This window comes from Staurois parvus, unplaced genomic scaffold (genome assembly GCF_062004578.1).
Source record: "Staurois parvus isolate SC_StPar_1 unplaced genomic scaffold, SC_StPar_1.0 ptg000195l, whole genome shotgun sequence".
NCBI classification, from domain to species: Eukaryota; Metazoa; Chordata; class Amphibia; order Anura; family Ranidae; genus Staurois; species Staurois parvus.
This window is the reverse complement of record NW_028317991.1, coordinates 11,602,550-11,746,728: the sequence shown is the minus strand read 5'-3', so window position 1 is coordinate 11,746,728 and position 144,179 is coordinate 11,602,550. Positions and strand designations below refer to the sequence as shown.

Here is a 144,179-nt window from a genome sequence, read left to right as displayed (position 1 = left end):
TGTGAGAGATTGTGCTGCATATTTGGTGTCAGTAGGAGGAATTGTGCCCCTCTTTCATTTTAGTGGGAGGAACAGTTCCATGTCATTGGGAACTATGGTTGTATATCATTGGAAGGAATTGTGCCCCATCATTGGCGTAATTGGGAGGAATAGTGCTCCATCATTGGGATCCCTTGTTGTATATCATGGGAAGGAATTGCGCCCCATCATTGGTGTCAGTGGGAGGAACTGTGCCCTATCATTGGCGTCATTCGGAGGAATAATGCTCTATCATTGGTGTCTTTGGGATCCAATGTTGTATGTCATTGGGACTAACTGTGCCCCTTCATTGATGTAATTTTGGCAATTATGTCCCATTGCTGGTTTCAGTGTACGAAATAGTTCCCCAAGGGCCAGATAAAAGCAAGCAAAGGGCCGCAGTTTAGAGACCACTGGTTTAGATCAAAGCATATTCATGTGTTAGAATGGCCCAGTCAAAGTCCAGACCTAAATCCAATTGAGAATCTGTGACAAGACTTGAAAATATTATAAACAAACTTTAAATAAAAACTGTGAAGTCCATCAATCAGTCCATCAAACAGTTATTAACTCTCACTATCCTATAATATCAAAGTTCAAGATGTTTCAGAAATTCTTCTAACGATCTCCCATGTGCATGTACCTCAAAAAAAAGATAATAATCAGGGGAAAGTGTTGTTTGTGTTAAGGGTTATTGTTTATCACATTTATTTAGGAGGTGGTTTTTTGTTAAAATAAGACTTGAAAATAGCTGTTCACTGACGCTCTCCATCCAATCTGACAGAGCTTGAGCTATTCTGCAAAGAAGAATGGGCAAAGCTGGTAGAGACATACCCAAAAAGACTTGCAGCTGTGATTGCAGCGAAAGGAGGTCCTACAAAGTATTGACTCCGAGGGGCTGAATACAAATACCGCCACACTTTTCACAAATTCATTTGTAAAAAATGTTGAAAACCATTTGACATTTTTCTTCCACCTCACAATTATGTGCCACTTTGTGTTGGTCTATCACATAAAATCCCAATAAAATACATTTACACTTTTGGTTGTAACATGAGAAAATGTGGACAATTTCAAGGGGTGTGAATACTTTTTCAATGCACTGTATATTACCCAATTTTTTTGGTAAAACATAAAAGATGGGGTTGTGTCGAGCAAATAGATCCCCAACATGTCAAGTCTTAGGCCTCATTCACACGGAGGCTTAGATCCTAAAAGCAGAACTTCAATCCACATACCAGGTGGCTCCACTCCCCCTTAGCCACTTCCCTACCATGCTATAGCCGAATGGCCGCTACAGAGTGGTCATCCAGTTCTGGGAGGGCATCATGTGACCTCCTCCCAGAACGCACCCTCAGCGGCAAGCACCCAGTACTGTCTGTGATCACTGTGTCCTTTGGGCAAAAAGGGCCAATCACAGCGGCCTTTTACCACGTGATCAGCTGTGTCCAATCACAGCTGACCACCATGTAAATACATTTGCCGGTTATTGGCAGTATTATCCTCACGCTATTATCCAAAAACTGTCCAAGGAGACATCTGCACTGATAATCAGTGCCCTGATTATCAGTGCAGCCGCAAAAGTGCTGCCCATCAGTTCCCAGCAGTGCTGCCAATCCATGCCCATTAGTGCCGCCAGTCAGTGCCACCTATTAGTGCCCATCATTGCCGCCTATCAGCGCCCATCAGTGCCGCATATCAGTGCAGCATCATTAGTGCCTCATCAATGCCCACCAGTGCTGCCTCATCAGTGCAACCTATCAGTGCCCGTCAGTGCTGGCTATTAATGTCCATCAGTGCAGCCTATCAAAGTTTCTTTGTTTCCATTATAAAATTTTGCAAACAGGCAATTTTTCTCCTTCACTGATGTGCGTTGATGAGGCTGCACTGATAGGCAGCACTGATGGGCACTGATAGGCAGCACTAATGAGGTAGCACGGATAGGCGACACTGATAGGCGGCACTGATGAGCTGGCACTGATGATGGGTACTGATGATGAGTACTGATAGTTGGCACAGATAGGCGGCACTGACTGGCGCAACTGCTGGGCAGCACTGACTGGCGGCACTGCTGGGCTGCACTGATGGGCACTGGTGGGTGGCACTGCTGGGCACAGGTTGGCGGCATTTCTGGGCACAGGTGGGCGGCACTTCTGGGCGGCATTGCTGGGCACAGGTGGGTGGCACTGCTGGGCAGAACTGGTGGGTGGCACTGCTGGGTACCGATCAGGGCACTGATCATCAGTGCCCTGATGATCGGTGCCGATCCCTGCTCTGAAAACTGCCAGTTCTCTGCAGTACTTTCCTCACGATCTGACAGCATGAGGAAAGTGCAACCGAGAACTGGCAATTGCATTTCCTGGTGATCAGCGTGTCATTGGACACAGCTGATCATGTGCTAAAAGGTCACTGTGATTGGCCTTTTACCATATCACGTGATCAGCTGTGTCCGTAGGACACAGAGATCACGGAGATCGCCGGGTGCGTGCCCCTGGGGCCGCACAGGAGAGCGTGTTCTGGGAGGACGTCATATGACGCCCTCCTTGAACTGGCCGGCCGCAGTGCAACCGTCATTTGGCTATCTGCCGTCAGCAACTAGTTAAGGAGCCACAGTTGTGGCACAAGCACAGATGTGCCCATGGGTTCTAGCCTTCTCCTGACAAAGCCCGTTGGCACATCTGTGCACGCACAGTTGATTTTCCGCACACACGCAAAGACAGGTACATTTTCGGACTCCCCTACTGGCAGTCTTTGCCATCTACAGCCAATAGTCTGTATATTGGTGGTTTGTTTATGTGGCTTGTGTCGCCAGGTGCTGTGAGCAGGCAGCCCAATCAAGTCTATGGGGAACCCAGTGGCTGTACGGACACAGCAGCTTGCCCCAATTTGAAAGACGTGGGGTTAAGCGGCCCCACATGCATCACTGTCTCCTGCACTCCACTGAAGCTGTTCACTCTCCATTAGCTTCTTCCCCAGCTTCTTCGTGATGAAGTGACAAAATCCTAATTGCTTCCAGGACCTTATTAGCTATGGGAGATGAGTGAATGTACCTCCGCTGTTCTCCCTGCCTGCTACCTGACAACACATGCCATGCTGGTCTTGGGGCCACAAGGGGGGATAATGGAAAACTTGGCAGCGGGGTCAAAGAGGAAGGCACCTATTCAGGGGGGTCTATGGAACAGCCGCCAAATTGCTTCCATCTGAAAGCCGACAGCTTGGGACATTTATAGCTAGGAACAGGGCTGCCATCAGAGGGGGGAACAACCAATACATATGTAGGGGGCCCATGCATCCCGAGGAGCCCGGCCATCCAGGCATTCTGAGCTGCCCACTCTGGTGTTTTGTTTCAGTAACAAGAGGAGAGCACACAGCTCAAAAGACAGATTCCTCCTCTCACAGCTTCCTTGGGGCTCCTGGCTGGCTGGTAGGTGGGGCATCAGTTGTCACGTGAACGGTGGTAGACTAGGCTGGAAGAGAAAGATGGAGAACAAAACGTCCAACTTATAGTGTGCATCTGAGAGGAAAGGGCCACTCTGGCACGATCAGTTACTGACAGCCGGGATCAATTTGGAGTTTGGTTGGTGGCGCCGATGGTGAAGAGGAAAGCATCCATGGACTGTCCTGTCCATTAAATGGAGGTGCTGCAGGTGCTACTGCACAATTCCTATAACTGTTGGCTTAGCTGACATTCCTGCAGACTGGCATTATATGAATGCTGAGGGGCTATATGTGGATGTGGGGCTGTGTTGTGACGTTTTCTTTGCTGAATTGGCCTGTCTCTTAGCTATTTGGGGATGTCTCTTGCTGGATTGGGCTGTCTCTTTGATATATGGGGCAGTCTCTTTGCTAGATTTGGATGTCTCTTTGCTGGATAGGGATGTCTCTTTGCTGGACTGGGCTTTCTCTTTGCTATATAGGGCTGTCTTTTTGCTGGATTGGGCTGTCTCTTTACTGAATATATGGGGAAGCCTCTGCTGGGCCTTCACTTTGCTCGATTGGGATGTCTCTTGAAAGACTCGGTGGGATGGTTAGTGGACAGATTTGGTGGGACAGCCCTGGGGAATGTTGATAGTCAGTCCCAGGATGGCGCAGGCCTAAAACTGTGTAAGGGCCCCCCCCCCCGCCAGCATGCAGGGAATGCACTAACCAGTTCAGCTCTCATACCTATATACCCTTGTTTACATTTCTTTTTATTCATCGTTCCTTTTTTACATTTTAGGAAATAATAGTAAGATTGTGTATTTTGAATTATACAGAAGTTTTATTTTTAATGTAATAAGAGATTTACTAATTGACTGGCTATATCTAAAGGGCATTTAACAAAAAAGCCCCATTCTCCTGATGTTACTGACTTTATGTCAGGATATTGCCGATAAAACACACAACTAAGCAATTTCACTGAATCTAATTGAAAATGGTGGGAATGAGAAATTATAATCTGATAAAATATTACACTTGTTCAACAAACTGGTGGATAAAATCCCAAATGAACCTCAATTACTGTATTGTCCATGCTGCCACATTCCTATAAACAAATTTAATAAGCTTAGTTAGGCATTTTATCACAGCTGCTTGTTCTGTGATAGCCAGATATGGGCGGCAGGCCAAATGGGCTTGTGAAATGGACAAGATTGACTATGTGGAACGAAATGATCGCGTGGGATGAGGAGAAACGTGACTCATGCAAACTTATGTGGACGGTATGGTCTCATTTCAGATATTTCTCTGATTTTGACTTATTTATCTCTACAAAGGTTTGAAGACCCAGCCATCTCTGGGTTGCTCCTATTGTTCCTTTGAATTATCACCCTTTACTCAGCCTTCTTTCCTTCTGCTACAGTGCCTTGCAAAAGTATTCATACCTCTTGAAATTTCTAAATTTTGTCACTTTACAACCAAAAACGTAAATGTATTTTATTGGGATTTTATGTGATAGACCAACACAAACTGGCACATAATTGTGAAGTGGAAGGAAAATTGTGTTTTTCAAATTTTTTACAAATAAATATCTGAAAAGTTTGGTGTGTATTTGTATTCAGCCCCCTTTACTCTGATACTCCTAACTAAAATGTAGTGGAACCAATTGCCTTCAGAAGTCACCTATTAAGTAAATAGAGTCCACCTGTGTGTAATTTAATCTCAATATAAATACAGCTGTTCTGTGAAGCCCTCAGAGGTTTGTTAGAGAACAGCACCATGAAGGCCAAGGAACACACCAAACAGGTCAGGGATAACGTTGTGGAGAAGTTTAAAGCAGGGTTAGGATATAAAAAAAATCCCAAGCTTTGAACATCTCATGGAGCACTGTTCAATCCATTATCCGAAAATGGAAAGAGTATGGCACAAGTGCAAACCTATCAAGACATGGCCGTCCACCTAAACTGACAGGCCGGGCAAGGAGAGCATTAATCAGAGAAGCAGCCAAGAGGCCCATGGTAACTCTGGAGGAGCTGCATAAATCCACAGCTCAGGTGGGAGAATCTGTCCACAGGACAACTACTAGTAGTGCACTCCACAAATCTGGCCTTTGTGGAAGAGTGGCAAGAAGAGAGCCATCGTTGAAAGAAAGCCATAAGAAGTCCCATTTGTAGTTTGCGAGAAGTCATGTGAGGGACACAGCAAACATGTGGAAGAAGGTGCTCTGGTCAGATGAGACCAAAATTGAACTTTTTGGCCTAAAAGCAAAACGTTGTGTGTGGCGGAAAACTAACACTGCACATCACCCTGAACACACCATCCCCACCGTAAAAGACAGTGCTGGTAGCATCATGTTGTGGGGATGCTTTTCTTCAGCAGGGACAGGGAAGCTGGTCAGAGTTGATGGGAAGATGGATGGAGCCAAATACAGGGCAATCTTAGAAGAAAACCTGTTAGAGTCTGCAAAAGACTTGAGACTGGGGCGGAGGTTCACCTTCCAGCAGGACAACGACCCTAATCATCCAGCCAGAGCTACAATGGAATGGTTCAGATCAAAGCATATTCATGTGTTAGAATGGCCCAGTCAAAGTTCAGACCTAAATTTAATTGAGACTCTGTGAAAAGACTTGAAAATTGCTGTTTACAGATGCTCTCCATCCAATCTGACAGCGCTTGATCCATTTTGCAAAGAAGAATGGGCAAAAATGTAACTCTCTAGATGTTCAAAGCTGGTAGAGACATCCCCCAAATGACTTGCAGTTGTAATTACAATGAAAGGTGGGGACTGAATATAAATGCACACCACACTTTTCAGATAATTATTTGAAAAAGATTTGAAAACCATTTATCATTTTCCTTCCACTTCACAATTATGTGCCACTTTGTGTTGGTCTATCATATAAAATCCCAATAAAATACATTTACGTTTTTGGTTGTAACATGATAAAATGTGTAAAATGTCAAGGGGTATGAATGCTTTTTCAAGGCACTGTATTTTCACTGTATACTGTGTGTCACCAGATAGATGGTTTGTCTGCATTGCCTGCTAACCCAGATATCACACTCCCAGTTAAACTGGATGTAGCCATTGGGTCTCCCATCTGGTGCATACCTTTTCTTTTACAACTGTCACTTTTTTTTTTAACATAGCCCACTGATGCTGTTTACATCTCCCTTTAAATGAGTCATTTATGTGGTGGCGTAGGTACAGAATAATCTCAGCCTTCCTGAATGACTGAATGCCAAAGTTATTCTGTGTTGGTGCTGCCATCGCCACATGAAGTCATTCAGAAGGAGATGTAAATATGTGATCAGCAGTGGTGGCACAGGCACAGAATAACCTCGGCTTGCAGTCATTCTGCACTGCTGTCTACACATTGTCAATATTGACATGTCATGGCACATAGGGTCCATTTACACTGTACATAGGTGCAAACATTTACATGTGTACAACATAAATTACTGTCAAAATCAGACTGTTAGCACAAATTATTCTAGCTTTGATTTACGCAACTAAAAGCCACAGACCAGTGTAATAAGTCCATAGCACTGCTATACTGCTGCATTCATATCCATATATATTACGGATCTTAATGCAGGTTATGTATGCATGCGTTGCTGAGCCCTAATTGTTCAGCAGGGATGACTTTGCTGGTCATTAGTCCCTGAAAAAAGATTGTTGCATGCATGGCCATATTCACTTGTTCTCCTTCCCGTCCTCATAAAGTGGTACTAAACCCAAACAAATGCATATATTGCAGCTTTCCAATTCTTAAATGTGGTGGCTGCATTTGTTTTTTTAATGCTTTTTCCCTTTTTTTTCACCTGCTAATCTGGCCAGTAACACACCTCCTGTCTTAGGGTGTCTCCACACTGGATGGAGGATCAACAGAGACACTGAAGAACCTTAGAATTGTCAGTCTGTGGAGAGGGTAGTATTAGATACACTAACAGATTTAGCCCTGGTTCACACTGCTGCGACTTCTGGTGCGACTTGCTGTAACCTGCACAATTCCAAAACCCCAACACACACATTCCTGCATCAAAGAGTGGCTATATGTGTAGGTGGGTGCTGTACAGTGACCAATCGGCTGGAACCGAGAAACATCACAAGGGAGAAATGTCACCAGCACACCAAAGTACCACTTCATCAGGCATGTGACGTCACATGCCTGATGAAGGGGTCCTGCAAGCAGGGCTGTGGAGTCAGAGTCGGAGTCGTGAAGTCGGAGTCAATTTTGGGTACCTGGAGTCGGAGTCGGCAAACAATGCTCCGACTCCGATTAAATTTAGATTGGAATTAAAAAAAAAGCAAGTTTAAATGTCCCAATTCACAAAAAGTTATTATTAATGACTTCTCTACTTCTCTCTATCGTTAGTGATGTGGCCAGAATAGTTACTGCAATGTCACCCACCCAAGTCAGTGTCGAAAGATTATTTTCAGCCCTAAAAATTATAAAGTCTGACTTAAGAGCCTCTATGAAAGAGGATCTGGCAGAGGCAATTCTCTTCCTTAGAACTCTACATTGAATTGATTTGCATTTGCTAAGCCTATAACTACATTTCAAGATTAATATAAACCATTTCTAGGTTTTACAGATTTTGTTTTTGGTTCATATAGATAAGCTTTGTTTTTGTTCTAAAACAACCAAATAATGTGGTTTATATTTTTGGACTGGTAAAGTTCCTGTTCCTGATGTTTATGCCTGCTGCTACTATCCAGCCACTTGATTAATTAATAAAAAAAAATTAATAAAACTTTGTTGTTTTCATTGTGTTTGTCTTTTGCTTAAACTGTTCAATACAGTAGACTGTTGGCTTCCCAGCCAGTAGTCCTGTGGTAATGACATGTATGTTGCCTTTCTTTCCTTCAAGGAATGTATAAAATACATTTGCATATTAATACAGAGGAGTCGGAGTCGGGGAGTCGGAGTCGGAGGTACACAAAACTGAGGAGTCGGAGTCGGAACATTTATCTACCGACTCCACAGCCCTGCCTGCAAGACTCCGAAATGTTGCTCTTGCTATAACTTTGTGATTGCTTATTAAAGATTTGGACCCATATTGGAGTACTTTGATGTGCTGGTGACATTTCTCCCTTGCTGCAACCTGCAACACAGAAAGACACATGAGAAGTAAAAACACATTCATTGCAATGGGTGCTGTCGTAATTTCTGAAACTCACATCACAGCGACACAAAAACATTGTTCCTGCACTGCTTTTCTGTCTTTAACCACTAGCCTACCGGGCACTTATACCCCCTTCCTGCCCAGGCCAATTTCCAGCTTTCAGCGCTGTTGCACTTTGAATGACAATTGCGCGGTCATGCAACACTGTACCCATATGAAATTTTTATCATTTTTTGTGACAGATAGAGCTTTATTTTGGTGGTATTTAATCACCTCTGGGTTTATTTTTTCTTAAACAAAGCAAAAACCACTGAAATTTTTGAAAAAAAAGTTTTTTCTTAGTTTTTGTTATAAAATTTTGTACGTAAGTGATTTTTCTCCTTCACTGATGTGCACTAATGAGGCTGCAGTGATGGGCACTGATAGGCTGCACTGATGGACACTGATAGGTGGCACTGATGAGGAGGCACTGGTAGGTGGCACTGATGGGCATTGACAAGCATCACTGATGGGCACTGAATGGCAGCATTCATATATGGCAATGACTGGCACTGATAGGAGGCGCTGACTGACACTGTTAGGCGGCACTGATAGGCAGCACTGACGGGCACTGACTGGCACTGATATGTGGCACTGATTGGCAGCACTGATAGGTGGCACTGAAAGGCAGCTCAGATGGGCACTGATATGTGGCATTGATGTGCACTGGTAGGCACTGAAATGTGGCACTGATATGTAGCATGGATGAGCACTGACGGGTGGCACTGCTGGGGCTACACTGATCATCAGTGCCCTGATGATCAGTGTACATGTCCCCTCTGAGCGATGCCGATTACTGGCTCTCCTCTCCTCTCGAGCTGTCAGCGTGACAGCTCATGGGGAGAGAAATGCTGATAACCGGCACTTCCCTGTTTACATGTGATCAGCTGTGATTTGACACAGCTGATCACATGACCGAGTCGACATCTTCGGCTCTTTCCGTTGATCGGTGATCCGCTGTGTCCGAGGGACACAGCGCACCACCGATCGCCGCGCTGCGTGCTCCCGGAGCCTCGCATGCGCAATTAGAATGGGAGGACGTCATATGACGTCCTCCCACAACGAGAAAACCGCCTTGCACCCGTCATTGTACTATATGGCGGGTGGGAGGCGGTTAATGCAACATCAGTGCCAAAGACTACAATGTTAAAATCACGGAAGTCTCAATGTAGTCGTATCTTTGCCTTATCTCTGCGAATCTGGCTGAGACTTCAGAGGGTTTTTTAGGCCAAATTCAAAAAAGTCACATTGAAGTTACAAGTCACAATGCAAGGTCGCACTGGAAGTTGCACAACTTTGAGGTCGCAGCAGTCAGAACTGAGCCTTGAAAGGACTTGACTAACAAATTCAAGCTGAACTCAAGATAACACTTTTGAAGCAGTTACAGCAGTTTTTTTTTTACTTTCGATATAAAAATTTGCATAAATAAATAAATAAAAGCTAACCATTGTAATCACCCCAGTTGGTGTTAATTAATTTGACTCATCCCTCAAATTACCATAATAACAGACTTACTGGCCAGATCAACAGGTGAGAATAAAAAAAAAAACGAATGCAGCCACCACCTCTAAAAATTGGTAAGCTGAAAAGTATTACATTTTTGTTTTTGGGTTTACTACTGCTTAAAGTATATGGATTCCTTTAAAAATGACTGGACTCGGAAAACTGACAGCAAAAACTTATCAACCTAAAGAGAATGCTAGAAACTTTTTAAAATTATTTAATTTCTTTGCTAAATTGATTTATCCAATTTAATAAGATTTTCATACGACTGGTTTGCTTAATGTCCAAGTTTTTCTTTGCTTCCATCTCAATTGCTGCTTCCATTTCCTCCTTTAACACACTGTAGGCCTGCTCAGCCCGAGAAATTTCCTTTTCGACGTTAAAGTGGACCATCTGTCGGCTCATGATAGGCACAACCAGGTTAAAGTCATTCACTTTCTTGTTTAGCTTTATTATGTTTTCTCTAAAATTCTCACAGATTTTCATCCATTCCTTTTCCTTCAAATAAGTCATGGGCTCTCCTATTTTCTTACGAGAAGCTACCAACTCATTTCGAAGCTTATCGGTCGTATCTCGTATTTCCTTTTGCAGAACAATCCATTCAGGCTGATAACCGTTATCTATTAGAATCCGATTGAGGTTGTGAGTCATCGGGTCGATATGTGGACACGTGGAAAACTTGGTAATGGGCTTTCCTTTGCCGCTGAGGTTGTCAAAGTCTCCCTTTGCCATGGACTCTTGGATCAGGTCTTCCACCAAGCGTTCTATGGCTTGAGTTATTTTTACCTTTTTACTCTGCCTGACGTCCTTTGCAACCATTGAGTTTTCAGCATACTCGCGTTCAAATTTTTTCTTTCGAAAATCCAGAACTTGGTCGGTTGCTCGATCCACACGAAACTGGATGTACTGTTTCTGCCGCTGGCTAGGGGTGCCATAGCCAACTCCTTCATTGCTCAAGTAATGCCTGTGCTGTGGTATCTTGTACTCCGAGATCTTTTCCTCATCATCTTCAAGGGCTTGTCCTGTTTTTGACTCTTGAGCCAAGTGTATCAAGAGGTCTCTGTAGGCTTCATCGATCTGCATAAACATGTTGGCATTGGCAGTGATGGCACCGCTATCTGGATGATATTTCTTTGCTAACACCCTATAGGAGTGTCTAACTTCATCTGCGGAGCAGCCTTCTGGAACATTTAGAAGTCGATAACAGTCATTAATGCTCCTTTTGGGCTTGTAGGTTGCATGCATACGGACGGTTGGGTTCCATGAACATAAAGAGAGTGAATACTTTATATTTTGAGGCAAAAAAACCCGTACAAGTTTCATAATTGCAATTCTGTTTTTAAATAAACCTAAAATAAGTAAAAAAAAGAACAAATTAGATTTGGGCTGAAAAAAACATAAAAATTGCTAATTGGTTGACATAGGTCTTTGTCCTTTGCACAAGACTACGTAGAAGGAGCAAAGTCCTCCAAAGAGATAGATGTTACTAACACCAAGCATTCTGCCATTTGTTATATAACAGAACTGATTTGCTTCAGTCTGGTACTAATAATTTTCTTTTGGCATAAGAGCTTCAAAAAAGCTTATCTACCATAAGCGATATTTGAACATAAGACCTGTACAAGCTTACTAGCATTATCAAGGTACATTAAGTATGTGCAACGTCTGAAAAATATTGAGTTTAGGTGTTTCCAGTGATAGGGAACTGTTAATGACATTTTAGACAATTGTGCTCTTCCAACCTTGTGGTAACTGTTTGGGGCCCTTTTCTGTTCCAGCACAACTGTGCCCATGTATACAAGACCAGCACCATAAAGACATGGTTTGATAATTTTGGTAAGAAGGAACTCGAGTCAGCTGCACAGAGTCATGACCTCAACCCTACTGAACAACATTGGGTTGAATTGGAATGCTGACTGTGAGCCAGGTCTTCTCATCCAGCACCAGTACCTGACCTTACGATGTCAGTAGGCTGAATGGGCACTAATTTCCACAGACGGCCTCCAAAATCTTGTGGAAAGCCATCCCAAAATAGTAAAGGCTGTCAGAGCCACAAAGCATGGACAGTAACTCCATATTAAGCCCTGGTTTACACCAAATGCAGCTTTGAAATCGCACTACTTCAGTGCGATTTCAAAGCCACTGATCAGTGCAACTTCATGTGCAGCTTGCCGACATCTGTGTGACTTCATGCACAGATGTCAATGCAAGCCCCACATGAAATTGCAAATTGCAAAAGTGCAGGAACCTTTTTCAAAGTTGGTGCAAATCGGAGTCGTAGTGATTTGTACAATTCCATAACCGGTAATAGGGTGCGACTCATAATGCGACTTTAATCTGTCAAGTTGCATGACAAGTAGTATTTAAATGCTGAAGAGTTTTTTTTAACTTAACTTAAGTGAACATGCACTCTATGTTATTCATGCTCCACAAAAATGTTTGCTTCATTCTTGTGCCCAACATGTGCATAATATTTTATCATGAATATGTGATAGTTTACCTTTTTGTGGATTGTATTTGAGATGTGCATAGAGAGATTACACAAACACTTGTAGGTACAACATTTAATTAAGTAATGACAGATACAGATAACAAATGTAATAATATTAGGAAATATAGCAAGAATACTTAACTAAAGATGCCTTTTTGCCCCACGGGTCCCTCCATCTTAGATGGTGTGGCACAGATGATCACAATCAAATGCATGCATGATAGCAGCTCTGAGATGAGACAATTATTCCAAGTTTTAGCTGTGCTATATACAGGACTTAAATATAAAGTAAGGTGCAGCGCTAAAACTTAGAATCAATATAACCACATATGCGAAATGGTTCCATAGATCAAACACATGAATAAATATATATAAATAAAGTGACTCGTGATAAAGTGCTGAATATATCAAACAAGATAAAGGTGACTCAGTGGTATTGCATAAATATGTCACTGTGTAGTGACCAATAGTGCTATAAAGTGCTAAAATAGATGAGATCTAAATTGTCCAAATATAGGTGCATGGAAGATCTGGTAATCTTCAGTTATTGGTGGTCTATACTGTACTATGGTGACATGACCAATGATGTAAAGACTGCGCACTCACCAGATGCACAATCAATGAGCACATTTAGAGACATTGCTCTCAATGGATGAACTGGAGGCCCCTTTAAAGGTGAATAGGTCTGGTCAAGTATTCCCCCTCACTGCTCACTCTGCTCTCAGTAATGGCTCTGTCACTCTTCTCATGTAGCTCTCTAATTTCTCATCTGTTCAGTCTCCAACAGCAGTGTTGACATAGTTCAGCTTTGATGGCCATCAAGCATGTGGCAGCATCAGACCATGTGCAAGACCTTCTGGTGAGTGCGCAGTCTTTACATCATTGGTCACGTCACCACAGTACTGGATAGACCACCAATAGCTGAAGATTACCAGATCTTCCATGCACCTATATTTGGACAATTTAGATCTCATCTTTTTTAGCACTTTATAGCACTATTGGTCACTACACAGTGACAAATTTATGCAATACCACTGAGTAACCTTTATCTTGTTTGATATATTCAGCACTTTATCACGAGTCATTTTATTTATTTATATATATTTATTCATGTGTTTGATCTATGGAACCATTTCGTATATGTGGCTATACTGATTCAAAGTTTTAGCGCTGCACCTTACTTTATATTTATGCTTTGGAGGGTTTTTTTGGTGCCTTTTGGTGTTTCAGCAGCTTATTGAACCTTTACCGCTCACTTAACCCTTTTGTGTATATACAGGACTTGTGTAAGTAAATGGCCAACCCCCTTGGAACCTTTTAAGGACTTGGTCAGTTTGTAATGACATTCCTTTGGTATGAAGTCAGCGAAGATAATTAGATTTTGCAGGCTTGCTTTCTTAGATATTGTGAGACAACTCCGATAAGGAAATATGTTCACCACTGCTGGCTCTAAATCGCACAGTGCCGCTTCTTAAACTTCCAGGCAAGAGCGTGCATGTCAGGGATCCAGGTATGACCAGAGATGTGTGGACTGACACAGGGAAGTAGCAGGCTTCAGGAACACAGGCGTAGTCAGGGCTGGAGAGGTGGAATGGTCAGGCGGGCCGTAGGGTACTGTCAGGCACCGCCCGGCGGGATCTCTAGTGACCCATAAAACAGGATTCCCCAGGGCGCGGAGTCCAAGCCCCAGTCTGCCTTTTCACCAGAGCCCCTGATGGTGGGGATGGACTTGGCGCAGGACTGAGACCAGGTCGCGGCCCCTGAGTGCACCCAACTGTGGTAGAGGGGTCCGCCGAGGGTATGTACCGGGGGGAAAGCCTGATGTGGAGGGGCAGGCAGGTTTGGACAGTAGTGACTGGATCCGTGCGGGATGGATGGATCGTCTGGGTAGCGTCAGGCGTAGTCAGGCAGGCCAGGTCAGCAACGTGCGGGCAGTGAGGTACCGGAGGAGCAGGCAGAGAATAGTCAGGGTCACAAGCCGGGTTCAGTAACTCATGGGCAGCGTGGTACAGTGGATCAGGCAGAGAATGGTCAGGGTCACAAGCCGGGTTCAGTAACTCACGGGCAGCACGGTACAGAGGATCAGGCAGAAGGATGCTCAGGCAAGCCAGGGGTTAAACAGGAGACGGTCAGCAGGGTCAGGAACAATGCAGAGTCGGCAACAAATCAGATAGGCAGAGGAACAGGAACACAGGATACAAGGTACAGGGGCTCATGGGAAACAACACCAAGGCACCGACTGCAGGTCTGGCCATTCCTTAAATACACCTCCTGCAATCAGCCTCAGGTGATGGCTGCCTGCAGGAGTGAGCTTCTGATTGCTGAGAGCACCTGCTGGCCAGCTCTGATACTACAGCCCACATGGTAGGTGAGTCCCACCACCAGTGCTGAGTCCATTCCTGACAGTGCACTACAAGTTCTATGACTGCTTGCCCAACCATCATACTTCGCAAGCACACCTTAAACACAATAAGAACCTTGGCCACACTGTACATGTGCAACTTTAGTACAGTACCAAAGTGGAAACACTACTAAAGACCCAGGCCACAATGCTCTTCCCATTCCTGGCAACCAAGCAGGCACAATGAGAAGGAACCCCCTAACACACTGCACATGTTTGCCCTATGCATAGTGCATACAGAACAAGACAGACTCAGCCCGGATCACACACATCAGGGTGGCTCCAGGGAGACCATGCAAGAAAGCACAGCCACCCTGGAAGTAGAAGTTATGGATACCAAACTTTACAATGTCTTCAGCATTTAGCGACTGGTGATGGCAATTATCAATGTCAAATTTAAAAAGATACTTTCTCCTTCAAACCCGAGTAAAGCGATTTTCAGGTGTTTTTACTTGAACGTCTTTTTCTAAGCATATATGAGCATTTTAGAAGCATACAGCATTACAAGCATTTTACATGTGTATTCAAGCCTCGGGTGTTTGTGTTTAAGCCAATGGAAAAGACTAGGGGGAAGAGATTAGTTAATACATAAAGGAGTGGTTCAAGAAGAAACACATTAAGGTCATGGAGTGGCCTAGGCAGCCTCCAGATCTTAATCTTATAGAAAATGTTTGGAGGGAACTGAAACTTCGAGTTGCACAGTGACAGCCAAGAAACCTTAAGCATTTAGAGAAGATCTGTAAAGAAGAGTGGACCAAAATCCCTCCTGAGATGTGTGCAAACCTGGTAAACGACTACAAGAAACGTCCTATCGCTGTGCTTGCCAACAAGGGATTTGCCACCAAGAACTAAGTCATGTTTTGCTTGGGGATCAAATACTTATTTTACTCACTGAACGGCAAATCAGTTTATAAAATTTGTATTATGTGTTTTTTCTGGATTTGTGGTTGATATTCTGTCTCTATCATTTAAAATACACCTATGGTAAAAATTATAGACCCTTCATTTCTTTGTTAGTGGGAAAACTTAAAAGTCTGCAGGGGATCAAGTAATTATTTTCCCCACTGTATAGGCTAACAAATGCCTGAAATCAGGCTTTTTCAGGCATTTTTGATGAAGTGTATGGGGCCAAAAACACTCAATTCTGCCAAAAAAGCAGCTCATGTACTTTTATGAGTGCCTGGAGTCCAGCTCCAAGTGAAAGGACACTCATACGCGAGCAGGGGCTATTGAAGACAATGGAACATGGGTAGTTGAGTGTTTTGGAGCTTTGAGCTTCAAGCCACAAAATGCTTAGGTGTGAATGGGGCCGTATTATTTATTTCAGGGACTTATATAGCGCCGTCAATTTACGTAGCGCTTTACATATATATTGTACATTCACATCAGTCCCTAACCCTCAATCTAAGGTCCCTAACTTACATTCATACATACACTGGGGCCAATTTTAGACAGGATCCAATTAACCTACCATCATACCTGGAGGAAACCCACGCAGGCACAGGGAGAACATGCAAACTCCAGACAGGTGGTGCCGTGGTTGGGATTCAAACCAAAGACCCTAGTACTGCCAGGTGGCAGTGCTAACCATTTAGCCACTGTGCTGCCCCATATATTTGATTAAAGCATCTCCTTTGTAATGGGGCGGCAAGGGCTACCTTAAACCAGAACTCCATAAGAAAAAAATTCCCCATGCAGTTCAGACACAGCCCTACTACATGGTGAAAAAAACAAATTCCTGAAGTTCTGCTTTAAGAATTATTAGGCATGTCCAACTGAAGGAAGCACTCACCACCCAGATGAATTGTTCAACTCGGTGAAAAATCTTGTATGTGATCTGGCTGATGCTTCATGGTGTCAGGCCCCCAAACTATGGAAGATTTCTCCCCGGCGTTCATTCTTGGTAAGGCACCTACCATTTTATGACCAACCGTAGCAATTGCTTTTGGTGAAAAGTTGCTGACTGATTGACCATAGTCACTGCACGTTGCAGAGGTCTCTGTACACTATTATCACATGCGTTTGCTGGTCAGCAACTGTTGACTATTTAGGATTACCAGCATGAAGCGTTCGTAAATGGACAGTTCGATATAAGTACCTGCAATAAATAAATAAAGGAAACAGGTACATTTCAAAGTTGAAGACCTGCAATGAAAGGGCACATCCAATGACAGGTCAGATCCAAGTCTGCAGCATAGTGGCTGCACAAGATCTATATAATATCTTCAATTACAGCTTTTCACATTGTAAACTTACCGTGTCAGAGCAGAAATCACATGTGTGCCCCTTCCTCCCCTCTAGCAAGCTGACATGTTTGTTGTGCAGCAAGAGCTTCTGGGAAATGTGGTTCTGTATTGTAATGTCACAGCGCCCTCTTCTGATCTATTTATAAAAATGCATCTTGTGCGTATTGATGTTTTACGTGATCAGGTCATGGTGAAAACGAAGAATCAATCAATAAATAAAATAAAAACACATATTATTCAAAGTTTTTAAAAATAATTGGATTGGTGGCTGTGGGCAACACAGATAGTTAAAGGCAAAACAGTTTTTTTTTAGTTTTGGATAGAGTGGAGAGGGATTAGAACACCTGTCAGTTTTTATTGCTGTCTGTGTCAGGGCCATCATAATAGACATCTTGGCCCCTGGACAAAGTAATGCACTGGGGCCCCTATTAACCTGCCTCTATTTACGCACCTACTCTCAAGAATTAAAGTATAAATGGTTGATAGAATTAAACACACACTATATTGTCAAAAGTATGGGAATGCCTGCCTTTACACGCACATGGACTTTAATGAAATCCCCGTCTTAGTCCGTAGGGTTCAATATTGAGTTGGCCCCGCCCTTTGCAGCATTAACAGCTTCAACTCTTCTGGGAAGGCTGTCCACAAAGTTTAGGAGTGTTTCCATGGAAATGTTTGACCATTCTTCCAGAAGCACATTTGTGAGGTCAGGCACTGATGTCGGACGAGAAGGTCTGGCTCACAGTCTCTGCTCTAATTCATCTAAAAGCTGTTCTATTGGGTTGAGGTCAGGACAGTCAAGTTCCTCCACCCCAAACTCGCTCATCCATGTCTTTATGGACCTTGCTTTGTGTACTGGTGCGCAGTCATGTTAGAACAGGAAGGGGCCATCCCCAAACGTTTCCCACAAAGTTGGGAGCATGAAATTGTCCAAAATGTCTTGGTATGCTGACGCCTTAAGAGTTCCCTTCACTGGAACTAGGGGGCCAAGCTCAATCCCTTTAAAAAAAAACCACACCATGATCCCCCCTCCACCAAACTTTACACTTGGCACAATGCAGTCAGGCAAGTACCGTTCTCCTGGCAACCACCAAACCCAGACATGTTCATTGGATTGCCAGACTGAGAAGCTTGATTGGTCACTCCAGAAAACACGTCTCCACTGAGTCCAGTGGCGGTGTGCTTTACACCATTGCATCCGACGCTTTGTATTGCACTTGGTGATTTAAGGCTTGGATGCAGCTGCTCGGCCATGGAAACCCATTCCTTTAAGCTCTCTGCACAATTTCGTGTGAAGGTCACACGAAGTTTGGAGCTCTTTAGGTACTGACTGTAGACAGTTGGTGACTTCTGCGCACTGTGCTTTTCAACATGCGATGACCCCGCTCTGTCATTTTACGTGGCCTACCACTTTGTGGCGGACTTGCTGTTTTTCCTAGTTGCTTCGACTTTGTTATAATACCACTAACAGTTGACCGTGGAATATTTAGTAGCCAGGAAATTTCACAAATGGACTTATTGCACAGGTGGCAACCTATCACGTTACCACACTTGAATTCACTGAGCTCCTGAGAGCGACCCATTCTTTCACAAATGTTTGTAGAAGCAGTCTACATGCCTAGGTGCTTGATTGTAAACACCTGTGGCCATGGAGGTGATTGGAACACCTGAATCCAATGATTTGGAGGGCTGGCCCAATACATTTGGCAATATAGTGTATATGTACAGTATTAGTACTTTGAATAAAATTGATTTTAAACAATATAAAAACATGGCATAAATCAAACACTAATCAACACAAAGGATACAGTATGGGGGGGGGGGGACAGAAAGGCACAGTACGGGGGAAGAGGGGGGCAGGAGGGTACAATATTGGGATCAGGCGGCACAGTACAGGTTCTGGGATGCTGCATGGGACAGCTTAGTAAAAAGTGTGATTGTCCCAGCAAATCCGGGACAGTTGGCAAATATGATGTAATGTAAGATTATCGTGGGGCTCCTGGGCAGTGCCCAGGGGTGCCCATGCATTAAGACAGCACTGGGTTCACCTTCTCTATGTGTATAATTTACCTTTATCATTGAAAAGGAAAATTTAAAAAATCCCAAATTTTGGGTTGTCTCCAGAACAGAAAGAGAGGGGAAATTTTCAATGGGAACACTAGTTCATCCCCTCACTTTGGAGTGATTTTTCTTACTTCCTGTTTTGGCTATGGGAACTTTTGTGTTCTCACCAGAACAGGAATAGAGCACTAGTGCGGATAATCTTGGATGACTCAAACAGTGAAGGGAAATCTCCCCCGTGGAACACAGATGGCAAAAAAAGACTAACAGGGGTTATAATCTTATCTTACGCTATCCAAAATGAAAAAAATGCCTTTATTTCTACTTTAGACCCAGTTCACATATATGCCAATTGGATGAGTTTTGAACAGCATCAGATTCACACAACATGTGCACCTGGTGCTTTTTCAACGGAGCCGGTTCACATATGTGCAGGCCAGCCACAGCGTGTTTTCAACAAGACTCCGGTACAATTTTGAGCCTGGTTCAGGTGCGATTTCCATTGTCATACACTTTGAAAGTTCATCAAGTTGCACCAGACGGGGGCTGAAATCGCGCTGTCAAAACCAGCTCACATGAAAGTGAACCCGGGCTTAAAGAGCTGATCAGTTAATGGATGCTGACACATGCCTTTGAGTATTAGATAGTCTTTATGTTCGACATTCGTAAGGTCATCATGGCCAGATTACCAAAGCGATTCTAGTCTATTATGGCCCACACACGCCATAAGAAAATCGTACAAACATTTCCATATGAGGAACTGGCCGATCATCTGATTATTAGTATACTGCTCTAGCCAGGGGTGTAAGCTAGAACATTTTTAGAGTAGGTGAAGACAACGTCCGATTTCTGTTTAACCCCTTCACGCCTCAGGGTAAAACCAGGGGCGGACTGACAACTCATGGGGCCCCCGGGCAATAGGGGATCATGGGGCCCCTGTGTCCTTGCCCAAACTCAAAAAAGCCTATGAAAAAGGTACCAGGGGCATGTCATGGGGCCCCCTACTGACCCCGGGCCCTCGGGCAGCGCCCGAGTTTCCAAATGGTCTGTCCGCCCCTGGGTAAAACACATCTAAATGCCTAAGCACAATTCTGAAATGTTGTCATGTGTTAGTAAAACCGTACATATCATCACAACTACTTTGTACTTCCAGGTGAATTATACCACGTTTTTTTCAGGACAAATTGGGCTTTCAGTTGGTGGTAAATGGTAATGGATATCTCCTGATTTTTTTGTATTATCAAAGGAAAACTGGCCCAAAATAGTAAAAAGAAATTTTTTTTATTTAGCTGTGTGTTTCTTGTTACTACCATAACCTACCACCAAAGAACAACCCAAAATAAATTCTCCAGCTCTTTACAATCGCAGCGATACCATATATGTGTTATTTGCTGTTTGTACCCATAGTACAGCCCAGAAACAATAGTGCACATTTTGTTTTTGTGGTTTTTTTTACCTAAAACACACTGACATTAACACTAACTGACACTGATACCAAATTTGTTTTTAAATCCTGACCTTTGGCTCTGACCTTTTGACCTTGACCCTGACCTTGACCCAAACACTAACACTGGCACTGAACTAGATCAAACCTTGATCTTGGTATTTTTTCTTTTTTTCTTTTTAAATATTTATTTATTTATCTTCTTCTTTTTCTTTTTTTTTTTAATTTTTTTTCCTCTCTATGCCAGGAGTTAGAGATACAATGTATCTCTCGTCTCCATTCATAGAGAGAGAGAAAAAACAACTGATTGATCACTGTGATAGCCAATCAGAGGCTATCACAGCGATCATGTGACCCGGAATCGGGAGTCCCGATCGTTAGAACGGGACTCGGGGCTCTCAGTGACACCGTGGTGTCAGCACAAAGACAGGTACGCAAATATGCGGCCCCACGGAAAAAAGCCCAATCTTCCGTGAGGCCGAAGATTTGTGTGAGTTATGATACACACCTTCGTGGGAAATTGAATAATCATTGGTCTGATTTTTTCATAGTGTGTACTAGGTTTGCCCTCCGGAGGATTTACCCCCCTTCTTGACCAGGCCATTTTTCGTGATACAGCACTGCGTTACTTTAACCCCTTCCCTCCGGCGCCTCCCAGCCCTTTAAGAGTTTCAGAAGCCGGGAGGCGGGGCGGACAGGGTGTAGTTTAGGGATCATGTGACTGCCTTGACACGTTGTCACAGCGGTCACATGATCGGGAAAGGTCCTGATCGAAAGAGCAGACCGGGACCTTTCCGTGAGTACCGGACATGTGTGCTGGGAGCGCGCAGGGCGCGCGCTCTCAGCACATATGTTTTTTCTTACCTGAACGCAAATGTGCGGCCGCTCAGCGTCTAGGCCCAGACGCCGGGAGGCCGCACATTTGTGTGCGGCCGTCGTAAAGGGATTAACTGACAATTGCGCTGTCATGCAACACTGCACCCAAATTAAATTTATGTTTTTTTCTACCTACAGTAGAAAAATTGACCAGTAGGTAAAGAACCCACTAGGAAAGAAGTCCTCAGGAGAACATACTGCGACTTAAAACGTAATGTTTATTGACACTTTCATAACAAAGTACAAAAAGAAACAATGCCCTCCACCCTACACTGTAAAATCATGACAATGTTGCCATGCAATAAAACACCTGCCCCGGGATCCAGGTCCACAACCACACACACTCACACAAGCACCGCACACTCGATCGGCCAATGAGATAAGACACCCTGAAACCCCTGGGGTCATGTGGTGTCAGATGAAGAACAAAGGGACAACCAAAATATAATGGGAATCAAAGAGACAGTGTACAGATTAATGGCAGGATCAAACTTATGAATGCTGGAACAAACTCAATCAGTCCTCAAAAAGGAGATATATGAGTGGAGTCGATCCAAGTATGACATAGCAGGCAGTCCTCAAACTTCCCATGTATAGACCAGGGGTGGACTGACCATTTGGAAACTTGGGCACTGCCCGAGGGCCCGGGGTCAGTAGGGGGCCCCATGAGATGCCCCTGGTACCTTTTTCAAAGGCTTTTTTGAGTTTGGGCAAGGACACAGAGGCCCCATGATCCCCTATTGCCCGGGGGCCCCATGAGTTGTCAGTCCGCCCCTGGTATAGACAAAGCTTCATTATGATGACATAATACGTAGCTCTCATATAAAGAGTGGAATAGCCCTCAATTAGAGAGTATATGTGACACAACCAGATCAATGCACTGGTATAACAAGGAGAGGCAGTCAATAGTAATGCATTAAACCATGCAGGTCGAATCCCCTGAAGAAGCTCACGTGACTCAATGGGCGAAACGCGTTGACGTCACAGCGTTGTGATGCCCGCGTTCATGGCATCCCAGTCCCTCCACACGGTTCCACCATGTAACCGCCATGCACCGCACAGGCAGACCCTTCACCCCCGAACGACCACACCGCATGCCTCCGCACCTCATACTCAGCAGCAGGAAGAGACCACGATAGATGACAGCTGGTTGGCTGAGCGGACTCTGTTCCTGTAGAAGCTGTATCAATACACTGGGGAACTCCAATCTACTGCTCTGAAAATTAGGGGAATTCCCATCATGGACATCTGTCATTGTAAAATGTGTCCCCATTGGAGGATTTACACTTACTTCTTGTTCTGTTGACAGCTGTAAAGTTCATGCTTTCCTATCACTCTCTATCTCAGTGACAGTGGTCACCAAGACAAATAGAGGGGACGATCTACCCAGTGGGGACACAGACAGCAATGATAGAGAATTTCATCCTTCTCTACCCTATCCAAAAAATGCCTTTTCATACACTGCTGTTTTTCTGCTTTCATGACTACCATGTCCCGGGGTTGGATGTAGTGGTCTGTATCTCTTTCCTGCACTTAGATATTACTGCTTTGTCCGGTGATCACTGTCAATTTCCAGTGATCACCTGCAGGGAGACCCAGCATGCAGCATCAGTAGACTTCTCCCTCAACAGTAGATCCCTCCTGGCAACAACTGATCCACCCCCACAACTATGGACCCCCCGCAACAAAATACCACCCCAACAACAATAGTTCCATCCCTATGTCTCAATAGGTTCCCTCCACAGATTTTCAATGGGATTAAGGTATGGAGACTGGCTAGACCACTCCAGGACCTTAATGTTTTTCTTCTTGAGCCACTCCTTTGTTACCTTGGCCGTGTGTTTTGGGTCATTGTCACGCTGGAACACCCATCCACGACCCATTTTCAATGCCCTGGCTGAGGGAAGATGGTTCTCACCCAAGATTTGACGGTACATTGCCTCGTCCATCGTCCCTTTGATGCGGTGCAGTTGTCCTGTACCCTTAGCAGAAAAACACCCCCAAAGCAAAATGTTTCCACCACCATGTTTGACAGTTGAGATGGTGTTCTTGGGGTCATAGGCAGCATTCCTCCTCCTCCAAACATGGCGAGTTGATGCCAAAGAGCTCGACACTTTCAACCAGTCCTCCTCTGCATCATTCAGATGTTCAGTGGCAAACTTCAGACGGGCCTGGACATGTGCTTTCTTGAGCAGAGGGACCTTGTGGGCACTGCAGGATTTCAGTCCTTGTTGGTGTAGTGTGTTACCAATTGTTTTCTTGGTGACTGTGGTCCCAGCTACCTGGAGATCATTAACAAGATCCTCACGTGTAGTTCTGGGATGATTCCTCACTGTTCTCATGATCATTGACACTCCACGAGGTGAGATTTTGCATGGTGCACCAGACCTAGAGAGACTGACAGTTGTTTTGTGTTTCTTCCATTTGCAAATGATTGCACCAACTGTTGTCACCTTCTCACCAAGCTGCTTGGCGATAGTTTGGTAGCCCAGTCCAGCCTTGTGTAAGTCTACAATCTTGTCCCTGACATCCTTGGACAGCTCTTTGGTCTTTGCCATGGTGGAGAGTTTGGATCTGATTGTTTGATTGCTCCTGTAGACAGGTGCCTTCTATACAGGTAACAAAATGAGATTAGCAGCACTCCCTTTAAGAGACTGCTTCTAATCTCAGCTTGTTACCTGTATGAAAGACACCTGGTAGCCAGAAATCCTGCTGAATGATAGTGGATCAAATACTTATTTCCCTCATGAACATGCAAATCAGTGCATCATTTATTAGACATTAATTAATATCAAAAACCCTTCTTAGTGTCCATACAATTATAACAAAAAAACACAATAAAGTCCATAAATCTTTTCTTCCAAAAACTCGTCGTATAAATCCGGTATGTGCTGTTTACCTCAAGATAAAAAGAAAACTCAATAGTGTATTATCCTCACATTAAAAATTCATCCAAATCCCAAAATTAGTTATGCCAAAAACAAACAAAAAAGGGTGAAAGTGAGACTTTTCTATAGTGATTTTTCACTGGGTTTATAAGAATTTTTTGGACACTGATTTACATGTATAAATTTGTTACACATGCATTTCTTTTGAATTTTGTGTTGCTATTCTGTCTCTCAGTGTTACAATACACCTACCATTCAATTTGTAGACTGATCATTTCTTTGTGAGTGGGCAAACATTCAAAATCAGCAGGTGATCAAATACTTATTTCTTTCACTGTATATGGATTATCCCATCCTCTAACTGCAGAACTCTTTTGAAAACAGACTTACTGGCTAGATCACTAGATGAAAATAGAAAAAGAAAGCCTAAAAAAAAAACCACACAAATTCAGCCATTACATCTAAGATCTGGTAAGCTGCAATATAGCAAATTCTTGCATTTGGGTTTTGTACTGCTTTAAGAGTTGAGAGTCAGAGGGCTCTATAACATGCCAGGTTTTCTCTTGTATCATCCACAAGAGGCTTGTAATGTTACTGTAAAATAGAGGAGACATTTTTAAATAATTCCTTATACCCATCTAGGATGCATTGTAGAAGGTTCTATAGAGAGTCATAAATATCATATATTTACTTATTTATGGCATGCAAAGCATATGAGACAACTGTAGGAGCTGACCTATTCTATGAGCCAATACTAGAGCAGCAGATAAAGGACAATTCTTCCGAATCATTTGCACTGACATAGCCGGCGGACTCACTCAGAGACCTAGACTAGAAAATCCAAACTGAACGTAAGTCATTCTATCTATCTATCTATCTATCTATCTATCTATCTATCTATCTATCTATCTTTTTGTTGTTACTTTTTTTTCTTTAAAAAATGGTATGGTAAAAAAAACCTTAAAATGTGACATCAGGAATCATAGAACATGAAATGTGATTTCTCTTCCGTTTTATTCAGTAATATGACTGACAGAGTCCTGGTGATTGGCAGCAGTCCCTGTGAGGAGAGCCTGTGCTGCAGTCTGGCTCAGTCCCCCCATATAAAACAGGTTTTCTTTGCTCCTGGAAAGGATAGTACACCAGAGAGTGGGAAAGTATGTAAGTCAGGTAAGAGAGAAATTTAATGTGGATGGAAACCTGCTAATATTACAAAATGCTTGCTTAAAGGATTTCCAACCATTGAGGATAATTTCCGTACTTAAACTGGCCCATAATACTTGACTCTTGGTCTTTTCATTTTTTCTGTATTCTCCTTCTACGTGTTTTGTTTACGTTTGCCTTTTGTTTTTACCGTTGTCTTTGTTTTCACCTCCCCTTTCCTTAGCCTTTTGTTTTTGTTATAGCATTAATAATTTCCTTTGCTTCTTTGTTTTCTCTCTTATAAATTTCTTTCTTGGTTTCCTTCCCCTATTTTCTATATTTTGTTTGGATTTCCTTTTTTATTTTGGGGTAGTTCTCCATTCCTCCTCTCCTCCCCTTTCCTCCCTTTCCCTTTGCTCTCCTCTCGTCACCTGTCTTCTCCTCCCCTCTTCCCTGTTCTCCTCTCCTCCCCTCTTCCCTGTTCTCCTCTCCTCTTCTCTGCTTTTCTCTCTCTTCTCTCCATCTGTCCTCACCTCCCCTCTTCTCTGCTCTTCTCTTCTCTCCATCTGTCCTCATCTCCCCTCTTCTCCGCTCTTCTCTCTTCCCCTCACCTCTCCTCTTCTCCCCTCTCCTTTGTGCCACTCTCCTCCCCTCGTGATCTCCTCCCCTCTTCCCTGTTCTCCTCCCCTCCTCTTCTCTGCTCTTCTCATCTATCCTCTCCTCTTCCCTGTTCTCCTCTCCTCCCCTCTTCTCTGCTCATCTCTCCTCTCCTCATCTGTCCTCTCTTCCCCTTTTCTCTGCTCTTCTCTCCTCCCCTCTTCTCTGCTTTTCTCTCTCTTCTCTCCATCAGTCCTCACCTCCCCTCTTCTCTGCTCTTCTCTCTCTTCTCTCCATCTGTCCTCACCTCCCCTCTTCTCCGCTCTTCTCTCTTCTCCTCACCTGTCCTCTTCTCCCCTCTCCTTTGTGCTACTCTTCTCCTCTCGTGATCTCCTCTCCTCTGTTCTCCTTACCTGCCATTTTCTATTTTATTTTTATTTTCTATTCCCTCTCTCCTCTCCTAAGTTTTCCTCACCTATCATTTTCTTTTTATTTACCATTCCCTAATACCTTTTTTTTTATTCGTTTGCCTGTTTTTATTTCCCTATTTCCTTTACTTCTGCCGTTTTTTTTATTGTCCTTTTTTTTCCTTCTTTTTCTCTTACCTTCTTTCCTTTTAAACACATAATATATGTTAACTTTGCTGCTATTAATTTATGTTTTCTGTAAATTGTTCTGTCCATTCTCTGAAGCGGTGTTAACAAGTAACCGAGCACTGTTGATGCAGTTCTGCAAGGACCACAATATCAGCCTTGTTGTGATCAGCCCCATTCCTCTTCTCACTGCCGGTAAGAGATATTTTTCATTTTTTTTCTGAAAACTGTTTTATAAAAACCTTTCTGATAAATTAGTTTTTTGGTGAACCTTTACAATCCCCATACACCTCACCTATACATATACAAACACTGAGGTATCACCAAAAGGTTCTTAATCAGCTGTTCCAAAACCTCTCTTTCCCCCAAAATATCCAGCATATGCAGACCAAACCGTGCTGTTACTGATTTGCAAATTTCCCAAAAATCTTTTTCTAAAGTCAACAGCCCAGAGGAAGAGCAGAAGTGTTGTTAAAAGGCTGGCTTCATATTCTCCAGGCTGTGCAAAAGCAATATGGCAGTGCCCACCCTTCCACTTCCCCATAACTCCATTAAGCCACAGGGTCTAAAGAAACAGACCCGTGTAAGTTCATGTCAGGGCTTGCACAGAGCTGTGTCTGTCCCCATGTGACAACTTTAGGAAATATATTGGCAGCATAAGAAGGAGAACAGTTTATCACTTTTGTTTTCTCTTGCTCCCCCCCCCCCAACACCCCAACATTGCCCTTGATTAAAGATCCAGTTTAGAATGATGTAATATTTTCATGTGTTGGGCATAAGATGACTCGTTCAGAACTTTTGTTCCTTGTTTCCATTTTGAAGGATTTGTAGATGATTTATCAGCCTCTGGAGTGAAGTGTTTTGGTCCAACTGCAAAGGCAGCTCTGCTACAGGCCAACAAGAGTACTGCCAAGTGTTTCATGCAACAATATGGAATCCCCACTGCTAGATGGAAATCTTTCACCAACCCTCACGAAGCCTGTCATTTCATTACCTAGTAAGTCCACCCAAATCTAAAACTGCAACAAATCATGTGCTATCATATTATATCCAGCATGCAGATCTTACTACTAAAATGTAGTCCTGCATCCCACCAATTTAGCACTGTGGAAACCATGAAACCACAGAGGATGATTCACTTCACTAGTTGCATTCGCTATACTCCTTTTTTAAAAGTAAGAGTTTAAAGAGTTAAAAAATCCCTTTTAAAACCCAAACTTTTTTTGTTTTTAGTTTTAACAGAGTAGGAAATCATTTTGAAGGGACCCTGCCATAAGCAGTCGTGTCCCTATTTTACATTTATTACTGCTGGGCTGTAGTCAGCCTCAGCCTGAATTGATAATTTTGCTTTCTGTTGGTTTTTCCCTAAGCTTTGGTTCTTGTTTGCTTCTGTCTGCTGTTGGGGATTGTCCTTGGCAATAGTGTAGGAAGATCCAAAAAACAGAGTTAAGAATATTTATTTCCTCTACCCAACCACAAAGATGTTTATTGCTGGACAGCACAGTAGCTAAATGGTTAGCACTTCCACCTGGCAGTACTAGGGTCATTGGTTCATATCCCAACCATGGCAACACCTGCTTGGAGTTTGCATGTTCTCCCTGTGCCTGTGTGGGTTTCCTCCCACACTCCAAAGACATGCTGGTAGGTTAATTGGCTTCTGTCTAAAATGGCCCTAGTATATGAATGTGAGTTGGGGACCTTAGATTGTACCCTTGAGGGTTAGGGACTGATGTGAATGCACAATGTACAGTATATGTAAAGTGCTGTGTAAGTTGACGGTGCTGTATAAGTACCTGTAATAAATAAATAAATAAATTGCTAGTCGTGAATGCTGTATAGGGTATAAATATCTGGGGGAACCTTGCCAAAGCTCTCTTGCCTCCCAGGCTTGTGAGTGTGTATGCTAGTTCCTAAACTCCCAGGCTTGTGGTTTGGGGAAGACATGTGATTACAAAAGTTAGACCCAAGGCTGGTGCCTGAAGCTTGCATTTTCCTGCTAGAGGTGTTGCCTGAGAGGAGTGAAGTTAAGGTTTGTATAGGAGAACCAGTGGTGAACATCTATTGCAGACGGAGAGTCCAGAGAGGCTGCATACAAGCTTGGAACCCATAGGAAGTCTGGTGGCTGCTCCAGTGAGTGTAGCGCTACAACACAAAAAAGTCAAATGTCTCTTAAGTGAGATAACATCTCTCATTTGGGGATTTTTTCCCCCACCTTCTGTTCTGGCAACAATAAAATAATAAATTGATTGTCCCATTGACATCTTGTCTTGGTGATGATAGTCATCAGTGCAAATAGAGAATATTAATCTCCCCAGTGCTGACACAGACTTTACATTTTATCTGCTGTTACTTTATCTAAATGGTCTAGGGTTGTCAGTGGTGTACCCCAGGGTTCAGTGTTGGGACCCTTACCTTTTAATATATTTAAAAACAATATAGGGTCTGGGATTAAAACTCCCATTTCAGTCTTTGCAGATGACACCAAGCTGTGCAGTGGAATAACGTCCTTACAGGATGTCTCCAACTTACAAACCGACCTCAATGCACTGTGTAATTGGGCAACTATGTGGCAAATGAGGTTTAATGTTGATAAATGTAAGGTTCTGCACTTGGGGGATAAGAATATGCATGCATCATACATACTAGAGGGGGTACAACTGGGGGGATCAATGGTGGAGAAGGATCTGGGAGTTCTGGTAGATCACAAGGTTAATACTGGCATGCAATGCCAAGCTGCGGGTTCTAAAGTGCGCAAAATCCTCTCTTGTATTAAAAGAGGTATAGACTCCAGAGAGAGAGAGATATCATATTACCCCGGTACAAATCATTAGTAAGACCTCATCTGGAATATGGAGTTCAGTTTTGGGCACCAATTCACAAAAAGAACATTGGGGAACTGGAGAAAGTACAGAGAAGGGCAACCAAACTGATAAGAGGCATGGAGGAGCTCAGCTATGAGGAAAGATTAGAGGAATTGAATTTATTCTTTCTTGAGAAGAGGAGATTAAGGGGGATATGATCAACATGTATAAATACATCAGTGGTCCATATAGTGAACTCAGTGTAGAGCTATTCACCCTGAGGTCATCACAGAGGACAAGGGGGCACTCTTTACGTCTGGAGAAAAAGAAATTTAATCTCCATACACGGAAAGGTTTCTTCACAGTGAGAGCTGTGAAAATGTGGAATAGACTCCCTCAAGAGTTGGTTCTGGCCAGCTCAGTGGATAGCTTTAAAAAAGGCCTGGAACCTTCCCTAGATACACAGAATATAACTGGATACTAACATTTATAGGTAAAGTTGATCCAGGGAATATCTGATTGCCTCTCGGGGATCAGGAAGGATTTTTTTTCCCCGCAGGAGCAAATTGGATCATGCTTTGCTGGGTTTTTTTGCCTTCCTCTGGATCAACTGTGGGTACAGGATTATAACTTTTTTTTCTTTTTTTTTTTAATGGTTGAACTAGATGGACTTCTTTTCAGCCAGACTAACTATGTAACTATGTGACAGATGGGAAGAACTGAGGACACTGATGTAGAGATCTTGCCATCAGAGCTATAAGGAGCAGATAGGTACAGTACTTCAAGTTCAACTCATCTACTGCTTGAGGTGATTGTAGCCTTATTAGTGCACTTGCGACCAGGGGTGGACTGACAACTCATGGGGCCCCCGGGCAATAGGGGATCATGGGGCCCCTGTGTCCTTGCCCAAACTCAAAAAAGCCTATGAAAAAGCTACCAGGAGCATCTCACGGGGCCCCGAATTTCCAAATGGTCAGTCCGCCCCTGCTTGCGACAGAAAAAATTGAGTACTGACGTGATACTTTTTTTATTTGCACTAACATAAAATTTTGAGGACAAGCTTTCGGGGTATGTCCCCTTCTTCAAGGTCCAGGCAGTACTACTACCTTTTAACTCATCTACTGCAAACTCAAAATGAATACTTTTAATAGGCTCATATTATAGGATACACCTTATAGCAATTAAGCAGATTACATCATTTAAGAGCAGGCAGAACTGTGTATGAAGGCCACTGACTGTCCTGGGTTTCTGTCCTTTGTCCATGGTTCTTTATCCTCTAATTTACAAAGGTCGTAGTGCATTATGTTGGTCAGAGATTGCACAGGTGACTTTGCACTCTCATTTACTGTATGTGTATACCTATGACGTAGATGATATGTACATTAGTAAATGAATACTTAGAGTTTGTTTTTATAATCAAGCACAGATTTTCCAGCGCTGGTGGTAAAGACCTGTGTTTTCACATCTGGCGAACACTTGTGCGTCACCCGGGATAAAGATGAAGCATGTAGAGCTGTCCAGCACCTCACAAAAGTAAGACTCATTTTCAAAGAAAATTAATGCAGCAATCACATCTATGAATTGGTAAGCTGCAATACAAAAAATGGTTCCTTATGGGTTTAATGCCACTTTAATCAATATATCATAATCATAGGAATTGTCTATGATACCATCTAATGGCCAAATGTGGTATTATATGCTTTAAATCAATGAAAAACATTCAAATGGCACTGGACATAGCCTCATAACATTTGTTTTTTTTTTTTGCAACATGTGCACAAACCAAATATACATTCACTTTCACTGGATGAATTGGTATGCAAATCTTTTATTAATGCACCATTGGATGCCCTCAAATTTGATTACGTTGGAAATTTTAGGGATCTGTTGCATAAGAGAGACTTAGTAGAATGCCATATACAGTATCTTGCCTCTAGCTATTATCTAGGTTCCAGCTGACCTTTTTTTAACTCATAAAATAGGAAATTAATCTAATAACAGGACAGAACAGACAGTGCTCTTTCAGATCAAATTAATGTCACGACTCGATTACTGTAACTCCCTCCTTACTGGCCTGCCTCGCCGCTGGCTATCCCCGCTTCAGTCGATCCTGAATACGGCTGCCAGACTCATTCACTTTTCCAACCACTCCAGTTACGCCACCCCCCTCTGTCAATCCCTTCACTGGCTTCCGATTGCGCAATGGATCAAATTCAAAATCCTAACACTGACGTACAAAGCCGTCCACCATACTGCCCCGAACTACATCACCGACCTAATATCCAAGTACTGCCCAGCACGCACACTCCGCTCCTCACAAGACCTCCTTCTCTCTAGTTCCATGGTCTCCTCCTCCCATGCCTGCCTCCAGGACTTCTCCAGGGTGTCACCCATCCTCTGGAACTCCCTGCCCCAACCCATCAGATTATCACCTACTCTCCTCTCCTTTAGGCGCACCCTGAAAACCCACCTCTTCAGGGAAGCCTACCCCACCCCCTGCTAACTTGTCGATCTCCTCCACTCTTCCTACCACTCCATCCCCCACAGCTTTCTCCTCCTGTGCCACCATCCCTTCCCTCCTAGATTGTAAGCTCCAAAGAGCAGGGCCCTCAATCCCCTCATGTTTTGCATTGTATTGTATTGTTATTGTTCTGTCCCCCATTGTAATGTACAGCGCTGAGCGAACTATTGGCGCTTTATAAATACTGTATAATAATAATAGTAATAATATTGTGTCATTTAATTATGACTTCCTTTTATTTTGCCAGGATTGGATACCTGGAGCTTCTGCAGTGCCATTAATTGTTGAAGAGTTTTTGCAAGGTGAAGAATTCTATGTAAGTCTAGAGAATATTTATTCTACCTGTCTACAGTTACTCTGTTTTCATGTGTGTTCTACCGGGACAGTTAATCTATGGGCTGCCACTTCAGGATTTGGATGGAACACAGTTGCTTGCATTCACTGAACTCTCCATTCTCCACAATAAATATTTATAAATCTACCCATACATAAACCAAAATTTCAGCAGGAACCAAACAAATTTTGATAGATGTATGGCTGTTCCCGTTCATAAGTCGATTTATCAATCCACTTCTCATGAACCAGCTTGTTGGAAATTTCTGCTTTGATCAGTGCATGTAGCCAATCAGATGCAGCGCTGATCAGTGTATTCTGATGCTGTCAGACTACAATGAAAGTGGGGAGAATTTTCGTGTCCACCTTAAATGTAAGGGTAGGTGGGGGAAACTGAACTATGTACGGCCAGCTTAACATGTGAAGTTGGGCAGCATTTTACAAAGGCTATACTTTTACTAGCCCTGGTCAGGACACTGAATGGAATTTGCAGGTTCTCCATGTGGCTGCCTGGGCTTCCCCCCACACTCCAAACACATGCTGGTAGGTTAATTGCCTCCATTCCAAGTTGTCCCCAGTATGTGTTTCTATGTGAGATGGGGATCTTAGATTGTAAGCTACTTGAGGGCAGGGTTTGTTGTGTATGTACAATATGTAAAGTGCTGCGTAACTTGTCAGCACTATATACTGTAAATACCTGTAACAAATACATTTTCATTATGAACTTATAAAAATAATTCTAGTTGAAAAATAATTGGATAATTATTGTACATTAACCACTTGCCTACCGGGCACTTTTACCCCCTTCCTACCCAGGCCAATTTTCAACTTTCAGCACTGTCACACTTTGAATGACAATTGCGCGGTCATGCAACATTGTACCCAAACTTATTTTTCATATTTTTTTAGACAAATAGAGATTTCTTTTGGTGTTATTTGATCACCACTGGGGGTTTTATTTTTTGTTAAACAAACTAAAAAAGACCAAAAATTTTGAAAAAAAAAAGTTTTTCTTAGCTTCCATTATAAAGTTTTGTAAATAAGTAATTTTTCTCCTTCACTGAAGGGCACTGATAGGCTGCACTGATGGGCATTGATGAGGCAGCACTGATAAGTGGCACTGATGGGCATTGTTAGGTGGCCCTGATGGGCGGCACTGATGTGCACTGTTAGGCGGCACTGATGGGCACTGTTAGGTGGCACTAATGAGCACTGTTAGGCGGCACTGATGAGCACTGTTAGGCTGTACTAATGAGTACTGTTAGGCGGCACTGATGGACACTGATAGGCGGCACTGATGGGCGGCACTGATAGGCGGCACTGACTAACTGATGAGCACTGATTGCCAACACTGATTGCCAGCACAGATGGGCACTGATGGGCACTATTGGCTGCACTGATGGGGCTACACTGATCACCAGGACACTGATCATCAGTGTCCTGATGATCAGTGTAGATGTCCCCCTGTGAAATACTGCTTTCTGGCTCTCCTTTCCTCACGCGCTGTCAGCATGAGGAGAGGACTGCCAATAACCAGCATTTCCTATTTACCCGGTGATCAGCTGTGATTGAACACAGCTAGTCACATGGTAAAAGCGTCTGTGATTTGTCCGTTCCGTAGCCATGTGATCAGCTGTGTCCGAAGGGGGCGCGGTTCTGGGAGGACGTCCATGGATGCCCTTCCAGAACTAGCCGACCGTGCTATAGCGCGATCGGGAACTGTTAATAATTTGAAATGTTATGTTGCTTCACCAGCTATGAGCAAGGGCTTTTTTGGTTTGGGCACCTCCAGCACTGAATGTATCCAATGGAAAAGGGTGCTGGGGTGTGCTAGAGGGTTTATTGATGGTAGCTGCTGGGGGTCTATTGTCGCAAGAAAGACTAATTTTTTTATGGGGGGGGAAATAGCTGCTGGGGAAGCCTATTGTTGCTGGTGGGGTATCTGTTGTTGCTGTGGGGTCAACTGTTACTGGGAGTAATCTACTGCTGAGGGAGGGGTCTATTGATGCTGACTGCGAGAGATCTGTTGCTGCTGCCATAGGTCTATTGTTGTTGGGGGGGTATTTTGTTACAGGTGGTCCATTGTTGCTGGGGGGTCCACTGTTGCTGGAGGGGTCTATAGTTGTGGGTGGATCTATTGTTGTTCAGGGGAGGGTCTATTTTACTGCTTTCTTTGTTACGGTTAATAAATTTCATACAAACTACTTTATATATGGGGGTGACTAGAAAAGCAGGAGTTCCTGCACCTATTATCGGAGAAAAAAAATTCCTTATAAGAAAACTATAAAATGTGTATTTTTGAAGAGTTATTCTTAAAAAAACAAAATAGGTAGGGACAGATATACCATCCATGTGGACCCCTGGGATTTTGGGGTTCCATTTACAAAAAATTAGGTTCTGATGACTGCTGGGACCTCCTGAATCTGTCATGTACCCCTGAACACTGCTCACTTCTAAAGCAGATGTAGAATTTTCTGAGACACAAATAATACTTCTTTAGTGTCTATAGGCAATTTTGCAAATGAAGGAGCCATTGAAATAAAAAATAAAGTGCGATTTTATTTTATCACTCAAAGGCTTAAAATAACAATGTAAAGCGTATCATGAACAGTTCCATGTAGATATCAAAGCAGAAGTTTAAAGATGTGTCACCCTTATTCTCATGGCCGACTATCTCATGTGCTCTTCCATGTGGAGCTTGATCTTCAGAGTCTTCCGGAAGTAGACGTTAGTGACTATTTCTTGTCTAACAGCATGCACCTGTTCCAGCTTCTCAGCTTTTCTTGTTTGTATCTGTATGGATGGACAGACGTGTGTGTGTGTGTGTGTGTGTGTGTGTGTGTGTGTGTGTGTGTGTGTGTGTGTGTGTATGAGTGTGTGTGACTCCCCGCATCTCCTAAGATGCCTTTTTATGATGCAAGTAAGCGTCATAATTCGTGATCTTAGAACCTTGTATGGCAAACAATACTGCTTAGCAGAGCAATTTCATTGAAGGGAGGGGATGTTACATATATGGTCTTTTGATTGACAGGCACATATGTAGTGAACATAATAAGCTGGTGATGGTACATCAGCTTGCTCATTTGACCAGTCTCTGATTAAATAATATAAATTAAGAATGTATCTTTACAACATCTCAGTAATGTTGTATAACCAGAAATCTACGTATGTAACAATATTACCGACTTATAAATCAAGCTAAATACACACAGATACTATTAGAATACGTTATGTAATACTTATACTATTTTGGTTACTCCATGACATTCTACACTAGAGTCTTCTATCCAGCTATGCCCTATTGTAGAATACTTAGCTCTTAGCTGGTTAGTTCAGCTCTCCTGTCTCAGCGTAACTGAAATTAACACTATCACTGGCTCAAGGCAATTCACACATTTTAATAATAATTATGATTAATCATAAAAACCAAATATTTTGCAAGCTTGCCATCATTATAAGTGCCGAATTATGAATTTGATATAATAGTATTTAACAGCAGAGGAGAAGTTGGAAGGATTATTTGTGATGCCCATTCCCCCTGTTTGAATAGGGATGGCCCAAAAAATTTCTTGCACAGAAGCTATGTCCAATACTGATAATGGAGCTAAATTACATTATATTATATCATATTTTGATATTTCCATTTCAGCTATAAATAGTCCTTATTGAAATGTTATTTATTATTTGATAGTAACTATTTTATTAATGAAGACATGTTGATGTTCCTATAGTGCTTGGGCATCACTGATGGGAGAACGCTTGCACCTTTACCCCCTGTGTACATTCAAAAACCTTCTGGAGATGAAGTGCAGCTACTTTCATCTTTGGAAAATCCTACGGTGAGTCTGACAGCGCTACCCCTCTGTCAAAATTGTATAAAATACGGATTAACATTTCTGCCTATACAAGTGTAAAACTAACCAGGAGAAAACCAATCAGAGCTGTATTTCAGCTGCCTGATTTAGGCCCACTGGAATGACATATCTCTTTGCACAAGCTATGTGCTCTGTGTCATGTAATTATTAAAAATGACTTTCTGAATGTGCTGTTGGAGGAGTATGCTATATACAGTATGTAGAGCTATTTTTCAACTATACAGGCTACCAAAAGAAAGGATAGATTTTTCCAGAGCTATAGTGAGTCTTCAGACTCCTCTCAACTCTCCTAAAACACCTCTTGCTACTATTCTCTAGTCACATTTAACAAGAGATAAAGAGAAGAGGAAAATAAATTGTGACAATATAAGCTGCTTCCTCCCCATCTCTATGGCTCTAGCAGCTAACCCATGAATTCCATATGGTAAAAATAGCTCAGGGACCAATATGAAAAAAAACCTAAAAGCTGAACTATACAGGCTACCAAAAGAAAGGATAGATTTTTCCTGAGCTATAGTGAGTCTTCAGACTCCTCTCAACTCTCCTAAAACACCTCTTGCTTTTCATAATAATGGGCAGCACAGAGGCTAAATGGTTAGCATTGCCACCTGGCAGTACTAGAGTCGTTGGTTCATATCCCAACCATGGCATGACCTGCCTGGAGTTTGCATGTTCTCCCTGTGCCTGCATGGGTTTCCTCCAGGTACTTCAGTTTCCTCCCACACTCCAAAGACATGCTGGTAGGTGAATTGGCTCCTGTCTAAATTGGCCCTAGTATGTGTATGTATGAATGTGAGTTAGGGACCTTAGATTGTACGCCCCTTGAGGGTTAGGGACTGATGTGAATGTACAATATATATGTAAAGCACTGCGTAAATTGACATCACTATATAAATACCTGTAAGAAATAATTGTTTTGCTTTTTCTATATTGCTTTTTCAACTATACGGGCTACCAAAAGAAAGGATAGATTTTTCCTGAGCTATAGTGAGTCTTCAGACTCCTCTCAACTCTCCTAAAACACCTCTTGCTACTATTCTCTAGTCACATTTAACAAGAGATAAAGAGAAGAGGGAAATAAATTGTGACAATATAAGCTGCTTCCTCCCCATCTCTACGGCTCTAGGAACTAGCCCATGAATTCCATATGGTAAAAATAGCTCCGGGACCAATATGAAAAAAAAACTAAAAGCTGAACTCCAGATAAAACTTTTATTTATAGTTTTAGATAACCATAATTTACAATGGGACTAATCATTCAGCTCTCAGTTGTGGGATGGCTCTATTGAACTGAATGGCCGAGTTTGACAGGTGGTGTCACCATGTTTAATTTGCTGTAGCAGTGGTGCAAGCACCGCAGCCATGGCATGTTGACAACTCTCTCTGTCTGTATCGTGAACTTTATGTGGGTAGTGGGGGGAGTTAAAACTGTGGCTCAGCCTTAGGAAGATTTCACCTCACTTTTTGTTCATATGACAACCTGTGATAGCAGGACTGGAACAAGAAAACACAGACAATAATAATTACATAACAGGGGTTGTAACCCTTTTCCATTTTACTTAAAGAAGTGTTTTGTTGTCTGTATACCTACTGGAGAGATTTCTCATCACATCCTGTCCTAGCATTACTCTGTCGAACTAATAAAAAAACTTTTGTCCGGAGTTGAGCCAACTTAATGCTTTTTTCAGAGCTTTTCATAATAATGGGCAGCACAGAGAGTAAATGGTTAGCATTGCCACCTGGCAGTACTAGAGTCGTTGGTTCATATCCCAACCACGGCATGACCTGCCTGGAGTTTGCATGTTCTCCCTGTGCCTGCATGGGTTTCCTCCAGGTACTTCAGTTTCCTCCCACACTCCAAAGACATGCTGGTAGGTTAATTGGATCCTGTGTAAATTGGCCCTAGTATGTGTATGTAAGAATGTGAGTTAGGGACCTTAGATTGTACACCCCTTGAGGGTTAGGGACTGATGTGAATGTACAATATATCTGTAAAGTGCTGCATAAATTGACAGCGCTATATAAATACCTGTAAGAAATAATTGTTTTGCTTGAGTTTTTTTCTATATTCTTTCTAATGTCAATTGCTACATGAGAGATGTCAGAAGAAGTTTCCAAAAACATTTCCCGCAATATTCTGAAGAAAGCAATCGATGGTCTGAGACAGGAGGGCTGGAGTTATATAGGTAAGCTCACATGGTCATAAAGCTATACACTGGTCTCATTGACTTCAAAAGACTGATCCAAGAAACATGGTACTATAATGTCCTAAACTGATTATATGGTAACAGCAGTGCTGAAAGGCAGCACCTTGAGCCTGCAAGCATCCTGAACTGATTCTATTGTATAAGCAGTCCTGAAAGGCAATACATTGGGCCTGCAAGCCCTTGGGTGAGACTTCAGCCTAGGCCCAGTCTGTACAGAGAAATTCGACTTCTGACAAAGTCAAAGTTAAAGTGTACATAAACCCTTAAAGTGACTGAAAACCTAAAAATATTTATTCTTTAAAATAACATGTCATACTTCAAATGAAAAATAGATGCAGCGCTCATTTCTAGCTTTGCCTATTTGCTGAAACATGTATGCTGTTTTTACTGTCACTATTCTGTAGCTAAATAAAGACTTTGATACGAATGTGCAAGTTGCCGGCTCTTCCCACCTATCTGTAACCATTTCGTACTTACATGCTCTTGCAATGGTTTTTCACAGATCAGCCCTGATCCTCCTCTTGTCAGGTCCCCTGCTGGCTCTCCTAGCTCCTCCCCCCCACCCAGTGTGCCCATAGCAAGCCTCGTGCTATGGGGGCACTCATGTGGGTTCGCTCCCCAGCAACGCTCTGTATGTTTATTGACATACAGAGTGAGGCTTGGCCCTGCCCCCTGCTCCCTCCTCACTGACTGTGCTTGTCAGCAGCGGGAGCCACTGGCTCCTGCTTCTGTCTCTGAGCCTATGAGGAGGGAGAAAGCAGAGAGAGCCGCTGCTCTCAGGCACAGTGCTGAATCAAGATCAGGCTCTGAGCCTATGAGAAGGGAGAGAGTGGAGAGAGCCGCTGCTCTCAGGCTCAGTGCCGGATCAAGATCAGGCTCTGAGCCTATGAGAAGGGAGAGAGTGGAGAGAGCTGCTGCTCTCAGGCACAGTGCTGAATCAAGATCAGGCTCTGACCCTATGAGAAGGGAGAGAGCGGAGAGAGCCGCTGCTCTCAGGCACGGTGCTGGATCAAGATCAGGCTCTGACCCTATGAGGAGGGAGAGAGTGGAGAGAGCCGCTGCTCTCAGGCACAGTGCTGAATCAAGATCGGGCTCAGGTAAGTATAAAGAGGGGCTGAAGGAGGGAGCTCTACTCAGAAGGTTTTGTTTCACTTTAATCCAGAAAATGCATTAAGGTAAAAAAAAACCTTCAGCCTTTACAACCACTTTAACAATGAACTTCTTTTATTTTCTCCCTTTTGGTTTGTGAAATCTACCATTGAAAGCCTTTGAAATCTGCAGGCTAGAGACAATAAAATGGAATTATAAGTTTAAAGCAAATAGTATTGAAGGTCTCAGTCCCTGTTTAGGGACTACCATGTAAATTGCCTGTTTCACGCCTCTTGTGAACCAGTTGCTCTTTCTTCCCTCGAAAGAATGCCTGCCCCATAGGAAAACTGCTGAATCTTGACCTGCAGAATTTGCTCTCCTATAGTCGTTTGTTGAGAGGTTGCTTTATCTCCCCAGTGTACAGGTCTTTACATTCCTCGCTATACTGCACTGTATATACCAAGCCACTTTGCTTGTGTTTTGGGTGTTGGGTTTTTGGATGTATGAGCTTCTGTCTCAGTGCATTTCAGGGTTTTCAAAGACACAGGACAACTGAAGAAGTAAAGTTATGGAGCATCTTTACCATTACAGAACAAGTTATATGTGATGTGACTGCTACTCGCTATACCATGACCTGGATAAATGAGAACCTACATCTAAGGCCAACCTGCAATATACTTCATTTATGCCCTTGGAATTAGGTGCACTTTAAAGACAGCCCCTCACGATACTAAGCCCACACCTTTCCTTCAACTACCAGAACCACTCCTACCCATTAAAGTTTTGACATTTCACAGGTAAATGACGAGAGGTGGGACTTGCCTTTATTATAAGTTGAATCTCCTGGGCCTAAGATCCATAGAAGCTCCACAGGAATCAAATTAAAGACTAATGCAGATTCTTGAAAGCACCAAAGCATGGACCACTTCAGTACTGCTGTTACCCCAAATGGTCATGCCAGGTTAGGTGCACTTTAATAGACTATTATGGTGTTATCACACAACTAAATAAATGTGGGCAATACTTATGTTTTCACACATTATTTGAAAGTTAAATTTACTGACGATGTTACTTATGTGACCAGGTCTCTTTGGTGCCAAAATTATGGTGACTGCACGTGGTCCAGTGGTGCTTGGATTTAGATGTACCTTTCAAGAGCTGGATAACCAAGTAATGTTTGGGGAATTTTCTGTACATTCTGTGTGCCATCTATGAAGATATACCATTTCTACTCCTATGTTCTAATTATTCATTCACAGGTCATCTCTCCCTTGCTGAATTCTGACCTATATGAGGTGATTCAGACTGCCACTGAAGGAAGTCTTTCCTCTAATTTACCTGTGTGGGGTCAGGGCACAAGTCTGTCTTATTCTTCCTCAAAGCAGGGAAATATACAGGGTAAGCAAGGTTCAAGAGTCAGTTTACAATACTTATTGTGATATCTGGGGGTTGTTTAGCTCAAGGTAGCACTTACCAGTGACTAGAGTCCATGCCAGAAATTATTGTTTAAAGGTTTGTTGGCCCACTTTTACAAAAGAAAACAAAAAAAGTCCATACAATGTATGTTTCTCATGCAGGGGTATCCACCATCAAAGCAAAACAAAGATCCAGCCTCCTGGCTCTCTTTAGCAGCACCACTGCTCAGGCTTTATGCCTCGGTCCTCATAACCATTCACGTACAAATGCTGTACCTTGGTTGGTACACTTTCACAGCGTTCCTGCTTCTTCAGCCCACAGACTTGGATCCTCTGTCTGCTCTGTCAGACTACACTGTGCCACCATGCATGCATGTGGCTGCTCCCTTGCACCTACATGGACTCCTCTGGAGGGTGGAGCCTGGATCCCTGGTCCTGTCTCTACAAAAAGCCCAGATCTTACCTGCACAATCAGTGTCCTGGCTATTCCTAAACCCTGGTCCCAGAACTGGAGATTTCCTCCCATCCAGATAACTGCGAAATCTCCAGGCTCCAGATCCCAAACAGAGTTTTACCAAGGACCGAGGAAACTGAAAACACAGTTTCCTCCAACTTAGACAAGCATTGTGGAGACCCTCAACTTGCCTAGTTGAGAAACCTGGGCAACATACACCATGACAGGGAACCATACCGTCACATTATACACACTCACATATGTTCTGTAAAAGGCCTTCTTCAACAGCAACTCATATATGCTTGGTTCATCTAGTCTTTCGTTGCTGGTGGGTTCCAACAGCCCCCCACTGAAATTTCTCAATCTGTCCCCTTCTCTGGATATTTCAAAATCAGAATTTTCCATAATGTAATATCAATGTTGAATCCAGTGGCAGGAGTGACATATCCTTATAATGAACAAGGCAAGGGTTGGAAGTGGGAACTCAGTTTTTGAGAAATCACCTCTTGAGTCTCCTAGAAATATAAGAATCTGTTAATTCAACCACCAGCACCTAGCAAGGCTGACTGCCCTTTAAATTAAGACTTTTTAGTTTTGATTATAATAAGAAAGGGTAAAATCTCTATCTGGCCTTCTTATTGTATTATTCTGTATTCCCAGTGGAGATTTTTTTTCAGTTCCTGTCTTGGTGACCACTGCCAGAAAATGGAAAGTATAAGGAAATCACCCAAACAGGGACAAAGACAGCAATATAATCCCGATAAAGCTTTTAAGCCATCCCACGCTAATCAAAATAAGTGTCCCATTTTGCTTCAGATCGAACCACCTACTCACTACTTCATACACCCAGCTTCACCATTACTGCCAACATCAACATTACTGACATCACTACTTGTCATGTACTGCTATCATTGTGCCCAGTCCCATGCTGTTGCACTGTCAGGTATCCTTCCTGGGTTTCGATCTCTAACTCTATAAATAGGGTTCATGTCAGGGGCGGACTGACAACTCATGGGGCCCCCGGGCAATAGGGGATCATGGGGCCCCTCTTTCCTTGCCCAAACTCAAAAAAGCCTATGAAAAAGGTACCAGGGGTATCTCATGGGGCCCCCTACTGACCCCGGGCCCTTGGGCAGTGCCCGAGTTTCCAAACGGTCAGTCCACCCTGGTTCATGTGATACACAGTTGAAGAGAGTGCATCCTGCATCCTGAGCACATAACAACCCCTATGCTTGCTTGGCCATAATGAACCCTTATAAATTAGAACGGACTACACATTTCCCACTGTTGGACTCCAGAGAGAAGTAGACGAGGCTTCCAAACTTACCATATTTACACAGTTTCTTTATGGTAGGCTTCATCAATATAACACATAATATTGTCATGTGACATAATGGTCTTCTTTTTTGGTGAAATTAATTCCATAGCAAGAGCTCGAGATCCAGAGGAGCTTCTTGCCATGACAAAGATGGGAAAGTGTGAGCCCACTGGAGAAGCAGTCAGTCCTTCTATGGGATCCTTTGTGGCATTTCCAGGGGCCATCTACAGAAAAGATGGTGGATTTGCAGATATAGTCCATCAGCATACAGAAAGGTGTGTGTATGTATGTCTTCACAATAGTAGAAGGGGCATTCAAGTCAAACTGGGACTTTTCATTTTAAATTGATAAAAATGGTTGCTAGCATGGCGGTACTACACGCAGTAGTAAGTGGCAAGTGTGTCCTATTACTGATAGGCGGCGCACATGTCAAGGGCCAGTCCAGAGACCATTAATCAAGATGGCAGACAACAGTGTAAGTGTTTGCATGGAGCAGCATGTGGTGATGAAGTTTTTTGTGAACAAAGGCGTAAAACCGGCAGATATTTACAAAAAATGTCAAGCACAATATGGTGAAGAGACACCCAGCTGCAGTAAGACATTCAAATGGTGTAAACGTTTCAAAGATGGCCATATGTCCATCAGTGATGATTCCCGCCATGGTGATTCCCAGCCCACAGTAGTCATTCCTGTGAACATTCAGCACATGGAACGCCTCATCCTGGAGAATCAGCACATAACCTTGTCATGAAATTGCACAAGAGACAAATCTTTCTGTGGGAACGGTGAACACTATCATTCACAAAGTGAAGCTGGCTGTCTTAGGATGGTTCAGGCATTCTGACCAATCATTCTATGCTGAAGATTTCCAGGCATTAGTTAAATGCTAAGAAGAGTGTATAAATGTAGCAGGGGAGTATGTGGAAAAATAAATGCAGTTTCCAATTTTTGAAATTTGTTCCTTTATTATATGAATATAAAATTTTACTTGTTTGACTTGAACGCCCATCGTATAGTCATACAGAAAGTCATTTGTTTATGTAAATGTTTTCAGAATATACAGTATACCATAAAACATTAACATGCTATAATCAGGATTAGTAAGAAAAGGCAAAGATTTTGATTTAACTGGTTTTACTGTTTCACACTACAGGTCCAATTCTCACATTACAAATGAGACCCAAATAACTGCCGATTCTGCTTCTGACCATACAGAGATTGGATCTAAAGGTATTGCCTTGGGCTCTGTTAATAATTGGAACATCTCTCACTTGAAATACAATGGAAATACAAATTGTTCCTAGTCATATCTTTCATCAGTCTGTGTCCCAGTAAATCTGCTGTAATTTCTGGGCTCCTGTAGGAGTAGGTTTATGCCGAAACATAGAGAAAACCAACATGAATAGAGGGAGAATACAAAAAAATCTAAATAAATGTTAGTTTACCAATCTGCAGATGTGTGGCTGCATTAGTTTTCTTTCTGTACTCTTCATTTTCATGCTTTGATTTTGTTTGATTCTAATCAGGTGACCAGTCTGTCTGTTTTCTGATCCGTGCGTTGTACCTACACGGATGTGGGATGCGCTTCTGGGGGATCTGTGCAGCCGGCCGCCTGTCATTGAGTTGAACAAGCTGCCTGCATCTGTGCCTCTTGTGTGGGTAAAGATGGCCGTTGGCACAGGTGTATGGATAGATACTCTCTTGTGAATGAGGCCATACACTTCTTGTCCTGGGGTGACAGCACTCACTTACTGTACTGTACTTATGGAGGAGCAGCACTGTCACCCTAGAACATGACTAGAGAACACTTCCCCCTCCTCTTCTCTATAGCATAGGGTGGAGGTGTTCTGTAGTCCTAACCCACATCCTGATAACACCACTTGAGATAACAATACAGACTACGCAGACAGCACAGATACAAGAAAACTATTTCAATGGTATATTTAGTAGACCAAAGTATATTATTAGGGTTTACATATACATTAAAAGGTTCAGAAATCAACCCCAGCAGGATTCACTTCTACTTAATTTGCAATAAAATATAGCACCGATATTTAAAAGGTGTCATAGCAGAAATCGCCTCTGTTTCATAAATTCTGTGCAGAAATTAAATTATGGGATTAAATCTGGAAGGAAAGTTTTATGTCTATAGTAAATGTTAAGCCTCATGTTATATCCAGCAAACATTTAAAGGGTAAATGGTCTTTTTAATTTTTGTGTTTTGGAGCGCCGCAGTGCGTTTGAACAAAAACCATGAAATCACATCACACAAAATAGTGCACAGAGGGCAGGTCTGCTGTTAGAAACCACAGGGCCCCATACAGCCAACCTGACAGCCCCCCCCCCCCCCCCCTCAATAAAACACAGCTTACTATGCTTCAGTTAAGAATGAACACAGTGAGTGATCGGTACCGTTCACTCATTGTGCTCATTCAGGAAAGGAAGGGACTGGTAACTGTGACCTTCCCCCACTCTCCATCCTGAAGGATCCCATTGTGTTCTTGCAGCTGCCGTTGGAAAGGAGAGGAGGGAATCCGGCAGCACTGTGGGGGCACAGGATGTAGGGATCGGTACCAGTAACTGCCCTCCCCCCCGCAGGGCCGATCACCCTCCCTGCTCACATCCAATTTACCCAGCTGCCTGGGCCCTCTTGCTGTCCTGGGTCCCGTACAGGAGGACTGGTGGCACCCCCTTATCCACAGACCTGACAGAGGGTACAGAAATGGCCAAACCTCAGAAGGGCCTCGAACCCTAAACTCTGCAAGGTGCAATACTCTTGATAGGGGGCAAGGTATGCCATGGTGTACCTAGGCTGAAGCCAGGAGGACCGCACTCCATAGGGACCAGCCTAAACAGGTCCACCTATTACTTGGAGAGGGTATATGGCTGCCATCCCTGGCTTATATGCTTAATTCTTTGTTTCAATTTTCACCTTTAGCACTGATGAACATCCGTCAGCCTCCCGGGAAGACTGTTTGTTCCTTTGAGGTGAACGCAGCTCAGTATAGGGATCCAGTGTTCCTATGTACCACCAACAGCATTGGGAATAAAATAAAGGTGAGTTGTTAGACTGACCAGTATGGGGAGGGTCAGTGATCTTGTGCTGTTAAGGTAGAGAGTTTTGCATTTAGCCATGTTACTTTATTAATGACGCCCATTTGCACAAGCCCCATTTTATTAAAATTCAAAACATTAACAATAACATATGAAGCCATTTATAACTCTACCCCAAATTACATCACCAATCTTGTCTCCAAATATCACCCAAACCATCCTCTCCTCCCACAACCTCCTGCTCTCTATCTCCCTTGTCTCCTCCTCCCATGCTCTTCTCCAGGACTTCTCCAGAGCCTCTGGAACTCTCTACTCCAATCTATTAGACTAACGCCTACTCTGCCCACTTTTAGGCGATCTCTGCAAACCTATCTCTACAGGGAAGCCTATCCTGCCCTCAGCTAATAACCAAATCTTCTATTCCTCCTATCAGTTCATCCCCCACAGTTATTGCCTTTTGTACCACCAGCCCCTCCCTCTTAGATTGTAAGCTCCTAGGATCAGCCCCTCCTAACCCTCTTGTATTGAACTGTATTGTTGCTGTATTGTCTCCCTTTATATTGTAAAGCGCTGAGCAAACTGTTGGTGCTATATAAATCCTGTATAATAATAATAATATTATAAAAGTAAAAACTAATGTTGGAATGCACTATTGGAGGAAGCACACTGTCTGCTGCAGATGCAAAGCTACTCCTTAAAGCTGAACTATGGCCAAAAAATTATTTTTTGGACCTATGCATTGGAAAAAAAATTATCACTAATAAAAGGTGTGCCATATGTGGGCTTGGGAAAACTCAGAGCGAACAAACATAGAGTGCCGCTTGAACCTCCACTGAAGTGAACCCAGTGATTCACACCCTGCTGAATGCAGGACTGTAATCATGAACACATCCTTAAGCCTGGGTTCACATATGTGCGGTGCAGTATATTGCATGTGATTTGACAGGAACCACACTGTATTCCTGTGCAAATCACATGCGAATTGTGTATGTTGCGATTGGAGCCATACATTTTGTATGGCTCTATTCACACCGCACCCACACCAAAAACGTGCAAGACCCTTTTTTTGGTCTGCACTAGAAGCGGATTGCATGGGTATTCACACCTATGTGATCCGATTCTGCACATCACACCGTGTTTTTGAGGTGTTGTTAACTTATCATATACACGTGCAGCGGTTCGCATGAACGGGGTGAAAACCCTGCGAATTCCGCACCACATTAGTGTGAACCAGGGTTAAATGTATTTTTAAATTTAAAGCGGAGTTCCACTCACTCTGTAAAAAAATAAAAGTTAGCAGCTACAAAAACTGAAGCTGCTGACTTAAAAAACATCCACTCACCTGTCCCGCGATCTCACGTTGCCCCCGCCACAGCCCGTTTCACCAGCTGTCCTGTATTCCAGGCGCCGGCATCTTCAGTGTGGGCACCCAGCTGTGACAGCCGGGTGCCCACTACGCATGCACGAGTAGCACTGCGCTTCCTGAATGGCCCCGTTGTCTTTTGGGACCTGTCACATGTCCCACAAGACTTCGGGGAGGGAGGGTAGGAGGACAACTTCCGTTTCCGATTGCCTAGGCGATCGCAGCAGAAGTGGGTACCTGTCAAATTCGGGTACCTGTTGTTCCCCCCCATTCCCCAAAGCTGCCAATCTTTAATGGGGAGCGGGGGACCAATCTTTAAAGCGGAACTTCTCCTTTTGGGTGGAACTCCGCTTTAACCTGCTATCAGCCTCTTATAGTCACTGTACAGCAGAATTTAGAGAGGGGAATAGTGAAGCAGCAAAAAGGGGCCAATCAGGAGGCAAATTCAATCGTTGTTGACCATCTGTTCTTGGAGATGCCTTTTATTTGCCTCACACCACTGCATTGTTTGAAAGAAGAAAAAGGGGTTCAAGAACAGTGTTCACATAAATCCTATTATATTATTCAAATTCACAGTAAGCCTCCCCCGAACTCCCACAGGAAAAATTAAAGTTAGGCATGCTCTGGTTAGACCTATTGTCAGTGATTAAAACTGTCCTGCTGCTGGTTCATTTTACACTGCTGGATGCTCTGTGGTATCCTAAGGCTCCGTTCACACCAATGTGTTTTTTAATACTTTTTGCAGAAACGTACTTCAGTCCATTTAATATGGTTTCCTATGGAACATGTTCACATCTATGCTTCTTTGAGCCGCTGCGTTTTTGGAAAGGGTCAGGGACTTTTTTTAAAAGCAAAACACAGCATTTTTGCTGCAATAGAGTTCAATGGAGAATCTGCTAAAATGCATGGTAGTACGTTTTTGTCGTGTTTTGCATATTTATTCTGCCCACCAAAAAAATTGCACTTGAAAAAAAAAAAAGAGCTGAACAAAACACAGTAAAACGTATAAAAAAACTCATTAAAAAAGCGTCACATGCGTGTAAAAACACACAAAATGACCTGCAAAAAAGCACTGCAAAAGGAACAAAAAGCAAGCCACATAGGTGTGAATGGAGCTTAACTCTTGTAGTAAAATATTTGTCTGTGCGTTTTGTCACATTTCGTTTGTCCCCTTCTTTAAAAAATGTCCTGCTGCTGGCCAATTTTACACTGCTCTGCCACCTGCAGTCTCCTAATTCTTACCCCCGGTTCACATATATGCGGCCGTGCGGGCCGCGTTTTGTACGGGCACAGAGCCCATTCATTTGAATGGACTCCGTGTCCGTGACACGCAGGGAAGAAGTCCCTGCACTTCTTTGTAAAATGCTGCCGTACGGGAATCTCAGTTCCCAGTACGGTTGCATTTTCCACTGTGGGCAGTGTGCCATTAGAACTAATGGCACCCGCCCGCCGGGCCCGCATTTCTCTGTGCGGGTGGTGCGGCTGCAGGGATTTTAGTGCGGATCTGCAGCGGCACCACCCGCACAGATATGGACCTAGGGTGAATGAGACTTTGATGGAAACTAGCCTGTGGCAGAAGACAGACCTCAGTGAACTACTAGCCAATTCCTTACTGCCCATCAAAGCTATTACCACCCGCTCGATGAAAAACATGTGTTCCTGACAGGGGCGGACTGACCATTTGGAAACTTGGGCACTGCCTGAGGGCCCAGGGTCAGTAGGGGGCCCCATGAGATGCCCCTGGTACCTTTTTCATAGGCTTTTTTGAGTTTGGGCAAGGACACAGGGGCCCCATGATCTCCTATTGCCCGGGGGCCCCATGATTTGTCAGTCCGCCCCTGGTTCCTGATAGAACTACCTTGAAAAATCCTCTTTTTGTCAAACTGAAATTAAATCAAAATATATTGAGACTGTCTGTGAAAATTGTACTGTAAGGCTAGGTTCACATCTATGCAGATTGCGTTTGATCTATTTCTGTAGAGCTTTTGGCATTTTTGCGCATGCGGTAATGATGCATTTTTCAGGGGGGTTTTTGGGGGGTTTTTCAACTTGATGCTGGGCAGAATAAAATGCAAAATGCATCAAAATCTATAGAACCAAAAACGCAACGTTTTGCATTTAAAAAAATCCCTGACCCTTTCCAAAAAACACACTGGGTGAACACATGGGGATGTGAACCCGTCTCATAGGAAATCATGTTAAATGGACTGTAGTGCATTTCTGCAAAATGCAGCGGAAAACGCTTAGGTGTGAACTGGACTAACAGACGTTAATCATGGACCAATTACACTCCAATGTTTCTTGTTTCTGCTTTGGATCCAGGTAGCTCAGGCCTGTACTCTGCACAGATTGGCAGCTCAGTACTTGGTGACAGTGTGCATGAACGACCTGTTGTCCCGAGGAGCGCAGACACTGTTTTTTATGCCTTATTTTGCGTATGGCAAGTTACATTCAGAGGTTGCAGAATCTGTACTGGAAGGACTGGCTGAAGCGTGCAAAACAACTGGGAGCTCTATGTTAGGTAAACCTTTGCTTAAGATTTTATATTAAAGTGTATGTAAAGCTGGCTTTACACTGATATATACCTGCTATTTAGTGCGCATGAATGAATCTCCCGCTGCGACTATTGTATTTTGACTGCTGGCTCTTCCGGCTGCCAAAATAATCAAGCAGTGGCTGCATCTGATTAGTTGCAGCCACTGTTCAGCCAACATTTCCAGCCAACCGGGAGGGCCACCCACTGAGCATAGTGTAGTGTATGGCCAGCTTAAAGGGTAACTCCACTTTCATGGGAAATAAATTGGAAATAAAAATAAAAATATTTTAGAGCATGTACACTTGCAGCACAAGTCAAATTGCAATTGAAGGTTATGAAAAATTACCTTTTTACTTCAATCTGCAGAACTGTAATTTTCTGTAAAATGCAATGCAATATGGCAACCTGGAGGTTTTCTGTACACAGATGGTGCACAGACGGTGCACAGAACACCTTCCCCCAGAAATGTCATTTCCTGCTTGTGTGATTGGCTCAATGATTTTTCCAGAAGTCTGTACTAAGATACAAGTCCGATTTTGGGCATCCCCTGAAGTAAAAATGTCAGTTTTGGTGAGATGTTCCCAAAGGGAAATCGTGTTGAAAGGAATGCAGACCCTGCCACTTTCCTCATTTGAAGTGGCTGATTTAGAAAAATAAAATCCCTCCCATGCACATTCATTTTGTACATGGACACAGACAACCAAACAGCTATTTTTCAGAATAACAAAAGGTAGGAGTCTTCAACAGTTTGTTATAATCCTTGCAATGTACATAGAACACCCAGAAGGGATTGCTTTTTTTCTCAACAAAAGTGGAGTTACACTTTAAAAGCAATTTTCCCACTTTTGGATAGAGTTCAGAATGGTTAAAAACCCTGTTAGTTTGGGGTTTTTGTTGCCATCTGTGTCCTCTTTAAAGCCAAACTCCAGTCAAACAAAAGTTTTCCCTAGCATTGGGGCTTTGCCTGCACTTCAAGGGTTAAATGCTTGTTTTGTCTATACGTTTGTCAAGCATATACTCACCTGATCTTCTGCTCCACTGTAAACAGCGCTCCCCGTGATCCAGCGGTGGACTATTCCTAGCAGCCTCCCAACCAGAGCAGGTCTATGGAGCCTACTGTGGGCTTGATGACGTCAGGAACAGTCCACTGCTCAAGAACGCTAATATGCGGGGGTGCAGGAGCTGCAGGGATTGGTCTTGTACAGGTTGGATCAGAGGATCAGGTATGTACTGTATATCTCTCTTTATTTGGTCCCTAGGCAAAAATGAATGATTAACTTTTGCAGTGCCGGAACAGCTCCATTGCAAGGGAAAATGTTTGTGCCCAGAGTTCAGCTTTAAGGAATTTCCCTTTACTTCCTGTCCTACAGACACAACAGGAAGTGAGAGCAAATCTCTTCAAAGTGAGGAAAATGTCCCCATTGAATGATTTATCACCTCTTCCTGTTCTGGTGGCAACTCAACATTTTACACTCATTCCCATTGATAATGCTTACCAGGTCAAATAGAGAGGATTAATCTTCCTGATGGGACAGAGACAGCAATAAAAACTGACAGAGGTTCCAACTTTTTCCACACTCTATCCAACACTAGAAAAAATGATTTTTGTCTTTATTTATCGTTAAAATCTGTCCCATCATCTTGGTTACATCAATAAATTCACATGATTGGTTTTTTTTTCCAGAAAGAGTAAAAGTGCAGCAGTCAGTGAGCCACCATGATGGATGCTACAGCCTGTCTGGATGTGCAGTGGGTGTGGTAGAGAGGGAGTACCAACTACCGCAGCCAGAGCAGATGAGAGACGGTGATATGGTGATAGGGGTCCGCTCTCCGGGTCTACACTGCAGCAACCTGGACCTTCTCAGGAAGATACTGGAGAAACATTCCTTACAATACACCTCTGCAGTACCAATGAGCAATGGAGCTGCTACTTGGGGTACTAAACTTGGATGATCTTGTCTTCATTAAGCACTATGTAAACCTATATGCCAAACTATACAATGTCCCCAAAATGCCCATATTTATCAGTCTTGGCCCCCTTCACTATGAAATATTTAGGTTTTGAAAAGTTACCTCTCAGGTCTGCTGTTGCCTAGAAAAGCCATCATTGCTGACTCTGATGCTAGTTCCTGAGCAGTCACTATGAGTGGTGGACCTAAGGCATGGTCTACCCCACAAAAGGAATTGCAAAAGGATTTTACACTGTGGCCTCAAATGCTTAATTTACAGTCTAAGGTCTATAGATGTGGAGATAACCGTATGTACGTGAATAGAAAGCTGGCTTCAGGAACAGGGGCAGAAAACAGTGGTAGTCACTAAGTGGACTAGGATGGTGGATGGTGTGCCCCAGGGTTCTGTCTTGGGGTCAACTCTGTTTAGATTGTTTAAAGTGATATAGAGGTTAGAATCAGAAGTTTGGTTTCAATATTTGTAGATAATACCATATAATGCAAGAAACCAAGCAACAGCCACCAAAGATCATTTGGGGTATTATTTAGGTACTATACATACTAGTAAAGTAAATAAACTATTAAAAATAAATTTATCTTTATGGCATCCTAAACATAAAAATAAAAAAATATTAAAATATTCAATAGTAACCTTGTTCCAGTACATATATGTACTTTTTATAGATCTATAGATCACATATCCTCTTGTATCAACCTTAGCTGATACACAATATTATGATATATACCAGTGTTTCTCAACCTTTTTTCAGTCAAAGCACCCTTTGAAATTATGGACAGTCCCGAGGCACCCTTTAAAATTATGGACAGTCTTGAGGCACCCCATTCTAAAATGGGGTGCCTCAAGACTGTCCATAATTTTAAAAGGGCACCCCATTCTAAATTATGAAAAACTAATCTAATAGTTTTATATCACGCAGCAACCTCAACTCATGTAGGACACCCAACATTAGAGGTGATTTATTCTTCCCAAGCAAAACACTTTTGCACACTGGTACTGACTAGTATTCCAGTGTTTCTCTTCTCCCTCAGTTTTTCTCCATCACTGAGCTAATGTGACCCCAGCACTGATGGAGAGGGGCGGGGGAGGGTCAAGCTAGGATGCTGTGCAGGCAGCTGACATCCTCCTTATCAACTGATGATGTAATTGGTTGTCAGGATGCCGGCGGCTAGAAGGTCGTAATGGATCACAATGAAAGCCTGTGACTTTGTGTTACTAAAAGGCAGGCGTGTTCCATCCGTTGGCTTGTAAACAAGTTTTGGTCAGTTTTTAGAAATTTTGCCAAGGCACCCCTGAAGAAACTTCAAGGCACCTCAGAGTGCCTGGGCACCCTGGTTGAGAAAGGCTGATATATACAGTACTATGTCAAACTCTATTCATCAACCAAGCTGATAAGGGTTGACATAGTATACAGTATATCATAATGTCGTATAGCCGTAGGCAAACTAAGGTCGATGATGAGGAATTATATACACGAGGATATGTGATGTATTGATCTATGGAAAATACATATGTGTACTGGAATAGCATTAATACTGTCTACTTTAAAATATATCTACAGTACTGTGCAAAATTTTTAGGCAGGTGTGAAGAAATGCTGTAAATAAAGCCAGCCATAGACGCTGAATTTTCTTTCCTGTAACCATGGGTTGCAGGAAAGGAAACAGCTCGATTCCCCCATCAGTTAGTGTTGATGGTGGAATTTCTCCCATGGTTCTCTTGTTTTCTCCCCATGGGGGGGGAGCCGTCCCTCCCGGGAGAACATAATAATTAATGTTAGCGGCTATAGCCGCTGGCATTAATTGCATGAAAAATTTGACAGTCTAGGTGTACCTAAGTTGATCGATCAATCAACTTAGGTATAATCATCCTGCCCATACATGATTCGAATCTTGGCCAGTCCTTGCTGAACCGGTCGAGATTCAAACCATCTATGGCCGGCTTAAGAATACTTTCAAAAATATTTTTTTTAATTGTATATTTGTATCAATTTACAGAATGCAAAGTGAGTAAAAATCGAAATCTAATCTATATTTGGTGTGACTACCCTTTGGCTTCTAACCAGCATCAGTTCTTACACTTGCACAGTTTGGACACTTGCACAAAGTCAGGGATTTTGTAGGATTATAGTCAGGTGTATGATTAGCCAATTATACCAAGCAGGAGCTAATGATCATCAATTTCATATGTAGGTTGAAACACAGGGCACAATTCATTAAAGCTTATCGCATGAGTTAAGTCAGCCACATGACCACATATCACATGCGATACTGAAAGTGTCAATTCACTATTGCTAGTATGCGGTATTTACCGAAAATAGCAAAAACGCTCAGTAAATACGCATAAAAAGACCTTAATGTCAATTCGCAAAAGGAAATAAATAATTAAATGCATGCGGTAATTAAGTAGTGGTCCAGGCATGCGGTATGTACTGTATCTGTCAGTACTGTCATGGGTTGTTAAGGAATGGGTGGCCGCCAAGTCCCTAACAACCTATGAGTCATCAACTGTCAGCAGGGTTCCCCACTGACAGCTGAATGGAAAAGAAAGAATTGCTGGCAATTCAAAAATAATTTAAAAACCAACGTGGGGTTCCCTCCCCCCTCCATCCATACCATGGTTTTGATTTTGAGGGGAACATCAAAATTTAAATAAAAATGGCGTGGCGTTCCCCCCCCCCCCCCAAATCCATACCAGGCCCTTATCCGAGCATGCAGCCCGGCAGGTGAGGTGAGGGGGGACGAGCAAGAAACCATACCAGGCCACATGCCATCAACATGGGGGAGTGCTTTGCGGCAGGGGGCTCCCTCTCCCCCCAAAGCACCTTGTCCCTGGGCTGTGGTTGTGGGGGTCTGTGGGCGGGGGGCTTATCGGAATCTGGACGGGAGCCCCCAGATCTCAGCCCCCCCCATGTGAATGAGTATGCGGTACATTGTACCACTACCCATTCACAAAAAAAAACCCGCAGTGTGAAAAAAGACAGGAGACGGGCTTTGACAAGTCCTTTATTAAGATAAGGAAAATAAAAGAAATAAAACTCATTGACCCAGCATGCACCGGTCGATAATGGGCTGGGGTCACAAGGATGATGTCACTGGGTGGCCCCACCCCTTACATATTTAAGAACTGTCAAGCCAGCAGAGCAGTAAGACAGTGGGATCCATTAGCGGGAGCGGAGCCTTTTTTTTTTCTTTTTTCGGGTTGGCGTTGGGCATCATGATTGACGTTGGATCTACTTTGGGGGACATTCTTTTAATGAAGAACTTGTCAAAGCCTGTCTCCTGTTTTTTTCACACTACAGTTTTTTTTTCGGTGAATGGGTAGTGGTAACATGGGGGGGGGGGCAGACAGGATTCCGATAAGCCCACCATCTACAGACACCAACAACCACAGGCCAGGGTTGTGGGGAAGAGGCCCTTGTCCCCATCAACATGGGGACGGGGTACTTTGGGGGGGGCGCTGCCGCAAAGCACCCCCCCCATGTTGAGGGCATCTAGCCTGGTATTGATCGGGGGGCGCTTGCTCGTCCCCCCCTCTCCTGATCTACCGGGCTTCATGCTCGGATAAGGGTCTGGCATGGATTTTAGGGGGGACCCCCCCACGCCGTTTTTCTTTAAAATTTTTGCATGGAGGTTCCCATCAAAATCCATACCAGACCTGAAGGGCTTGGTATGGATGGAAGGGGGGACCCCATGCCGTCTTTAAAATAATTTTTTATAATTGCCTGCAATTGTTTCCTTTACATTCAGCTGTCAGTGGGGAACCCTGCTGACAGCTGAAACAACAACACATGGTTTTCACAACTAAAATACTGCATGACTTGATAAAACAACTCATGCAGTATTTTAGTAGCGTTTTTTTCGTGAATTCAAACGTCTTTTTTTTAAAAATGCTGTACGGTATCCTACCGCATACTCGGATGCAGTAGGATACTGCTTAATGATTTGTGCCCACAGTCATTAACTGAAACAGAAACCGCTGTGTAGCAGGCAAAAAAACTGGGTGAGGAACAGCCAAACTCTGCTACTAAGGTTAGATCCTGGAAGACACTTTCATGTCACAGGTCATACACCATGGCAAGACTGAGCACAGCAAAAAGACACAACATCAAGCAAGGTCTCTCCCAGGCAAAGATTTCAAAGCAGACTGGTGTTTCAAGATGTGCTCTTCAAGCTCTATTGAAGAAGCATAAAGAAATGGCCAATGTTGAGGACCGTAGATGCACTGGTTGGCCAAGAAAACTTGTTTTGTTACTAAACTCATGGCCCTGCATTCACTATATCCGGTCTTTAACAGTACACAGAACATGGAAATTAAAATATTTTAGTAAATATAAACTTCTAAATACCTGTTCTCATCAGCAGATAAAGCAGTCTTGTGACTTCTATCAGTGTCCAGCAGAGCACTGGTTAAAGCTTGTTAGGAGGAGTTTTCAGTCTCCCCTTAATGTCCAATGAGGTTGCAGGACCCCTGACTTTCTATCTGGACAGTGCTGATTGGCCCTGTGCTAATCATATGCACTCTCCAAAGAAAAAGAAAAACTCTAGCAATACACACCAAACTGAGCATGCGCAGCTTGTCCCCAAGGCTCTGTTCTATCAGCAGATGGATTAGAGACTGTGGAAGAAGGGGAGGATCAGAGAAGACAGGATCAAACATCCTTTTTACACAATGAAGATTAGCCCTTTAGGTTCCACAGTGAGTGTAACAAGCATGCTTTACTGCATATATAGACTGATTTTACTGTTGTGGGCTTAGTAACAGTAACACTTTCATGTAAGATTCCATCTCACTTCCTGTTCATTTGAAGTGTGTTCCAGCTGGGGAGATTTCCTCCAACTTCTTTACCATTCACTGTGTTTTAGAAAGAATGGGCAGTGAAGGCAAATAAGGACAGCATTTAAATCCTGACTGGTTCTAGTGGTATCCAGTGGCTTAGTGATTAGCACTCCTGCCTTGCAGCACTAGGGTCATTGGGTCAAATCTCAATCATGACACTAACTGCATGGAGTTTGCATGTTCTCCCTGTTCTTGTGTGGGTCTCCTCCCACACTCAAAATACATGTTGGTAGGTTATTTGGCTCCTGTCTAAATTGGTCCATGTATGTATTTATGTGAGATTCATATGACCTTAGATTGTAAACTACATGAGGGCAGGCACTGATGTGAATGTACAGTATGTGCAAAGTGTAAAATGACAACGCTATATAAATAAATCATTTGTTTTTACTCAATCCAAAAAAAGGGATTTTTTTTTTGCTTCAGGGCACAGAACCCAACTATAAATTAAATATTTTAAACAATGAAAATGAAATATCACTTTTAGGTGCATTGGCAAATTAAAATTGGCTTATAGTCAGCATGAGCCTTTCTCAACCTTTTTACCCCCAAAAAAAACCCTTTAACATAATTTTTATTTCTCCTGGAACTATACAGGTACCATCAAATAGAAGGTCTATCACGCACTGCTCAAGGAACCCTTAGCAGCTTCCGGGGGGTTCCATGGAAACCTGGTTGAGAATGGCTGGTCTACATGCAGCAGATGCAGCCTTATGATTCTTTTCAACAATATTGTTATGTATGGAGAATAGAATCAGGTGATGTTGGTGAGCCATAGGATACTATGAACTACTGATCTTATACTTCTTTGTATAGGTGAAATAGTAATGAGCTCCACTTCAGTATACAGCCCATCTCTACTCCGAGCTCTCCAGTCTGGCCACATCAGAGCCTGCATTCCAATTACTGAAGGAGGGCTAATAGGAAGCATCCTGCGATACATACCAAGGTCCATAGGAATTGTTTTAGGTAAGCTGTCCCTATATGCCAGATTGCATAAACTGGGCCTTGTGTGTTTTAAAGCAAAATTCATGCAAATCTGATGTTTAATGAGCAGATGGTGGATAAGAGGTGGAACCATTCAACTATTGTGGAGAATGGATGATAGGTGGAACCACTCAACTACTGTGAATGGTGGATGTTAGGTAGAACCAGGCGATTACTATGGATGATAGATGATAGGTCGAATGACTCAAATACAATGAATGGTGGATGACAAGTGGAACCATTCAACTACTGCAGAGGGTGGATGATAGGTGAAACCACTTAATTACTATGGATGGTGGATGATAGGTGGAACGAATCAACTGCTATGGATGGTGGATGATAGGTGGAATGACTCAACTACTATGGCTGTTGGATGATAGGTGGGACCACTCAACTACTATGGATGGTGGATGATAGGGGGGACCACTCAACTACTATGGATGGTGGATGATAGGGGGGACCACTCAACTACTATGGATGGTGGATGATAGGTGGGACCACTCAACTACTATGGATGGTGGATGATAGGGGGGACCACTCAACTACTATGGATGGTGGATAGGTGGGACCACTCAACTACTATGGATGGTGGATGATATGTGGGACCACTCGACTACTATGGATGGTGGATGATAGGGGGGACCACTCAACTACTATGGATGGTGGATGATAGGGGGGACCACTCAACTACTATGGATGGTGGATGATTGGTGGGACCACTCAACTACTATGGATGGTGGATGATAGGTGGGACCACTCAACTACTATGGATGGTGGATGATAGGTGGGACCACTCAACTACTATGGATGGTGGATGATAGGGGGGACCATTCAACTACTATGGATGGTGGATGATAGGTGGGACCATTCAACTACTATGGATGGTGGATGATAGGTGGGACCACTCAACTACTATGGATGGTGGATGATAGGTGGGACCACTCAACTACTATGGATGGTGGATGATAGGTGGGACCACTCAACTACGATGGATGGTGGATGATATGTGGGACCACTCAAACCCTTGTTACATCTTAGGGGGACTCTGCTGATTAAATACCCCAAACTGCAGAAAATTCCATCTCTGCCCAGCATCTTCAGCTATTGCATGTGGATTTGATTCTAACTATAAAGTTGCTACTTGCTGTGCATTTTGGTGAGGGCAACAATATCAGGATACTTAAATTGGCAGTACCTGTGCTGAGAGGAATGAAGGAAGATTGCAAGGAGATTCCAAAGCAGATACTATGATACGAGTCTATGGTGGATTATTTAGGTGCAAGAGGGCTGAGAATGAAAACAATGAGTTAAGATAACTAAAAGAGATGCTGTCTCCAACTACAAAAATACAAGGAAAATAACATAATAATAAAGTATTTTACATACTTACTTGCTTTGCTTTTCCTTTGCATTGTTTTTTTTATTCATGTGCAATGTGCCTTTGACCTTGCTAGAAAATTTCACTGCTCCAGGATAAATCTATTCCATAGTACAGTCCCCTCCCTCCTTACATGTCTTAGGCTTCTCCTCTTCTTTGAGTTTTTTTTTTTTTTGACTGTGCTGGCCCAGCTCATCTGCCCCTCCTGTCACCTACTAAGTTGGCAGTCTAAACAGCAGTTTCTATACTATTTCAGATGCTCTGTGTTGGAAGATCCCTCAAGTGTATTCTTGGCTGTACAAGGAGGGAGGTTTGTCAGAGAAAGAACTGGTGGATAACTTCAGCTGTGGATTAGGTGCCATGATCATTGCACAGAGGACCATGGCCCAGCAGATTCTAGTGGACATCCAGCAGGAAGAGGAGGCATGGTTGGTGGGAGGTCTAATCCAGAATACCTCAGGTAATTTCAGTAAAGAGACAGTCATTCTGGATAAACACAAATGTCTCTGTGCCAACAATGGTGGACACTAGGGTCAGTTTATAACAGCCAGTAAAATACATTTATTGTCCTATAATACTACAATATCACCATTAGCACACAGTAGTTAACATAAAAAAGCAGCAATGCAAACTTTGATGTAATTTGAATTCCATATTAAATGACAAAAGACACAAACAAGTGCCAAGGAAATTGCAAGTAAGTCGCATGACTTTGGGTTCACAGCAGTGTGAACTGAGCCTTATGGTCTGGCAGTGTGCCCCTTTCCTGCTGTCCTGGAGTTCCCCCACAGTGGTGTAATGCCAAGGCCCGGTTGCAAGTGCAACCCTTTCGACCTTGGTTGTTCTGCCAGTGGTGCGCACTATGCAGGCATAGGAGTTGATTTACTAAAACTGGAGAGTTCATAATCTGGTGCAGCTCTGCATGGAAACCAATCAGCTTCCAGTTTTTGTTCGTCAAAGCTTAAAGTGTTACTATATCCAGGACCCTGCATTCACTATATCCAGTCTCCCGCAGTACACAGAACATGGAAATGCAATTAATTTAGCAGTATATAGCAGTTGTAACTTCTATCAGTGTCCAGCTGGGCAGTGGTTAAAGCTTTTAGGAGGAGTTTTCATTCTGCTCTGACTGTCCTATGAGGCTGCATGACCCCCTGCCCCTCTGTCTGGACACTGCTGATTGGCCCTGTACTGATCACATGCACCTTCCCAAAGAAAAAAAGAAACTCTAGCCATACACACTAAACTGAGCATGTGCAGAGTGACTCCTAGAGCTCTGTACTATCAGCAGATGGATTGGGGAAAGTACAAAAGGGAGAGGATCAGAGAAGACAGGATCAAACAGTCTTTTTACACAATGTGGAGGATTAACCCCTTAGGTTTCCCAGTGTCTATGGCAAGTGTGCTTTACTGCATATACAGACTGATTTTACTGTTGTGGGTTTAGTAACACTTTAATTGAACAAGCTGAAGATAAAAGCTGATTGGCTACCATGCACAGCTGCACCAAACTGTGCAATCTCCAGTTTTAGTAAATCAACCCCATTGTGTAGTGTATTGTGGTGACATTTATTAAGGGCTCATGTACACTGCAGCTGATAAACTGACGTTCAGGAGCTGTTCAGCGTTTTTTTCAGCAGCCCCTGAACTCTCCCTAATGTTTTCCTATGTGTCCATGTACACATAGTCATTTACAGTGGTTTACAGTCAGTTGAGTTTGCAGTCGTTTTTTTGAACGCACCAAACTTGCATTCCGGAGTAGATTTTACCAGCGTTTCAAACGCTTGTAAACGCAGTGAACTGCGTTTACCCCCTGCCGTGAACTGCGTTTATAAGCGTTTTTTAACTGTTCCATATCCAGATGCTGTCCAGAGCCTTTTTTCATCATCGGAAATGCATGCAAAGCGTTTCCCATGTATTCAAATGGACCCGGTAAAACAGCGCAGTCAGTTCCAGGTTTTGCGTTAAGGAAAAAAATGGCAGAACGTGCCGCATTATGCTCATGATGGGATCCATAGTGAATACAACCAGAAAAGACAGGTCATCTCAACTCATACTGCTCTCTTTGCTTCTGCTTTCTCTATTTCTCTCAAAATGCCTAAAATAGTTAAGTATTTACTATTTTTCAGTCCATTCTGGGCATTTTGGAAGGTCTGCTGAGGTTATCGTTTAAAAACGCTTCTAAACGCAAACGCACTTAAATGCGGTATGCAAACACGGCTAAACTGACATTTTTTAACCTACGTTTTCCAGCAGTCAGTTTCCATTCTTCAGAAGAGTTTTCCCAATGCCCCGTGTACATGAACTCTTAGAATAGCACTACAATCCATTATAGCATAGTACAGTAATGTTCGGACCACACTGCTGTGCATACCACAATGGAAGGTCACATGGTGTTTGGGTACCATGAGACTCTGGAAATTCTGGGTGTTTAGGCCATTAGAGACTGCAGAGAGTCTCAGGGTCTATTTACGCTCAAGTGTTCTGTTGCTCTGCATTAATGCATTCATTAGCCAACGTATCACAACAGATTAAAAAAAAAAATACATGATCCCTTTTTATAAAACACAACTCACTGTATACATACAATGCCATGCATTGGGGTACTGCATGTTAGTGTGCCTTGCCACAAAGCAGAAGTTTGAATGGGGCATAAGTTAGACAGACCTGATCAGGGAGCAGGGGCGTATTGACCATTTGGAAACCCGGGCACAGTAGGGGGCCCCATGAGATGCCCCTGGTACCTTTTTCATAGGCTTTTTTGAGTTTGGACAAGGACACAGGGGCCCCATGAGTTGTCAGTCGGTCTCTGTCAGGGAGACTTCTAGGATTAGAACAATCAGAAAAGAAGCTCCTTATTAACCAACACCACAAAACTACAAATTCACTATTCCTTTCTCTGTTCAAAGCTATAATACATTTTGATTTAGATACATTTTGTGACATGGTTTCCACAGTTCCACTTGCTGATCTTTATTGTGATCATAATGTATTATAGATCCTTCTTATTTTATCATCACTTGTCAAATGTGTCATCTAAAATGCCAACAATTCCTTCTGTTTTATTTTCCAGACTTCTTGTGTGTCCGCATCAATCATCTTTTGGAAGCTTTGAAAATCAACACATTTCAGCTACTAAGAACTGTCATTTTGAAGAAAACACCTGCTAAGATCTCAAAGGCAGCTGTATTCATATCTAACACAGGTATGATTGATTCCTGTTCAAATTCCTTCTCCGGCAAAGTTTATTTTGGTTGAGTGGAGTAGGTTTAGAACCTTGGTCAGTTTATAAATGATGTGTCCCTGTTAAAGATATTTCTTCTCACCACCTTTTTTTTTTTTTTTGTTCTTTTGGGAGATTTTTCCTCACTTCCTTTTCTGTCTGACAGTCATTAAATAGACATGAAGTGAAGGAACTCTCAGAAGGTACTGAAAGTAGAGGAAGGCAAGTAGTTAGCATTTTCAAAGTACCGGTAATCTCAACAATAGAAACCTCCGGCTCCACATCATTCTGATGACTGGTTTCCGGAAAGCTCATCTTAAAATGTACTGGTATTAATATGTACTGTATAGTATAAGTCTAAACCTAAACAGAATAACGTAACTTCTAAAAAAGAAAAAGTACCTTTACTTCAAGTTTAAAAACAAAAAAACAAAAAACAACCTATGTGATCTGTAAAGCCTTCACTAAAGGACTGCATAGAAGCAGATCAAGATGGCGGCACTAATCACTGAAGCAATGTTTTGGGATTCCTATTGGTATTCTTACAGGGTCAGTGCAGAACATTACAACAATGTAACTGTGCTGTACTTGGCCAGCATGGGTGCCTTTGGGTCTTCCAGACATCAGTTCCAGTGTTGCAGAAACCCAGTTGGTTGCAAGGGCAGGAAGAGGTGGTTTCATAGAGAAATAAAGACTGTTTACAGAAAAAGAAGAGAGAATAGCCACATTTGATGTGTAGAAGAAACCCTACAGTTCCACATCTCAGTATGTTTTCTAGGAGATAGGTACTTCTGCCTCTATGATTTGGGTGGCTACCATGAGATGAATGGTGGGGGTCAATGTGTGGTCATGATTGGGGGTGGCCTGAATTGTCTCAACACCAAAGATGATAAATGTAGCTGTTTTGCTCTTCAGTTCCTGTTTTGTTAGGGTTTTGGGGTTGTATTTGATATGTGCAAAGAGAGATCACACAAATACTTATAAGGAAAACATTTATTACAAGTAATGACAGATACAGATAAAGATAAGGAAAATATAACAAGAATACTTAACTAAAGATGTTGTTTCCGTCTTGGGTCCCTCCATTATATGGCATGGCTGATGATCAGAACAGACGCATGCTTAACGCAAGCTCTGGGTCCAGACACATATTTCCAGTCTGGCTGTGTGTTATATACTGGACTTGTGTGTAAGCAATCGACAACCCACCCCCCATGCAAACAAAAAGGAGAGCAGTGGTCTGCCTTGTCCAAATAGTCACATTCCTTTGCTATTCAAGGTAATCAGATCTTTTCCTCCTATAACCCTTTAACCAAGGCTTGGAGGCATTCTTAACCTCTTCCCGTCTGGCCCATGTCGATAAGCAGCCAGATGGTAGCGCTGCCGATGCGGGTGGATGTCTCTAAACGTCCCCCAGCATCCATTGCCCGTGTGCGCTCCCTGGAAGTGCGCAGTACTGCGATCGGTGCACGGGACCTCTATGTGAGGTCCCGATTCATGTGATTGGCCATTCAGTGATCACATGAACAGTAGTAAACAAAATGTCACTTCCTGACATCATTGCTTACTACGTGTGAAATCTGTGAATGATGACAGAGGTCACATGGTACAAGGCTATTCACAACAGCCTTGTACTATGTGATAAGCTGTGACCAATCACAGCTCGTACAGTATTTCTCAATGGCTGCAGGAATGCAGCCAGAGAGAAGGAGAAACAATTGCTTTTACAGCCTTTATGGGTGTAAAAACAATCAGTGTAAAAAAAGTTAAAAAAATCTTCATCACCCCCCACAAGTAGTACAGTGTCACTATGGTGGCACTGTACTGCTAGGGTGACAATATGTTAATAAACAAAACAAAAAACAAATAATAAAAATAACAATGTAAAAAAAAAGTTTTGAAAAATTATTATTTTTGGTTATAAACTAATTTGGGTTATTTTTTTATTACTAAAAAGATAGATGAATACATTTTGGCCACGATTTATGAAGAATTTGTAAAATGTTAGAAAAACACTTTTTTTTCAAAATGTTTTGGACTTTTTCATTTATATAGCACAAAAAGAAAAATCCCAGTGGTGAATAAATACCCCCAAAATAAAGTTTTATCTGTCTCAAAAAAATGCTAAAAAATTCACATGGGTGCAGTGTTGCATGACAGCGTAATTGTCATTCAAAGCGCGACAGTACTGAAAGCTGAAAATTGGCCTGGACTGGAAGGGGGTGAAAGTGTCCGGACTTGAAGAGGTTAAACATTTGTGAGGCCAACATTAGTAAGGATGTATAAAATATACAATTTCCCCATCAGTTCCATAATTGCCTTACTCTTTCAGGTATGAAGCTGAAGATTTTGATTGACAATCTAAGGCAGATTGCCAGCAATACAAAGCTAGCCCTTGTTATCTCCAATAAGAGCGCTATAGAAGAGCTCCGGAAAGCTGTGGCTGCTGGGATTCCTACACGGGTAGGTGAATTTGAAGCTGACCTTCACTCATGAAAACCACTTCCTCTCCTCGGACTCCTCCCTTATGAGCAGTTGGATTTTTTTTTTCCTTTAACAATACCTTTTTAATTACTATAGTTTTTATGTCTGCCATCCTCACCTAAGAGAGGATAATGTATAGAAATCAGCGAGCGCTTATGATGGTAAAAAGCAACTATACACTAAGAGGAAACCACAAACCTTCAAAGTAAATATAAATATAAAATTGTGCAGCGCTGAGGTACTAGAATTAATACATAAGTAAAGTAAACTCAAGTATAAGTAAACTCAATGTATCAAATAAATAGACTCCAAAAAAATATATAAAACATTTATAGTCCCAAATAAAATGATGAAGACAGAGTATTAAGGTATGACCAAGGTGATTTGTGCTAATCCAGGTATGGTGTAATCCCACAATCCATGTGAGCGGCAAGCAAATAGTTAAAGTGCGCACTCACCGGATACGCATAGAATATACGCAGTATATGAATCAATGACGATCCGCCCGGAGTCCCTCTTAAGGATGGTATTGGAGATGACAGCCCAGGGTAGATGGTTACACGTCAAGGTAGGTGCTGCGTCTGGAGGATCCCTTTAAGGATACAGACGCAGCCTCTTCTGGGTAATGGAATGGTCACCACTGTGGGAGGGGGGGCTCTGGGGAGTTAAAAGCTCGCCAAAGACCAACAAAAGGAGATGCCCATAGTGTAGTATGTTAACAATCAAGTATATTTATTTTATTATTCAAGTATATTTATTTGGCAAATGGCATACCCCAACTGATGACGTACTCCTTGTACGAAACGTGTCTTGGAGGAAGCCTGCACGCCCTGACATTACGCCGCCGAATCAGGGAGGTCCGGCGGCCACCACACTTACACCAGCTGGTCAGTGCTCATAGCAGATTTTATAGCCGATTGTTGTATCCACATTAGGAATTTTGCCGCATGTATGTTTGCATTTTATCCTCATTTCATACATTAAATAAATATACTTGATTGTTAACATACTACACTATGGGCATCTCCTTTTGTTGCTCTTTGGCAAGCTTTTAACTCCCCAGAGCCCCCCTCCCCCAGTGGTGACCATTCCATTACCCAGAAGAGGCTGGGTCCGTATCCTTAAAGGGATCCTCCAGACACAGCACCTACCTTGACGTGTAACCATCTACCCCGGGCTGTCATCTCCAATACCATCCTTAAGAGGGACTCCGGGCGGATTGTCATTGATTCATATACTGTGCATATTCTATGCGTATCCGGTGAGTGCGTACTTTAACTATTTGCTTGCCGCTCACATGGATTGTGGGATTACACCATACCTGGATTAGCACAAGTCACCTTGGTCATACCTTAATACTCTATCTTCATCATTTTATTTGGGACTATATGTGTTTTATATATTTTTTTGGAGTCTATTTATTTGATACATTGAGTATGTGTGTATTAATTCTAGTACCTCAGCGCTGCACAATTTTATATATATAAGAGAGGATGATGTATGCTTTGCCAGCCATGAACTGTCTGCAGTGCGCAGAAAAATGCAGAGACTCGATGATGATGTCACTGGGTCCACAATAATAGAAATTCTGAAGGAACCCTCTGCACACTGTTATATACCCTTTCCAGCAAACTTTGCAATAAAAAATAGGGGGTTTTAGTTCACACATATTGCAATACATGTTTAGGCTGGCCAACTGCGTCAAAGTAATCCCTTTATGGCCAGTCCTACTCTGCTGTGCCAACACAAATATTACTGTGGACCATAAAATACCGAATTGTCTTGATTTTTTTTTAACTTGTATTGGTGAGAAAAGTCCAAAATAGAAAGTCTTTCCAGCTCTTGCAGAAACTCAAAAATGGATTTAATATTAATATCATAAAATTAGAAATAAAATATTGGAATACAGAATATTAGATAATGTCCAAAAAATATAGTTATTTTTGTGTGTATAATTGTGTGTGTGGGGTGTGAATCTGTGGGCTCCTTAGTCGAAGTTTCTTAAAAATGTCCTACTAAAAAGTCTTTTTTCTGCTCTATAAGGAGCAATTCAGCCCCCATCTTCTCCTAAAGTGGGCTGATTTTCTTTTCTGTTTCTTATAGTCCCACAATGATATTTGGTGACAGATGCATTGAATAAACCTTCAGTCTTGCGTCCCCTCCCCTAGGCCAGAGTCTGAAATTTAATCCTCAGGACCTCTAGAACTTTACTGACATTCCATCACTCAGGGGGGATGGAATGTGTTACGAATACATATATATATAACCTCCCAAAAGTATTCTTAATATAAAGTTATATCGTATATAAATATCCTAATCAAGAAATATTACAGTATAAATCTTGCTTAACATGTATGAAATAGAGTCTTACAATCCTCTTATTAGTGGAACTTTAGTTCCTACACACGGAGATGGGGGGGGGGGGAGGAAAGCTAGCTAGTCAATTCATGACCAATTACTACCATATGGTGCTAGAATATACAGAAAAAACAAGATGTATATCCACATATATACAGTATGTATTCACATAGACTATAAGGGGTTTATTTACTAAACCTGGTTGACTCAGAATCTTGTCCACTTCTGCATAAAAACCAATCAGCTTCCAGGTTTTATTGCTGAAGCCTAACTGAACATGCTAAGGTTAGAAGCTGATTGGCTACCATGCACAGGTGCCCAAGATTCTGAGTCAACCAGGTTTAGTAAATAAACCCCTAAAAGTCTGTTTATCTTACTTTTACCAATCTAGAACAAATAGAAATATAACAACTCAATTAATCTATTAAGATCCAACGCATTCATATGTTAATAATGTTAGTAAGCAGATATTAGGTGTTATGGAAGGCTTCTAACATGGACACATTACCAACATGGGGAAACAGACACAAAGTGGGGGAGAGCTACTAGGTTTAGGTCTGGCTACTGACCCACAATTCAACAAATAAGATATACCTTTTAATACAAAGTTTGCTAGAAAGGGTATATAGCAGTGTGCAGAGGGTTCCTTCAGAATTTCAAGTGTTAATATGTGCTTACACCCCTTTAGCACCTGATAAATGCTTGTACAAGATATTGGGATTTGAACTCAGGTATATCTTGTCTGTTGCACTGTGGGCCAGTAGCCAGACCTGAACCTAGTAGCTCTCCTCTACTTTGTGTCTGTTTTCCCCATATTGGCATTGTGTCGACAGTAGCATTTGTGTTGGCAGAGCAGGGTAGGACTGGCCATAGAGGGATTACTTTGCAGTTGGCCAGCTTAAACATGTATTGCAATATGTGTGAACTAAAAATTCCTATATTTCTTATTGCAAAGTTTGCTGGAAAGGGTATATAGCAGTATGCAGAGGGTTCCTTCAGAATCTCTAGTGTTAATAAGTAGTAACATCCAGGGTCGGTGCTACCACTAAGCAAACTAGGCAGCCGTCTAGGGCGCAGGCACGGCCAGGGCTGCCAATAGGGCAGTACAGCTGGCCCTGCTGTAACATTGGCTATAATTTTCCTGGGCCCCATCAGTTCACCAGAGGGGCCCAGGAGGCAAGGAGCAGAGACGGACTCTTTTTTTTAAATTTTGTGAGCAGGTGGCTGTGTTTTGCGATGCTGACCAGTGGTGGCCAACCGATGCTGCTCACAGCCTTTCATGTACGGAGTGCTTCTTTTACTGGCGGATTAATTATCCCTTCCCCTGCTGAGGAGGGTGGAAGGCGAAGCTGTAGCCCGGCGGCAGGAGGTGATTCAACAGAGAGGTGGCTGAGGGCACAGGCAGCAATGGGAACTCGATGCAAAGGCAAGCTCACAATTTCTGTTTTCTGATGCACAGAGATACAGCCATATGCTATATACAGACAGACATACAGAACTTTCAGTACTGTGTGATGATCATCATGATAATGATGAGATGAAACTGTCTCCTGCAAACTTCAGCCAATTGGTGAAGAAGAGGTATCCAGTCAATGAGGTGCCGCAAAAGCCGTGCTGTGCGCAACATCACTTCCTCCCAGCTTCCAAGTCAGTTTGCATGCAGAGCTAACAATGACAAGGATTGACTCTGTGTGGAGTATTGTTTTGAAGTTTTATTTTTTTTTGGGGGGGGGGGGTGCACGTAGCTGGTCTTGCCTAGGGTGCAAAATAGTCTAGCACCGGCCCTTGTTATACCCCTTTAGCACCTGATAGATACATGAATGTACAAGCTATTGGGATTTGGGCTCAGGTACAGTATTGACAAAAGTATTGGGACACCCCTCCAAATAATTGAATTCAGGTGTTCCAATCACCTCCATGGCCACAGGTGTATAAAATCAAGAAATTTCCCTGGTACTAAATATTCCACAGTCAACTGTGAGTGGTATTATAACAAAGTGGAAGCAACTTGGAACTGGGTTTCTATGGCCAAGCAGCTGCATCCAAACCAGTTCCAGTGAAGGGAACTCTTAAGGCGTCAGCATACCAAAACATTTTGGACAATTTCATGCTCCAAACTTTGTGGGAACAACTTGCGGATGGCCCCTTCCTGTTCCAACATAACTGCGCACCAGTGCACAAAGCAAGGTCCATAAAGCTTGCACAGAGCCCTGACTACAACCCGATAGAACACCTTTGGGATGAATTAGAGCAGAGACTGTGAGCCAGGCCTTCTCATCCGACATCAGTGCCTGACCTCACAAATGCGCTTCTGGAAGAATGGTCAAACATTCCCATAGACACACTCCTAAACCTTGTGGACGGCCTTCCCAGAAGAGTTGAAGCCGTTTTAGCTGCAAAGGGTGGGCCAACTCAATATTGAACTCTATGTACTAAGACTGGGATGCCATTAAAGTTCATGTGCATGCAAAGGCAGGTGTCCCAATACTTTTGGCAATATAGTGTAGATCTTGTTAGGGTCTAAAATAAGATATGAAATGAAAACAGAAAGCTTTTATTTTAAAATGTTATTAGCATGTGGATTGAGAGGATAAAAGGAACCAGAGAAGGCAAAATATACACAGATTAAACTTCAGTTTTAGGTTAGTGTTTTTTCTGTCCAATTTTATAGGGTGCACTTACTTCTCAACCAAAATGTTGATATATTCCCGCTTGGTATTTTTGGTGCTTGTATTTTTACGCCTAGGTGATTGACCATACTCTGTTCACATGTCATTCTGATTTTGAGAATACGATATGCAAAGTTCTGGATGAGTTCTCAATTGATGTGATCTGCCTGGCTGGCTTTGGACGAATGTTGTCAGAACACTTCCTTGCGAAGTGGAAAGGTACAGAATGAAACTATTGTACTAAAATTTATAAAGGGGAAATAACATACAAAAAATTACATTTCAAATTGGAATAATAACCCCTCCAAAATTTCAAGTAAATGTGAAATAATGGAAAGTATAAGGCAGATTTCAGGGTCAAGTTAAATGCTAAGAAATCAACAAAACATAACTAAAGCAATAGCAACAAGAAAGTATCTTCCCTAAGCTGGCCTTACACCTGTAGAATTTCATTTAAACATTTCGATGAGAAAGTTTAAAAATTGCTCATCTGACCTCTCAATGGTGCCTTCATGGACTCAAACAAAAAGTTGCTTGAAATTAGTTAAGTACCATGTCAATCTCTTGATTTTCGCAGGAAAGATTTCACAAGTTTATGCGTACAAGACTAGTTACTATTTTCTCGTCCAGGAACCAATTCAATAATTAGAAATTCATTTGTTCCCAAAACATTCTGAAAATGACAGTTTTCTAACACAATTCTGCGAGTGTAAGGCCAACATTAGATCATCTTTGTCTTGTGAAGCTGATCAGGATTCAGAAGCCTCATAGAAATGTAGAAAATTATAATTCCATTAATGTTATGTAAACCCTGCACAGTAATAGGTTTTAGAGTTCACAGGTGTAATGAAACACAGAATGTAACACAAAGTGTGGTTTAACATGTATAGGGTAAATAAACCAGATCAATAAACTTGTACATTACCAATGAGGTAGTCTAATCTAATATTTCTTGGTCAGGAAAAATTCTGAAGCTCCATACACAACCTTTCCCATCACAGAAAGTAGAAGGAGCTTCTGGGAAGGCAATGGCATTATACAGCTGTAGTGTCTCTTTCCTGCTGGTGAGTATTTTATATTTCATTAGTGCTGCCTTTGGACTTCAGAAGAATTAATATTTTTATTTCATTATTTTAACTCAATAATGTTGATCAGCTAAATGTCTTTTTACAAAGTGTGTAACTTTCTTTTGTTTTTACTGTATATACAGAAGAGGTCATATATGTTCCTAATGTAAGCACATCTGTATAGTTTGCTTCTTTTCTAAAGAAAGTCTATGGTTAATAGCTGCCCACAGACTTCAAATTCCCACTGTGGGCTGCTGTAAAATTGACCTATGTAGTATGCAGCCCCTGGTCCTCCAATACTTATTTTGCATGAGGGTGATAAAGAAGGTGAAATATTTTTCTTATACATCATAGGACACAGAGTACTTCGTATTCATGACTACTTAGATTATGCTGGAACCTAAAGGAATGACACTGGCCAAAAAGGCAAGAATCCCCCCTACCACTTCCACCAAGCCTTATTTTGTGCTAGTGTTTGAATGTGATGGGCATGCTTACCTGGCTCTCTCTAAAGATCTTTTAGTTGGGTTCTGTTACCGTTACGGCTGGCTCCTTCCTTACACCCCTGATGGGGCAGAGGTAAACCTTAACATGGTCAATGACTATGAACAATAGGCCAATAGGGACTTTACCCAGACCCCCTACTCAAGACCAAGGACGGCTTGTAATGCCTTCGGGCCGGCATTGGATCCTGCAGTCAGTGAGCTCTAGTGTACCTTGTGACCTTGCTGGCAGGGTACTCTGCAGGTCAGGGGCAGTGAGCCCCCTTGAGGGGAGTCAAGTCCCTGTTAGGCCCCCTGCGGTGCACCTGCTGTGATACAGCAGGAATAGTGGATATGAATGTGGATGCGAGAGACCAGAAAATCCTTACTTTCAATGAAGTGGAAGGTCTTGAAGATAAATGCCAGCTTGTTGGGCTGTGGAGGTGTTCTTGAAAACCTCTCGGTTCAGGGAACATGGTTGCCAGAGAAGCAGACATTGCCGAGCAACAGCCTGGAACTATGGCCAATTCCACTAGCTCTCCTACACTGGTCTGTCTACATTCTTGTCAGAGTGCAGTTGGATAATGACATGGCTGTTACATACATCAACCTTCAAGGAGGGACAAGAAGTCATGCTGCTCATGAAGAAATTAACCTACTTTTGTCTTGGCCTGAATTTCACATTCTAACCTTCTCCACTGTGCATAATCCCAACATGGAAAGGCAGGCAGATTTTCTCAGCAGTCAGAAGCTGAGTCTGGGAGAATGGGCTCTTCACCCAGTGTTGGGGAAGAAATCTGAGAAATCCTGGCAAATGCGCCAATGCACAATATGGCTGCTCTAATTTGCGCAACAACGGGCACATGCACATGGCATGCAGTGGCGCACGCAAGGCGCGATAGTTGCTGACGCCCAATGGCCTTTATAAGGACTGCAGCTCCTTTCAGTAATTGCTGGATTATCGTCAGCCTTCTATTCCTATGTGAGTTACTCTGCCTGATTATCCATTACCGACCCAACTTGCTACTCTGATCTGGTCCTGACTGATGTCCTGTGTATGACTCTGGCTTGCTCCTGACTATGCCTCTGCCTCCATTCCAATTTATAGCCTGTGCTTGACTCCTGGCTCTGGCTTCTGACTACGCTTCCTGCTCTGTCAAGATCTGCCAGTCTTCTAGAGGCATCTGCTGTATCCTCTCTGCCCATGGGTGTTGTCTTATTTGGAACCACCAGGCAAACACATCATTGGCAACCTGTGCTTCTGTGGACACTACCCCTTATGTTACCACCTCCAGGGGTAGTTTGCACTTACCCATAAGGGGTGCCCTCTTGTCACCTCAGCCTCCGGTCAGGTACGTGACATCCAGAAGTGTTTCCAGAGTTTTGTCTGTAGTTGAGGGGGAGATATTTGTGGACCTCTTGGCATCCAGATTCAGGAGAACTGGACAGATTTATATCCCACATCAGCTAGCCCCAGGCATTCACAGTAGACACCCTAGTGACTCCTTGGGATCCGTTTTCTTTGGTCTACACCTTCCTCCACTGCAGCTTCTTCACCTGTTAAGCAAGATGAAAGGGGGGGGGGGGGGGGGGGAGGCATTCCAGTGATTCTGATAGCACTTGCCTGGACAATTGTGCTATATAATCCTCAAATCTCTCAGCAGATTCCATCGGTTTTGCGTCTAGAATTTTGGCATGTTGGCTTTATTTTTTTTTTCTGTTGTCCATGCCTCATGTTCAGTGCTTTGGGACATCCCAAGTAGTCATGAATATTGACTGCTCTGTGCCTTGTGATACAGGATTAAGAAATTATAAATTTTTCATTTTGTAGGGATACATCACAAGACAGAGATCCCTCTCCTGTTGTCTACAAGAGGACAAAACTAAGGCTTAGCTGAGCTGGCAGAGGTTATACCTGGATGGTGTCCATTCACTTGAAGGTGAATCCTAATATCTTATCCTCGCTCACCCAGGCCACATTGCAAGATCATTCCCCCCGAAGCAGTTTTCTTTTCCACTCCTCTTGTTGCAGACTCTCCACTGATAATGCCAGAACAGCAGTCTTGCATTGTATACAAAGGATGACAAGGTCCTGCCTACATCCTGGGAAGTTGAAGAGCAGGGACAAGTAATGGCTGCCAGTGGAGCTAGAAATTAGATATTTGTAGTTATTTGACAAAATAAGCATTTAAGTCATGCCGTGAAGAGAGCAGGATTACTGCAGGTGTAAATTTTAAAGCAGCCTGGAAGTTGGGCTTTAACGCATCTGTGAATTCCATAAATTTGCTGGGATGGCTTGGCCATCCTAACAAGCCAATTTCTATGGAGAGTAAATCTGATTTTACTTAAAGTCCATATGTCGTATACACAGGGTGGCAGCTCCTCTCCTGGACCTACAGTCTTACAAGAGACAATCCATGCAGAGCCAGAAGTCCCGGTCAATGAGCAAGTGGAAGAAGCTGAACCAAGAGTTGTAGCCAAAGCCCTACATCTAGTGTCCAGTGGAATATTAGACTTAGGAGTCGACAACCACATATCTTGGAAGAAGACTGAGGACTGAACACAGGGCTGTACTGTGTTAGTGCAATCTAGTAGAAGACATTGTTCTAATGCACCAACAAGATTTGAGTTATAGCAGGGCCTCTGCAAATTAATTTTACTGCGGTTTGGGTTTCTGTTTAAATACATGCCAAGCGAGAGCACCAACACTTTGCTTATCCACCCTGGAAAGGGGCAATTTGTGGAAATGTTTCTACTGTCTGTCTATATCAATCCTGGCAGCAGATAGCAACAAATCAGGAAGTGGAGCCGTAAGACATGGTTCTTTTTGAATGTACGCTACACAGGGCATGTACCATGCAGTGAGTGTGTATATTATATATATATATATATATATAAATTAATGTGAGTTAGGGACCTTAGATTGTACGCCCCTTGAGGGTTAGGGACTGATGTGAATGTACAATATATATGTGTAAAGCACTGTGTAAATTGACGGCGCTATATAAGTACCTGAAATAATTAAATAAAAGGTGTCATGATCCCAATACTAAATTGGCTTCACTGCATCAGTTTTGGACTTCGCATATCAAAACATATTACAAACAAAACCACAAGAAATTTAAAAAAAATATATGACAGACAAGAATGTACCAAACCTCGTATATACAATTTTATTATCACAGGCTTACAAAACGTATGTAAATATTACAAACAGCAAAATATGTATTGTACAAGAATGACACGGATTGTTCTATTTTATGGAAACTTTTGCCAACTTCCTATTCTAAAAATGCTAGCTGCTTGGTTGTCATGCTCATCCTTTTGATTCAGTATTTTGGGCCCCAGAACTATATAGATAAGGGCTTAGAATTTTCCTGATTAGCAATTTCCTGATCTGCTTGTATGTTACAGGTCTTGGACTCTGTGATTAAGGCTGCTTTCACACTGATCTATTTTGGTGCATCCTTCAAAAAAAAAAAAAAAAAAGTGGAAGAAATCTGCATCCCTTTAAATCCTATATAGATATTCACACTCATCCATTGCCCTTCAGTTGCAGTTTAAAAAAAAAAAACCATGTTGCCGCATTTTTGGTGTACGTTTGTTCTGCAAAAATAAAAAAAAAGCATCCCTCCCTTGAAACAAATAGAAACTACAACACAAATGCATGAAAAACAACTCACCTGTGGGAAGTTCTCAAGCCCCGGTTTACAGAATCGCATGACAATGGAAATAACATTATGTTCAATGGTGCCCTTAGAAGTCCACCAGGAACCTTTTCCAAAATTGCACTGTGCGGAGTTGATTCGGTGAGAGAATATAGAAGTCCATGGGGCTGAAACAGCACTGAAGTTGCAATGGCATAGATAAGAAGCATTCCTATACATCTTTGAAGGATTCAGTGTGGTTTTTTTTTTTTTGTTGTTGTTTTTTTTAAAAAACTCTCACCTTCCCCTCCCTGGTCATCCATCTATGGATTTTGATACAACTGCAATTTTTGAGCCTTCCTTCAATTGATTGACCAACCCTTCCTTTGATCTATCAAAGAAAGAATTACTGGATCAATCGGTTGAAGGAAGGATCGATCAATCAAAACGAAGGAAGGATTGATTGATAAAAAAGGATCGATTGATAAAAGGAAGGATCAAAACCTCAGCTTTAGGCAAGGATGAGGGAGGAGAGGTGAGGGTTCCTTTTTTTTTTTTTTTTTTAAGCCATCAAACTCGCATAGGAATGTTTCTCATCTATGCCGATGAGTCTATGGGGCTGAAATCGAGACACAGAAGTCTATGGGGCTGAAATCGAGACACAGAAGTCTATGGGGCTGAAATCGTGTTGAAGTCTAAATAGAATGCGATTCCCTGGTCATGCGATTCTGTGAACCTAGGCTTGAGAACATCTAACGTGGCACTGAAGTCTCATCAATGTCGCAGCAATAGTTGCACTGGAAATCGCATTAGAGTAGTGTAACGTGATATGGGAAAAATGCAAACACGGCAAAAAAGGCATCAAAAACGCATAATGTGGTGAATTTTAACGCGATGCGGCAAAAACGCACGTGTTTTTCATACAGTGCAGTGTGAAAGTAGCCTGAAGCCTTAGAATTGGTGTTAAGGCTAGGCAACCAGTACTTGAAGCACAAAACAAAAATGTGTTCAATGCCTTACAGTTTGCCTTCATAGAAAAGACCTGTGCCCTGCCAGCAGTTGCAGGGAAGTCCTTGCTCTACTGGGAGAGGACAGGCTTTTCCTGTGCGGGGTTTTTTTTTTTTTTTTCTTCAAAAAGTATCCAAATCAGCAGTGAGCATGAGCTTTTCTGAAACACAGAGCGATAGGCCAAACTCATCCCACCCTGCAGCTGATGGCAGGTTACAGGCTTTTCTACTCAGCATGAAGCAGCATTAGAAAGAAAAACCTGTAAGACATTAAATACCATTTGTTTTGTTGCACCTGGAATGTATTTAGATGATCTAACCTGAAGGTTCAATAGGACTTCAGCAGAAAGAATTCAGCAGTGGCCCTCATAGTTCCCTTTAGAAAGGTTTCCTGTAATGTGACACTTGGTGCACAGAGGGTCAGTGTGGGATAAACGAGTAGTGAGTTCTGTCTTGCCTGCCTTTGCCATGGAAAAGATGAGCATTTTGGGAAAAATATAGAATCTGTATATCTCAATGGTGATTACCTATCCTACAATGGAATGTAGAAAAACCTTTCAAGAAGCATCCATGCAACAGGATTTTAAAGGAGTGGCTGAGAACACAGTTGCCGAATAGGTCCTTAATGAGCGGGTGCAGTGTAATGTATCTTTCAGCTTTAATATAGAAGTGTGTCCCTGTGTGGACAGGAAATATTAGCACATCAATTCTAAAGCTGAAATATACACAGGGGGTCAGATTATGAAAAAAAAAAAAAAAAAAGAATAAAAGAACAAGATGGACAAAACTTATGTGCAAACAGTTTGGGAATTTACTTTTTGAAGCAACTAAAACGCTTTCAATCAAAATTGACCACGTTTAATCCTTATACTGCTAGCATTCAGAAATATGGTATATTATACTTATTTAAATTTTTTTTCCCCCAAATGCTTCCTGGTTTCTGGCCTAGGCCAATATTATGTCATACATCCCGGGAGTTTTCATGGGCATTTTTTCTTTCATGGAGGGGCTCTCTCAGTCAAGCACACCCTCCTGCCTGCATGCCTGAGCCAAGGGCAGATGGATTATAGGAAGTTACTGCTACATGAATCATTGCCCCTACTCAAGATGGATGCGGCAAGAATGCTAGGGGGCGTTTTTATCAACAAAATAAAAGAATGGAAATATAAATGGCTGGCCGAGTTTACCTTGAAAATGAAAAATGAATAAGGAGTTTTTGGTTTGTGCTGCTCAGATACAGTTTAGATCCACTTTAATCTAGCCTGGAAAAAGTTGGCAGGCTTTTAGGCTGATCTACAGTCTTTTACAACCAAGATCCTGGAACAAGAATGCAAATGGACTTCTGACTTTATCCTGCATGTTTGTTCTGGATTGCAAAATGCAGAAGATTCTGAAACTATAGACAGGCAGGTAACTAGTATTCCTAGAAGCAGGTCAGAATTGACAGACACTGGATTTCTCACGGTACAGGTTTCCTTAAATCAAATTGGTTGGATGGGCAGCAAGGACACTTTCTTTGCTCCAATTTTCAATTGAGCTCCAATGACTGGGAGGGCTATTTCAAGTATGGTCACCTGAATGGATGGCGGTCAGTGGTGTACTTTGTACACTGCATAATCTTACATACCCGGATTATTCACAGCAACCAATCAGATTACTGCAGTCAGCTCATTAAGAACAGATGTGGGTTTGGTTGCTGCTGTCACAGTGTTTGGCATTCCTTCACTAGAAGGCTGAGGGTATCTAGTTTTTGTTGCCAGGAGTCCTGTCCCAGAAGATTTTACCATCTGTTCCCAGCTTCACCACCCCACTAGCCACAAGCTGCAAGGCCGCAGGAAAAGCTCTGTGCTCGGCCTTCTTAACCTTTTCAGACAAAGTCTCTTCCGTGTCCCCAAACTCCACCGGAACAGCCTCTTGAAAGATGATGGCCCCGGCATCAACCTCCTCCTGCAAAACAGTCACAACACATATAGTAGCAGATTCATAAGAACTGTACATATGGAAGCACACATGCCATCCACCTTTATGACCAGCTTTTATGTTGAACTCAGATGAAGGCCTTGTTCACATGGGCGCTAAGTCCATAAGTCATGAACAGGTAGTTTGTGTGCCACTAGGCCAAGACGCCAGGAGGCCACACATTTGCGTTCGGCCGGCACCAAGGAGGTTAAAGCGACAGTGTAAAAATAAAAAATATTAAGTACCCCCATCCCCTGTGTGAAGGCATACACGCCCGTCAGACCGACACACGCAACCAGAGCTAGTCCCCCACACATGTGAGGGTATCGCAGTGACGATTATGGGCAGCAATTCCAGCACCTGACCTCCTCTGTAAATATAAAGTGGTAACCTATATAGGCTTTTAAAGCGTCACCTTTGGATAGTAAAATTTACAGCGTTTGTCGCCGTTGTACGGGCGCAATTTTAAAGAGTGACATATTTGGTATCTAGTTACTCGGTGTAACATCATCTTTTATATTTTACCAAAAAAATTGGGCTATATATTTTGTTTGTGTTACAAATTTTAAAAGTATTGTATTTTTGCCTCAAAAAATTGCGTTTGAAAAATGCTGCGCAAATACCGTGCGACAAATTTCAAAACCCACCAATTTATTCTCTACAGCCTCTGCTTAAAAAAAATAAATTAAATAAAATACAGCGGGTAAAATAAGTGTTAAACACGTCACCATTTTTCTCAGTAAATAGATTATTAAACGTGCTATGAACATTTTTCACCATGTCGGTAACAACCCATGCAATCCACACATACAAAGAAACCAAAACAGATACGTTCAGAAATTAAGTTATGTGTCATAAAATAGAAGGACACAGGGAAAGTATTTAGCACGCCAACTGAAAATTATTTAAAATTTCGGACAAAATCCTTTGTTGGTAATGACAGCTTCAAGACGCCTCCTGTATGGAGAAACTAGTCGCATGCATTGCTCAGGTGTGATTTTGGCCCATTCTTCCACACAGTCTTCAAATCTTGAAGGTTCCGTGGGCCTCTTCTATGAACTCTGATCGTTACTCTGATTGGGTGGGCCATTCTAGCAGCTTTATTTTCTTTCTTTGAAACCAACTGAGAGTTTCCTTGGCTTTGTGTTTGGGAACATTGTCTTGCTGAAATGTCCACCCTCCTTTCATCTTCATCATCCTGGTAGACGGCAGATTTTTTTTATCAAGAATGTCTTGGTACATTTTTCCATTCATCCTTCCGTGACATGAAGTTTGCCAGTACCGTATGCTGAAAAACAGCCCCACACCAGGATGTTCCCACCTCCATGCCTCACCGTTGTTATGGTGTTTTTGGGGTGACATGCAGTGCCATTTGACCTCCCAAACATGATGTGTATTATGGCATCCATAGAGTCCAATTTTGGTCCCATCTGACCAGACTATATTCTCCTAGTATTTCACAGGTTTGTCAAAATGTTGTGCAGCAAACTTTAAACAAGCTTCAACATGCTTTTCCTTCAGCAATGGAGTCTTGTGTGGTGAGCGTGCATACAGGCCATAGCGATGAGTGCATTACTTATTGCTTTCTGTGCAACAATTGTACCTGCTAATTCCAGGTCATTCTTAAGCTCTCCACAAGTGGTCCTTGGCTCTTGGACAACTCTTCTGATAATTCTTTTCACTCCTCTGTCAGAAATTTTGCAAGAAGCACCTGGTCGTGGCCGGTTTATGGTGAAATGATGATCTTTCCGCTTCCGGATTATGGCCCCAACAGTGCTCACTGGAACATTCAGAAGTTTAGAAATCCTTCTGTAACCAATGCCATCAGTATGTTTTGCAACAATAAGGTTGCAAAAGTCTTGAGAGCTCTTTGCTTTTACCCATCATGAGATGTTTATGTGACACCTTGGTAATGGAGACACCTTTTTATAGGCCATCAGTTGAGACTGAACCAGCTTATATTAATTTGCACTGACAAGAGGCAAGATTGCCTTCTAATTACTGATAGATTTCAGCTGGTGTCTTGGCTTTCCATGCCTTTTTGCACCTCCCTTTCTTTATGTGTTCAATACTTTCTCCCTGCGTCATTCAATTTTATTACACAACTTAATTTCTAAAATTATTTTTGGTTTCTTTGCATGTATAGATTGCATGGGTTGTTACTGATATGTGGTGAAAATTTCATGTCAAAAGCACCTTTAAAATGACATGTTTAACCACTTGCCTACCGGGCACTTATACCCCCTTCTTTACCAGGCCAATTTTCAGCTTTCAGCGCTGTCGCACTTTGATTGACAATTGCGCGGTCATGCAAGATTGTACCCATATGAAGCTTTTATCATTTTTTTCTCACAAATAGAGCTCTCTTTTGGTGGTATTTAATCGCCGCTGGGCACTTTGCACTTTTTTGTTTATAGCGCAAAAAGTAAACAATTTGGGAAAAAAAAAAAAAAAAGTTTCTTTGTTTCTATTAAAAAGTTTTTCAAACAGGTAATTTTTCTCCTTCACTGATGTGCGTTGAGGCAGCACTGATGGGCACCAATAGGCAGCACTGATAAGAAGCACTGATGGGCAGCACTGATAAGCAGCACTAATGAGATGGCACGGATAGGTGGCACGGATAGACAGCACTGATAGGTGGCACTGACTAGCATCACTGCTAGGCATTGACTGGCGCAACTGCTGGGCTGCACTGATGGGCACAGGTGGGCGGAACTAGTGGTTGGCACTGCTGGGCACCGATCATCAGGGCACCGATTGGTGCTGATCCCTGCTCTGACAGCTGCCGGTTCTCGGCAGTACTTTCCTCACGCTCTGACAGTGTGAGGAAAGTGCAGCCGAGAACCGGCAATTGCATTTCCCGATGATCAGCGTGTCATTGGACACGGATGATCACGTGGTAAAAGGCCGCTGTGATTGGCCTTTTACCACATCACGTGATCAGCTGTGTCCATAGGACACAGCTATCACAGAGATCTCCGGGGGCGTGCAGGAGAGCGTGTTCTGGGGACGACGTCATATGACGCCCTCCCAGAACTGGCCGGCCGCAGTGTAGCCATCCTTCGGCTATCTGCGGTTGGCAAGTAGTTAATAGTGATTTTACCCGCTGTATATACTGTTTAGGGATTCTAACAAATTTTCTAGCAAAAAATACTGATTGTTACATGTAAACAAAGTGCCAAAAAAGGCCAGTTCTTCAAGTGGATATGTACCTGGGGCTGGCACAGTGATCATGGTTGCAATGCTCTGCAGGAATGCAAAAATGTATTAAACACACATTTTTTATTGTATTAACGTGGGTGCATTTATTACATTTTTGCAAAAGGTGGGACTAGGATTGTAATGACCATAGCTGCACTAGAGAAGCTGGCTCTATGGGCAATGCTCCAGGGTTACGCTCTTACTTTTACCTACCAAACAGCACTTTTTTTTTTTGTTACAAAGATGACAATAATGGTTCATGTAACTACAACAAAAACAAGGAGAACAATGAGTCCACAGGGAATCAGCAGAGCTAGACACTTACTGCCACAAAATGAACCGTACATCCAGTGACTCGTACTCCTGCTTCCAAAACCAGCTTGTGTGCATGGGCTCCTTTAAATGATGGTAGCAGCGATGGGTGGACATTAAGAATCTTCCCTGCAGAGTCATAGAACAGACTTCTATTACTGACAGAATTTATAGGTAACAGTTGCCATAATGCCTTACTAGAGAGAACACACACACACACACTAAAAAGTCTACACACCCGTTAAAAATGTCAGGTTTCTGTGATGTAAAAAAAAAATGAGACAAAGATAAATCATTTCAGAACGGTTTCCACCTTTAATGTGACCTATAAACTGTACAACTCAGTTGAACAACAAACTGAAATCTTTTAGGTGGAGGGAAGTAAAAATAATAAACTAAAATAATATGGTTGCATAAGTGTGCACGCCCTTAAATAATACTTTGTTGAAACCTTTTGGTTTGATTCCAGCACTCAGTCTTTTTGGATATGAGTCTATCAGCATGGTACATTTCCCACTCTTCCTTGCAAAAACACTCCGAATCTGTCAGATTGCGAGGGAATCTCCTGTGCACAGCCCTCTTCAGATCACCACACAGATTTTCAATTGGATTCAGGTCTGGGCTCTGGTTGGGTCATTCCAAAACTTGAATCTTCTTCTGGTGAAGCCATTCCTTTGTTGATTTGGATGTATGCCTTGGGTTGTTGTCATGCTGAAAGATGCAGTTCCTCTTCATGTTCAGCTTTCTAGCAGAAGCCTGAAGGTTTTGTGCCAAAATTGATTGGTATTTGGAACTGTTCATAATTCCCTCTACCTTGACTAAGGCCCTAGTTTCAGCAGAAGAAAAACAGCCCCAAAGCATGATGCTGCCACCACCATGCTTCACTGTGGGTATGGTGTTCTTTTGGTGATGTGCAGTGTTGTTTTTGCGCCAAATTTCATCAGACCACAACACATTTTCCCACATGCTTTTGGGAGACTTCGGATGCGTTTATTGCACAATTTAGCCGGGCTTGGATGTTTTTCTTCACAAGAAAAGGCTTCCGTCTTGCCACTCTACCCCATAGCACAGACATATGAAGAACACGGGAGATTGTCGTCACATGTATCACACAGCCAGTACTTGCCAGATATTCCTGCAGCTCCTTTAATGTTGCTGTAGGTCTCTTGGTAGCCTCCCAGACCAGTTTTCTGCTCGTCTTTTCATCAATTTTGGAGGGACGTCCAGTTCCTGGTAATCTCACTGTTGCGCCATATGTTCTCCACTTGATGACGGTCTTAACTGTGCTCCATGGTATATCTCAGGGCTTGAAAAAGCCGCTCGCCAAATGTGAGGATAAATTCCTTTGTGCCGAACAGCGAGCACAGATGAAGCATGGAGCGACTGCGCCTGCTCGCCAAGCCTCATTATGAAGCTGGTTTCTTCGGCTCTGCTGAGAGGAGACACCCTGTCCACCACTGCGGTGAACTCGGAGGGACTAGGAGTAAGTACTGTATACAACATGTCATATCACTATAATGGAGTACAGGGGAGCTGGGATATATATTACTCAGTAATGTATATCCCAGCTCCCCTGTACTCCATTATAGTGATATGACATGTATACAGTAATGTATATCCCAGCTCTGTACTGTATACATGTCATATCACTATAATGGAGTACAGGGGAGGGGGGATATACATACTGTATACATGTCATATCACTATAATGGAGTACAGGGGAGGGGGGATATACATTACTGTATACATGTCCTATCACTATAATGGAGTACAGGGGAGGGGGATATACATTACTGTATACACGTCATATCGCTATAATGGAGTACAGGGGAGGGGGATATACATTACTGTATACACGTCATATCGCTATAATGGAGTACAGGGGAGGGGGGATATATATTACTGTATACACGTCATATCACTATAATGGAGTACAGGGGAGGGGAGATATACATTACTGTATACATGTCATATCACTATAATGGAGTACAGGGGAGGGGAGATATACATTACTGTATACATGTCATATCACTATAATGGAGTACAGGGGAGCTGGGATATACATTACTGTATACATGTCATATCACTATAATGGAGTACAGGGGAGGGGGGATACACATTACTGTATACATGTCATATCACTACAATGGAGTACAGGGGAGGGGGGATATACATTACTGTATACATGTCATATCACTATAATGGAGTACAGGGGAGGGGCGATATACATTACTGTATACACGTCATATCACTATAATGGAGTACAGGGGAGGGGGGATATACATTACTGTATACATGTCATATCACTATAATGGAGTACAGGGGAGGGAGGATATACATTACTGTATACATGTCATATCACTATAATGGAGTACAGGGGAGGGGGGATATACATTACTATGTACAGTTTTATATTTTGGACTCTTTATTCTAAAGAAAAATGTAATTTCATAAGCTTTAAGGGGGCGTGGTTCGGGGCGGGGCGGGGTGAGGTTGGGGGCGGACCTGGGCAAGGTTGGGTGGAGCAACTGGTGGAGAGTAAGTTTTGTGACCGGCTAGTAGGTCTGCACTCAATATTTTAACCCCTGGTATATCTAATGCCTTGGAAATTCTTTTGTACCCTTCTCCTGACTGATACCTTTTAACAATGAGATCCCTCTGATGCTTTGGAAGCGCTTTGCGGATCATGGCTTTTTCTGTACTACTAGAAAAAATTTTTTTTAGGAAAAACCTACAAGAACAGCTGAACTTTATTTGGGGTTAATCAGAGGCACTTTAAATGATGGCAGGTGTGTACTGACTCCTATTTAACATGATTTTGAATGTGATTGCTTAATTCTGAACACAGCCACATCCCCAGTTATAAGAGGGTGTGCACACTTATGCAACCACATTTTTTAGTTTGTTATGCTTACTTCCCCCCCCTCAAAAGGTTTCAGTTTGTTTTTCAATTGAGTTGTACAGTTTATAGGTCACATTAAAAAAGGTGGAAAAAGTTCTGAAATGATTTATCTTGGTCTCATTTTTTACATCACAGAAATCTGACTTCTCTGTCTCATAGAACACCCTCTAAAAGTTTCCATAAGATTTTGGAGTGTGTTTGTGTGAACCTGTGTCCATTTAAGGCACATATGTGAGGTCAGGTCCTAATGTTGGATGAGTAGACCTGGCTCACAACTTACAATCCAATTCATCCCAAAGGTGTTCAGTAGGGTTGATGCCAGCTCTGTGCAGGTCACTCAAGTTCTACCATACCAAACCATGTCTATATGGAGCTGATCTTGTTCACTGGGTCATAGTCATGCTGAAACAGAAAAAGGCTCTTCCCCAAATTTTTACCACAAGGTTGGAATAGTCTAAAATGTCTTTGTATGCTGATATTTGCCAATGTCACTTGCATAAAGATGAACTAAACTCTCTCAAATCAGCATTAACTATTTTATTCCTTATGCTGCTAGCATTAGTATATACAGAGGAAAGTATATCATATTTACTTGTTTCATTTTTTTTTTTTTAAACACACATTTCTTTAGTTGCTTCCTGGTTTCTGGCCTAGGGCAAAAACGTCATCATACATCCAAAGAGTATTCATAAGGGGAGGAGAGGTTTTCTCAGCTAAGCACAACCTGCTGCCTGCATGCCTAAGCTAAGGGCAAATGGATTCAAGGAATTAAATGCTATATGAATCACCTGACCTTTCTCAAGATGGCTGCAGCTAGAAATGCTAGGGGGCTGTTTTTCAAAGCGATTTCTCAACAAAATAAATCATGGAGATATGGATGGATGGGAGAGTTTGCTTTGCATATAAAAAATTGAATGCATCTGAGCACCACAAACTAAAAATGCAAATGTAGTTCCACTTTAATTTTAGAGCATTCACAAATTCCTCCTTCAGTTCCTGTGAAGTAGCCCTGCAAGCAAATAAAACCTGACCGTGACCATTTCTTATTTGTGCCACTGCTTAGAGGGCAAATCTGTCATCTCCTGTAATAAATCTGTCACTGTATTTGCGCCAGGACAGTCAACTAAGTCAACCTGTCGAAGAGAATTTTGTAAAACAAAGTCAGCCTGATTTGCATCTTTGTCCCCAATTTGATAAAATGTTTCCCAATGCATTTGGCCACAACAAACAATTCTACATTCCAACTCAGAATGTTAAAGAAAATACATAATATAAAATATAAGAAATACAAGTACACTTGTGGATCTGCTTAGAAAACCCCCCCCCCCCCCAAAAAAAAAAAAAAAAAAAAACAAAAAACCAGGACAGACCTTTTCATGCACTTCTAGGTATCAATAAGTCTCCATGCACACTGGGAGTTTTAATAACGCTGGTAACGTTAACTGTGTAAAGTTACATTAAAAAAGTGAGATTTTCAGCGGCTTTTAGCATTCGTGTTTAGCAGCGTCTTTTCGAGTTTGTGTTTTTTAGGGTTTTTTTTTTTTTTGCCAAAAAAAATGTATTTTTTGCTAAAAAAAAAACAAAAAACATCCAAAAATGCCAGTTTGCCACGTTTTGCCTTGTTTTTCAGCATTAGAGTGTTTTTACAGCTAAAAAAAAAAAAAACTCCTGTAGAAACCCACTAGTTCTGGGGTTTTTTTTCCTGCCAAAAAACATTGATTACAGTCTGTGTGCATGGACACATAGGATAACATGCTGGGGAGTTTAGTGGCTGTAGAAAAAAAAAAAAAAGCCAAAAAGCTAAAACCAGCAGCTGCAAAAATGTCCTGTGTGCATGAGGACTACATATCACTCACCGCTCCACTTCCTGACAAAGGGTCCGGACAGAATCCTCATGAAGCCGGCCAGACACACAAACTGGATAGAGAATTCCTCAAGAACCTCATCAATGGTGTTGTCAAATTCTTCCCGGCTCTTGTACTGCCTGTGGTCGATGACCTGAAGTATGGAACAACTTTAGTGGCGTGTAGTCTGAAAGCAGTCATATCAATCCTTTCCTTTAAAGATGTACTCCAGTCTTACCTCCAGTCTTACTGAAAATGTACAACACAAGCTGCAGTATAGATATAGCCCGCCCCATTTCCTGGCTGAAGGACATCCAGCATCATTCAACTCGTTCTTACCCCCCACTGTCTGTCCTTGGTCCTCCCCTTCTATTCACTGAATTTCAGTTAATTTAATCATGAAGGCTCAGTATCAAGTGTGGGCGTTACCTAGGGTGGTCTGCTGTGTTCAGGAAGCTATGTGCAGCCCCTCCCACTAGCCATGATCTGCCTGCATTGCATATAAAAAAAACAAAAAACAAAAAAACACAGACTCAGTGAAAAGATCGCTGGGTCTAAAATAAGGTATGTAGTGAAAATGGAAGGGCCAGACTTGGGTTCATGCCAGATTACTGCAGGAAGAGAGATGTGCTAATCAGCTTTCATGGATTTGATCCTCTGACTTTGTACAGACAAATCACTAGTCACTTATCCAGCTAAAGGTCTGCATGTCTTCCCATAACTCATCATTCTCCCTGATGTGCATTAACTGCCACATATCAGCAGGTACTGCAATCACAATAGATTGTCAAAAAGCTTCTTTGGAAGATAAATTTTTGACCCAACGGTAAATCTTTACCGGAAAGATTACAGATTGTGTCAAACTTTCAATATTTATTTATTTCAGGTACTTCTATAGTGCTGTCAATGTTACGCAGCACTTTACACATATATATATATATTGAACATTCACATCAGTCCCTAACCCTCAAGGGGTGTACAATCTAAGGTCCCTAACTCACATTCATACATACACATACTAGGGCCAATTTAGACAGGATCCAATTAACTTACCCGCATGTCTTTGGAGTGTGGGAGAAAACCGGAGCACCCAAAGGAAACCCACGCAAGCACAGGGAGAACATGCAAACTCCATGCAGGAGGCGCCATGGTCGGGAATCGAACCCATGACCCATTTACTGCAAGGCAGACGTGCTAACCACTAAGCCACTGTGCCACCCGATATAGAGGGATTCACTCACAGAACATTTTTTTTTTGTGCCGCTAGATGTCCTCAGTCTGATGGCCAACCTCATTTTAACCACTTCTTCTGAGCGCAGGTTATCCTGGACCCACACTACAAGATCTACGCCACAAAACTTATCAATAGCATAGCAGTTGGACATTTCCAGCACAACCTTTTTATGCCAGCTATGTACCATCTACGTATACACACCAAGTGGAATGATGACCTACTTTGGATTAATAGCATGATGTGAAGTTTCATGAGCTGCAACCTTGGACTGCTTGTTATATTGCTAGTGTTTCCAAGAGGACTAGTCTATCTCTAATTTGTGAGAAATGGCCATATTCCAGCTTGGTGTTGCATTTACCACGCTGCCAGATCCTCAAAATTGATTTATAAGATACCCTTATCTTTAGCTGGTCATGGTTATGCTCCATTGATCAATTATCATGGCATTTTGTACTAAAGTCTTCACTCAATGATGTTATTATTATACTGGATTTATATGGCGCCAAACAGTTTGCTCAGCGCTTTACAATATAAAGGGAGACAATACAGCAACAATACAGTTCAATAAAAGAGGGTTAGGAGGGCCTGATCCTTGGAGCTTACAATCTAAGAGGGAGGGGCTGGTGGTACAAAAAGGTAGTAACTGTGGGGGATGGATTGTTAGGAGGAATAGAAGATTCCATTATTAGCTGAGGGCAGGATAGGTTTCCCTGAAGAGATCGTCTAAAAGTGTGCAGAGTAGGCGATAGTCTGATAAATTTGGATAGAGTGTTCCAGAGGATGGGGGAAGCTCTGGAGAAGTTCTGGAGACGAGCATGGGAGGAGGAGACAAGGGAGTTAGAGAGCAGGAGGTCGTGTGAGGAGCGGAGAGGACGGGTTGGGTGATATTTGGAGACAAGATCGGTGATGTAATTTGCGGCAGAGTTATAAATGGCTTTATATGTTATTAATGTTTTGAATTTTATCCGTTGGGCAATGGGAAGCCAGTGGAGGGATTGGCAGAGAGGGGTGGCAGATACAGTTAGTAGGAGCCAATGGCTCCCGCTGCTGCCTCTAAGCAGAGGGAGCCGCTGCAGATGGGTACAGTGCTGAATCGAGATCGGGCTCAGGTTAGTACACAGGGGGTGAAGGGGCAATACAAACACTAGGACATTTTTACCCTTAATGCAGGGACTGCATGAAGATAAACATGTCCAGGCATTAGAACCACTTTAATAGAAGGGACAAATCACAAAATAAAGTTGCACTTTTCATGTGCAGACTTTTTGGACAAAAAGATATTAATACTAGGGCCGTGTCCCAGGATTGATCCACTCACCAATTCTTGGGCTAATTATTATGGACATAAATTTAGTAAAAGGAGTATTTTTTTTTTTTAATTAATGAGTTAGAAAATTATTTCCGATTGGTTGCTTTAAATGATTATACTTTACACAGCCTCACTGAGACAACATCACATGACAAATGAGCCAGCCCATCACCTTTGTTGGAATACCAGCTGTCTCTGCCTTCTGCAGCCCTGCAACTCCGGCTTTGTTGGAGATCACCAGAGTGATGTGGGCAGCACTTGTGGGAGATTTGGCACTCCTAATTAATGCCTCCATATTGGTACCTTTGGCAAGAAGAGAAAAAAAAAAATCCAGAATAAATACCTTTTATAATGACTTTAATATGCAGGGTAACTTTTAGCTTCGGAAATAAAACTTTGCAAGTTTGGCAACTTTAGGTTGACTTTAAAGAACGCAGAAGAGTTTTTTTGCTGTCATTGAGGTGGACAGCTAATGGAACACGATCTGTACTTCAATAGATTCAATGGTGTATAGTGAAGACAACATGAAATCTAGAAGACCCCAGTGATTAAAGAGAACCTGTCACACAAAATGATATCTGCCAACTCCCCTAATAGAAATAATGTAAAGTGAAAAAAAAAAGGAAGTTATTAAAAAAGTGACACCCAAGCAAAAAAAAAAAAAAATTAGAGTCCTGAAACCCTACACCCCCATGTAATTTATGCTGCACCTAGAGACACATATATACAAAAAACGTTCATTTCAGAACACTTTACATGTTACCGTACATGCCAAAGTGTGAGAAACCATGTACTGGTATTGCCATTGGACAATATTGTGTATCAAAGTATGTTTCACAAGCATGTATAATTTTAAGACTTGACATATTGGGTGCCCATTTACTTGGAGAAATCTCATCTTTTTTACTTTACCTCTGACGAAGCCCCTCCCAGAGCTTAACACATAAGGTGGTGACATCATCACGTTGCCTGGATGTGTCATGAGAGCCACTGCTGTGTTGCTGTAGGATGCAATGTTTGGTGACTGCTATTTTTTCACCTTTTTGATGCGATTACATATTATGTGTCATTAGACTTTTTATAAAAACAGAGAGCACTAAAAGGTTTGTCTTTATTAGTGCTGGAGAAGGAGAGGAGGAAGGAGTGTCTGAAGCTCAAGGGGAAGCTCCAAATGACCATTTAAAGGTGCAAAGCATTTGTGAGTCAGAGTCCTTGGATACACATCAGGGGCCTAAAAAGAGGGACTCATACTTCCTGGCTTTCATCAACACCCAACACTTGATTTTTTCTTTAACCAATCTTTGGGAAAGACTGTTGGGAACTTTGTTTATTGTAGATGGGTGTGATTTAATACTCACAAAGTAGAAACGTTTCAGAGTGAATCATTTGGATAGTCTCACTTCTAATGTTGCACACGTAGGAATTTTTACTTTTTTTTTTTTTTTTTCTTCAAAGATGCACATGGCTTTACCATATGTAAAAACTGTGATCTTTTGTATTACATGATCTACAAAAATGGAACTACCGCCATTATACACCCCAGAGTCTCCGCTTTGAGAAAATACATTTAGGGGTTTTAGCTAATCAAAATGCCTAAATGTGCATTTTACCAAAAAGAAAACACAGGTCTGGAAGGGAGAGTTAAATGCTTACCAGTCCCAGAGATGAGAACAGCCACTCTGGTTTTTCCTTCATTACCCTGGTTTTGTCCATTATAAACAGATGGGATCACATATTTCTGCAGCTGTACATTTGTCCCAAGCAGAGCTGCCTTAAGATTTTGGATTTCCACACCGCAGGAATCTATCAGAGACAGACAGACAATAAGTCACTTACTGGGGCACTGATCACTTGAATATTAACTACATCACAAAATGACTACAACACATAACTAGAGTGCCATCTCTGCTCAGCACAAGTTGAGGTGTCATTTTCACCAAATTTAATAAAATGCAGCTTGCCACTATGTTACTGTATTTTCTGCATTCATTTCCTTCTTTCAGGCCTATTATGCATTGCTGTTATGGCTTTCTGTCTTTTGCATGAAAATTTTAGTCTGCTACATTTGCAACTTTTTGCAAAAGGAAAAGTTGAATCAATGTGCAAGTACCTTTTTTTCCCCCAGTGAGGCCTGCCGAGCATTGCACATACAGGACTTTAATTTTTTTTCCAGCCTCAGGTCTATTCGGAGATACAGACCAACTGTTATGGAGCTACAGGAAATGCAGCTGGGACTACAGAGTGGTGCGACATTACTGCACTGCTGAGTCCAACTATCCCCCTCAAGTCTAGACACGGCTGTAATTTATCCCCAAGATTGCACCTGGCACTTGTCTCTAAAACTGCCTCCCTTTCCATTTCTACCTCCCTCAAGTAATGTCAAAGAGGGAGACCGTAAGTTGCATAGGCACAAGCCCTTCACTTGTTTAGAAGAGGGAGGAGGAATCACAGACCAAGTTGGAAGATGGGACATGTAGGAATTTACTTTGGGCGATCCCAAAACTGGATGACACAATTGAGCAAAATCAAACCACTGTAATGAATTCAAACAAAAAGTGCTTTATGAAGAAGCACTCCATGATTCAGGTAATGGTGGGGAGGTGGGGTTGGTAAAATGGATTTTGACAATGGTGTATGTGACCATGTTTCCTAAATTTGGGAGCAACAGGAAACATGGCCTTAAAAAAAACAAACACAAAACCAAAAAAAACCCCCCCCAAAAAAAAAAAAAACAGAAAAAAAAAAACAAAAAAAAAACAAAACAAAAAAAAAAAAAAAAAAAACTTAGACCTATGCCCTGTTAACGATAAGAAAATTGTACAAAAAATTTTGTGTAACCACTGATCGAACGATTTTCTCTTCGTTGATTAGCAGGATGTTTTAACCGATAACGATATTGTGAACAAAAAAAACCAGTTGAACAGTGAAAAAATTTGTCATTTCGCATACCAACTACCAATTTTCTATGCGGTGGGAGGACAAGAGAAAAAAAAAAAAATCTATCAAGCGCTATCACGCAGGAGCGGAAACAGAAGATGACTCGGATGTTTATGTCCAAGGAATCTTCGTAAACACGAACGAAAAACCCAAATGTTAAAAATAGATTAGCCTAATGAGATAATGAAACCAGAACTCTGCAAATTATATTGTATGTATCACTATTTATGTATATAGATAATGTAAAACGATATTATACTCATTGCTGGTAATTGTGTATATCGCTCGTTCTGGCCGGAAGGGCGTGGCTACAAGGTCACACGCACACTGCATCACTTCCACTTGTACGGAAGACGTCAACACTACGTATTTCCGGACGAACGTTTTTTTCAGATTGGTTAATGTGAGCCACGATTTCGACGAACAAACGAACGCCTCTCGGTCATTGGATGACCGATCGGTCGATTTTCTAATTGTGTATTCCCACCTTAAGTCTTTAGTGGATAACAAATCTGCAGTGAAGTGCACGTTTCCAAAAAGGCACAATGAGGGACATACCTCGTACTACGGTTTTATTCATTTTAAATGGCACCTCAAATGTACAAATGTAGCACAACGTACATTCTGGAATTTCTGGAGCGCGGTGTTGGAAAAATCCTGCATATCTGCATTACAACGGGCTTCTCTCTCTGGTGCCCATGTGACTGGCAATTAACACACAAGTAGAGAACAATGCACCTGTGTTTGGCTAGCCCATCTCCTGAAGGATGTCAGTTTGAAACACGGGCTATGCCTAGTGATGGGAGGGGAAGCGGATCTATGCTGTTCCAAGAAAAACTCTCAATCCGCAAGATGTACAGTAGTGGAGCCCAGTGATGGGAGGGGAAGCGGATCTATGCTGTTCCAAGAAAAACTCTCAATCCGCAAGATGTACAGTAGTGGATAGGTGGGCATATATAACATTTGTCTGGTTTTCAGGCACCTAACTCCCTACAGGCTGCTCTCCTGTTGAAAAGAGAGAACTTCCTACTATAAAACCCACACCAGCCACCAGCTTTAACCCACACCAATACAAGACCTGCAGGCCGGGGCGTCACTTCTCCAATGATCCAAGCATCTTCTGCTGGTTGGAGATCCCTTAGAACTTCCTCAGCCTTTGTCCTCTCCACTAGCAAGATGGCGCCAATCCCACAGTTAAAGGTCCGACTCATCTCTTCCTCTGACAGACCTCCATGCTTCTGCAGCCAAGAGAATATTCCTGGGACCTTCCAACAAAGCGCATCTGAAAAGAAGGTGACACATGCATTAGTCTTAAACAGGAACACTATAATAAATGGAATTCTTGTCTTTTCAGTTACAAGACTCAAAACTTAGCTACAACAAAAACACTCATCCTGCTTAAAGCATAACTCCACTTTTGCAGAAACATAAAAATAAAAAATTAAAAAAAAAAAAAAAAAAAACCACACACGAATAATGTACATTGCAGGGATTTTAGGTAAAATGAATATCTCCTAAACCTGCACAGTTTAGGAGATATTCACTCTTTTTGAGAGCAGGTGCATGCACTCTGAAGGAACGGCATGGGTATGCCGTTCCTTCAGAGTACTGGGCTGTGACTCGAGACTCCCACGTGCATGTGCAGAAGTGACGTCATCGTAGCTCAGCCAGTCAGACAGCTAGAGCTCACGAACCTGGAAGAGGACCCGGTGAAGATGGAAGCCTCTGCAGCGGTGACAGCATGCTGCTGCAGGGCTTCATTTTAAGGGAAGTCTGTTATAATGCACTACCATGCGATGCGTACCAGCAAATTATGACATTACCGTGCAGGGGATATTTTATTTGCCTGCGGTTTACTACTGCTTTAACCCTTGTGGAGTATCTCACCAAAACTAAAATTCCTATTGCAGGGAATGCCTAAAATCTGGCTTAGAGCAAACTTCTAGGAAAATCAGTGAACCAAATCATACTAGCAGTAAATTACATTTCTAGTGGCGTGCTGTACACCAGCAGTGTATGGAATGATTCCAGGTTGCAATAATGCATTGAATTTTACAGAAAATCTTATGCAGACACACACACACACACACACACATGATATTGCTGGATATATAGGAACTTTTAATGCTTGCAGGTTTCACAGATGTCATTTGTGCTTATTTTTGTTTTATTCATTTTTTGTGTTACCTAAAGTGACTCCGAGGGAAGCAGGCAGGACTCTGGGAATGTTCTCCAGCAGACCTCCCCCAGTGATGTGCGCATAGGCTTTCACATGGCCTGATTTTAAGATGGGTAAGAGGGCTTTGCTGTAGATTTTAGTTGGTGTCAGTAAAATCTCACCTGATAGAGAAACAAAATGTTAAAATGTAAATACAATAAAAATGCTGTAAGAGGACATTAAACAAGTGTAAAAAAAAAAAAAAAAAAGCAAACTCTTGTTAAAAGCTACCACAAAAACTTCAGCGCAGTCACTGTAAAAAAAATAAAATTAATATAGTGCTACCACTCTAATAAAAGTGCTATAGGATAGTAAATATGACTGTTATGACCATAAGTTAAAGTGCATGTGTGCTTATATTTTAAATAATAAAAAAACAAAAAAAAAACAAAAAAAAAAACAAAAAAAAACACACCAGTAAATGCAGAGACTACTGTCCTTACTGCTGCTGACACGTCTTGTGTTCCCACAAGTGAAAAATTATATAAATAAATTTATATGACAGTGTTGCACAGTATAAAGTGCATTAATCCCTCTAAAAGATAAAGTGTGTTGTTCTGACGAACATGTGCATATGCAATATATAGGTCACATATATCAAAATAAATGTGATCAAATAAATACGCAAATATGATCAAAGTTCCAAATGTCCATTTGAAAGAAGATTGTCACAATAGTTCTTGACCTTGATTCTTTAGTGCGTTTACTGTATATATTCTCCACTTTTCTAACTTCTTATCACCACGTGCATCTCTCCCATCACCTATTTCCATATGCTCTCACTTTGATGTCACACCGCTAAACCGGAAGTGTGCGGGAGGCCTTTTTGTTGGAGATTATCCATACTATAAGCCTGGATACTGAAGTACACCAGTTATAGTGAACTTCATAAATTGAGTATATTTTAATCTTTTAATAAAATATTGTTACCCACAAGGAGAGCACTCATTTTTGGTCAAAGCATCAAAGGTGAGATCATATAGAAATAGGTGATGGGACAGATGCACATGGTAATAAGTCAAAAGTGGAGAATATATAAATGAACTAAGTAATTGAGCTTTTGCACGTATATAAAGCTATTGTGGAAATTTTATATGGACATTTGGAAGTTTATTTGATCATATTTGGTTACATTTATTTTGACATATTGCATATGCACATGTTTGTTATGACAACGCACTTTATTTTTAGAGGGATTCATGCACTTTACACTGCATGACACGGTCACAGAGGTTTATTTATATATGCAGCGATGTAGAAGCCAGTGGGACAAACCACAGTACCCAAACAAGGGATTGGGGGAAAAAAAACCAAAAAAAAAAACCACAGGAACATCCTGAAGTGTTAGATATCAGAAGTTCTTAAGTTACCTATATCGGTGCTCCCAGTGTGAGAAAACAGATAAGATAGAGAAGGAATATTACAAATGAGCTTGATCAAGTTCATGACTTATAATGTGAAAGTATTAAATTCCCCGACAAAAAGACATGAGTTTCTTAGGGAAATATACCAACATGCCATAGACGTAGTGTTTCTACAAGAGACACACAACCTACGATACATATAAATTATACTTGAAGTACTATCCAACATGGTATTATGCGGATTCCCCAGTTAAAAGGGTTAAAGGAGTAGCAATCGGGTTTTCAAAAAAGGTTAGCTTCACCCTGGAGGAGAGAGTGGAGGACCCAGAGGGCCGGTTTCTTTTCCTGAAGGTAAGACTACAAGGAATGGAATATACACTAGTTAATATTTACTACCCAAACAAAAACCCAGTAACATTCTTGGAGGGTATGTTAAGTAAAATATCTGAATATAAGAGGGGTAACCTAGTTGTGGCAGGAGATCTTAATCTGTGTTTGGATCCGTATTTGGATGCGTCATCCGGTACGATGAGAGAGGGTGGTAGGAAATTAAAATTACTGAAGAGATTATTACACCAAGGCCAATTGACAGATACTTGGAGAGTAAAACATCCAAGAGAAAGATTACACCTTCTCTCCAGTACATGGAACATACTCAAGATTGGATTATATATTGATCGAGAACAGACAGACAATTGGAGTCATTGGTTAGTTCCAAAATAGAGGTTATGTCTATCTCTGATCATGCTCCTGTCACAGCGAGACTTCAGATTGGAGTGGAGCAGGGCAAAACAAAATACTTGGAGATTAAATGAGATGCTCATACAAGATCCTGAAACAGTGGAAAAGATGAGGAAGGAAATTTAAAGATCTTACGAACAGGAAGTGAGGAGGATATTTAATAGGGTATCAAAAGAAAAATATCAGTGGGGGAATAAACCTGGAAAATATTTAATGAGGTTAAAAGGAAAGGAAATCTAAAAATTTTATAGATAAAATCCAAAAGGAGAATTAGTGTATTCCACCAATGATATTGCTAATAGGTTCCAAGAATACTATAGCAGGCTTTATAATGTGAGTCCTAGAAATCAAAAAGAAAATGGAAGATCAGAAGAGAAAAAGGCAGAAATACTTAAAAGGACTTGGAGATGCATAGAATAGCAGAAGATAAATTAGTGGCCCTAGAGAGAACTATAACCCCGGAGGAAGTCAGTTTGGCCCTGAAGAACACGGCCTCAGGAAAAAGCCCTGGTCCGGACGGATTCACTGTAGGTTATTTTAAAAAATGTAGAGATCTTTTGGTCCCCAAAAAAAGGGAAGAATCATTGCAAGCACATATAACTATTATACTCAAAGAAGGTAAGGATAGCTCACAGTGTTGTGTGAGCTATAGACCCATATCCTTATTAAACACTGACAACTATATGCTAAGGTCTTGGTAACTAGATTGAAGGAGCTGTGCAGGAGTAGATACACCTGGATCAGGTGGGGTTTATCTCTGGAAGAGAAGGACAGGATAATGGTCTATGATCATTACTCCCCTTACAAAAAGTAAAGAGAGAAGCAGCCAACAATATTCCTGTCGATAGACACTGAGAAGGCCTTCAACAGGGTGGATTGGGGATTTATGTTTGATACATTAGATGTTTTGGGACTAGGACCCAAAATGTTGAATTAGATACAAGGGCTTTATAAAGGTCTCACAGCGGCAGTTAAGGTCAACAAATCCCACTCCCAGTCGTTTAAAATGTACAATGGAAAAAGACAGGGATGCCCACTATCTCCACTGTTTGTGTTATCACTAGAACCTATCTTAGCAAGGGTTAGGTGGCGTGTGGATATAGTAGGAAGAGAGATTGGGGATGTGGAGCACGAGGTGGCAGCATACGCAGATGATATGTTATTTTATATAGTAAATCCTGGAATAACATTGCCTAATTTAATGAAACTTTTAAAACAATTCAGCGAGCTGTCAAATTTGAAAATAAACCCTGCAAAGTCAGAGATCTTAACTATCAACATCCCAAAGCAAGAGAAGTTGAGTCTTCAAAAGGTTTCCATTCACTTGGAAGGAAAAGGAAACAGACTATTTGGGAATAAAATTAACGCCCTCAATGAAAAGCTTGCACCAGGCAAATTACATCCCTTTAACAAATGAAATAAAGGATGAGCCGGGGAGACTCTCAAAGGGTGGAGCTTCTCGGATAGGTCATATAAATCTGGAAACGGTGGTGATAGTCCCAAAAATTCTTTATAAGTTCCACATGCTCCCAATAAGCGTTCCAGGGTCTTTTTTGGGGGTAATAAAGAAGATGATACTCAGGTTTATATGGGTTAATAAGAAACTGAGAATTGGATATGACCCTCGGCCTGGGGATCAGACAAGTCCGGTCTGGAGAGCTGAAAGACGGACTTGATTGGAAGGCCCATTCATGCCTATGGACAGAGCCCACCTGAGAGATAGCTGTAATCCATCCCAGTATCCAGAGGAGGGAGTTTCCATAATCAGGCTGCAAACACGCATCCATCCCTAAAGGGAACCTCTAGCTGGACGAATTCCTTTACAATCCAGGAACACCTGCTGTGCTGTATACCATCCAGAGGGAGGATATTCCATACCTGGCCTACCTCGCATCCTTAAAGGGGACCTCCTGAGTGTATATTTACATGCGTATTTTCAAAACACATCTGGTCAGTGCGTATTTTTACCATATCTTCAAGCACAGCACTGAATATTGGAATGTTTCCACTACTGCAACTGGGACCCTAGCACGGATTATCACTTTATGAACTTTTTTATAATATATCTATCTATCTGGTCTCAATCACGGACAAGATTTATAATTTTAGCACTGCACTTTGAATCTATAAAGATATGATGTATTGTGTAGGGTAAAAAAGGAATAGGGTTGCGTAATTTTAGGAAATATTATTTAGCGTTATCACGAATAGTAGAATGGACATTTAATTCACAGGAAAGGTTGGGCAAAATATGGAAGGAACACCAAGTAAGGCAAAGTTAGGGAAGAATATATGGATACCACATAAATTTCGTTCACTAGATGAGAATATTAGTCCTTTAACAAGAAAATGTTAAGTGTTTGGGACAGAATTTATAAGCAGAAAGGATGGAAATTAATTCTGTACCGATTCCTTTGGTGGGTACAGAGTATTTCCCTCCAGGGAAAAATATCATTTTTGGTAAATGGATTAAAGAGAAGAATGCACGTTTGAAGGCTATTTTGATTAAGGGGAATTAACACATATCAAGAGCTAAGGGAAAAAAAGTGATTTATTTTCCACATTAGATAAGTGGTGGTATGGACAATTAGGACATTTTGTTTCAATCGCTCCCTCATCCACTGAGGACCGAGGAGGATATGTACCCATTTGAAAAATTGTTGAATGTTAATACAGTTCCAAAACAAGCTACCTCTAGGATATACTGTATAAGATCCTCATAGATATGGAAGGGAACTGATCCTCCTGGGTTCTTGGAAAAATGGGGAAAAAGGAGCTTGGAACTAAATTGAAGGAACAACAAAAGGAATAAAAGATTTAAATTAAACACGAGGTGACAAATAGGAGCACAGTAGAAATGAACTACAAATGCTTGCCGAGATGGTATATTACACTGAGTGTGGTGCATAAGAAGCAAGCTGCAGTTTCACCTTCATGTTGGAGAGGCTTTGGAGAAAGGGGTACAATGGCATACATTTGGTGGGAGTACAGGAGTTTTGGAAGGAAATAATTCATAGTATCCAGGAAATTAGTGGGATTACTATACAAAAGGGATCCATGGATGTTTTTATTTTAATCTGAGCTTGTAGGCAAACAGTGTACAAAATGGAATACTATACCATTTAATTATTAGTGTGGCCAAGGGCCTGATCCCCAGGTTTTGGCAAGCTCCAGAGCCACCAAGAATAAAATGATTGGTTAAACAAAGTGGAAAATATTTTTTTTAGGATGGAGGAGCTGTGTCCTGCGGAGGAAGATAAAATGGAAGAACGTAGGAAAACATGGGGTTGTTGGTTAGAATTTAACACATCCAAGAGATACTTTGAATTGGCCGGGAGTCAGGGGGGAAAAAGCCCAGAGAGAGCATGATGGAGAATCTGAAGGTGAGTGTGAGAAGGAAAGGGACATAGATAATGAAAGATAAATATAAGAGGAATAAGAAATAAGTTAATTAGGTCTGGACAGGGGTAATTTGGGAGGGGAGGGGGGCGATAAGAAATCGTAAAAGAGGATTCATGTACTGGTGAATGTGAAGTATAATTGGGTGGTTATATTTTTGTATTGGAAAATTTAATAAAAATCTAGAAGAAAAAAAAAAAAAAAAAAAAAAAAAAGATGCCGACAAAGAGGCGACTGCACCACTCTTCAGGAACTGGCTAAACTTCGTGCAATGTTCGGCTGGCTTTAGTGTCAAAGGCTGCATTTTATACTTATACAAGTGATAGTGTCACTTTAAACTACACAGAGGAGAATTGTGTTAAAACTTCTAGAAACAAATATTACTTGGTTACTCCACTGACATAGCACACTCACCAAATGTCTGTGTCCCACAGACAAAGGGGGCTGGAGAGGAGAAGCCCAGGCCAGACTTCTCCAGAATCTTCCTCACCAGACTGAAACCATTGCTATGGACCCCGGAGGAAGCCACACCGATCACCAGATCCCCTGCTGTGATCCTGTCCAGCAATGGCAGCATGTGGCCTCTCTCCACCGCTCCTACTGCAAACCCTGCAAGGTCATACTCCCCCGGGGCATACATGCCTGGCATCTCTGCTGTCTCACCCCCTGCCAGAGAACAGAAGACAACCCAGAACTATACATTACAAAAATAAAATAAGCAAAAGGAAGGGCAAAACACAATTGATTTATTCAATCTAATACAGTGGTTATAGAAAAGAATCACCATCCTTTAAATTAATCACATTTTGTTACTTTGCCACCTGAAATAAAGAAAGTTTTTCATACAAAGAGCGGGTGCAGCAACCCTCATAGCATGTTTTCCATAAGATAGATAGATATCTCTCTCTCTCTCTCACCATGTGACTCTGCAATTTTCATCCTCTGAACCAGTAAATCAAATCATATAGGATTGGCAACAAGGTGAAGATGAATTATAGAAATTTTATTCAGATGCAGAGTAAAAATAGTTCCAGAATGCATTCTGGAAATATTTTTACTCTGCATCTGAATAAAATGTCTACAATTCATCTTCACCTTGTTGCCGATCCTATATGATTTGAGACACAATTTTTGTTTTATCCAGCTGAATTTAATGAGTGCAAATTATAACATCCAAGTGAACGATAGAACACCAACATGTCAGAATGAAGAAAAAATTATAAAAAAAAAAATTTCAAAAATAGAATCACTGAAATGGGAAAAAATGATCACTCCCTTGTGCTCAACTTCAACATTTTTAGCCTCCGTTAGGTTTTTATTGCTGTGTCCACACACTGGATACACTTCCCATTGTTTCCTGCCAGGAAAAGCAGAATGGGGACACAAACATCTAACAGGGTTTAAATTTTTGCCAATATCTTCTTGTCTTGGGATGACTGAAAATCTCCCCCACCACGCCCATCCGCCAATGGATTCTTGCATGGGTGTCATAAGGAAATGAAGGTAAAGGAAAATTTCCACAATAGGGTAACAGAATGATTTTAACCTTTCCCTGATCGATCTAAAAATGTGCTTGTGCAGGTGGAGGGAAGCTTAGAATGTGTTGATAGCCGAAACTCGATTTTTAGTTTTAACTAAAGTGGGGAGGGTTAGAACCTCTGTCAGCAATGGTTTGTCCCTTACTTCGAAGATTAGGCCCCTATATTTGTTCTGGGATATATTAAAAAAAAAAAAAAAAAAAAAAAAAAAACACAAACACAAAAATACCACACAAGATGTCCAAAGCTATTCCGTGATCTGTTTAAGTGCCGAGTCACAATATAGAAACGCAGTCCAGATGCGTTCCGGATGCATTTCCACATGCGCATTTTTATGCATTCCAATTCATATTCCCCCCTTTTTCTTCAATTTAAATAGGGACGTGTGTGTTCTACAGCATTCCAGTACAGTTCTGTGCAGAAAAAAAAATGCAGCATGTTCTACTTTTTCTGCAACTGCAAGCACTGATGTGAACTATGACATTGACAATCATATAACCTAAATTTCTGTGCTTTTTGGATGCAGGAAAAAAGCAAATGAAAACGCACGTAGTGTGAACTGGCCCTAAGACTAGAAAACATTTGTCCTACAGATACACCTTAAGCAGGTGTGCCATGATTTGCAGCCTCCTGCATGTAGGAGCTTTCCAGGTTGATATGAACTTGGAGAGATTAAAGCAGAAGGCATCACTTGTCAAACTTACCCATGGAGACCATTGGAGCCATGCCGCAACCAAGAGCCAAATGGTTGGCTTGCAGTTCCAGTGAAGTCTTGCAATGTAAAAATTTTTCCTTGGCAATAAAACTGCCCCGCCTCCCAAAAAAAACAAAAAACACAAATAAAAACAGCAGGCAATCACACATCCAATTCCATCACATACCCAAAATAAAGAATTATTCTTCATTTCAGGGCAGTGAGCAGGGTCATGCAAAAGATTTCTCTATGACCCATTGGCTAGATGTGAATCTTAAACCTCAAGTGTATAGTGCAAATATAGACCAATATTGTAGAGTCACTTATTCAAAACTGCATATAGTAGTTACAGGCTTATTGGCCATCATCAGTGCGGGTTTATGGTGAATTAACAGAAACAATGGGCTTCAATGAAAACATGGGGTGAGGCACCAAAGCATATACTTGAACAGAAGGATAGTTACCCAAAAGAGCACATCCAGCCATTTGGCAGGCCTTGGCGATACCAGAGACCACAGAGGCTGCCACAGACACATCTAGGGACCCACAGGCAAAGTAGTCCAGAAAGAACAAAGGTTCTGCTCCCTGCGCCAGGATGTCATTGACGCACATGGCGACCAGATCCTGTCCAATGCTGTCGTGTTTGTTACATGCCTGTGCAATCTACAATAGGGAACAATGAGAAATTAAAAGATCGCAAATTAAAGAAAATTAACCAAAATGTTAAAAATTAGGGATGCACCGATGCCGAGTATTTTCACGAGAACTCGAGAAAAACGCTTCCAATGCCGGAAACCGATACTATGCAGTGCAATTTGCAAAAATACAAAATGCAAATTGCACCGCAAAAAAGCATGAGATTTGAAAAGAATGCGATTACTGTCTAAATTGCATGCGATTTTCCCCACTGCTCCTGTGTAAACCCAGGTTGTCATAGCCTGAGTGCACACAGGAGCGGTGCAGGAAACCTTCCTGCACTGATCCCATGCTGAGCAGAGAGTGGACTTGTGGGGATGAATACCATGGAGGCAGATGCTCCGGATTCTCAGCTGTAGGAAATAGAAAGCCTCAGGGATATGAAATCCCTGCAGCTTTCTCTCCTCTCTTTGCAGGGATGGAAGTATTGGCTTGACGGCTTCGGATTTGTCAGCACCACACATGTGGCAGTGCTGACCAACCAAAAGCCCTCTAGACCGAACTGTCATCCCTGCAGGAGAGGAGAGAAAGCCATGAGAATTTCAAATTTCGAGCATCTGCCTACATCTGTCACCAAGGTATACATCCCCACATGCTCTTCTCTCTCTCTCTCTATTGTGGGAAACCTCCCTGCGCAGCTCCTGTGTGAACTCAAACTATGACAAGCCTGGGTTAACACAGGAGCAGTGGGGAAACCCAAAGCGATTTGGACAGGAATCGCATGCCATTATTTGCGGTGCAATTTGCCTTCCTACATTTTGCATTGACACAAATCAAACCGCAAAGTGTCAGTACTTGTGATACCCATAGTATCTGTGAGTACAGTATTTGACTGAAAGGATCGGTACTCGTACTTGCCAATCAAAAAAAGCATATTGATGCATCCATATTAAATAAAAAAAAAATCTAAACAGTCTACACAATGGATATGTGTAGGATGGAAAGGGGGTGGAAAGGTGGTGTAGGGAGGAGGGAGCGGGAAGGAGGCCAGACCCACAAAGTGGGGCTTGGAAGCAAGTACACTAGTAGTCCCGTAGCATGCGGCTGGCTTGCTATGGGGGCACTCAGCAAAGGGGAGAAACCAGAAGCACTGGCGGGGGACCCAAAAAAAGGGGAGGATAGGAGCTGCTCTGTGCAAAACCATTACACAGAGCAGGTAAGTAAAACACACACACTTGTTTTTCTTTACTACCTTTAATATCACGTTAATACTTGTTTTGAATCAATGACTAAGACTGGCAACTAGCATTTTCAAAAGGAAAAAGAAATGGCAACCTCTGTTTGCCTCACTGCAAATTTCTTTAAAATTAGATGTTCTTTAAACTAGGGGTAAAACACATCAAATTTCTGGATCACCACAGAGTGTGTATTGGAACATTCTCAAAATCTACATTTACGGAATATCCAAAGAGCAGATGCAACAATACCACAAATCTTGGCTGTCTGCCAATCAGCTGATCGGATACCCAGTCACAAAATTGGACTTCGTAATACAAGAGAGTTGTAAGGTACATGGTACTGTCCAGGGGTGGACTGACAACTCATGGGGCCCCCAGGCAATAGGGGATCATGGGGCCCCTGTGTTCTTGCCCAAACTCAAAAAAGCCTATGAAAAAAAAGGTACCAGGGGCATCTCATGGGGCCCCCTACTGACCCCAGGCCCTCGGGCAGTGCCCAAGTGTCCAAATGGTCAGTCCGCCCCTGGTACTGTCAAGAGCACAATTATTGTTCTAGCATAGAGACATTTTAGCCAATTGTGATCTAGAAAACTTGTGGTAAGTTTGGGGAAGCCGCCTTTCTGTTCCAGCATGACTGTGCTCCTGTGCACAAAGCCAGATCCACAAGGACATATTTGGTTGAGTTGTGTGTAGAGAGCCCTGACCTTGAATACTACTGGACACCTCTGATGAATTGGAACACCAGCTGTGAGCCAGGCCTTCCCATCAAACATCAGTACCCAACCTCAAAAATGACTTTTCGGCTAAATTAGATACATTCTTTAAGCTGGCCATATATGAATCGAAATTTGACCGATTCAGATGGAGCTAGCAGAATTCTGATCCATGTATGGGCTAGCTGGTTGTACACAAGTCAAATCGAACAACTTGTGTACAACCAGCCTGTTAGGTTTTTCCCAAACAATTCGTGCCACCAGTTATAGGGAAGGCTCCCCAACTGCAGAATAAAATAGCACAGCAGGAGCGATTCCCTCAATCCAAATGTAATGTGTGGATGGGGGAACCTCTTTAAAACCCCCCAAAAAACCCAGAAGGGTTAAATGTATGGCCAACCTAAGTCTAGACACACCAGAATCTGATAGAAAGCCTTTACCAGACAAAACAAAAAAGCTGTAAAGTGGGAGGTGTAAGACAGATCCATATTATCGGTTTTGGAATCCGATATCCAATAAGCTCACACAGGTGTGATGGTCAGGTGTTTACAAGCTTTTGGCCATATAGTATTTGTAGCCTCTAACACCTCACTGATGCCATTGATAAAATTACTAGCAGCCATCTACTTTATGTCAGCCATTAAAACCAGATGGTTTTACTAATTTACCTTCAGTTTTGTTCCAACACCATCTGTCCCAGACACCAGAATTGGGTCTATATATCCTGCCGCTTTAAGGTCAAATAGCCCAGCAAAGCCTCCAAGCTCTGCATTGCATCCTGGAAAAACACCCAAATAAGTATAAAAAGCAATATACATCATATGTGACGAATGCAATGAGAGAAGCGCTAACTGAAACATGTAAAAGCCCATTTATACTGCTGTGCTTCAGACACTTTCTAATGAATTCTGCACCATGTGTTCTAAAGGAGGGATCTTATGAATTCTTATTGTAAATCAAAGCGCTCTCTGTACTTCTAGCATCCTGCAGGTCTCATGCAGGGAAGCGATCTTGTCAATTATCTGCTGCACTCCTCCCCTCAATTCAGGGAATGCCTTGCAATCTTAATCCATTCATAAAATATAGGACATCCTATGAATGGACAAGAGCAGAGGAATGGTGGATAAACGACAGGATTGCTTCTCTGTATGAGACCTGCCGCTCTTATACCTACAGCATGCCTGAACACTGGTAATATTTTGCAGCTTACCAATCATTAGATGTGGTGGATGCCTTAGCTTTTCTTTTTTAATGCTCTTTCCCCTCTGTTTTCAGTAGGCGATCTGGCCAGTAACAAACCTTCTGTATTAGACTGCCTCCACTCTGGATGAAGGAGCACAGGTGGGCACAGCAGACAGCAGCATTGCAGTGTGGCTTCAGTTTTGTTAGTGTATTTAAATCTGCTAATGAATCTATGCCAAAAAGAACATAACTTCTTATAAAGTATTAAAGGATTGACAAATAAAAGCTGATAATTGTAAGCACCCCTGCCAGCAATAAATGATTTGTCTCATCCCTATAAACTCACTGACTGGATGACCAGATGAAAAGAACGAAAGACAAAAAAAAAAAGAAAGAAAACCACTAATGCAGCCATCACGTCGAAGAATTGGTAAACGGAAATAGAAGAAATGCTTGCATTGGGTTTGATACTACTTTAAACAAATATTGGCCTCTATTACCAGTTTGGGCCTTAAAGGAAAAGTTCACCTTTAGTAGCTTTATCACGTTACACCCATATTTAGGATGCAACATGCTCCTACGCATCCACCTCCAGCGATCTCCTCCAACAGCAGGCAGGGGTTCTTCTCCCCGCACCCACGGCGATCATACAGTATTTCCTGGGAATCAGTAGACTACATGTACCACCAGCCTTTACGGCTGACAGGTTGTGACTCTCAGTGAACTGCGGGGGGCACTGGTGAGTGCTCATCTAGTTCAACAATTCTTCCTGCTCTTCATTAATACAGGCAGTACGAGCAGACAGTTTACCCAGACTATGCAGGATCCTGCCATTGCACCCCCTTACAGGCTGCAAATGTAATAATCAAATGCACTCCCCCCCCCCCCCCCCCCCATGCAAAAAGATGTGTATTTATTATTTTTGTTTACAAATAGATTGTTCACACTGAATGCAGCGTTGAAAGCGCACTACTTCACTTGAAGTAGCGCGTTTTCAAAGCCGCCGGTCAGTGTGACTTCATGTGTGGCTTGCCTGACATCTGTCCCAGATTTTAAATGGTTTAACAGGCAAAATTAGGTGCGAGTTGTCGTGCGATTTGAATGTCAAATTGCATGACACGTCGCACCAGTGTGAACCAGGGCTTAAACTTTACTGTCAAAGGGTTGAGAAGAGATTAGACTGGGATTTGAAGGGATATTTTGGTAATGTCTGGACATAAAAAAACTGATAACCAAGAAATTCATATCTCCCAATTCCCATTAGTATGATGAAGTCATGCCTGTATATGTAAACATTTCCTGTTTGACAAAAAAAGGTTCTTTTGTCCCAGCAGACTTGTGACCAGCAGCAAGAACATCTAATCCAGTTCTGCACGCCCTCCATCTGCTCCATTGAAGAAACGCTCTCCTTATTTCACCCATCACATTGTATGCTCAGCAGGGATGGGGAACCCACATGCAACTCTACAATACTCAGCCCATAGGACTGCTTATGGCTTACCTGGTCTAGCAGTGGCAGCAGCAAAAGGCTTAATTCTCTGCACCAGACTGTTCCCAGCCTCTATGTCCACACCACTGTCTTTGTAAGTCAGGGGCCTGTCAGGACACACAGGGAAATATTAACACCCAAGGATCTAAAAATTAAAGGGAAGTAACAGCCAAAAAGCTACATTCACAGTAGAGAGGTACATATAGGAAGTGTATTGCATGCTAAAAAGATGTAGGATTAGCAGACTCTGAATCCACCAACTATTGCTTTTCTGGGTTGCTGCATCATATGGGGGAGCAATTACTTTTTTTGAAGACTGCATTCTGCAGACGTCATACCGCTATGATGAACCTTTTTTGCTCTTGGAGCCAATAAGGATTATCACCAAAATTATTGACGCCCGTTCACTTAGCACTCCCTCCCATAGGCCCCATCAGGATACAGACTCCCTTACTCGTCAGCATTCTCCCCCATCATCCCAGCTTCAATTGTCAACTGGTTGCATTAGCACAGCATAAAGAATAATTGCAGGCAATTACACAAGGATATTGAAGAATTGTTTAATGAGCTTTGAAGGAATAAATAGGACTAAAATACACACAGAGAGGGGGCAGTCCTCAAAAGTATTAGAACAAAAAGGCATAACTGGCCTGCATGATCTCATCACCTCTGTAGTTCAGAAGGCAGGTTCTATGAAATGTGGGACACAGCAGTGCCACCCACAGGGCATTCAAGGAAGTAAAATGTATGAGATTCTTTGAATATTAATCTGAATGATCTTGAGGTTTTAAAAATGACTGAGTAGGCTAGAACCAATTGAAATAGATATAATGTGGAAATTAATAGGTGTTTATGTAGCACCGACAATTGCACAGCACTTTACTTACAGTGCACTCACCTCACTCCTAAGGACCTTTCAATTTATTGTTCCTACGTGCCTCTCTCACACAATATTTGGACCTAATTAATCTACCAACATGTCTTTGGAGTTTGGAAAGACACCCACATAAAAGACCATGCAAACTCCATAAAGATAGTTTTCTGACTAAGATTCAAACTGGGAACCCCAATGCTGCACAATTTTAAACTTTGACCATAGATACATGTTCAAGTGGCAGTAATAGTACTGCTTAAACTACTTCCAGCCCTTGGGGGGGGGGGGGGGTGTAATTTTTTTTTTCCCTCAGCTGGAAGTGGTTATACTAGAATCATGGGTGCAGCTATGATCATGGTATCAATATTTTCAGCTGAGGACCGGGTTTACTATAAACAGGGATCTGAGCAGCTATACAACCACCTGATCACTTTTACAGGGCTCAGGAGAGGCCCTACCTGCCTTCCCTCCACCCTCACAATAAATTGGGTATTGTGTTGTGTGCACCAAAATGCATTTTTTAGGTGTACTTTCTACCAAGAAATTGTGTTTTTATAAAAATGGCTGTAGAAATATAGTGTTACCAAAAAAAAAAAAAAAAAAAAAAGGCCCGCTTTCAGAAAATATAGTTTGGGGATCTCAAGAACTTTTCTAGCAAAAGCAAATGCTAATTTTCATACATATGTGAAAAATTTCAAAAATTACCGTGGGCAGCAAGTGGTTAAAGTCCTGGCATCTTTTTTGGGCATTTATTGGAGAATACAACATTCAATGGAAAATCATTTGCTGCATAGATAACTCATTCACTAGCAATGATTCAATATGGCATGGGGTTTCCTGTACTAGTAAACCTCATTTATAATGTTACTTTTGTGAAAACACATTCACCTTACAAACTAACCTTCCAGTGCCAAAACTAGAAGTGTGCCGATTCTGCACTATGTAGGCTTGTCATCCTGCTGTCCAATGTATATCCCTAACTTGCTATCTCGAAGAGTAAGAGGCCCTTCAGCCAGTCAACCATGGCTCATCTGTTGCAGGAAACCGATCTTCTGTTTTTCCAGATTGTAGGTAAAGTTAGTGTGGAGGAGGCTCAATGTAAAGCCATTTTATATTCTAGTTTCAGAGCTTGTGCTTTTTCTGTACAAGTTGCCCCTTGAAGTGTAGGTTCTTGTACTGCTACCCACAAACTTTTTAATCTTTCTTGGAGCTTTAGAGCCCAAATGAGGTAGAACGCTTTGACTGTGCTGGGCAATACGCTTGCAGTTTTGTGCTTCAAGGCGAATGCCACTTTCTTTTCTCAACTCATACTTCTTGTGTAGTGTTTCCATAATATAGAAGCGGTTGCTGGGGACATCTCCCAAACTTAAAGCGGAGTTTCACTCACGCTGTCAAAAAATAAAAGTCAGCAGCTACAAAAACTGTAGCTGCTGACTTTTAAAAAACAGCCACTTACCTGTCCCTTGCTGTGTCCCCGCAGCCCGTTTCACCAGCCGTCCTGTATTCCAGGAGGCCGGCATCTACAGTGTGGGCATCCAGCTGTGATTGCTTGAGGCTTCACAGCCGGGTACTCACTGCGCATGCGCGAGTAGGGCTGCACTTCATGAATAGTCCCGTTTTCTGGGAGCTGTCACGTCCAAAAAGACCACAGGGAATGAGGACACCTTCCGCTTGCCTAGGCAATCGAAGCCGAAGTGGGAGCGGGTACCTGTCAAATTTTGGTACCCGCTCCCCCCCCCCCCCCCCAAAGGTGCCAATCCTTAATGGGGAGCAGTCCTTAAAGCGGAACTTCCCCTTTTGGGTGGAGCTCCGCTTTAAGTGTACATTCGTTCACTTCCCACAATTATGGCACAGTGGTAAGGGTTGAAAAACTTGCCCGATGGATGAAATGACCAATTGTTTGGGTGCCAGACAAAAGCAATTAATGTACAGATGTCACAGCAGAATGGACCAACTTTGCATTTGTGTCTTTTACAAAAATAGCTGACTAGCATCTGTGATACTTTATTTGCACTAACATTTTTCAGGACAAGTCCCTTCTTCAAAAGGCCCATGCAGTCCTTTTGAAGAGCTCAAAACCTGAAGCAAAAATTCACACAAGTAGGAGTCATAAGAGCAACTCTCCCCATCTCCTAATTTGAGAATAAAGACATTTTCTGGGAATATAATCCCAAGGACTGACATAACACAAAAGGATGTATGTATATTACACGTAAAACACACCAAACACATTTGTAGTGCTTTATTACAAAAAATGTAGACAATACAAACTGTAGTAATTGTAGGAACACAACAGTACTCCTTGAGATAAGACCCCCCACATATTAAACGCAACGCCAATATTGCAGAGAATTCACAAAAAAAAAAAAAAAAATTTTTTTTAATATATACAGAACTACACATTTCGATTTGTGATCAAAGCCCAGGCCTCATATCCTCACAGCCATAATCCTTCGGTGATGCGGGAATTAATACGAACACTGGACTTGTGACAGGCACTCACCAAGAGTGTAGACTATGCCTGCCTTTTCTGCCTCCTCCTTCATTCATATAAGCTGTACTATAGCTTCCATCAATGAAGCATGAGCTGATGAACAATACACCTCCTCCATTGATAGAGCACTTCTCATTAATAGAAGCTATACACCCACCGGCCACTTCCATTAGGTACACCTGTTCAATTGCTAAGTAACACAAATTGCTAATCATCCATTCACAAGGGAGCAACACAATGCATTTAGGCATGTAGATGTGGTGAAGACGACCTGAAGTTCAAACCGAGCATCAGAATGGGGGGTAAGAAAGGGGATTTAACTGACTTTGAATATGGCATGGTTGTTGGTGCCAGACGATTTCAAAAACTGCTGATCTACTGGGATTTTCACACACAACCATCTCTAGGGTTTAAAGAGAAAAGTCAGAAAAAGAGAAAATATCCAGCGAGTGGCAGCTTTGTGGACAAAAATGCCTTGTTTATGTCAGAGGAGAATGGGCAGACTGGTTTGAGATGATTGTAAACCACATAACCACTCATTACAACCAAGGTATGCAGAACACCATCTCTGAATACACAACACTTCGAACCTTGAAGCAGATGTGCTACGGCAGCAGAAGACCACACCAAGTGCCTCCCATCAGCCAAGAACAGGAAACAGAGGCTACATTTTGTACAGGCTCATCAAAACTGGACAATAGAAGACTGAAAAAGAAAAAAAAAAAAAAAAAAAAAAAAATGTTGCCTGGTCTGATGAGTCAATTTCCCTAGAGATGGATGTACATAAAAATCCCAGTAGATCAGCAGTTTTTGAAATACTCAGACCAGCCTGTCTGGCACCAAAAACCATGCCACGGTCACAGTCACTTAAATCCCCTTTCTTACCCATTCTGATGCTCAGTTTCTGTTTGAACTTCAATAAGTAGTCTTCACCATGTCTACATGCATTGAGTTTCAATGTGATTGGCTTATTCGCAATTTGTGTTACCAAGCAATTGAACAGGTGTACCCAATAAAGTGGCCAGTGCATGTAGTACAGCTTCTATGAATGGAACTGGTGGTGATGCGGGCATAAATCGGCACTCTTGAAGAGTTTGACTTAACATAGCCTTTAATATGTCTTCAGTTCACTAAGAAGTTATTTCATCTAACTGTTCTTTCCCTTAAAATGTTCACTTTCAGTTTGTCGTTGTCTTTATCAAAACACTGACCGTGCTCCAAAAAAAAAAAAAAAAAAAAAAAAAAAATTCCACATAAAGGGTCTGTGCTGATGGGAGACAGGTCAACTGCCTGTCAAATGGACCCATCATTGAACTGTGAATGGTATCAGAAACCCCTTGTATGGATTGCAAATGCAACTGGAATGTAATTGAAAGTAAGCTTCATGTGGCTACGGACACAGGCCCAAAGCTGTGAACTGGGTCTCTTATGAAACCCCTTGGCAGCCATTCATGCATGGCGGAGAACAAACCATTTTAGAACAAATGGCAATACAGGATTGAAATGTAGCTGAGAATAGTTCATGGCCTCTGCACTAGATGTCTGTACTGTCCATATAACATTCTGCGTCAATCCCATGCAAGGCATTTCATGTACAAAGGCCTACAGGAGGCATGCCATTGGCTCCAGATTGTCTCCAATCTAAATGCAGCAAGTACTCTGCGAGTGCTGCTAAGTTTTTATTGTGGGTCTGTACCAGAGTATATGCTGACCCATCAGCTGCCAAGTACCAAATGCCATTATAGTAAATCCAGAGAGCTCATCAAGCAAGAATCAAACTGACTGCTCAGGAGATCAGATGGTGAGGTCTCTAAACTCAATTCAAGGACTGTCGAAAGATTTCCTTAAGGTATCAAAATAATAAAGGAAGGCAATATACTAAACAAGAAATCCTACATGTTTTGCAGGTAGCACCAAGCACTGGAGACAGTTTTTTCTCCAAATACTGAAGCATCATGGAATTTGTAATTTTTCTTCTTCTTTGTGGTTCAGTGCTTTCAGTTCTAATTGCTTTTAAAGAGCCTCCCACTCTACACAAATATCACAAAACCCATGTATGATGTCAGCAAGGAGAGTAATAGGATGGGGGCTGAATCATTGGGGAAATATCCCTTCGCCTCCTGTCCCATAGCCAACACAGGAAGTAAGAGGAAATCCCTCCAAGAGTCAACAGAACTAGTAACCCCATTGAAAGATTTTCCCTCTATTCTTGTTCTACGGACAACCTAAAATTAGAGATTGTTTTCCCCACCATAAAAAAAAAAAAAAAAAAAAAAAAAAAAAAAAAAAAAAAAAATTTATATAGGATGATTCACTCTTTGTCCTAACGGGGGAACAGATAGAAACAAAAGCCTGACAGGTGTTGTAATCCCTCTCCAGAAAAAAGGCTTAGTTATACTTTAAGGGCTTTAAACCATTGTTTCAGTCTTCCTATACACACACCTGTTTTGCCTGAGATAAGCGATAGCACGGTAACCAATGTCTTTTCTGTATATCGCACCAGAGAACTGTACGGCAGCTACTCCTTTGTTGGCTTCCTCCAGAGCAGATATCAAGTTCTTCCTAATGGCGGTGACAGTGAGAACCCGTCCACCGCTGGTCACCACCTTTCCATCCTTCAGAGCTGTGCCAGCATGAAACACTTCCAGACCAAGCTCTTTGGCTTGAGACAACCCTAAAAACAAAGAAGGATATAAAGGGTGATTTAGTAGAACTAGCAAAGAAAAGCTAAATGGGGCCAGTGCCCACTGCAAGCCAAAAATACATATAGCTATGGGAGGAGAAGAAAAAAAAAAAAAAAAAAACCCCACACAAAGCTACTCTGCGATGTTACATTTTTCCTGAAAAAGAGCAATGCGGTACGAAGGTTGCATATTAGATTATTCTGTGGAGTTGTGTTTCTTCCCCATCTATCCTGCTGCTTCTTGATCATTACCCCACCAGTCACCAAATGGAGCAGCTGACATGAACAAGCAAAGTCTCGACTGCCTATCTTCAGGGCCGCCTGCACACAGTAGATCAGTAAAAGGTAAATCCGTAATGAGGAACAGATCAGCTGCAGGGAGACCACACTTCTATACTATCCAATACTGGTGGCTAGTCATTTGCCATCCGCTAGATTTTGTACTTACAAAGTAAAGATTAGAGTTGAAACGTAGTTTTCTTTTTTGGTGCCATGTACATTAGTTATGTACGCTGGTCACAAAAAATTAAAAAAGGAACACTTTGAAAATATATCATATCTCAATGGGGGGGGGGGAAATCTCATGTTGGATATCTATACTGATATGGACTGGGTAATGTGTTAGGAACGCAAGGATGCCCCATCGTTTGATGGAAATGAAAATAATCAGCCTACAGAGGACTGAATTCGAAGACACCCCAAAAATCAAAAGGGGAAAAAAAAAAAAAAAAAAAAAAGTAGCAGGCTAGTCCATTTTTGTTGAAATGTATTTGCAGCAGCACAAGATAGTACTCAGTAGTTTGTATGGCCCACGTGCTTGTATGCAGGTCTGACAACATGGGGCATGCTCCTAATGAGACGACGGATGGTGTCCTGGGGTATTTCCTCCTAGATCTGGACCAGGGCATCACTGAGCTCCTGGACAGTGAGGTGCAACCTGGCGGTGTCGATGGACAGAAACAGGATATCCCAGAGGTGTTCTATTGGATTTATGTCAGGCGAGCGTGGGGGCCATTCAATGGTATCAATTCCTTCATTCTGCAGGAACTGCCTGAATACTCTCACCACGAGGCTGGGCATTGTCGTGCATCAGGAGAAACCCAGGATCCACTGTACCAATGTAGGGTCTGACAATGGGTCCAAGGATTTCATCCAGATACCTGTGCGTCCCTCCATGGATATGCCTCCCCAGACCATCATTGACCCACCACCAAAACGGTCATACTGAACGAGGTTACAGTCAGCATAATGTTCTCCACGGCTTTTCCAGGCCCCTTCACGTCTGTCACATGTGCTCAGGGTGAACCTGCTCTCATCTGTGAAAAGCACAGGGCTCCAGTGGTGGACCTGACAATTCTGGTGATCAATGGCAAATGCCAATCAAGCTCTATGGTGCCAGGCAGTGAGCACAGGACTCACTAGAGGACATTGGGTACTCAGGACACCCTCATGAAGTCGGTTTCTGATTGTTTATTCAGAGACATTCACACCAATGGCCTGCTGGGGGTCATTTTGTAGGGATCTGGCAGTGCTCATCCTGTTCCTCCTTGCACAAAGGAGCAGATACCGGTCCTGCTGATGGGTTAAGGACCTTCTACAGCCCTGTCCAGCTCTTAGAGTAACTGCCTGTCTCCTGGAAACTCCTCCATGCTCTTGAGACACAGGAAACCTTCTGGCAATGGCACATATTGATGTGCCATCCTGGAGAAATTGGATTGCCTGTGCAACCTATGTAGGGTTCAGGTATCGCCTCATGCTACCATGAGTGACACTGACCCTAGCCAAATGCAAAACTTGTGAAAAACAGTCAGTAAAAAAAAATTTGTCAGTGGCCTCCACCTGTTAAACCATTCCTGTTTTGGGGGTCATCTCATTATTGCCCATCTAGTGCACCTGTTAATGAAATTAACACCAAAAGCAGCTGAAACTGATTAACAACCCCCTCTGCCACTTAACTGACCAGATCAATATCCCAGGAGTTTCACTGACCTGATGCTACACTCTGCTCAAAAAAAAAAAAAATTAAAGTAACACTTTTTAATCAGTGTACAAATGATGTGTATCATTACCTGCAGAAGACTGCTTCTGATAAAAAGCCTGCAGATATTGCTTGGAGTAGTTATCCTTTGGCGCTGTGATAATTAAGAGCAGACACTGCTACTGAAAAAAGTTGCACCACTCATGCCACCCCCTTTTATCCTTTATGGCATTCACATAACTAAATAGCAGGATCTCCACCTCCCATCCACAAGAATGCTATGCTTCATGAAGAGTAGTGTGAACTATAGAAAAGGCAGAAGGGGGCAGGTGAGCAGTGCAACTTTTTTCAGTAGCAGTGTCTGCTGCTCAGGGTAGTATCTAGCATCCTCTGAAGGAGGCACTTTAACCACCTTCCGCCCGCCCTATAGTACAATGACGGGCGCAAGGTGGTTCTCTCGTTCTGATAGGACATCATATGACGTCCTAACATTCTCACTGCGCATGCGCGGCTCAGGGAGCGCGCAGCGATCGCCGGTGCGCTGTGCCCCTCGGACACAGCGGATCACGGAAAGAGCCGAAGATGTCGGCTCGGTCCTGTGATCAGCTGTCCAATCACAGCTGATCACATGTAAACACGGAAATGCCGGTTATCGGCACTTCTCTCCTCTCGAGCTGTCACACTGACAGCTCGAGAGGAGAACCGGTAATCGGCTTTCCGCGGAGGGGACATGTACACTGATCATCAAAGTACTGATGATCAGTGTGGCCCCAGAAGTGCCACGTGCCAATGTCCATCAGTGCCACGTGCCAATGTCCATCAGTGCCACGTGCCAATGCTCATCTGAGCTGCCTTTCAAGGTCACCCAGCAGAGCTGCCAGTCAGTGCCACCCAGCAGAGCCATATATCAGTGTCACCTATCAGTGCCATATATCAGTGTCACCTATCAGTGCTGCCTTTCAGTGCCCATCAGTGATGCCAGTCAATGCTCATCAGTGCAACCTACCAGTGCCTCATCAGTGCCACCTATCAGTGTAGCCTATCAGTGCCCATCACTGCAGCCTCATTAGCACACATCAGTGAAGGAGAAAAATCACTTTACAAAATTGTAAAACAAAAAAAGTTTTCAAAATTTTCAGTGGTTTTTGGTTTAAGAAAAAATAAAAATCCCAGAGGTGATTAAATACCACCAGAAAGAAAGCTCTGTCTCAAAAAGATGATAAAAATTTCATATGGGTGCAGTGTTGCATGACCACGCAATTGTCAAAGTGTGACAGCGCTGAAAGCTGGAAATTGGCCTGGGCAGGAAGGGGGTATAAGTGCCCTGTAGGCAAGTGGTTTAACACAAGCAGCTGTCTGCAGGTAATGGGATACACACCAATACATGTAACTAAAATTTGTTTTGTGCTGTACCTCCACCCCCAAAAAAAAATAAACAATTCAGTTTCAACTTGAACGAAACTCTGGCATGAAAAGGTTTCCATTAACCTGTGAAGGGCTGAGATGCTGCACCAACATGACCCATGCGAGGCAAGAGAAAAACACACAAACACACACACACACACACACACACACACACACACACACACCGTGTACTTGATACAAATTCTCACCTGTTATTTCCAGGCCTTTGGCATAGCTTCCAGGATAACCACCGCTAGCCATAACTACAGTAACAGCAGCATAGTCCTTCAGCCACACTGGCATAGAATCGGCAAGGCGTCCATCTAGAGTGGTCTGGATAACTTCATATAAGTCACTCTGAAGAAGTGGCAGTATCACCTTGAAAACAGAGTTAAAGTACTTTAAAAATGTTATTCCCATGTGAACTACACACGTAATGGGAGAGATTGCCTTTTTACAGGAATTGGCTTTTACATTACAAAGTGTTTTGCATTTGTCTCCTACCTCACTTCAGCCAATATAATCTACATGCCTTATCTTAAAGCAGACTTCACATCAGATATTTTTTAGGTCAATGCATCCATGCTAAGTAATGTATTTGTTAGCTCCTAGAAGACACATTACTCCCCCAGATAATGCCTTCATCTGCTTTTACCTCCAGTAAGATGGAGCCATCTTTATCATCCACCATAAACACTATGGACTGAGATGCCAGCTCACAACCCTGGTGCCCATGCTTGGTTTTTACAAGTGTAACACAGATCAGCCCCAGCTACAACCTCCTACATTGTATAACACAAGATACACTGTTTTAGTCTGATAACTGGTGGCAGACAAGATAGAGATGTCCTCCTGCTTGCAGAAGTCTGATGAAATCACCTTGGCCTAGTCAAAAAGTCATCTGACTGGAGCTCAGACTGCTTTATGAAAAAAGGTTTTTTGAAAATGATAATAGTGCGACATGTCAAGGATTCACTCAAGGCAATTTGTAAGTTAGTGAGAGGTGAACTTCAAATAAAATACCCATATAACAACCGACAGCAGCCAGATATCCTTCGTTCAGAAAAATTCAGATAGTCATAGTGATGTTCTGATTGGCTGCTACAACGCCTATTGTAGTTTTAAATGATTTCTGTATTCCATAAAAGATAAGTACAAGCAGGGGTTACTCATTCACACACCTGACATTCCGGATCTCCAAATCGGCAGTTAAACTCGAGCACCTTAGGTCCATCTTTAGTAAGCATAATTCCAGCATAGAGAACACCTGAAAACACATACAGAAGTCTGTCAGCACCACCTAAAAATAAAATGTGTCAGGCATTTTAGATAACATACAAATACAGCAAGACATCCATTATTACAGTCAAAGTCCCTTTAACAACCTGCTCTGATTTAATGCCCCACTCTAGGCAAAGGGAACACAAGGAGAAAAAAGAAAAAAAAAAAAAAAAAATCAAGTCTAGGGGTAGAGTAATATGGTTTAATAATGACCATTTAGCTTGCTCAAGCAGGCTTCCTCCATGCTGTGAAACCAGTCCCCCTGAAGTCTCTTCAGGCTGTTACACACAGATATCATGAATTATACTGAAGGACCAATAGTCCTGCATTGTACATGAGGACCTGCCCACAACCTTGAGTATCAAGGAGAAGAGCGCCAGTATAACGAGAAAAAAAAAAAACCCCACACTATTACACCTTATTCTTCCACCCCCTAGACTTCACATGCATTTGACCCTGCTAGTAGGAGAGGGGGCGCTGCAAGAGTTTTTTTTTTTTTTTTTTTTTAAATAGAGAGTATAACTTTTGGATATTAGAATTTCAGTAGTCTTAGTCATCAGTAGGAAACCATGCTGTTTCCTACAAGTATCTAAATTACATGGACCTCACCTATATACGGCGTTCCATCTTTTCGAATTCCATCTACGGCTTTCTGCAGCACAGTGTCCCGGATTTCCACACGTAATCGCTCAGATATCTGAACAGTACCATACAAGAGTTAGAGGATTTTATGCGGTTTCAATAAATATTCAGTTAGCAGCTAGTGCATATTGTTGCAGAAGCATTTCCCAGTCCATACCTGGGGTGCAGGGCAGTAAGCTCCCATCCCTCCTGTGTTAGGGCCTTGATCCCTATCCATCAGTCTTTTATGATCCTGGGCTGGAGGCATGGGAGCAACAGTGACCCCATCTGTGAAACAGAGGCACTGTAACAGAAAATCCAGCATTTCAGTTTATGTCACAGTAACCGAGAACAATGTTTATTTATTACAGGCGTTTCTATAGCACAGACAATTTATGCCACACTTGCACATTCAGATCAGTCAATGCCCTCGAGGAGCTTACAATCTAGGGTTCCCATCTCACAATCACACATAGATATATACTTGGGTCAATTTAACAGGAGCCAGTCAACCTATGAGTATGCCATTGGAGTATGGGACGAAACCATAATATCTAGAGGAAATCCATGCAAGCACAGGGAGAACATGCAGACTATGTCCTCACAGGGATCCAAATCAGTGACTCCAGTCCATCAGGGCAGATATGCTAACCACTAAATGACGGACTATGCAGCCCATTAATTACATTTAACATGTTTAAGACATGCTACAATTACCCACACCCCAGTTGCAGTCTAATTATGCATGCCCCTGATCTACCTGTATGGTCATCTACAGCAGAGAGCGTCTCTATCAGCTACACTTCTACAGATTTGAAATTAAAGACAGAATGACTTCCCAGAAACTATTAAAATACACTAAGCAGTAGATGCAACAATCCCATGACAGCATGATGCTTGAAATCACTCCTAGGCATCATGCACACAGGTGCCTAGTGGGGTACAAAGTATAATTCGGGCACACTTCCCTGCTCGAGCAACATGTGCTGCATACAGCCACCCACAAAAATCATTGGCTGTACACTGGTCTGTGTCCAGGGGCACAGAGCTGTACACATGCGCAAATTTATGCAAATACTGGCTTATAATCACACACACAGCCATCTATTTCTATGGGCTGCTGTATGCATCCCCTATGGCTCAGAGGTGCAGAAATATAGTTGTTCCACCCTGGGAGACCATGTGCATGAGGCCTTAAAAACATGACTGGAATGCAAAGGTTTTCTACAGGACAGCACTGTAACTGATTGTTGTAGCTTGCTTCCAGCATGGAGGCTAAATCCCTGTACTATATGACTGGACCACAGAGGTTCCAACACTGTATACTGCAGGACGCCACAAGAGAAATTAGAAACAAAAACCATTACACAGACAACCTATGATACATACGGAAACTTCTTCACCCTCCAGTAGCTCCTCCACTACTACAGTCTCCCCAGCTTCTCCAAATGCCTTATCCTATAGGAATAAGCAGACAAAGTCAATCACAGGAAACACATTTTAAAAAATTTTGATAACAAACACGTAGGCATGCCACACTGCAATATATACTGTAGGTCTGCCAATATAATGAGATAGGATAGATTTGATTTGTATAATCAGGTAGAAAATAGCGGATAATCAGTGATTATCGATTTTGGAGCATCTAAACACCAATATCAACCGTGGAATTCTCTCATGTTTGAGTGCAACTGTTTGCAATTAAGGATCAAAACAGTTTTGGAGAATAAACCAAATCAATGCACAGGTGTTTGGCATTAAAACAGCACACAACAGGCTCATTCACACCATAAGCATGCATAAAAAAAACTCCTGGGGGGAGGGGGGGGGGGGACCCAAACCCCACAAGACCCATTCTCTGCATTGTGTAAAAATGGCTGTTTGATCCGGTCTTCTCTGATCCTCCCCTTGTGCTAATGTCCCCGACTCATCTCCTGATAGAACAGAGCCTTGGGGGCAAACTACACATGCTCAGTTTGGTGTGTTTGCTAGAGGTTCTTTTCTTTTTCCCCTGGGAGAGTGCATGTAATTGGCAAAAGGACCAATCAGCACTGCCCAGACAGAGTCAGGGGTCCTACATCCTCAGGACAGTAAGAGGAGAATGAAAAATCCTCCTACAAGCTTTAACCAGTGCTCTGCTGGGCACAAGAAGTCACAAGACTGCTCTAACTGCTGATAAAAAACAAAACAAAACAAAAAAACACAAACAAAAAAGAAAACATTTAGCAGTTTATATTTGCGAAAATAATTACATTTCCATGTTATGTGTACTGTGGGAGACCAGATATAATGAATGCAGGGTCCTGGGTATAGGAACATTTTACGATCGGTATTTAGCATGCAAGATACATAAACACCAGCCCACAAAGATACTCAAAAATAGACAGCTCACAGTCAGCACAAACTACCAATTGAAAGCCCATTATTCACAAGTGCTGTGATCTTTAGAAGAACATTACAATAAGTTACCACCAAGTAGTAACAGGTACTCATGAACAATAATTTACCACCAAGTAGTAACAGATGCTCATGAACATCAGAAGTGCACATGTAAGTGAAAGTATTTGTTGAACAGATTTTATAACAATGTGGGAAATATTTCTGACCAATGTACAAAGTTTCCATTTTTTCTCTTGTAATGGTAAGAATTCTTTAACTGGGTGTAACGATTGATTTTAAAGATCAATTAAAATTGGTTTATAAAGTTGTAGCAAACTGAGCAATAAGAGGGTCAAAACATAAGAGTTCCATTAACCTTCCATCAACTCTACCCCTGGATACAGAAAGTCTTATTTTATGGGCTTACTCCATACATTGAAAATACCACCATTTCTTACCTGCATAATCTCATTAACAGCTTTACAAGCCTCTTCCTTGCTGCTGGCCACTATCACTCCCTTTCCAGCTGCCAGGCCACTTGCTTTGACCACCAGGGCCTGGAAGTCAGCACTGTAGAGACAGACAAGAGTAATAGGACCTCCAGTTAACTCTGAAGCCTTGTATGTACAGTATAAATAGGTTGAAAGGAAAAATGATTCTATTGTAACCGCATCATCTCTCTGTAAGAGCAATTTTTGGAAACCCTGATTTGGGTATATACAGCCTGTTATATCTCTCTCTCTCTCTCTCTCTCTCATTTCAAGTGAGGTGGAGTCTCCTTGATCCTATTTATGGTAATATATTTTTTACCCTTATATTTATTCTATTCAGGTATTTTGTTTGATACTCATGATTTATGTCTATACATTCTTAGAACCACTTGCTATTGTGGATTCATTTCTATTTGGGGTGGTCACCCAGGAAGGCCCTACATTCATCATTTTTTCATGATGGTTAAGCTCATGAGAAGGTAATGGAACTACTACTTAGCCTGGCTATCTTGCTTAAGTACATGATCTGGGTATATATTATTCTTTATATGTTTCCACTACCATGATCCTTCTTTGGTTTCCTTTATAGGAAGTCATTCCGTTTATTGTGGCGTTTACCAAAGAATATCTTTGAAGAATGATCTCCCTATCCAGATACTATGTGGAACCATATGGAACTCTATGATCATGTAGTTAGGAAACTTCATTGCCTTATGTGGATTCCTGCTTGCCGATTATTAACCAGGATTTGAAGATGCCGAATGTTTAACTTTTATTATGATTTGTTCACCATGTCTATGTCTAACCTCTTCATGATCCATGTGATCAAATAAAATATTTTTGTAGCTATTTAATGCAGTTATATTACTCCGCATGGATTTTCAATTAACCACTTTTTGCAGGCAGTGCTGCTCTGGTCATACTGCCATATTTTCAACTCTGAAGCCTTGTATGTACAGTATAAATAGGCTGAAAGGAAAAGGATTCTATTGTAGGGACTTTTGGCAACTATGAATTTTACCATTCCACTTTGTGTACTTTGATAACTACCTAGTGATAAAGTCACAAGCTTCTTTAGGGTCAGTGAAAGATTTCCACTTTGCTGTTGGAATGCCATGTCGGTCCATAAAGTCTTTGGCAAAACTTTTACTAGCTTCCAGCTGAGCCGCCTTTGCAGTGGGACCAAAACCTCTCACTCCAGCTGCCCTCAAATCATCCACCAGACCTGGAGATAAAAAAAAAAAAAAAAAAAAAAGGAAGAAGGGGGAGGAAGAATCATCAAGTTAAGTACGTGCAAATGCTAAAAAGTGGGAGGAGGTTGCTGGGGGGAAAAAACAAAACAAAACCACCACACACACTTTGCAATGTAAGAAGCATTACCTGCAGCTAAAGGAGCTTCTGGCCCGACAACCACCAAAGCTATGTTGTTGTTTTTGCAGAACTGTGTGACCTGAGCATGGTCTCCAACTGGGACATCTGTAGTAATAAAGGAAAGTTAGAATACACCATCAGGCATAACCAGGACCATGAACAGAATTCCTAGATTTTTTTAAAATTTGTCCTCAACCATAAAAGTTGTGAATTTTGAGGTGGGCTGAAAAATGCTCACATCTCAGCATGCCGAGCTCACTCACATAAGGTTGGTTACAGAACAAATACACGTCACAAAAAAAAAAAAAAAAAAGAAAAAAAAAAAAAAAAGTAATTCAGCATTACTGTATTATATACTTCAATAGGCTGATAGCTCATCTATGCCAAAATTTTAATTATTTCTACCAAGGTCACAAGGTTGACTGAATGGGCATGTGAGAGGCACATGTCCTCTGAAGGATATGAACATCAAATCTAGCTGCATTGAGGGCTGAAAACCCTCTACACTACACTGAGAATTAAAAAAGAAAAAAAAAAAACAAAAAAAAACACACCCCACACATGCATCTGCATAAACAAACTCTTCCACCAATTATCCCCATCACCCTTACACAGTTTTGTCCTTTACAGATCTTATTGTACACCTCAAACTCTTTAAAAATTTGCCCAACACCCAGATGCCTCCTGCCCAGGCCGTGATCCATCTCTATGCACCCTTATACATAAGCTTTGGAGAAGCCCAAAAATTTCCTTAAATATTAAGTCCTAACCACCATAAATAATTCAACCCTCCATGCCGGGCTTTATGGAGGAGGAATGGATACCCTCTGCAGTACCCATACAACATTTTTTTTTCAGCCAGCAGTGGATCGCCCCTTTGCCCCCAACTTGTATGGGCTGGTTAAAACCACCAATACTACTCTAACAAGAGAAACTGACATACACTAAACGTGGCTGCCCAACCAAGTTTGACAAGCTATGGGCAGACTGGCTGGGCATGTCAAAAATAGCCAGTACGTCACAGATTTTGAACAGTATTTTTGCTTGACGCAGTAGTGAGTGTCCAACTCAGCTTGGGAATTGGATACTGGTGATCTTGTGGTGCCTATACCCCTTTCTCTGGTACTCCTGGTATTCTCAATCACCAGTATATGGGACTGAAATAATAGTGGTAGACATCACCCATCTAGACTGCTTTGACATAAGAATTCTGTAACAAGTGAAATCAAACTTTATTATTGTGCTACATGATCCCCTGGGCCACAACAGTCATCCATTAAAAAAAACAAAAAACAAATAGTTATTCTGTATACCATATGGCGTTAACCAGCATGTATTTGTACTTGGTTACATGGCTGTCATATTTTCTTTTTTTAAGAGTAACCCACTGTTGGAAAGCTTGTGGGAGGATAGGGGGAGGGCAGGGGTTCTTGTTGGGGTAAAAGTGGGGATTTTTATTTTGTTTGTATACCCAACTAAATCAATAAAAATTCTCTGATTTATGGCTGGGACCTGCTGATCAGCTTAGTGAATGACAGTACAGAGCCCTGTGTTGACAAACAACAAAGGTGCTGTACAGACAGCAGTGATGTGGCTTAGTAAAAGCAGCACACATTACATATTGTTAGGCACACCATTAACCCTTTGATTACCCCTAGTTAACCCCTTCCAAGCCAGCATCAGTACAGTGACAGTGTACAGTATCAGCGCTGATCATCTTTAGATTGTAAGCTCCATGAGCCGGGCCCTCCTATTCCTTCTGTACTGAAATGTATTGTAATTGTATTGTCTCCTTTATATTGTAAAGCGCTGCGCAAACTGTTAGCGCTATATAAATCCTGTATAATAATAATCACTGTATTAGCGTCACTAATGTCGTCAGTCATTTCCCACACAGTATCAGATCACCATTACTAGTATAAAAAAACCAAAAAAAAAAAAAACCACTAACTCTAAACACACACAAACTTTTGTACCAAAAGAAAGTTTTGTGTGAAAAAAAATTAAATTTAATTTGGGTACAGTGTTACATGACCGTGCAATTGCCAGCTAAAGTAGCTCAGTGCCAAATAGCACACACACAAAAATACCCTGGTCATGAAGGGGAAGGGGAAGGGGAAGGGGGGGGGGGGGGGTGGGAGGGGGTGTAAAACCTTCCGGGGCTGAAGAATAACTGGACTCTGTCCTTTTGCCTCTTTTTTGAACAGTATCCAATGAACTAGTCACCAGTATTGCCTGCATTTTCACTGTAGCTGATCTTTCCCTATTACCGACATACAATTCTTGCTCAGTACTGCCTCTGTGTTGAGGCAGACATCTTGGTAGAGGCAGGCAATGGCTTCCTTAGGTCAGAGCTGCCAGAAGGAGAACAGCCAGTAGGACATCACCAAATGTCACTTCGCATCTTCTGGGACTGGCAGTCAGAGGTGTTAGATCTCACACCGCAGATATCTAGCTACAAGGCTGTAGGTATGGGAAGCACCCACATATACCATAGAAAGAAAAAAAAAAAAGGGAAGCACTGCTTAGGCACAATTAACATTTCTAAATGTTCATTAAAACATCTTCACTTTATAAGTCCAGGTTCACTTTAAGGAGCTCCAATCAGTGGGACACTCAGGTGTGGTAGAGGTCAGGACAATCTGATAGCTTTAATACTTTATAAATCAATGACTTATTACAGCTATGCAGAAAAAAAAAAAAAAAAAAAAAAAAAAGGATTCACTAAGGCTTTGAAGTCCACGGACAGGTTACAGTAAGCAAGAAGGAGCAGACCAGCCTTTGACTTTTCCAAAATTGAGGGTTTGCAGATTGTAGAACCCTGGAATTTGGGGGCCCTTAGGAAGACAGGTGAAGGTGCATACAAACTCAGGGTTGTCCTGGCATTTCAGTTTTGAAATAATCGCACACTCATGTCACCTGTCAAGAGGGCCATCTACCTGTCAAAGCCTAGTCCCTCACTTTTGAGCACTCTAGGGCTCATTTTTGCACCACAAATCTTAAGGCTTTAGAACCACTTTAAGCTGGCCAAACACATGTAGATTTCAGTTTCACCCCCCTGCTCCAGAGGCAGCTAAATACCTGGAGAGTACCTGTTTCTGTTGGATGCAGGCGCTTTTCAGCCAAATAATTTCCTCACCTCCTCCTTTAACAAAAAAGTTAATCGAAAGGATGGGAAAGGGGGGGGGGGGGGGTTTGAGAGAATGCTGACAGGGTCACCCAGAGCTTAGATTTTGGTCATTGTAGCAGGTTCCAAATTACAACCACCAAGGCCTCTTGAGCCACAAGCTGGTTCACTTCTATTCTATCAACAACTTTAGAACCCTTCATGGTTTCATAATCTAGAATTTTATAGTGGATGTTTTTGAAGACCAGCTACACCATAAACAACATTAGACTTAACCCCTTGATGCTGACGCAACACAAATGTGCGGCCTCATGGAACTGGGCTTTTTTCCGTGGGGCCACATATTTGTGTACCTGTCTTTGTGCTGGGAGCGTGTCGCACGGTGCCCTCACAGCACAAAGACTGCGGTGACACAGAGCCCCGGGTCCCATTCTAACGAACGGGACCTGGGACTCCCGATTCCGGGTCACATGATCGCTGTGATAGAATCTGATAGGCCATCACAGTGATCAGTCACTGTACAGCCCAGCCACCTTGTTTTTCTCTCTCTATGAATATAGAAGAGAGATACATTGTATCTCTGTAACTCCTGGCATAGAGGGGAAAAAAAAAAAAATAAAGTAGAAAAATTCCTTCATCAAGGTTTGATCTAGTTCAGGGCCAGGGTTAGTGTTTGGACAAAGGTCAGGGTCAAAGGTCAAAAAAAAAAATTGGTGTCAGTGTTTTAAGGAAAAACAAAAATGCGCACTGTTGTTTCTGGGCTGTACTACGGGTACAAATAACATACATATATGGTATCGCTGCGATCGTCAAGAGCTGGAGAATTTATTTTGGGTTGTTCTTTGGTGGTAGGTTATGGTAGTAACAAAAAAACACAGCTAAATAAACAAAACAAATAAAATAAATTTGTTTTACTATTTTGGGCCAGTTTTCCTTGGATTATATCTATCTATCTGGGAGATATCCATTATCATTTACCACCAAATGAAAGCCCAATTTGTCCTGAAAAAAAAGAACAAGGTATAATTCACCTGGATGTACAAAGTAGTTGTGATATGTACGGTTTTACTAACACATGTCAACGTAGCAAAATTGTGCTTGGGCATTTAGATTTGTTTTACTCAGGCGTGAAGGGGTTAAGGAAGAAAAAACCAAAACCAAAACAAAGACACAGAAGTGTGAAAAAGGGGCTTTCAAGTCATTGTTGGCACTGTGTATCAGATGTGGGTCTTACCAGAATTTGTGATCTTCCCATTGTTGGCAGTACCCGCGTTTCCTGGTGCCACGAGGACTTGTTTCACATGGGCAGACTGTGCAAGCTTCCAGGCTAAGGCATGCTCTCTGCCACCACTGCCAATCACCAGAACCACTTCCGCCATCTCTGAAAAGTTCAAAACAGGTTAGTGGGAGCAAGTCTTTGGGTGGGCTAGGTTTTCCTGATCCGATAAGAAAGTATAAAAATGTCTGAAAGTACCATTATGCAGACCATGCACAAAAGGCAATTTCAATCATTATCGACTTTCCATAGTCCGATTATCAAAGCAGAAAGGGATGACCAACCAACATCTCCATGCTGGCAGATTGCCTCAATTTGTTTAGATATTTTTATGATAAAAAGCGGTGTGGAATTGGTTGAAAAAGGTCTGAAAGTTGTCATGTATCCAGGTACAGCCAATAGTAGTTGGCCACATTTATTTGGGCTTGGTTTTGAATGTTGATAGTGAACTACTACTACTTGATATACAATGACCTAGATGAATGTGACCAACTACTACTAGCTACTGTATACCATGACCTAGATGTTTGGGACCCACTACTTCTAGCTATACCATAATCTAGATGAATGCGACCAACTACTACCAGCTACCCCGTGACATAGATGAATGTGACCAACTACTACTAGCTATACCATGACCTAGAACAGGGGCATCAAGCTGGCAGCCCTACAGCCGTTGCAAAACTACAAGTACCATGAGGCAGAGGCACGATGGGACTTGTAGTTTCGCAACAGCTGGAGGGCCGCCAGTTTGACACCCCTGTCCTAGATGAAAGTGACCAGCTACTGCTAGCTATACCGAGACCTAGATGAGTATGACCCACTACTTTTAGCTTTACTATGATTTAGATGTGTGACCAATTACTACTAGCTATATCATGTGTCCACCTACTACTATCTATATCATGTGACCCTCTACTACATGACCTAGATATACATGTGACCCACTAATAATCATGAGCTAGATGAGTATGATCCACCACGACTAGCTATACCATGATGTAGATGTGTGTGACCAATTACTACTAGCTATACCATGACCTAGGTCAGGGGTCTCCAAACTATGTCCCCTCCATGTGTTGAGGAACTGCAAATCCCATGAGTCCTTGCAAGACTGAAAGCCACAGGCAAGACTCCCAGAGGCATGATAGGACTTGTAGTACATCAACAGCTGGAGGGCCATAGTTTGGAGACCCGTGACCTAGTATTCATACTAGCCATACCATGACCTAGATAAATGTGACCAACTACTATTGGCTAGAACATGATCTAAATAAATGAAACACACTCAACCAATTAGAGAGCAAGTCCAACTGAATGTAACCAACTACTACTAGCGGACTTGGTTAAAACAGAATAAAGTTGGCTCTTTTACCAGAGTTAAGGCATATGAGAGATTCTTGTACCAAAAGGTGCCGACTCCACACACTTGCTACAAAGGTATCTCAGCCTTACCACTGAACCTTCCATTTACTGTACATTGTAAGAAATACCGCTGTAGGAGTGAGACTCCCTCACTTGTCCGCATCAACACACAGCACAGGCGTCCATGAGATAACAGCCAGGAAGGGAGATTGGGTGACTGGTCCCAGCTGTGTCTACCAACTACCAAACATTCAAAAATCAGACTTTGTACTACTCCGTCCACCGCAGCAAAAAACAAAAAACAAAAAAAAAAACCCCATTCTCCCCCCTCAAAACGTATTTATTTAGGAATAAATTCTCTGCTGTGTTAGCATGCAAATATCAGCCGTTTTGATCAAACAACACACAATTCTTCTGTAATCTGTATGCCGGGCCTGCAGTATCTGCTATTGGCACAAAATATATTTAGACTGATCCCAATAGCCAAGAGAAACACAACGCATGGTTTTCTCTAGAACACAATCATTTTGAAAACGCTTTGCTGCAGAGCTTGCATGGCCTGGCCTTTCATTCTCAAAATGGTATTGGAGAGCTGCGCTGTACTACAAATGCAATTGTGAAATTGTTACTGCTATTATATGGTGTTAGAAATGCTTTTCCCGCTGATCTTCAAGTTTACTGGTTAAATGGGACTTTATCACCTGGTCTGTCCGGGACAAATGGACAGGTTCTCTTGAAAGCCGCCAACCAAACGCTAAAGACTTTTTGCATCTCTCTTGCTATTGAGCTGGTATGTGGGTGTCAGCCACATGTAAGCTGCAGGTGGTGTCCGTAAATGGTTTAAAATCTCCTCTTAAATCCATGCAGCCGCTCCTACACACATGTCTAATTTTGACATGTGGCTGTCTGTGCATCCACTTTCTTAGATTGCCTGCACATAGCTCCAGGCCAGTTGCAGAAAACTGACTCAGCATGCATAAGGAGTGTCAATGTCCATCTGAATGAGCCCTTGAAGTAAAGGGCTTCACTGTAAAGAAGCCCCCTTCCATGAGACCTCTGACAGCAGAATGCAAGTATAACTGAAGGATTTATTTTTTTTTTTCCCCCTAATATTTGGGTAGAGTAGTGAGAGGGCAAGGGCATTATACCACTATAGTCAAAGCTGTACAGTCTGTCCTGACTTGTTGCTAGGATGTTACTAAGACACTCCCGGCTGCTACTGTTCACCTCTACCATAACAGGAGCAAGTTCTCAAACCCCCTACACAAGTGTGGACCACTGTCTCCTCGGTCACAACAACAGTGACCTACTGAACAGGGGAGCAAGACCGCATGTGAAGAGGTTTGAATTGGCTGGGAGTCTCCTAGCAATAAGGCAGGACAGGATGAGGCCATCTCTGGGAGTTTTTGGCCAGGCTTCATGAGGTAAGCAAATGGCCTACACCTATAGCAAAGGCATCATTCAACTTTAGTCAAAGGCTGCACAGTCTGTTTTAGGGCCCTTTCACACTGGAAGACTCTGTCAAGTGGATCTACCTGCTCAGCGGGGGATCTGTCCACTAATCCCTGCTGAGCAGACCAACGATGGGCCCATGTCCACTCCACTTGTGCAAAGAGGACACGGACACAGCCAGCTGTTCTCCATGGGTGGTCAGATGTAAACAGACTGCCTTTCTGCTTACATCCAACTGTCATCCGATCCATTCCACTAGATCAGGGGTCTCCAAACTATGGCCCTCCAGCTGTTGAAGTACTACAAGTCCCATTATGCCTCTGCGAGTCTTGCCTGTGGCTGTCAGAGTCTTGCAAGGCCTCATGGGACCTGCAGTTCAACACCTGGAGGGCAAACGTTTGGAGACCCCTGCACTAGATAGATGGGGGAATGGATCCCCCAGCTGTCTGTTTTTAGCAGATCGGATGCAGGCTGGAATAAACCTGCATATGCGCCTCCTTGTTCCTTGAGAACAATGTATGGTCTCAGTTGGGTCCTCCTGAAAAACAGATCGGTCCACTCATGTGAAAGGGCCCTAAATACTAGGGAGTGCACTAGGTAGTTCATTGATTCTTCCTGTCATTCTGTAAATACCTTCCCTGCATTGCACCCACAATCTGCTGATCACAGGTGCAATGCTTTACAGGCTCCGACAAAGAAAAAAAAAAAAAAAAAAAAAAAAAAAGCATATATATTTTTTTTACCTGCATAAAGATGTGCATTCATTATTTATTTTAATTTTTTTTTTTTTTTTTTTTTTTTTTTAAAAGGTTAACTTATTCTTTAACCACTTCCAGATATACTGCTACAGGGTGGCATGATTGCGCAAAATCACGTGTGTGAGAGATTGTGTGTATGTATGTATACACACACTTATAAATATACACACACACACACACACACACACACACACACACACACACACACGATTTTGCATTTCCAGGTAGGGGACGTACATGCTGCGCCCTACCCACACCATCAGTCGTGGCTGTCAATCACCAGGTCCCGGCCAGAGATTACTTGCCGGCGCCTGGTGATTGCCAAGCATCTCTGATGGGGAGGAGAACTGTTTGTAAACAAAACAGTTCTCTCCCCCTGTCAACTCCTTCACACTGCTTTGGATGGCTGTGGACAGCACAGCCATGCAAAGTAGTGATTACAGTGAAGCACAAACACAGGGCGAAATAGTAAAACACACCCAGCACAGTTAACACTTTGATCACCCCACATGTTAACACCTTCCTCCCCAGTGTCATTAGTACAGTGTCAGGGTTTTTCTTTTAGCGCTGATCACTGTGGATATCAGTGACACCAACCCAGTTCCCCCCCCCAGTGTCAGAATGCTCGCTGTAGTCCCGCAATAAGTCGCTGATCGTCACCATTACTAGTAAGGAAAAAAATAAAAAATATCAAAAGTATATATACACTGCCATTTGTAAACGCTATAACTTTCACATAAACCAATTTACACATATTGGGAAGATTTTTTTTTTTTTTTTTTTTTTTTTTAGCAAAGACAAGTAGCAGAACACATTTGGGCCTAAATTTATGAAAAAAATTTGATTAAAATTTTTTTACTGGACATTTTTAATAGAAAAAAAAAAAAAAAAGTCAAATATTGTTCTCAAAATTGTCGGTCTTTTTTTTCCTCTTATAGCGCAGAAAATAAAAACTGCACAGGCGATCAAACACCACCAAAAGAAAGCTCAATTTGTGGGGGGGGGGGGAATTTAAATTTAATTTGGGTGCAGCATTGCATGACCGCACAATTGTCAGTTAAAGTACTGCAACGCAAAGAAAATGGCCTGGTCAGGAAAGAGGAAAAAACCTCAAGAGAGCAAGTGGATCTTAACCCCCCGGTCACATCAAAGCCGATTTTGAAATTGGGTGACCTGCCAATTTCAGTTGCAATTAGCAAGACATCCGACACAGATGTCTATTCAAATCACAACAAAAGTAGTGTATGTGCTACTTTAGAAATTGGTGCAGCTCCGACCAAGTCAAATCCGCACCGATACGACCGCTCTAATAGCAGACAACAGGATGCGACTTGGCCTCGATTTGCAAGTCGCATGGCATGCAAATCGCATCCGATAAGACCGGGGCATTACCCTGCTTTTCACACTACAATGAATCAGCTCCTTTCACTGTACATGTCTGCAGGCGCATTTGTATGTTTTCAATGCATTTGCATGCGTGTGCAGTGCATTTTATGGGATAACGGTTTAATGTTTAGTATTTGCGTCACTAAGCTGCATTTACAGGTCTAGGACAGTACAGGGAACCAGCACAGGGATAAATCAGGACAGGGATGGCGGTAGAGTAAATCAGGACAGGGATGGCGGGAGAGTAAATCAGGACAGGGATGGCGGGAGAGTAAATCAGGACAGAGGGGACAGTAGCGTAAATCAGAAATCAGGATGGGGGGGGGGGGGGGGGGGGACAGTAGTGTAAATCAGAAATCAGGACGGGGGGGGGGGGGGGGGGGGGGACAGTAGTGTAAATCAGGACAGGGGGGACAGTAGTGTAAATCAGGACAGGGTGACAGAGGAGAGCAGAGATACATTATAAACCACTCTTGTACAGAATGAAGGCTCTGCAGCAGATTTTTTATATATATATATATATATATATGTGGCATTGATCAGATCATGGAGGAGTATTCTGCACACTTACCTTCTATCCCAATGAATCAGCTCCTGTCTTCTATCTCTGTATGTCCCAGTGAATCAGCTCCTGTCTTCTATCCCAATGTACAGCCCACGTGTCTCCTCCTATGATTGCTGCTCACATTTATCTGCACTGAGCACAATGCATCACCTGACCTGAGCTGCACCGCCCCCTCCTGGCCGGATGTATGGTTTGCTATAATCGATATCATGCTGTGGTTATTATAAGTGTTCTTCCTGCAAGTGAATGACCTCCAGTCCCAGCATGGAAGGGTGACGGGAAGTATGCTTTTACAAGAGGTGCTCTGTATTGGGTGTCAGTCCCAGCTATGGCAAGCACACCCGGCATCTGCACTTACTACAACCAGGTGGATCTGCGTGCAGTAATGACTAAGCTGCTCCCACTGTGATACTGCACCGCCATCTGCTGGCCGGAGCATAGTATTTCAGTTACAGCGCCATCTGCTGGCCGGAGCATAGTATTTCAGTTACAGCGCCATCTGCTGGCCGGAGCATAGTATTTTAGTTACAGCGCCATCTGCTGGCCGGAGCATAGTATTTCAGTTACAGCGCCATCTGCTGGCCGGAGCATAGTATTTCAGTTACAGCGCCATCTGCTGGCCGGAGCATAGTATTTCAGTTACAGCGCCATCTGCTGGCCGGAGCATAGTATTTCAGTTACAGCGCCATCTGCTGGCCGGAGCACGCGTTCCAGGTGGCCTGTCCTTTTCTGGGAGCCGTGCGTTCCAGCTACAGTTCGGGCATGCGCCATAAGTTCACTCTTGGGTTCATGTACACTGCAGCTCCTAAACTGACGTTCAGGAGCTGTTCAGCGCTTTTTTTCAGTAGCCCCTAAACTCACCCTAATGTTTTCCTATGTGTCCATGTACACATCGTTGTTTACATTCATTTACAGTCAGTTGAGTTTACAGTCGTTTTTTTTTAACACACCAAACTTGTATTCAGGAGTAGATTTTACCGGCGTTTCAAATGCTTGTAAACGCGGTTAATTACGTTTATAAGCATTTGTGTTTAGAAGTGTTTTTTAACTCTTCCATGTCCAGATGCTGTCCAGAGCCTTTCATCATCAGAAATGCATGCAAAGCGTTTCCCATGTAGTCAAATGGACCCGGTACACCAGCGCAGTCAGTTCCAGGTTTGCATGAAGGAACAAATGGTAGAACGTTCTGCATTATGCTCATGATGGGATCCATAGTGAATACAACCAGAAAAGACAGGTCATCTCAACACATACTGCTCTCTCTGCTTCTGCTCTCTCTATTTCTCTCAAAATGTCTGAAATAGTTAATTTTTTACTGTTTTCAGTGCATTCTGGGCATTTTGGAAGGTCTCCTGATGTTATCTTTTAAAAACGCTTCTAAACGCACATAAACGCGGTATGCAAACGAGGCTAAACTGACTTTTTTTACCTACATTTTCTAGCAGTCAGTTTCCATTGTTCAGACGAGCTTTCCAAACGCCCCGTGTACATGAGCCCATAGTGAAGTCTATAGCGAATCCCCGGGGTCCTTTAGATGTGATATTAGTGATGTCTACAAACGCAGCTCTCTTAGGCTACATTTACACTTCAGCGTGTTGTAGCTTGAAGCTCCCAAAAACCTCAAAGTCCTCATGCACACGGGACATTTGATAACACTGGTAACTTTCGCTGTGTAAAGTCATGTTAAAAACGTGAGTTTTTTAGCGTTTTTTTTATTAGCGTTTAGTGGCATTTTGCCGCATTTGCTAGCTCCCCCCCCCCCCCCCAGGGGTGGACTGACAACTCATGGGGCCCCTGGGAAATTGGGGATCATAGGGCCCCTGTGTCCTTGCCCACACTCAAACCACACCCAAAAAAGCCTATGAAAGGTACCCTGGACATCTCATGGGGCCCCCCTCTGACCCCGGGCCCTCGGGCAGTGCCCAAGTTCCCAAATGGTCAGTCTGCTCCTGCCCCCCCCCCCACAATTTTTTGGGGGGTCAAAAAACATCCAAACACTGCTGGTTTGTGGCGTTTTACCACCTTTTTCAGCATTAGAGCATTTTTCCAACTAAACACCTCCTCTAGAAACTTGCTAGTATTGGGGGGGGGGGTTCCTGCCAAAAAACATTGATTACAGTCTATGTGTGCATGGACACATAGGATAATATGCTGGGGAGTTTGACTGTACAAAAGAACGTCAAACACCAAAACAGCCGCTGTAAAAATGTCCAGTGGGCATGAGGACTAAAAAGTCAATTGTTCTCTGTGGTGCCTGTTTACGCGATGAAATGTGAACCAGCACCATAGAAAACAATTGATTTTTTGTTTAAGTTTGAGCTTTTTTGGAGGTTCGAGCTTCAAGCTATAAAATGCTCAAGTGTGAATGCAGCCTTACCCTAGGTTCACACCTAAGCATTTTCTGCAGCGTTTTACGGTAACACAGTACAGTCTGATTTCCTATGGGACATGTTTACACTTGTGCGTTTTCACCCGGTGTGTTTTTTGGAAAGGGTCAGGGACTTTTTTTGAGCACAAAAAAGTTGCATTTTTGTTTCTATAGACTTCAATGGAAAGGCTGCAGAAAAGCATGCATAGTGTTTTTCATGCATTTTACCTTTTAAATCTGCCTAGCAACAAGAAAAATGAAATAAAGAAAAAACACAAAACACATCAAAAATGCAGGTACAAAACGCTATACAGAAACGGCTCAAACACAACCTGCATAGTTAGAATTATAGGCGAAACGTTTTTTCTCATTTTGGATACAGTAAGGAAGGGTTATAGCCCCTCTAAGTTTTTTTTTTTTGCCATCTTTGTCTCATTGGGGAGATTTCTCTTCACTTCCTGTCTCATAGCCAAACAGGAAGTGAGAGGAAATCCCTGCAAATTAAGGGAATTCCTCGGGACCCCCAGGTCACCAGAACTAGTGTCCCATTGGAAGATTTCCCATCTATGTTCTGGGGACAACTCAAAATTTGGGGTTTCTTTTACTCTCACTTTCAATGATAATGGTAAACAGGACAAATATAGAGGGGGAATCTCCCTAGAGGGGATACAGACAGTGATAAAACCTGACAGGGGTTCTAATCCCTCTCCGCACATAAAAAAAAATTCTGCCTTTAGTTCTACTTTAAGTCTATAACCATTTGCCGACCTCAGATAGCCGAATGACAGCTTCACTGCAGCTGGCCAGTTCTGGGAGGGCGTCATATGACGTCCTGCCAGAACGTGCCCTCCCACACGCCCCTGGGGGAGCGCACCCGGTGATCTCTGTGTCCTACGGACACAGCTGATCACATGATGTGGTAAAAGGCCAATCACAGCAGCCTTTTACCATGTGATCAGCTGTGTCCAATGACGGAGCAGATAACCAGTAAATACAGTTGCCGGTTATCAGCTGCACTTTCCTCACGCTGTCACAGCATGAGGAAAGTACTGCTGATAAGCGCAATTGTCAGAGGAGGGATCCGCATCGATCATCAGTGCCCAGCACTGCCACCCACAAGTGCCCAGCAGTGCCACCCATCAGTGCCGCCAGTCAGTGCCCAGCAGTGCCGCCAGTCAGTCCCGTCAGGGAGTGCCACCCATCAATGTCCATCATTGTTGCATATCAGTGCTGCCTATCAGTGCCCATCTTTGCATATCAGTGCCGCCTCAGTGCTGCCCATCAGTGTCCATCATTGTTACATATCAGTGCCCATCATTGTTACATATCAGTGCCAGCTCATGAGTGGTACCTGTCAGTGCCGCCTATCAGTGCCCATCATTGTTACATATCAGTGCTTATCATTGTTACATATCAGTGCCAGCTCATGAGTGCTGCCTATCAGTGCCGCCTATCAGTTCCCATCACTGCTGCCTATCAGTGCAGCTTCATCCATGCACATCAGTGAAGGAGCAAAAGTACCTGTTTGCAAACTTTTATTATAGAAACAAAGAAAAACTTTTTTTTTTTCTAAATTGTTTCTTTTTTTGTTTATAGCGCAAAAAATAAAACACCCAACAGCAAATGCATACCACCAAAAGAAAGCTCTATTTGTGTAAAAAAAAAAAAAATGATGAAACTTTCATATGAGTATAATGTTGCATGACCGCGCAATTGTCATTCAAATTGTGACAGCGCTGAAAGCTGAAAATTGGCCTGGGCAGGAAGGGGGTATAAGTGCCCAGTAGACAAGTGGTTAAACACATCCGCAGGGCTCTGTTGGCCCCATTCACACCCAGCAATGTGAAATGTGTCTTTATCATAGTCCTGCACACATTGCTGGAATGCACCATGCATCTCACTTGTGGTGCCATTGATTGTAAATGAAAAATACATGCGTTTTGTCACGTGCAAAAAATACAAAACATTGCAGCAAAAAACACAGTAAAACACTTGCAACCTGGAATTTGGCAAAATGCTCCAGACCCACTGACATCTAGTGAATTTTGAAATGGGGGGGGAATTTGCGTGTTTTTCACACTGCTTACATTAGGGCAGCTTATTTATTTCAGACTGTAAATAAATAGTAAATATATATATATATTCAGCCACTGAGTGTCAGTATTACAGCAGTTCAGGCTGAACTGCTGTAATACTGACACTCAGTGGCTGAATATCTCCTTGCCATGGGAACTCTGCCATACTGAAGTCTCTATCTGCTCAACCCAGTTGGAGGGTTTCAGATTTACATCCACCACTTTTGGGGTACCTGGAACCAGAAGGGGGATCCCTGTCTACCTATCATTTGGGGCGAGAGGGTCTCTGGATCTGGAGGTATTGCTGCACCCAAGGCTGATGTCAGTGTCTGAGAGGGAGGATCCATGTGGTTTCTGGAGCTGCATGCCTGACCGGTCTTCTGGATAAAATCATACACAGGCGCATTTAAAATGTGCGGTCGGTGAGTGCGCATTTTTCCTATTTGATTCCAGTCACCTAATGAGGAGGAGACCTGCACATATTTGATTCTATTGAAAGAACTATACGAACTATTTTAATTTAAATTTTTAACTACAGCGCTGCAATATATATATACAATATTTATTTCAGACGGCTGACCTATGTGCAAAAAAAACATAGCAAAGTAGCTCAAGAAGGATCCACTCATATCTGTGCATTCTGAGAAGGTGTGAAGTAACAGGGATTCTCGTGTGCTTTCTAGGGACATGCAAAAATACACATTGCGCTGGTGATGCCATGAATTCTTTATGGCACCCCAAACATGGAAAGCAAACATGCCATCTGAGGGTGGGGGGATGGTGTCTGAGCTACAGCGCCATCTGAGGGTGGAGGGATGGTGTCTTAGCTACAGCGCCATCTGCAGGCGGGGGGATGGTGTCTTAGCTACAGCGCCATCTGCAGGCGGGGGGATGGTGTCTGAGCTAAAGCACCATCTGCTAGCCGATGCAGAGTTCTCAGACTACAGCGCCATCTGCAGGCGGGGGGATGGTGTCTGAGCTACAGCGCCATCTGCTAGCGGATGCAGAGTTCTCGGACTGCAGCGCCATCTGCAGGCGGGGGGATGGTGTCCAAGCTACAGCACCATCTCCTAGGCGATGCAGAGTTCTCGGACTACAGCGCCATCTGCAGGTGGGGGGATGGTGTCTGAGCTACAGCGCCATCTGCTAGCGGATGCAGAGTTCTCGGACTACAGCGCCATCTGCAGGTGGGGGGATGGTGTCTGAGCTACAGCGCCATCTGCTAGCGGATGCAGAGTTCTCGGACTACAGCGCCATCTGCAGGTGGGGGGATGGTGTCTGAGCTACAGCGCCATCTCCTAGCTGATGCAGAGTTCTCGGACTACAGTGCCATCTGCTGGCCAGAGCAGGGTGCAACAAATCATTCACTCAGTAGGTCTCGTACTCAAATGATTCACTGCACACTCTGGATAAAACTTGTAAGTTAGTTATAGATGGAGTCGCGGACAGAGAGAAAACTCTGGGGGGAATAGAAAGTGTCAGACAAGTTTTTGACTGGCGCCATTGCCCATGGCAATCAATCAGCTTCTTTCTTTTATTTTTTCCCCACAGAGCTTAGAAAATGAAAATTTGAAAAGCTGATTGACTACAATCCAGTTGAGACAAAGTTTGTCCCAGACACTTGTCACGGAAACCACCATGACCTGGGCCCTTGGAGGGGATTGGGGCCAGATTCTTTCCCACTGACTATGGACACAGAACTATGGAGACCCCCCCCTCGCACCTTTTGGGGTTACAAAGAAGATTTCTGCTGCTTTGCAGGCAGCTCTGCTGGCATTAAGTCACCCTGTGCCCATATTAGGTACACGGTGTGAATCCAGCATGAAGGGGCTAATTTTGGGACCTATTTCTGTTTTGTGAATAATGGGATTAACCTGGCTGACTCTAGGTGATCATCTCTAACTTTATTTAATCACCTCCAGAGTTCAGACTGTTTAGGACTCATGTACAGTGCAGCTGATAAACTGACGTTCAGGAGCTTTTCTGCATTTTTTTCAGCAGCCCCTGAACTCTCCCTAATGTTTTCCTATGTGTCCATGTACACTATGTAGTTTACAGGCAGTTGAGTTTACAGTCGTTTTTTTTAATGCACAAAACTTGAATTCAGGAGTAGATTTTACCGGAGTTTCAACCGCCAAACGCTTGTAAACGCGGTCAACCGCATTTAGAAGGGTTTGCGTTTAGAAGCGCTTTTTAACTGTTCCATGTCCAGATGATATCCAGAGCCTTTTTACATCATCATAAATGCATGCAAAGCGTTTTGCATGTATTCAAATGGACCTGGTACAGGTTTTGCGTGCAAGAAAAAATGGTAGAACATGCCACATTATGCTCATGATGGGATCCATAGTGAAAACAATGAGAAGACAGGTAATCTCAACACATACTGCTCTCTCTGCTTCTGCTCTCTCTATTCCGCTCAAAATGTCTGAAATAGTTAATTTTTTACTATTTTTCAGGGCATTCTGGGCATTTGGTAAGGTCTCCTGAGGTTATCTTTTAAAAACGCTTCTAAAACGCAAAACGCACATAAACGCGGTATGCAAATGCAGATAAACTTACGTTTTTTAACCTACATTTTCCAGCAGTCAGTTTCCATCGTTCAGAAAAGTTTTCCAAACACCCCGTGTACATGAGCCTTAAGTGCTAGAAAGGAACCCATTGTTCTCTTGAGTTTGGTTGTTTATATGATTTGATTTGCTCCTGATGTGTCATACCTTAACGTTTTTTGTGTATAAAGATTTTGTGGGGTTTTTTTTTAATAAAGTCAGTCCTGTTTTACCTGTTTGGTTCGGTCTGATGCTCAGGGTAAATTTGCTATCCACAGTGTTAACCTAATATACTGGTCCTGTCTGGTAATTAGGGAGTTTGGGCTGAAATTGCTATATTGTGGTTCCAGAGTGGAGGAAGCTGTAGTTTGGCGGAGATACCCAGTAGGGGTGTCAGGCAGTCCATCACAACACTTTTTATTCATTCTCCCTTCTGCGGGTCCATTGGGGAGAGGGGTGAGGGGTGAGGTAAATTTGGAATACAAATAGGGTTACTACCCGGCATTTGTAATAAGAATTCTGGGCTATTAAAGGGTTAGCTCACCTTCACCATTAAGCTGCCTATGAAGATAAGGGGCATCTGTACATAGAAACAAACTGTGCAGCTTTGACTAAAGGGGAAGATTGCTCTTGCTATAGGTGTAAGCCATATACAGTTGCAAGAAAAAGTACGTGAACCCCTTGGGATTACGTGGGGTTTTGCATGAATTGGGCATAAAATGTTCTCTGAACGTCATCTAAGTCACAACAATAGAAGAACACAGTCTGCTGAACATAATACTACACAAACATTAGATGTTGCCATAGTTTAATTGCACATAACATGTAAACATTCACAGTGCAGGGAGGAAAAAGTATGTGAGGCCCTAGCTTAATGACTTCTCCCAGAGCTAATTGGAGCCAGGAGTGAGCCAACCTTGACTCCAATCAGTGTGATGATATTGGATGTGTTGCTGACAGCTGTCCTGCCCTTAAAAAACACACACCTGTTTTGGGTTTACTGGTTTCAAGAAGCACTGTCTGATGTGAACCATGCCTCGCAGAAAAGAGCTCTCAGAAGACCTACGATCAAGAATTGTTGACTTACATGAAGCTGGAAAGGGTTACAAAAGTATCTCCAAAAGCCTTGATGTTCATATGTCCACGGTAAGACAGACTGTCTACAAATGGAGAAAGTTTAGCACTGTTGCTACTCTCCCTAGGCGTGGTCGTCCTGTAAAAATGACTGCAAGAGCACAGTGCAGAATGCTGCATGAGGTAAAGAAGAATCCCAGAGTGTCAGCTAAAGACCTACAGAAATCTCTGGCACATGTTAACATTTTTGTTGACACATCTACAATAAGGAAAACATTAAACAAGAATGGAGTACATGGGAGGACACCACGGAGGAAGCCATTGCTGTCCAAAAAGAATATTGCAGCACGTTTGAAGTTTGCAAAAGAGCACCTGGATGTTCCACAGCACTACTGGCAAAATATACTGTGGACAGATGAAACCAAGATTGAGTTGTTTGGGAAGAACACACAACACTATGTGTGGAGAAAAAAAGGCACAGCGCACCAACATCAAAACCTCATCCCCACTGTAAAACATGGCGGAGGGAGCATCATGGTTTGGGGCTGCTTTGCTGCCTCAGGGCCTGGACGGATTGTTGTCATTGATGGGAAAATGAATTCCAGAGTTTATCAAGACATTTTGCAGGAAAACGTACGACCATCAGTTCCGCCGACTGAAGCTCCGCAGAGGATGGGTGATGCAAACAGGACAATGACCCAAAGCATACAAGTAATCCAACAAAACAATGGCTGCAACAGCACAGAATACTCCTTCTGGAGTGGCCCAGTCAGAGTCCGGACCTCAACCCGATTGAAATGCTGTGGCATGACCTTAAGAGCGATTCACACCAGACATCCCAAGAATATTGCTACACTGAAACAGTTTTGTGAAGAGGAGTGGTCCAAAATTACTCCAGATCGTTGTGCAGGTCTGATCTGCAACTACAGGAAACGTTTGGTTGAGGTTATTGCTGCCAAAGGAGGGTCAACCAGTTATTAAGTCCAAAGGTTCACATACTTTTTCCTCCCTGCACTGTGAATGTTTACATGTTATGTGCAATTAAACCATGGCAACATCTAATGTTTGTGTAGTATTATGTTCAGCAGACCATGTTCTTCTATTGTTGTGACGTTCAGAGCACATTTTATGCCCAATGCATGCAAAACTCCACGTAATCCCAAGGGGTTCACATACTTTTTCTTGCAACTGTACATACCGCATGAAGCCTGACTGGAAAATTCCTAGGATGTTGTTAAGAGCCGCCTATTACGGTTCACCTTGACCCAGGGCTGTGGATAAGGGGGTACAGCCTGGATTCCAGTATGGGACCCAGGTCCCATCAGTACAGCAGAGGGGCCAGGGCAGCAGAGGAAATCCAGTCATGGACAGGAGGGGGTTACCAGTGTGGCAGGGATGGAGGACAGTTACTGAAAGTGATCTCCTATATGGCTCTCCATGCAACAGTTGAAAGCCAGCTACTCCTCCTTTCCTTCCTACAAGCTTTCCAACACTGTCCAGTCCCAGCAGCTGTCAACCCCTCATAATTGTTCACAGGCTGCCTTGGCACTGGGCCTTGCCTTCAGCCTGCACAAAAAAACTGGATCTTCGGGCTCAGAGGCTAAACGCCCAGACAGCATGAGGCTTCAGGCAGCATTACACTGCAGTGAGTCCTGAATCACGTAGAGAAAAGTTGTAAATATTTACAAAACCAATACACACCATTCTTGTACCTATAGCACACTCCTCAATTCATGTTCCACAATAGTGGATCTCACAAAATCTAAACAGCCATTTTGAAAAAATAAAACAGAATATAGGTAGAGTGCTAAACCTTGTCTGAGCTGATCTTAAAGAAGACCATCATTACAATAGTCAGAGACTGCACCCAGCAACTGTTGAGGCAATAAACACTTTGGTCATGAGAATGTAATGTACAGTGGTCAGCACTATTGTAGTGTACAACACAATATACAGGGTCCAATGGTCATGTGTTATGGTGCCCCATATACTGTTTGTTGGGGAACAAATGCTTCAGGTCTGTTGGCAGTGGGATGAAAATGTTCAGCTTTAGTGGTCAATGAGGGGAAAAACTTGCACGCCATCTGTGGTCAGTGGGGGAAAAAAATTTGTGCTGTGAGTGGGGGGAAAAAATTGCCTGCTGTTGTCATCAGTGGAAATAAATGACTGGTGTTCTTTGGGGCAAATTGTGGGATATTGATGCTTAGTAGAAAAAGAGGGAAGATTGGTGCTCAGCAAAGAACAAGGGAGGAGCAGAAGGGAGAGATACAGTCAGGTCCATAAATATTGGGACATCGACACAATTCTAACATTTTTGGCTCTATACACCACCACAATGGATTTGAAATGTAACAAACAAGATGTGCTTTAACTGCAGACTGTCAGCTTTAATCAGGCGAATGGTGTAGGAATTACAACAGTTTGCATATGTGCCTCCCACTTGTTAAGGGACCAAAAGTAATGGGACAGAATAATAATCATAAATCAAACTTTCCCTTTTTAATACTTGGTTGCAAATCCTTTGCAGTCAATTACAGCCTGAAGTCTGGAACGCATAGACATCACCAGACGCTGGGTTTTATCCCTGGTGATGCTCTGCCAGGCCTCTACTGCAACTGTCTTCAGTTCCTGCTTGTTCTTGTGGCATTTTCCCTTCAGTTTTGTCTTCAGCAAGTGAAATGCATGCTCAATTGGATTCAGGTCAGGTGATTGACTTGGCCATTGCATAACATTCCACTTCTTTCCCTTAAAAAACTCTTTGGTTGCTTTTGCAGTATGCTTTGGGTCATTGTCCATCTGCACTGTTAAGCGGCGTCCAATGAGTTCTGAAGCATTTGGCTGAATATGAGCAGATATATTGCCCAAAACACTTCAGAATTCATCCTGCTGCTTTTGTCAGCAGTCACATCATCAATAAATACAAGAGAACCAGTTCCATTGGCAGCCATACATGCCCACTCCATGACACTACCACCACCATGCTTCACTGATGAGGTGGTATGCTTAGGATCATGAGCAGTTCCTTTCCTTCTCCATACTCTTCTCTTCCCATCACTCTGGTACAAGTTGATCTTGGTCTCATCTGTCCAAACGATGTTGTTCCAGAACTGTGAAGGCTTTTTTAGATGTCATTTGGCAAACTCTAATCTGGCCTTCCTGTTTTTGAGGCTCACCAATGGTTTACATCTTGTGGTGAACCCTCTGTATTCACTCTGGTGAAGTCTTCTCTTGATTGTTGACTTTGACACACATACATCTACCTCCTGGAGAGTGTTCTTGATCTGGCCAACTGTTGTGAAGGGTGTTTTCTTCACCAGGAAAAGAAGTCTTCGGTCATCCACCACAGTTGTTTTCCGTGGTCTTCCGAGTCTTTTGGTGTTGCTGAGCTCACCGGTGCGTTCCTTCTTGTTAAGAATGTTCCAAACAGTTGTTTTGGCCACGCCTAATGTTTTTGCTCTCTGATGGGTTTGTTTTGCCTTTTCAGCCTAATGATTGCGTGCTTCACTGATAGTGACAGCTCTTTGGATCACATCTTGAGAGTTGACAGCAACAGATTCCAAATGCAAATAGCACACTTGAAATGAACTCTGGACCTTTTATCTGCTCATTGTAATTGGGATAATGAGGGAATAACACACATCTGGCCATGGAACAGTTGAGAAGCCAATTGTCCCATTACTTTTGGTCCCTTAACAAGTGGGAGGCACATATGCAAACTGTTGTAATTCCTACACCATTCACCTGATTTGGATGTAAATACCCTCAAATTAAAGCTG

At 42.4% G+C, this 144,179-nt stretch overlaps 3 protein-coding genes across 3 annotated transcripts; 1 reads left to right on the top strand and 2 right to left on the bottom strand.

The window, feature by feature from the left end:
* Positions 1-10,308: 10,308 nt before the first annotated feature.
* On the bottom strand, positions 10,309-17,344 carry DNAJC28 (DnaJ heat shock protein family (Hsp40) member C28). The gene is made up of 2 exons (XM_089677966.1): positions 17,256-17,344; positions 10,309-11,456 (listed from the first exon to the last, which is right to left on the bottom strand). The coding sequence occupies exon 2, from the start codon at positions 11,428-11,430 to the stop codon at positions 10,321-10,323; it is 1,110 nt and encodes a 369-aa protein (XP_089534092.1). The 5' UTR covers positions 11,431-11,456; positions 17,256-17,344; the 3' UTR covers positions 10,309-10,320.
* An 18,892-nt stretch (positions 17,345-36,236) lies between these two features.
* Positions 36,237-74,226, top strand: LOC149461714 (trifunctional purine biosynthetic protein adenosine-3-like). The gene is made up of 16 exons (XM_089677976.1): positions 36,237-36,341; positions 38,476-38,563; positions 40,758-40,843; positions 40,933-41,071; positions 42,970-43,135; positions 44,014-44,090; positions 45,799-45,917; positions 49,600-49,798; positions 51,498-51,749; positions 57,437-57,589; positions 59,242-59,445; positions 62,059-62,190; positions 64,541-64,671; positions 69,797-69,938; positions 70,680-70,783; positions 73,640-74,226. The coding sequence occupies exons 2-16, from the start codon at positions 38,476-38,478 to the stop codon at positions 73,826-73,828; spliced, it is 2,181 nt and encodes a 726-aa protein (XP_089534102.1). The 5' UTR covers positions 36,237-36,341; the 3' UTR covers positions 73,829-74,226.
* Positions 74,227-74,418: 192 nt separating this feature from the next.
* Positions 74,419-132,780, bottom strand: GART (phosphoribosylglycinamide formyltransferase, phosphoribosylglycinamide synthetase, phosphoribosylaminoimidazole synthetase). The gene is made up of 22 exons (XM_089677965.1): positions 132,344-132,780; positions 126,770-126,916; positions 122,418-122,513; positions 122,088-122,262; positions 121,005-121,116; positions 119,557-119,625; positions 118,346-118,471; positions 118,156-118,243; positions 117,447-117,532; positions 116,475-116,643; positions 112,643-112,874; positions 106,845-106,939; positions 104,830-104,939; positions 102,039-102,237; positions 99,757-100,008; positions 93,808-93,960; positions 92,699-92,902; positions 90,337-90,486; positions 88,856-88,986; positions 86,153-86,294; positions 81,408-81,523; positions 74,419-77,869 (listed from the first exon to the last, which is right to left on the bottom strand). The coding sequence occupies exons 2-22, from the start codon at positions 126,912-126,914 to the stop codon at positions 77,666-77,668; spliced, it is 3,054 nt and encodes a 1,017-aa protein (XP_089534091.1). The 5' UTR covers positions 126,915-126,916; positions 132,344-132,780; the 3' UTR covers positions 74,419-77,665.
* Positions 132,781-144,179: the final 11,399 nt, after the last annotated feature.

Coding starts and splice junctions, on each gene's coding strand:
- DNAJC28 (XM_089677966.1), bottom strand. CDS start 11,430: ATGAAACTTGTACGGGTTTTTTTGCCTCAAAATATAAAGTATTCACTC.
- LOC149461714 (XM_089677976.1), top strand. CDS start 38,476: ATGTCAGAAGAAGTTTCCAAAAACATTTCCCGCAATATTCTGAAGAAA. Junction 45,918..49,599: donor GCATTGGGAATAAAATAAAG/GTGAGTTGTTAG, acceptor CTTTGGATCCAG/GTAGCTCAGGCCTGTACTCT. Junction 64,672..69,796: donor CTGCTGGGATTCCTACACGG/GTAGGTGAATTT, acceptor TTTTACGCCTAG/GTGATTGACCATACTCTGTT.
- GART (XM_089677965.1), bottom strand. CDS start 126,914: ATGGCGGAAGTGGTTCTGGTGATTGGCAGTGGTGGCAGAGAGCATGCC. Junction 122,263..122,417: donor AGAAGCTCCTTTAGCTGCAG/GTAATGCTTCTT, acceptor TTTTATCTCCAG/GTCTGGTGGATGATTTGAGG. Junction 106,940..112,642: donor GCTTATCTCAGGCAAAACAG/GTGTGTGTATAG, acceptor GTGTCCTGACAG/GCCCCTGACTTACAAAGACA.